The sequence below is a fragment of the Mytilus californianus genome, unplaced genomic scaffold (assembly GCF_021869535.1).
Source record: "Mytilus californianus isolate M0D057914Y unplaced genomic scaffold, xbMytCali1.0.p SCAF_3, whole genome shotgun sequence".
NCBI classification, from domain to species: Eukaryota; Metazoa; Mollusca; class Bivalvia; order Mytilida; family Mytilidae; genus Mytilus; species Mytilus californianus.
The window spans coordinates 124,425,903-124,570,081 of record NW_026262679.1 but is presented as its reverse complement, the minus strand read 5'-3'; the positions used below and the strand labels follow the sequence as shown (position 1 = coordinate 124,570,081).

Here is a 144,179-nt window from a genome sequence, read left to right as displayed (position 1 = left end):
CACATAAAAGTATATCATATGACTAACATGGCTTAAACAGATCATTGCTTCATGAACTGAAACCTTTGTTTTAAAAATTTAGAATTTCTCGAAATACCAAGGATTTCCAACTTCATGAATGAATTACCTTGGCTGTTTTTGATTATAACCTTTCGGCATTTTTTTTGGTCTTTTTTACGTACTTTATTTGTCCTTTTTAACTTTTTTGATTCGAGCGTCACTGATGATTCTTTTGTAGACGAAACGCGCGTCTGGCGTATACAATTGTAATTCTTGTACATATGATGAGTTTATTTGTTCATTGCTATACAAGTCAAACTACAGGGATTTTTTTTAAACTTAAATGTTTAATACGGAATTATTTACGATCACAACAGAAATAGTAAAACACCATGAATAATGTGACACACAAGGCGGAAAACATATTTTTATATGAATTTTGGTGTGACAAGATTGCGTGGTAGTGTCATTTAAACAGTAGAACATTTCCAATCTAAAATAACAACCATAAAAATTTAAGGTAAAATCGAATTCATGAAATCAAAATCCTTATGTGGCTGGCTTGAAAGTTATAAAGTTTACTGACTGTATCAGTACTTTTGGAATAAACAAAACAGCTAGAGTTCGTGGAGTACAATATTCTATACATCCTATCCATGAAGATTTCAAGAAAATAACAATTGAAATATATACTTAGATATCCAAATAACAAAACGATATGTACAATGTGTATAACCATACTTGTCAAGAAAATTACATAAATGCATGGTATCTAATGATCCCAAATAATATTTAAAATTGGAGTTATCTTCCATTGTTTGTAATTTTAGTTGAACCACACCTCAAAATTCATAGCTTAATATCAAGGCAATGTTCAATTTTTAGTTCCAACTGCAAAATGCTTACATTTCTCACAAGTACTCTTATTTGTAGTATTGTTTACTTTTAGATAAAGAAAAGTAATATCTTTATGTTTTTTTTAATCATTTGTGATACACCTTTGTGATTTATATTGAATTATTTCCATATATCAATATATAAAATTGAGAATGAAAACGGGGAATGTGTCAATGAGACGACAACTCGACCTAAGAGCAGAAGGTCGTCCTTGTGTAACTGTTGTTTCGAATATTTCAAAAATGTTATAAGCAAATTCATAGAAAATTAATTTATCAATTGAGGAGTGCTGGCTACTGGACAGGTGATTCCCTTGGAGACAAAACGTTCCCAAGCACCGGCATCGCCGCAGAAGTTGGAAAAACACTTATCAATGCTATCAAACTGGTTTGATTGAAAATCCATTAATGAGTCGTATGTAGAGCAAACGCGCATTATAAGCCTGGTATCCTTGATGAGTTTTTAGACACAGGTAATACTATAGTCCAGTTGACTTCTACAAATCTTCAGAAAATAATTCTTAAAAATTCATAAACATTTTTTTTCTTGATGTATGTTAATGTATGATATATACGAACTCTGACTATGAATATCATAATGTTTGGCCAATAATAAAAAAAGTTACCCATTAGGTCTCTGTTACTTCTATTTTTTTTTATATAAAATACTTGATGGAGTAAGTATGAATAGTGTAACAGCATTCCATTCAAAACAAAAACATTAGACATGTGTTTTAAACCTGTTTCATTGTACCATGTGACTTAACTCATTTAAATATCAAACGACACTATACATGTCATGAATAATGACCATCATCTAAGTTTTTTTATAACTGGTTTTATATGATTTATAAATGAACTTGCATGTATCTGCAAAGATGTTATTTGTGGGAAAAAATATTATAATCAGATGTTTTATTCTGTTTTCATTCCTTACCAAATCTTAATTTTTGTTACCTTAATTTGATTATATATTTATATATATCTTATAAAAGAATATAAATAAGCTTTTCATGCTTAAAGCATCACTGTATCTAAACTACCCCGGCGAAAAATGTCTGGACTCAATAGTATCTAATGTCCGGTACGGTGACGGACAATCAACAGACAGAGAAATGTAGAAATTCTGTTTATTTATATGTTGTTTTAATGATATTGAAGAATATACATACACATATAACTATTTTCGATAGTGTGATGTAATATTTTCTACCAGCGTTCTAGATTTATGGAGAAATAAGTAAAAAGGCACATCAAAATGGTAAATTGAGTGAACCCTGCCTCGAATTTGTTTAATTTCTCTTTAAATTGAACACATTGTACGGAAAGAAAGGTACGGGAAGAAAGATATTAACACGGAGATTTCAAGACTGTTCACTATGATCGCCTCAATATTTGCATGTCTGTGCATGGAATGAAAGAAGTGGGTCATGTCAAAATTGAAGCACCCGGTTTTGTCAATGTGTACGACCCGGTTTTGTCCTTAAATTTCACAAAGCAGACCCGGTTTTGTCATAGAAAATAAAGCATAATCGCATGACGAAAATTAAAATATGGCGTTCAACAGCAGTTTGAGGGATCGTTGAAAAACATTCTCTTTCAGAGGATAACTTATAACCTTTTTGAATCCGTAAACACTTGAATTCCTGCTATATTAAAACAAAGCAAATTTCAATTTTGTTTTGTATAAAAAAAAAGGAAAAATTAAAAAGAAATGAAGGTTTTGTAACGCAATTAGATTTTTTTATATCAACTATGTAAATTTAAGTGTTCAAACTTAAATAGTGTACGGCCTTGAAAATTTAAGGACGCACATTTGATATGTGATTTTCTGGGACAACAAGATGGTTATCTTAATGTTCCGCTCTACTTAAAGGGGGAGACAGTATGATCGTTTGAAAATAAATATTTTTAAACTAAACGTTCATTATCAAGCAAGAGAATAAGACAAATGTATATGCATGCAGAATCGCTCAAGAAAAGGAATTTCCATGCGGCGAAAAGTATCACAATAATAGTGCGTTATAAATCTGTTTACCCCTCCTTGTTACAATAATACTAAGTATAAATTAGTATAATAGTCTTAGGCCATCCGGAAATTGCAATAATGATTATTTATTAGTAATCTTATAAATAAACGATGTTTTATCTCTTCTTTTTTTCTTCTTTTTTTAACATTAACAAATTCTTCAATGCACTAGTATCAAGTTGTTAAAACTGCCCTATATAGTACAACTATTATATATAGGTTTATCTCTTCATTGTATAATGATTATCGTACATTGACAAGTGTTCTACAATTTAAGCACGTTGGTCAAGTTTAAAATTGTCAATATGAAAGGGCGGACCGAGGCCATGGTTTTTGAAAGGGGCATATTCATAAACGGATTTTACACCGCCGAGCGTAGCAAGGGGAACTTTTTTTAACGATTTTATGCTAAATAAAAAATCATATATAAATCGTAAAAAACATGATAAAATAATTAGTTCTAGCCACCAAAAAGGTTGTCGTACTCCCTCTACACCCTGGATCCGCCACTGATATAATGTAACTATGTCGTAAACCATCATAAAATTTAATAAAAGACGAAAAAACAGAGACAGCCGCCAATCGCATATTTACTATAGGGGCTCTGTAATCAAATGAGTTAACCCTTTTTCAACTCACTGAATTTTATAGTTTGTTCATATGTTGTGCTGTTATACCAGTTTTTTTTCTTGTTTTTTTTTTTGGGGTGGGGGGGGGGGGGTGGAGGGAAGCGCTTACACGTTCAACCCCGCCATTCTGTATGTGCCAGTACCGAATCTAGGAGCCTGTAAGTCGGTGGTTGTCTTTTGTTGCTGTATATCATACGTGTATTTGTTTTTCGTTTTTTATTTTGCACATAATTCAGGTCGTTAGTGTTCACATTAGTTTTTTTACTGTTTTCATTTCGGGGCCTTATTTAGATTGCTATGCCGTATGGGCGTTTCTCATTGTTGGATGCCATACGGTGTTCTATATTTGTTAACTTTGGTCTCTGATAAAAATCTGTCTCATTGTAATTTTTCACGGGCTAAATTTCCACTAAGGTTGTTCTACGAAGACGTAGACGAAGATATTGGACGGTATAATGTTGCAAACCAACTTTTATTTATAAAAAGAAATAATTCCTTCATGCCATGCTAAATGCTCATTTGAACATAGGTAGGCATTATATTGGTTAAGATTTTTAAACCAAGCGTTAGCAAGGTATAAAATATTGACAAATATAATGTCTACCCATGTTAAAATGAGCGTAGAGCATGGCATTGTAGAATTATTTCGATTTTAATAGGTAAGTTTAGAACTTGTGTATTTCGAAGAGGACATAAAATACACGTTCGAAAGGCAACTTTTTGATTTGAGATATTCAAAACGTTCTTATAGAATTAAGAAGATGTGGTGTGAGTGCCAATGAGACAACTCTCCATTCAAGTCACAATTTGTAAAAGTAAACAATTATAGGTCAAAGTACGGCCTTCAAAACGGAGCTTTTTCTCTCACTGTCCGTCAATGGATGATCGAATGAGTAAATATATTGTAAACATAGCATATAGTATAGTAAAGCATACTATCCTTACTCTTTTGATAAATTGATATGGTAACACAATCATTCCACATCTTCTTATTTTTACATCATTACAGTAGTATAGAAAACAAACAAACATTTGTTAGATGTATTTCTATTTGTATCCATCTGATGAGTTAAGCCTATTTCAACTGATTTTATAGTTCGTTCTTATGTTGTACTGATACACCAAATTCCCAGGTTAGGGGAGGGTTGGAATCCCGCTAACATGTTTAGCCCCGCCACATTCCGTATATATGTACCTGTCCCAAGTCAGGAGCCTGTAATTCAGTGGTTGTCGTTTGTTGCATATTTGGTTTTCGTTAATTTTTTTGTACATAAATTAGACGGTTAGTTTCCTCGTTTGAATTGTTTTACGTTTGTCATTTCGGGGCCTTTAATAGCTGACTATGCGGTATGGGCTTTGCTCATTGTTGAAGGCCGTACGGTGACCTATAGTTGTTAATTTCTGTGTCATTTGGTCTCTTGTGAAGAGTTGTCTCATTGGCAATCACACCACATCTTTTTTATATCATAAGGAATTAATGTAAGTACATGCTATAAAGTATTTATTTCCATTTAAACTTAGTTCGAAGATACGTTCAATAAGGTATACGTATAGCATTCAAAAATGTCTACTCCCTATTTCGAAAAGTTCCCGTTTGAAATATATTTTAACACGACATGTTTATATTGCAATAACATCTTTATTACATCATTTTGACTCAAATATTTAATTTCTTCCGATGGGCAATGTTCAGATCCGAGTTAACGTAGTTTTTCATAAATTTGTGGTTTCAAAACAAAACAAAACCGGGGCCTACACTGACACAAAACCGGGTCCTTATGTAATAAACAACATTGACGAAACAGGGTCCTTCCATTTTGACATTACCCATTTCTTTCGTTCCATGCACAGAAATGCAAATATTGAGGTGCTCATAGTGACTAGCCATGCAATCTTTGTGTTGATATCTTTTTTTCCGTACTTTTCTTTCCGTACAATGTGCACAATTTAAAAAGAAATTAAACAAATTCGTAGCAAGGTTCTCTCAATTCACCATTTTCATGTGCCTTTTTACTTATTTCTCCATTAATCTAGAACGGTTGTAGAAAATATTACATCACACAATCGAAAATAGTTATATGTGTATGTTTATTCTTCAATGTCATTAAAAAAACAAATAAATAAACAGAAATTCTACCTTTTCTCTGTCTGTTGATTGTCCGTCACCGTACCGGGCATTAGATACTATCGAGTCCAAACATTTTTTGCCGGGGTAGTTTAGACACAGTGAGCATGATCACAGTATTAACAAAATGGAGAGACTCTAAAAAGTTTCATCAATAAGTATTTACAGAATACATTTAATATTTACTTTTTTCTTGAAAAAAACACAGCTTATGACTTTCAAAATATGAAAATAAAATTAGATAAAATATAACCATAAAGACCTTTACTGATGAAAAGGGGGACTTTTTAATAAAATTCCTAAACTGAATTTTGCATAAAACTACTTTGTAGTTTTTAAAAATGTCACAGTATACTAGTAATGTCCAGTGGAAAATATTACTAAGGTTACTCATAGAAATTGAACAAATAAAATTCAAAATCATGTATACAATAAGTTCAGTAATCACATGACATAAAACTTAAATGAAGTCCAAGTTTGTTTGCTGGTCAGCGTTATTTAAATGAGAAAAGTCACATGGTATAATGAAACAGGTTTAAAGCACATGTCTTATGTTTTTGTTTTGAATGGAAGGCTGTTACACTATTCTTACTTACTCCATCAAGTTTTTTATATAAAAAAAAATAGGAGTAACATAGAGACCTAATGGGTAACTTTTTTGATTATTGGCCTAAAATTATGATATTCATAGTCAGAGTTCGTATATATCATACATTAACATACATCAAGAAAAAAAAAATGTTTATTTGTAAAAATAAATTTTTAAGAATAATATTCTGAAGATTTATAGAAGTCAAACGGACTATAGTGTGATGTATTACTTACATCATAAATATGAACCCATATTGATTTCTTTGTTGTTAAAGTCGCCTTGACTGTCCAATGTAAACTTCATATTCAATGACACACTACTAGTATTTGGTTCTAAACTGCAATAGCATTGCCTAATGACCTGTCACGAAATTAAAGAATGGATATGCAAATGGATAGAGATTCCTGGTCAATCATAGATATATTGAATACGATATCGGTCTCATTGGCTTTGGTGTTTCGATCACAAATTGTATTCTCCGAGTACTAAGTAAAGTTCATTTTAATTAAAAATGTCTGTACGAAGTCAGAAATATGACAGTTGTTTTCCAGTCGTTCCGTCGGGTTTAATGAACTTACTCCTTTTCTTAATTTACCTTGAAGGTCGGTATTTTTGTTAATAATTTGTATTATGACTGAAAGGCCAGGTCTACTTTTCTAAACTTTATTATTATTATTGCCATTTCACAAAATGTATTAATAGATTATTGGGTTTACTGCACATTGTTATCGTAAAAAATAATAAATATAAGTGACAATGTGAACGGCGAGTAAAGGCAGCAAACTAATCTTATCTTATATAAGTTATTATATTTAAACCCCTTCGTAGAGGAACCGTATTCTCATATGTAAAACAGATGCTCTCTTAGATTCTTTATTATATATTAACTATCATTCAGGTCACTAAATTTCAGCTAAATTGAGCAAGGAAGATAAGAATATATATATATTCAGGAAAAGTTTAAGTATTCGTATTTATAGATATAAGAAGATGTGGTATGAGTGCCAATTAGACAACTCTCCATCCAAGTCAAAATTTATAAAAGTAAACCAATATAGGTCAAAGTACGGTCTTCAACACGGAACCTTGGCTCACACCGAACAGCAAGCTATAAAGGGCCCCAAAAAATACTAGTGTAAAACCATTCAAACAGGAAAACCAACGGTCTAATCTATATAAAAAACGAGAAACGAGAAACACTTAAGAACCACATCAACAAACGACAACTACTGAACATCAGATTCCTGACTTAGGACATGTGCACACAATTGCAGCGGGTTTAAACGTTTTAATGGTACCAAACCTTCACCCTTATCTGAAACAATAGTGTAACATCACAACATAAAAAGACACACTATAAAATATCAATTCAAATTGCTTAACTCAATCAAAAGACATATTAACACCAGTGAACATACACTGAACAAATAAATTTGATCTATGATACAATGCAAATACAAAATACAAAATAAATAAATAAACTAAGGGAAGAATAATTAAAGTAACATGGTATACCGCTGTGAAATGTTAAACATTTTAAGAAAAACAGTATGCTTGAACAAAAATACATGTATTTGCTTGTACTGTTCAAATGCATCATTTTCCAAACCACGCCATTCCTAATAAATGTTCTTTAATCATGTTAAAATAGCGGTTTATCTTATTGGCAATTCGCACTAGATTCATTGCTGTCCACATACCATTTTGTAGCGGGCTATATGAAGATGATATAGCAGACGTCGATACGTTGTTTTACACATACTGTAGGGAGTTTCATTGTTTTCAGTATCAGTGATATGTTCAAAATGTGTTGTAGTTTTTCGTTGGTTGACATTTCATCAAATTGAAATCCAATTGCGATGAGCGTTGTAATCAGTTCAGAAAATATGGTATTTCTAATTTTTCACAGGCTTTCACAATTTAGATGAAGGTAAATCCAGAAAAGCGCTTCGGACGCATACAACTTATAACGTGTTGTTTTCATTTTTTAGAATAAAGTGTTCTATATTTTTATCTTCCTTTGCTCATGATAGGTATTTCGGGTTGGTCTTGTCTTTGTTTATTATAATCCTTTTGCCCTGTAGGATATGCGAGCCTGTGAGAAGTTTTAATTTTATTGGCAATTTCGATGTATCAATATCAGTGGCAATTGATTTTCAACAGAGCATGAATATTTGCCGTTTTCAAGCTTTCGGGTTTTAAGAAATTGATCCCTTTATATAACGGCAGTAGCTGCACTATTGATCTATTCCAATAACTCTATATTGTCCTCTTGCTATTTGAGGGCCATATGGTATTCTTAACTAGGTTGGTCAAATACCAGCTTGCCACCTGTATGTCATACTTGCATAGCATATGATTAATTGCAATGTACCAGCTAAAACTGCCGTCGTCTTATAAGAAGTTAGCGCCTTGTTTTCTATGCTGTCTTCAGACTGGTCGCCGATGTTGTTGTTAAATTCGCGTAATGCTCGGATATGCAGTTGAGCTTCGATTGGAAGTAGTCCTGTTGAAATGTTCACTGTTACATCTGCTTCACACTGGATAGAGAAAGTATCTGCTTCAAAAGATTTATTTCTGGATACTTTTGAGAAGTTCTTGTGAGCTTATTGTTTAAAGTTTTTAGCTCGAGCTTAACGCTGTGTGGTATGACCGATATATATATATATATATTTACAGAAAACTGATAGTTGTAATATGTGTATCGTACCATTTCTGCTCTCCCTAGGACTATTTTACGCTTGGTTGTCCTAACCAAAGTAAGCTTGATAAATATTGCTGTCATGTAAAGTCGCTGATAACTTCTACGCATTCATTGTAACGTCGCTGATAAGTTCTGCATACTTCTAAAGCCGTCATATGATAGTAACTGAATGACTGAGTGATAGAGACGAAAGGAAGGATGATAACCCATGTACATAACAACATGTTTTATGACACTGTGACGGATAATACTAATTATTTGGATAAAGTCGACGAATTTTGTGCTGCCTGGAGTGCTTTAAAAGCAATGATAAATATAAGAGAAGCTCATGAATTCGGAACGGAGAGATATGTCAGGAAAAGTGTATGACAGATCTGTGCGTTGACACAAACATATATCTAATCGTTTAACCAATCTGTGATGACCACCATCAAACTTGTATAGTTTTAACTGTTACAAAGCTTTGAAGTGTTCGAAATACTAAGGATTTTCTACCCAAAGAATGGATTACCTTAGCTGTATTTGGCAAAAGCTTTCGGAATGTTGGGTCTTCCTCAAACCTCTTCGTACTTCATTTTGCCTTTTAACTATTTGAATTTGAGCGCCACTGATGATGTATACAGACGCATATTGACGTCTGGCATACAAAATTTAAATCCTGGTATCAATGATGAGTTTATTTGTTTACAGTCGTTCTACCTCATATCCGTTGAAATAGTTTTTGTAAGCACACCCCTGTATACATGTTGTAAACGCCAAATAAGCTAATAATAAAACGGAATTTGACAAATGTGAGAACTGAAATTGTATCGTTTGTTATCGATCCAAGTTTTAATTCATTAATTTGTGAGTATTTCGAGAAAAGATTCAGATACAGACCATCTAGTCTTGGTAGCAGTCTTAAAGTAATTGGGAAATATGATTGACCAATATACCTTAAATAAATGCAATAGTAGTATACCGCTGTTCAATAGTCATAAATCGATTAAGCAAAAACAATTCACAAACCAAAACCGAGTGAAACACATTAACTATTAGAGGAAAACAACGGAACTGAACTGCAACAAAAACAAACGCAAACATACATAGAAAGGGACTATTTGATAACAACTGCCATATTCCTGACTTGGTACAGGACATTTTAAGAAAAAATTATGGGTTGAACCTGGTTTTATGGCTAGCCAAAACCTCCCACTTATATGGCAATGTTAAGTGATACAAAACAACTCAGCTAGATGCATTTTCTACAATATTGTATGATTTCTGTTTCGTATAAAATTTTGTTGAAAAGTTCTGTTATACAAGTTGAGCAAGGGGAATTTAAGTGTTTATTGTGGAAAAAAACCATTGTTTCAAAATCGGAATGACTGTAGAGCAGATGTTTAGAATTTTTTCAATATCCACATCTGATTGACAACGCTCATGATAATACTTTAAACATCATCGTTTACTGCAGAAAGATTGATAGTAATATCAGTAAGACGTTACTGGAACATCTATTCGAAACAGAATTTATTGTTACTAAGCAGGATTTTTGTGAAGTGTTGGCGTAACATATAAACAAGGGAGATTCGCATCAGTTTTTTTTATGTTTATACTACTATAGGAAAGCATTACAGATTTGTGATTTGTCTCAAATCTCTGTTGTGAATGATATAGGTGTATAAGTTGGATTCCCAAATCAGATTTGTAATGAACTTCAAGTTCTTTTTTATACCATCAAAATAATGATTTTTGCATGTACACACCATGTTTTTGAGGATTTGTCTGCTGAAACAACAACATAGTTTGTCGTTTAGAAAAGATACAGCATCCTCAACATTGGGCTTCTTGAAAGGGTTTTACACTCTTGTTTTCATAGAATATCTTATTTTTGAATGCGCTTCCAAATGCCTAATCTAACATCGTTTATCAATTGATGGGCTAGGACATTCGATATTTCGGCCTTTGATGTTGTTCATTGTTTACATTGCCAACTTGTCCATTTATTATATTGATATTTTATTTTTAGGATATTCTTTGTTGTCTGCTCTTTGGTCGGGTTGTTGTCTCTTTGACATATTCCCCATTTCCATTCTCAATTTTATTTGATGCATTGGATTTGGTGTAGCTATAAGAAATTATTAATTTATCTTCAGTTTATTAAGTTGTAAACGAAATAACACGATTGGCTATTTTATTTAAGTAACTATAATACATAGGTTTGTATAGATGCATACTCTAAAGTCGGTAACAATTTAGATTACTTACCTAAAGTACACCCTATATGAAATACAAAATAATATTATATCTTTTATATCATAAATAACATAATACATAGTTAAATGTTTTGTTACATGATAGAAATATTACAAAAAAATATTAAATAATATATAATATTCCATGGAAGACATGTGTTGTACGTGATTGGATGGAATCTCTCTCTCTCTCTCTCTCTCTCTCTCTCTCTCTCTCTCTCAGACAAACAGCTGTTGGATATAGTTATAGATAGTGCAATCTTCCTTTTCAAATCTGTGAATACTTGACACTATTCTAGTTTCCAGTGAGTTATCAAGGAGAAGACGAGTTCAAGAACAGTATTACAAAACGCAGACGTAATATTACAATATTGATCCCTAAGTGACGCCAAGCGGAACACATATTTATAGGACTCAATTTATCTTTAAACGTCTTCAGCGTCTTCCTTAGTAATCTCATTTTTTTCTCATGCACATCCATTAATAGTTCTTTGATTTATACTGGAGATATATAACAAAGAAAAATTATTCCAGCAAAAAAATCATCGAAAAACATTTTTCAGTATTTAAAAGATCTATATGAACTGTTTGTGATTAGACATAGCTATTTCAAAGAATTTCAGGAATTTTTTAACGGTTGTACTGCTGGTGTCTTTAAACGTGCATTTAAAGTAATAAGTAATGTATATCTCAATCACATTTCAGAGTATTGCTTATACTGTCGAATTTCATATAAGTTTGAAAGCCTTAGCAGAACGCATTATCTAAAAATAAGAACTATTTACTCGTTTTATAGATATTTAAACTGTTTGCACTAGTTTGCAATACAAATCACTTCATGTTACAGTGATTTATATATTTGTTTCCGTTACTTTTTTTTTCTCTCTTCAGTATTCCACCCAAATAAAGCTGAAATGAAATAATACCTTCACTTCTTTAGCTTTTTGTACATTACTACAAAGCGTATTATAAAAATCTGCATCTATCAAGATGTTTGAGACAAAAAAGATATTGGTTAAAATGGTTTTAGATATGGCACAATAAGTTAAATACGTAATACAAATATAAATATAAAGATATTTCTAAGTTCTGACATAAAGTTAATATCAACTATAGTATTTGTTACATAAAATACAAAACGAAATCACCGTTTATCGACTGAGAAAATCAACAGTCGATTGGATATGTTCACCCGTAGATACATCAAGAGCACTAACTCTGATTTCAGTTTCTCCAAACTGCATCCTTGTTTGTATCTCTCGCCTCTTTGGCATTTTGTCTTCACTGGTCCCTGACAAATGTAATGTTACTGTTCCTACTTTATGTACTCCTGGATCCGTTATAAATTTTGGATCTTTGTCTTCACAGCAGTAAATATTGATTTGAATAAGTCTTTGGTCAGGACGGGCTGGAGTATAACTACGTAAAATGACGTCACCAATTGTAACTGCCTGATCGACAACAACATATTTATCAAAAATATCCGTACACCATTCTATTTCTTGGCGTGAAACTTTCTTTTTCAGTGGATGTTTTTTCGGATTATATCTATTAAGGACACCAACTCCATAGGTAAGAGGACATCTTCTTACGTTGACAATTGTTGGATCAAGGCCAAATAACACAGCACCTATAAATAATCATATAGTACTTAATGAAATTCTTTTCAAATTGAAGCTGTAAAATCAAAGCAATTCTAAATTGAATCAAATTTCCCCATTAAAGGAAATACAGGTTTTAAACACAATAACAACATAACGAATTCACCGTCTGTTGTTCAGTTATCTTTCTTTGAATTCTTGAATATCTGTCTAAAATTTGCATCTTTTATCTCAAGTTACTGTCTTATTTGACGATATAAACGATATATCTATATTAATCGTGATGTGTTGTGTATATATGTGGTCATGTTTCATTTCAAGATATTAGCACCATGCCAATTATAGCAAATTGTAACCATGTTGTCTTTTTTTCTCATGTCGCATCGGTCCGTCGCTGAGATGATATATTTCAACGTTCTTATTCTCTGGTGTTCAAATTTATTGTTGTCTTTACTGAATATTCATGCTGACTAGTCTTAAATGGTGAAATGTGACCGAGACAACAAGAAGAAGTTAATGTATTCATAATGCTTTACCTTTAAGAATCGTCATAGCAACCCCTTGTGGTATTATAACTTGAATTAAATTTCCGAATTCTTGTCTTATTTCATTTTGTACAATGGCGGACTCAGCAAATCCACCAACAAGGAACATATATTTCAGGTCTAAAAGTAAACATACAAGGAACATATATTTTACAGGTCTAAAAGTAAACATACACGGAACATATATTTTACAGGTCTAAATGTAAACATACAAGGAACATATATTTCACAGGTCTAAAAGTAAACATACCCGGAACATAAATTTTACAGGCCTAAAAGTAAACATACAAGGAACATATATTTCACAGGTCTAAAAGTAAACATACAAGAAACATATATTTCACAGGTCTAAAAGTAAACATACAAGAAACATATATTTCACAGGTCTAAAAGTAAACATACAAGGAACATATATTTCAGGTCTCGAAGTAAACTACAAGAAACAAATATTTCAGGTCTCGAAGTAAACTACAAGAAACTAATATTGCACAGGTCTTAAAGTAAACATAATCAAAATTGTGAATTGTTCATTGTTACTCTGTTTCATACACTTAATGCAACTATTCACCGAAGTTATAACATTAAGAAGATGTGGTATGATTGCCAATGAGACAACTCTCCACCAGAGACAAAATGTCGTAGACGTTAGTGAATATTGGTTTCTGAAATTTATTAGTCATCCAATTTCAATTCAGGGAAATCTAAAATTATCAGTTTTTATTCCCCCTTTTAAAGATATTATTCTAAAAAGCAGGGCCTCCTATATGTAAAGAACTCTTCTAAAATATGAATAAGTTGTATAGTTTTTTAAAGGAATGTATGTCATACTTTCTTGTTTAAAGTGTTATAAGTGTGTGATTTTATATTTGAATGGCTTTAATGGAATATCCTTCTTTTTCAATACATGTTTATCATTTTAAAATAAATCCTTTGCAATATAAAATAAATAGTGATTAAAAATAACATGCAGCAATCAAAAATCATACATCGAAGAAAACAGACAAAAGGAAAATACTAACAGACAAACCATACATATGTAATACCCAAAACACTTCACAGTTAACTAAGGAATAGGCAACACGAATACCAATAATATGTAGGATGAACTCAGTCGTTTGTTGATGTCTTTCATTAGTTGTTTATTTCATTTATTGTATTTTAAATCAGGCCGTTCGTTCCTCTTTTGGATTGTTTAACATTTTGTCATCCCGGAGCCTTTTATAGCTTACTATACAATGTGCTCATTGTTAAAGACCGAATGCTGACCTTTAGTTGTTAAAATCTATGTCCTTTGATCATCGTCTCATTGGCCATAGTAACAAATCTCCTTACTTTTATCTAAATAAAAATATACAATCTTTTCCCTTCCTAAATAGTAGACTTAGAAAGGAGCTATGTGCATATTTACTAATATGAAAAATGTTTAAGATATTAGTGATATTGATTCATGTGCATTTTCTTAATTTCAAAAGTACTATCCATTTTATTTGCTATCATAAGCATTTAATTGAGGTGTTGGTTTGATTTGGTTTTGGTTTGATTTGGTTTTTCGATTGAAGTAATTGGACACACAGAGTGTTTCAGGTCGGTGTGCATTGTTCATGAAGCTATAGTGGACACTAAAATCTGCTGGTGCGTAAAATTTTACATTTATGCCATTATCAAGTTAAATCATTTAAGGTTGTTTATGAAATGATTTAAATGATTCGTGTCAATTGTATACAAGTGTTTACTAATTAATGTAATTATTACCGGGAAAAAAATCGAATAACCTGAATTGTCATAAAAAGCTACAAAAATATGAATCACTAAAACATTCATAAATAGCTTGTCAGCCATTTGTCATTTAGGTATTGTTTACACATTATATCAATTATTGTGTATGTGAAGTGACAAAACATTGCCAAAATTAATTTTTATTCAAAATATAAATATTGATATATGTTACTGTATGCAAGTCGTGCATTAATGCTAACTGCATCGTTTTGTTTCGTTTTGATACATTTATACAAGAGTCATTGTTTGTGGCTACAATTTGAGTGTATATATCCTTAGATTTTTAAATTTAAGGACGAAAGGCTCTGGTTGTTAGATAGGAGGAAACTATATGTAACATCTGTTACAAGCAATTATATTTGTAAATGACAATGATATTATGGCATTTCATCACAACCAATAAAATCATGATAAGGAAGCGATACAAACCAGATTCAATTCAGAGCAAATCTCTTTCGGTATTTTTTTTTTATTTGTTCTGTATAAAATACGCTTGGGAGAATTGATCTTTATATTTTGGAATTCAGAAATCGGAAATCATTTCGCAATTCATTATTTCAATCAATTTAGGTATTTCTGAATAATAGAACGCGTACATAAACACTATAACTGGCTGAAACGTGGACACCAACCAATTTTGAACTGGTTACCAATGACATGCGCATTGCAGCAAGTTGGACTAACAATTAAAGTCATAAACAACAGTTCATGCAGGCAAAAACATCGATATTCACAATAACAGCAGACAAAAACAACATAAACAGTAACATGATTTATAATCCTAAAGTATAACATGCCGAAATAAAATTTTATAGGAAATACCTTTGATATTATTATTCAATATAGAACCAATCTTTTCTTTGATTTTTTGAATTGTTGGTTTAAATAATATGTTCATTGCCTCAGGTGCCAGTCGCAGCATTCCTTGTGAGGACCATGTGACATCTCTGTCTCCATGTCGTTTTATAGCTGTATCTATACCTGTCAACTAAAAAATACATCAGAATTTCAATTAAAAAACTAGTATCTCAATTGTTTGTAAAACAATTGAAAGGTCTTTCCTGCAAAAGTGATGTTTTTGTAATGTACTCTTTAAGAGCTTTCATTTGATATACGACAAGCATACTTTCTGAAAATTTTCACTTTTTACACTTAATGACCCCATCCGCCTACATTTTTGATATCGGAAGTATGATATATGTAATCTAGACTTGATTATCTTTCATTTGATATGCGACAACGCCATGTTCTAGAAAGTTTGATTTTTGCACTTAATAACCCCATCCAACTAATGTTTTGAGGACGGGAATCTGATATTTGAAATGTACACGGTAAGACCTTTCATTTGATATACAACAACCTTATCTTAAAAGAAAATTTATTTTTTTTGCACTCAATGACCCCAACCAACCCATTTTTTGGGGACGTCAATTTGATATTTGAAATGTACGCTTTATGGACTTTCATTTGATATGCGACAACCAAACCATCTGAGAAGTTTTAATTTTTTGCACTAAATGACCCCACCCTTCCCCCTGGGATGAAAAGGGGGTTTTACATTTTCATTTTTGAGTAGAGCTCGTTAAGACCTTCAATTTGATATATCAAATGACCCCATTTGGCAAAGTGCCATAAATGATGCAATATCAATTATATAAATAGAACTTATGAAACTTACAAAGTCAATGCAAAACATGAAAATTTCAAATTGATTTTTTGGTTTTTTTTTTCATTGAATGTTTTTGGTATTTGGTCAAACATATAACCATGTTAAACTCTTCAATTTCTTATAATTTCAGGTGGTTACCTGTTGTTGATTCAGAAATACATGCCTCCGCTCGCAAAATTTCAAAGTGCATTATCTCTTAAACGACAACAGTTATCTCAAATTTGTTAAAAGAAAAATGATCTACAGTAAAAGGACAACATTTTAGAAAAAAAATTGGACATTTCCAAAGTTCATCAAGGTCACAATGAATTATCAAATATATGATGAATATCAAACTTGAGAACCGTAAGTCGTAGAGACATGGGACTACCACCATTCAACTCAAGACCACTTGACCTTTCAAATGTCACAAGGTCAAGGTCATAGTACACTCTGAAGGTCAAGGTTAAATTTCATCATGACCTGACATTGACCTCAAATTGAAGGCCTTGAATTACTGATCATCTTTGCAGTTTATAGTAGGTTGATATCTGTTACCTTTTAAAAGATATACATATGTTACTATAGTTTTAAGAATTATGTTAATGTAACTTTTGAACAGACAGTCGGACATTTTTGAGCTTAATGTATAAAATGTAGAGCTCGTCGAGAGGAACATTTTATACACAGTATGTATGCAGCAAACTCTTATGGTTTTCTTAATATGCAAGCTTGAAATTGCAGCGTAAAGTTTTTTTGCACTCTGTGACCTTTGACCTTGGGTGCAAATTGAAGGTCACATGAACTTAAGATTATTGGTGTAGGTCCCAAGTCTCTACGACTTAGGGTTCTCGAAATACAATTTTTCAAAAATTGTGTATATTTTTTTAAGAGAAATAACTCCTTATAAGGGTCAATAACAAAATTATTTTATATGTTCATTAACATTGCCATCAGTTCCTGTATATGTTGCCGTTTTCAAATCGATTCTATCTCTAATACTTTTTGAGAAAAATGCAAAGGGAAGAAATCGCTTCAAGGGGATATAACTCGCATAGGGGATGATGAAATCCTATGCAGTCACATATGGTAGTACATCATGATGAGATCAACCTATTGTCAAAATAAGGTCATGATATCTTCAAAAACAACGAAGGGGGGCCATGTTGAAAAAATCCAATAAAAGGGGGATAACTTCTACAGGGGATGATGAAATCCTTAACAGGGTCATGTGGTAATACTTCATGATGATGTCTATCGATGGTCCATATTTGGTCTTGATAACTTGAACAGAAACGGGGGGAGGGCATTCCCAAAAAAATGTTGGAAGAAAAAAAAGAAAAAAAAAAAAAAAAAAAAAAAAGAAAAAGAAAAAAAAAAAAAAAAGAAAAAAAAAAAACATTAGAAAAACAATAAGGTCTTTCCTAACGGAGTGGAAAGACCTTAAAAATAGATATCAAAAGGAAACTGTATACATTATACACAAAGAAAATTAAACTATTTATTCGATTTCAAGGATAAGTGTCGTTTCGGGAAAGCATCAAGGACTTCATGTTAATTGTCGATCTGTGACATAGGTGTTAAATGTTTAATCATTTTTGACATTAATACTTAAAATGAATGATCTCCGTTTATTACATTTCCTTGAGACAAAAACAAACCTTATGTTTTCGGTAGTAGTCAATGAATGAGAAAGGCAATGCTACATTTAGAGGCGATGTTTTATACGGTGATGCAGATCTTTTTCTCGACTCGAAAGCTATCAGCATATCAACCCAACCTGCAGATCTTTTGACTTTGTATTGCTCGATCAATGTCTTCCCGAAAATTGACATTAATAACTTTTCAAACTCAACGTCAACACCTGAAAAGAGAAATAAATGTGAAGAAATAAGATAAAGAAGAAGAATAGAGTTTAAACAATACATATTTCTTTTAAATCAAACTTGTGTTGCACTGTATCGACTCAGTGTAGGTCCCTGAGCTGATAATTTTTAAACTATCTTCGCAAATACTTTCACTTTTACTAATTTCATTGTCGGGTTTGTATATTTCATTTTTCACAATGTACTATTTTTTTTAATTACATGTACCCTTACGTAAGTGTAAGAGAGAACAACTCGCAGTCATTTGTTTAATAGAACTGAATTATGATTCATACCGATGGATCCATATGGACCGCCGCTTGCTTTATGGAGTTCTGCTAATTTTCCAGTACTGTCCAACTCATGTACTGTTATGTCAACAGTTCCACCACCGCAATCTACTACCATGTAACGGGTACCTGTATACAAAATTGTTTGTTAAAAGACTAAAATATTATAGTTAAATACGTTTCTTGAAATTGATATCATTTATCAACACATATTTATAAGGACAATTAGTTTCTATTTCATTTACTCAATTATTATAAAAATAAGGAGATGAGGTATGATTGCCAATGAGACAACTATCCATCAAAGTTCAAATAAAGTGGATGTAAGCATTTATAGGCAACCATACGGTCTTCAACAATGAGGAAAACCCATACCGTATAGTCGGCTATAAAAGGGCCCGACATGAAAAATATGAAACAATTCAATTGAGAAATCTAACGGCCTTATTTATAACAAAACAATTAACGAAAAACAAATATGACAGAAATGAAGCAACGGCAACCACTGAACTACAGGCTCCTGACTTTGTGAGCGCTCATCTACACCCCCCCCCCAACCCCACCCCCCCCCCCCTTTACCTGGGACAGTGGTGTAACAGCACAACATAAGAACAAACTATAAAAATCAGTTGAAAAATGCTTAACTCATCAGATCGATACAAAACAGAAAACATCAAACATAAACACAGACCGGACGTGGCAGGGTATTTATCCATCCCTCATCCCTAACAACAAAAAGGACACTAAGTACAGATCTGGGAGTACTCGCAGTACTATTATGTTTGTTTTGACACTTAAGCCTGAAATTTATGATCAGTCTTACTTTTTGCACTTGTATGTCGCATTAAACACTGCAACTGGTGATTCTATTCATCACTAGAAATAAGGTAACTCAAAATGTCCATTCTATACGCCTCTAATCGTTTGACCAGTTTGTTAAATGATAGTGGTCAAAAATAAATATATATTTATTTCCTGCCTCCTAACATAGAACAATAGGGTAGGTGAAACTGTAAAAAGATTGTATTATTTTAAATATTTTACATACACATTATTGGGAAATGTTCTGGATATTAACGGTGCTTAACCAAAAATGTCCATGAAATGTGTTAGGGTAGGCTTTTCAACTGATTTTTATAGTTTGTTCTTATGTTGTACTGTTACACCACTGTCCCAGGCTAGCGGAAGGGCTTGGCGCCAGCAAGCTAGTTTAACCCCGCCGCACTCTGTATGTGACTGTACTAAGTCAGGCGCCTATAATTCAGTGGTTGTCGTTTGTTGCTGTATATCATATTTGTTTTTCGTTCATTGTTTTATACATAAATCAGGCCGTTAGTTTTTTTGTTTGAATTGTTTTACATTTGTCATTTCGGGGTCTTTTATAGATGACTATGCGGTATGGGTTTTGCTCATTGTTGAAGGCCGTACGGTGACCTCTATGTCATTTGGTCTCTGTTGGAGATACGTCTCATTGGCAATCATACCACATCATCTAATTTTTATATGACAATATAGGGTCGGCAGAGACCCAGAAAACACAACTACTAATTTGTTTACTAATACTAAAAAAACAAGGTATTTTCATTAATATTTAGGATAACATGTCTAACAATGCTTCTGTTGCGACAAATTTCACTTTGATCAAATTATAAAGTACCGGACTTATAAATGATTGATTAATTGATTGGTAATTGTTATTTGGTTAAAGTACAGTGGCAAACATTTCATTCGCATCCAGGACGATAAAGCAAATAAACATAACATGAGACAAACTGCAAATAAAATAACACTAGAGCATCGTTTACTGGATTACCAAATGATTGTATTTCACATCATACAGATACCGATATATAGTAATAGAGTATGACAATAAGAATTTGGTAAAAGAAAGATATAATAAGACATTCAGTTGAAAAATAAGTTCAAAAGACAGGGAAATATATAAAAGGACATGAGTAAACTATTGGTATGGTCAGGTTGAAAATAATGCATTAGGATAACAGAATTAGGAATGATAAGAAATTGAATATGAAGGTGATTATTTATACCTCTTAATATCATTTCCATGGAATATTCGTTCACTGAAAAAATAACAAGAATATGTGGTGTTTACAATTCCAATACACAATATCCAATATATCAAATAGGCTAATGGTAAAAGGGCTCTTTAAAATTAGTCCGAACATAAAACAGTTGGCACGTTTTCTTCCCGGTCAATGTTTTGAAATCAATATAAAAAAGGGATGATAAGAACGGTTTATTTGTCTCAATCTTTTCCTTTTAACATGACATAGTTTACCTTGATTAGAAACTTCGAATGCATTATCTAAGTTGACTGGTTCGTTTCTAGTTGGAGACTGCACCTGACGAGGAGATTCTGGAACTAACTGGTGCATACGTAACTTCCGACAGTAAATAGACGCTGCCTCAGGTTCCAATGCAATTAGAAGTTGATCTGGGAATTCTTCAGATGCAATACTAGCCTTCAATATTAACAAAATGTATAGACATGATAGTTATACACCAAAAACCACTTGGATAACAAAATTAATAAGAGTGCACAATGATAATAGATACTTTATTCTGTGAAAGTTTCATTGAAATCCAGTATGCCCTGGTTTAGCAGGAGTTGCAAATTCAAGCTGTCTACTCATCCTCCTGTTATTCTTTATAATTATGACAAAGACCCACAAAAACATTTTGATTTAACAGTAAATCACGAGTTGCACATTATCATTAGTTACTTAAGATACTGGAAACGTTTCATTGAAATAGACAAGTTGTGGTTACAATAAGTGGTCGGTTGAAAAAAAAACCGGACACAACGATCATTACATACAGCCGCTCTAGTAATGGGGAAAGACAATGTGAAAGACTATAACTAATAAATAATGCTCGAATCAATTACAGCAAGCTCCAAAGCCCAAAAACCTGTTTAAATCTAAGATCAAGCTGTCCAACACTCTAATATTTGTGGTTGTTCTTCGGAATAGATTTATGAAGTAGCATCGTGTACAGTAGGAAGACGGAATCAATCATCGCCATGGTGTAAGTTAAACAGCATTTCAATTAAAATAATTGGGAAAAAAAGCAACTTTATTAATGTTTCTCATTATAGCTTAAGGTAGTTTAACTGTATACCGCCATCTTGGATTGTAAAATATCAGTACACAATACGTCTCGTTCTTTGCTTAAATCTGCAAATATTTAGACAGATTGGCAATTAATATGTAAAATTGTTTGTTTTAATAAAAAAAAATAAGTGATTTATTGCATTATTTAGACTGTTAAAACAAATACTAAATATTTGTTTTGTTCAATTCAATTTTTCAACTTATATTTATTAGCTATACGGGGTGATAACTTTTATAGTGAAATTTTCATTTTTTACTTGTAGCAAGAAAACAAGTTCGGTGACACCATTTTTTCTTTTTATTATCTTAAATCATATCATAAAACCTATCTTCTCATATTTTATTTCAAAATTCTATCTCATAGATTTCTTTTTATTCACAAAAAAAGTGTTTTTATGAATAATCTATGCAAAAATAAGCAATTTTGGACGACTTTCAGCTTGAAAAATAGCATGTGACCAATACTCTTTTGATTATATTATTTTGAAAAGCATGGCAAAATCTCCATACTGGCAAAGTATAAGAAAATTCTATCTGAGAAAATATATAGTGATGATCCACCTCAACTAAAATATGTATATATGTATATGTAATACTTAGATACAATGTATAATTACTCTTCTCACCTTGTACGCCGCCTGTCTCATGAACTGTTTAGCTGGTGCTTTCCATATGGCAGGTACACATACCACCCATCGGATATCTTCATTTAGGATCTTAACACCAGATTGGTCTGACAATTCCCGGATCACATGATCTCGAAGGTAAGACATTGCGTATGTAAATATCTTTAAGGCAGGGTAGTTACGGCCATTGGCAGCTGTTAACATTGTATCTGTCGACAAATCCTGCAAGATTATGGTACATATCATAGTAAATATATATCATATAAATGCTAAATAGGACAGTTTTACAGAACAACTGTGTAAGATTGACGAAGAGTATGTGAAAAGGGTCATAGAATGCTATGCAGTAAGTATTTTGCTCATTGTTGAAGGCCGTACTGTGACCTATAGTTGTTAACTTCTACGTCATTTGGTCTCTGGTGTAGAGGTGTCTCATTGGCAGTCATACCACATCTTTTTATTTCTATATATACATTATTTTTTGGAAAATCAAGAAAAATAGATTTCTGTAAGGTTATAAATAAATAGAAACTATAACTGAGTTATAAAGTTATACTTTTCTGTCATCACATGCAACACGTGTATAATAGTTATGTATTTAAAATGAAAGTAGAAGTTTATTAATGACTTTGGGACACTATATCATTATCGTTACTTGTTCAATCGTTTGAGGTTTACTTTCTGTCTGGTGTTTTAACTTTTATTTCCATTAACTTGATAAATAATGGATTTTCATATGAAATGCCAATATGTTTTCCTTACTTATACCGTCAAGTAGGTGGATTTTAATTTATCAGTTGATTCAAATCTTGTAGGTGGGAATCATCAATCAAAGTTTTATTAATCATTCAAACGGATTTATAAAAAAGTGTTAATAGAAAATTGTATTTATTTTCTTATGACAAAAATGTTAATTTCTAAAACAAGTTTAAGATAATTGTGCTTTTTCAACTCGGTTATGGCCGGATTTGGCAGCGTTCAAAACTTCTAGCTTGTCTATTCTACCTTGTCTATGAAGTGGCCACGCTGTTTCTTTTGTTTTGACTTGAAAGTACATTCTGCCAAGCAAACGAACATCTATATGTTATTTCACAAGACAAAAGGAGATGAAATATTGGGGAGGCATGGGTGAAATGAAATGTTCACCGTGGACGTTTAAAGAAAAATAAAATCCGTATTATCTGTAATGTATTTAAACTTATTTGGATAGTTGCATACCACATCTACATATTTTCATACGACACAATTTCTTCAGTATGTGTTTTACTCACTCAGTATGTGTTTTACTCACAGAGTCAAAATCTTAAAGTTGTTAAAACATATTGGGATCGGAATATCTAATTCATTTCACTATATATGATGTATTGTTTTGTGTATAAATGTCATGCTGCCCATCAAGGGCCCTTAATTGGAACAATAAATATTCTTATTTTTATTCTTTATTATATTTCTATACATTTTCATAATAGGCTACACATAACTGTACAATACAATTTTGATACAAAGTTGTAAATTTAACACGTGAAAACTTTTGAATTGAAAAACCCCTTTCAAAAAATATATAATTTGTAACTGAACTTCCACCGTATCGCTTTCTTGCCATGAACAACACGGCGGGTGCTACTGGTGGAGCAGGCAGGGACTGATTATCCTTCCAGAGCAAAAGAGTTCAATCTACTTTTAAACCATGTTTAATCCACCATTTTCTACACAAGGATGTGCCTGTATCAAGTCAGGAATATGACAGTTGTTTTCCATTCGTTTGATGTGTTTGAGCTTTGATTTTGCCATTCGATAACGGACTTTCCGTTTTGAATTTTCCTCGGAGTTCGTTTTTTTTTTCTCTGTTATTTTACTTTTTGGTAGTGTTTTGTTGTTAAATCTTTAGTTTTCTGTGTAGTATTAAGTGGACTGCGGTTCTCTTTTAAAATGTTTTGCCATGTAATTTTCTGTTTTTATTCGACTTATATAGTTTTTTATTGACCATTTGATTTGTTCAATAGAAGATTTTGTTTTGAATAAGAATGCTCTTTGATAAGTACTAAAATATGCCATCGTCCTTTCAACTTGTTGTAGTATAGAAATATAACTTAATAGTATTAGAACTTCAAAGTACACAAATGAAGCTTAAATACTGTGAACTTATGTAACAATTGAAAGTCAACTTTAAGACTTTAGCAAAAGGACCGTAGGGTGAAACAAATTATGGGTAAATTGGCCCTATATCTCATATCACTAATTGAACTATGTCGATTACATATAACAAAAACTTTACATGGTATGTTTATCCAACCTCAAGCATCTGAACATTAAAAATAATATCTAGTATATAGTATTACCTCCTATCACGATACACAATGCCAAATGCTATGAGGAAACATAAATTAATTTATCTGTTTATCAATAAAGAAAGAATTTAAGAATGTATGTAATGCGTAAAGAAGATCAAAGGTCTACTATAACAGGTGTATGTACTGTTCACCTGAATAATTCGTTATGCATATGTAACAACATAAACTGATATAATGTCGTATAATAACCTATTAAAAGTCCGACTCACAATTTACTATATAAACATACAGGTTAATATATGCAAGGCGTTGATCAAGTCATTCCAACAGTCATTTGAACAAAATTTATAATTGAAATTGAACATCGAAGATTATATCTCATGTCTTTTTTTAAATTATATAGTTATATTTTTATTTAGAAAAAGTTTACCAAATATTTTTCTATAAATTTGGTAAATATTCCTTATGCTCTTGACACTAAGCCTAAAATTCGTAAATAAAGCAAAAAAATAAAATGTGGTACTTACAGTAGCTGTATGTAGGGTCATTTTGAACTTGTCAAAGTACATCCATTCTTGAGCCCTTTCTTTGTCCAGATCATGGTAGTTATCACGGGCATTGTACCCAAACGAATGGAACGATCCGTCAGGGGTCAGTAACATAATGGTGGGGGTTTTCTGATTTATGATGCCAGGATCCCCTCCTTCCCATTTTCTCATCATATGGATACTATCAGGATCACGAGTAAAGCTGAAAGCATAGCCGCTATAAGCTGTCCCAAAGTCAATAGCCACTACTACAAAATGACCTTGGTATTTGGGAGGCGATTGCTCTGCTGCTATGATGGAGTTGTCTAACGTCTGGAGAGCATGTTCCACCTCTAGACGTTCTGTGTTGTCAATTGATAATTCCCTTCTTGGAGCAATATCTGGCTGTGTGTCTTCTGTTTCTGATACGTTCGGTAGCTTTTTATTTAAAACAGCATTTAGTCTGGGTTGTCCTTCTTGCTTGATAAATTCCTCTTGGATGGTTTTTCTTTCCGTCTCCACATTGGCTGGTGTTTTCTTTGTTTCCGTTGTATAGTGTATTTCCACATCAGTTACTTTTTCTTTCACAGATTTTTGGGAAGACTTTGAAGACGATGAAGAGGAAGACGAAGAAGATGATGACGTACTATCAGATCGTTTTAACTTTGCTTTGTCTGCTGGAGATATCCATGGTTTCTTCATTTCTATGGTTTGGTCTGTTTCTAGATCCAGCGAAGGAAGATCCGGATTGATAATTTCAGATGAACAATCTGTATATTTTGTGTCAATAGACGGCGAAGGTTTTCTAATGCTAACCTCTAATTCACCATTCTCACTTTGAGGAGTTGTAGGGAAAATTTCACGTTCCAAGGAAGACAGTGACGCTTTTCTTTCAACAGCACTCGCTGTTATAACTTCTTTCAAATTTTCGTTATCTGAAGAAACTGACTCTGATGACGATTTTTGAGGTGCCTCAACTCGTTCAATCTTTTCCTCAACAACTAGTTCTTCAACAGAGCATGAAATAGGGACTGTTTCCTTATCTTGCATTATTGAATTTTCTTCGTCACTTGTTCCTTTCAGTTGTTTATTTTCTTTAGTCGTATTTTCGTCTGTGTCTGGTGACATATCAGGTCGCGTTCTAGCAACTTGTTTATCCAGAAGTTTTGAATACTCTTGTAGTGTTTTAAGAGGACTTTTGTCTTCATTCTCTAAATGATGACGATGTTTATCGTCTTCGTCTTCCGGTTGGTTGTAGTCATCGGATTTTGTCGTCTGCTCATCTGTCGACGTTTGTGATGTGCTTCTATGTCTGTTATCAGACGAAGATCTTGATGGGGACTTTTTATTTTCTTTTTTCTCTTTTTCTTTCTTTTTATCCTCTTTTATTGGTTCTGTGATCTTTGCTTTATGAGTTCTATGGAATATGTGAGATAATTTATCGAATGGCGATTCTGGAGTTGTTGGTGGGGATGGTCCTTCTCTGGCATGTTTCTTCTTCTTGCTTTGTTTTCCATCTGGTTTAGGAACAGCTTTCGTTTTGAGATCAACTTTGAAAACATTAACTTGGACCTCTTTATCTGCATGATTCATATCACTTTGAATCTTTTTCTTTTCGTCTTCAGACTCACTTGACGAAGAGGAAGACGATGACGTTGATCTATGTTTCTTCTTTAATCGAAACTTGCTTCTTTTCTTACTTGCTTTTTTCGTTGGTTCCTTTGTTTCTAGAAAATACAATATTTTTGTTGATCTTTGTATTGATTAGAAAGAAAACAGAAAGTTCTAAACTGCAAATTCAACAAACTTATATTTTAATTGGGAGTTTCATTAATTATATAGATATAAGAAGATGTGGTATGAGTGCCAATGAGACAACTCTCCATCCAAGTCAAAATTTATAAAAGTAAACCATTATAGTTCACAGTACGGTCTTGAACACGGAGCCTTGGCTCACACCGAACAGTAAGCTATAAAGGGCCCCAAAATGCATTTATAGTGCATTTAGATATTAATCATAATTCAACATCTTTGTTTTCGTCTATTTAGTTTGCTGATGTTTTTTATATAATCTTGTTTTTTTTTAAAGTTAGTTATTATAATCCCACATTAAAAATATAAAAATCTGCAAATATTATGGACCGTTTGACGTGTTTAGTATGTAGTGTTGATCTTTAAATGTCTGTGGTGTCGTTGGGTTGCTGTCTTATCTACGTGTACCCCATCGTCCTTATTCATATTCAGTATTTTAAAAGCACACATTAAAAATATTGAGGCACAGATAAGTGTTACAAATGTTACCACATGTGTTCAATATATTGAAATCTGTGTTCAACTTACAGTGTTCAAACGAACATCGGTCCCTTGATGTCAATGATAATTTACGATTGAACAACTGTTTTTGATTAGACTCTAGGCTCCTTAGGATAAATATACTACGGAAAAAATAGTATCACTCAATGCTTTTTACAAACTTATTTGTAAAATTCACTGGTCTTTTGTTTCGAAATACATTTTTTGAATAATATTTGGGTCCTGACAAAAATTAAAGTAGAACATTGATTGGTTGTCAAGTGGCTAATTTTTCATTTTAATGTTAACTATAACTTCCGCATCTACATTATTTATTAATGCAGATAATCAAAAGAAACTTAATTTTAACTTTAAACTAATTTTATAATGAAATATCATCTTCAGTCATTTAGCTTGTCTTTCCATTCTTGAATATTTCTTTGAAACAAATTCGCCTTCAGTTCTTACAATCGAATTTTTTTTTAGCTGACAAGTAACTACAGAATAGTTCATATTGATATTTAATTATTGGACTTATTGCGTTACTTATGTTGACAGTATACTTACACGCGTCTATTTTAAATAACACTAATAAATAATATAGCATGACAACATAAAGAGAGAGGGGGAGGGGGGGGGGGGTATTTGCAAGGGTACTTTCATTCCGTCGTGTAGAATTTCCGGTACATGAAATATACTACTGTATTTATTTTTCCCACTGATAGTTTATTATATCGGAAAGTATACCTCATGGAATTTTTACAGTGGTATATTTCTTTCAAAAGAACAGAGTTCCCAACCGGAAAAGACTCGCTGTTTTTATGTTTTCCTCTCACTATTAGAGGTGGATTGTTAAGGCTATGTTTTGGCCCCTTGGTTCAGATACAAATTAAATGTCAGTAATAGATCTTTAAATGTCGAAGATAATTCTTTAAACTTCCGTCATATTATTTGTATTGCATTCAACTATCCATTCCACAATCTTCTCATTCTCATTGTAAATCATAACATATTGAAAAAAATAGTTTTGCTATTAATGATAGGTTTGACAGCAACCTAACAACAGCTTCAAAACAAAACAAAAATGGATTTAGATCTCAATGATCGCTACATTAGTGTGGATAACTTAAAAAAAATAAAAAGAACCCAGATTTAGTTTATGATGAATAAGATTGACTAAAAAAAAATTCAAAATGATCTGCCCTTACTATTATCAAGGACCGTTCTCACTATACAAATCCTTGCTATAATCTAAAACCAAAAGTACTTACCGTGTGTGAGGTGTTTGTACTGAACGTGAACGATTTACACTTTGTTGAAAGTTTGATTAACAATATAATTAGTATAAACAGGCAAGACTATGAATAAATGAATCCGTATTTACATCAATTACCAATTGATTTAAGGGAATCAGAAATACGGGGATACAATAGCGTTTGAATTTCTAAACTTGCAAGAGGCCGTTTAATATCTCACTCATGCTTTAATAAACTTCGAATGTACATAGTTTAAAGATAAGGAGTCTCAAATGAGACATGACTGACAATGAGACAACTATCCACAGAAGACCAAAGGACAGCTACAGGTCACCGTATGGCCTGTAACAATGAGCAAAATCCATACCGTATTGTAAGCTATAAAAGGCCTCGACAATCTGACAAAATAAGAAGCAATACAAAAGAGAAAACCAAAGGCTTGGTATATCTTAGTTTTATTATTCACCTATCTTATCATTCATAGATGCTTATATTTCAATATGTGTTAACAGCATAATAAAGGATGGGACAATGTGTATTGTCGGTAGGTTTTGAAATTGATTGAACAGAATAATATAGTGTACATTGCAAAAAAAATAAATATCTGTAATGATTTAGTATACAATAACCATATTTAAAGGAGAAGTTGACAAATTTGCAACAGATACGTCTAAACACGCATTTGAGTTTATGAAGTTTGGTCACACAAAACTGCCAGAAATGTCGCCAGTGACGGAAACTGAAGTGTGGTATAAACATGGAGGTATAATTGTTTGTTTACATTTGATAGATAGGACAATATGTATATATCTCTCAAGTATTTACAGATAGCTGTAAAGTTTGTTTACTATTTTATTACTATCTTTATCAAAGTGGCTTTAAAACTGTAATTTCTTTATAATGTTTCTTCTCCATGTCAAATGTAAACAATACCCTGAACTTAAACCTCTAAAGCAATACCATAATGGTTACACCTTATCTTCATTCAATAATATCATCTACATTCCATTCAAAAACAACAATCTTTCTACGTATAGAATGGTAATTATACATATCTAATTAAAGGCTCGCAATTGCAAATCAAGCTGGGAAGAAAAGAGCAGTGGTACCTATGCGAAATGCCATTCACTGAAAATAGAAATTAGGAAAACAAAGGAATATTGAAATATTTAAGAATTAACAACTACAAAAAGACCCATTCCCGATGACTGTCGCTTAAGCAAGTGTATTCAGAAAAATAACATTTCCACGGGTTTTGTATCATTGGGAGTTGTCATTTATGAAGTCCAGCAATTTGTTAAAAACAAATCATCAAACTGTCTACTAAAAATAATATAAACACTTTTTTTCTAAAATATCTTTATAATTGTACATTAACTGAAAAATTTCTTTCTTTAGGCGACGGAAAAACATTTAGGAAGGTTACTGGGCACAAAATATTTGAGCATAGAAACTATTTGGTCATGGAATTAAGATTTAGTTCCGTTTGAATATTAACCTTACATAATGTCTGTGTTTATGTGTTATGTAAAAGTATTTGTATAAGACACTATTATTCTATAGCAATACAGAAGATTGTAAATATCTTTATAATCTGTGCTTACTCGTTTAGAACTGAAATGACATATGCACAACACGATAAAAATGTACTTTGTTAAACGACCCAACTCGGCTTTGGTTTAAAATTCTACTTAATTTCTTACCATAAGTTGAATAAAGACAGCGAAAAAAAAAAGACAAAAATTAACCAACAAATAACAGCCCCCACTAGAAAATGATGATGAAGAGGGAAAGGCAATTCCTTCTCCACTAGGTTGAAAAGCACAAAATATAACTAATAAAAAGCCTAAAGACACAAAGTACCAATCTAAGAGTACTCGCAGTTATTGAAAGATATAGTTCAAAGCTAATAACAAAAATAAATAAATAATATTCCCAGACTAAAATAGCAATCAGTACACCTCCAATGGATTAGTACAAATCTAAGTAAAACATGACCTTGCAATGCCAAAATACAAGTATCGACAGGGTGTATGACTGTGAGTGATAATAATTGTATAGGAATGTTTTTTCGTTATGGTTTTATTCATTAATAACAGCATCAATGTTAAAGAGTACCGATAAAACAATATTCAAAATCTTATTACAGTGTTAAATTGATAATCTTTTAGAATAAGTTCATTTAAATTTACGGACTTACTAAACAAAACTGCGTAAAATTGGAGTGTTTAAATCCCGTTAGTAAAACAAATTCTGCAGGTACAGCCATTCTTCCAAACCAAATATTTATATCTATGAAAGAATTTAGTAAAGGTTTTTAGTACTCTGTGGTAACGAAATCCCTGACTGAATAATTTAGCAGTGATACATAAATTATGTTCATTTTAAAAATTCTATAACGTTACTACAGACACGGTATAACGTTACTACAGACACGGACATAGCGGACGAGTTGGGTATACCAATATGTCGTTAAATTGGATACCCGGCATTTATCATGATTTTCAATAACATATGGTCAAATCGCTGAAAGACCCCCCCCCCCCCTAAATTATTGAAAACTATCATTCTACATTGACAATAATATCTTGGTGTGAATTTAGATACACACATTCGGGCTAACGCCCTCATTGAATGTGTATCAAATACTTATAAATCGGCCCAAAGGCATAACCGTATAACCGTAAAGAAAGAAAATTAATAAATGTAAACGAAAAAGTCATCCCTTTGGTAGTAACTTTTTTTATGTAGCGTTCCTGCAGCTTCAAGCAAAAATGTAAGTAAAATAAGTGCTCTTGATATTGCTGTTTTCAAATATACCCTTATTTTGTAGCTTGGACATTTTTTCACAAATTCTGTGATGTACCATGTTAACTTCTATAGTTAGAGGAATGTAATGGAACAAATACGATGTTAACCATGGAATAATACACGTTTTACCTCTATAGTTAGAGGAGTGTAATGGAACAAATACGCTGTTAACCATGGAATAATACACGTTTTACTTCTAAAGTTAGAGGAATGTAATGGAACAAATGCGATCTTCACCATGAATAATACACGTTTTACTTCTATAGTTAGAGGAGTGTAATGGAACAAATACGATGTTAACCACGGAAAAATACACGTTTTACTTCTATAGTTAGAGGAATGTAATGGAACAAATACGATGTTCACCATGGAATAATACACGTTTTACTTCTATAGTTAGTGGGTTGTAATGGAACAAATACGATGTTCACCATGGAATAATACACGTTTTACGTCTATAGTTAAAGGAATGAAATGGAACAAATACACATCAGCAAAGTTTCTCTCATCGAACATAAATGATTAACGTGCGGATATAAAATCTTATGTATATGTGTGACACTTATAGTAAAAGCAGCACCATCTTCCCGCCATCCTATTGTGGTTAAAATCACTACCGCCATTTTTATTTTTTTGTTATCATTCAGATTTAGTACATTTTCTCCTCATTTGGCCCCAATTAGGATTCAATTTTGAGGCAATTATTCATAACAATATGAACAACATCATAATTAATGTCAAATGATTGTCGTTACGTTGACATCTAAGTTCAGTAGCACCATTCACACTTGTATTACATTAAAAGTAACTCACAGGTATTTTTCATATGTACACAATGTAAAAAAATATAATTATCAATAATAAATCAGTGTATTATGATAAATTTGTGGTTTTGTGTACAAAGTTAAAACTCTGTTGAATTCTGTTTTACAGATAACCGGCGGTTTGTTTTTAAATTCGATTCAAACTTTTGCTCTTTTGTTGTAAAAAATAATAATTAATGATTTTACGGGGATACACTATATCTATTTATTTTTATATCCGGATTGGTATAAAAAAAATTAAAGGATATGGGTATTTTTTTGTTGTTTTTTTTTTGTTACATATTTATTTCCGATTGAAATAAATCGTAAGAAATTGCCCTTTAACAAAACTTCAGTGATAGTTTTCCTTTCTTATTGTAAGTGGACACTGGTATGTGAAACAATGCATCCACGGTATTTGACCGGGTTTTGTTTACAAATGACAGAGAACATAATAAATATACTATGATAGTAGTAAAAAACATTTTTTATGTCATAAAAAGTATAGAATAACAATAAAATAGGGCAGGTCTAATAGGTATGTCATCACAAATATGTTTACGTTCGTTCTATACTTTTCTTTGAACTAAAAAATCAAAAAGTTCACACTTAAAATTGATTAAAAATATGGTAATTTAAACACGAAAGAAATCTGTACTTACCAGTTCTGTCATCTTTCTTATCTTTGGTTTTCGGGCTCATTTCGGTACCAGATATTGTTACTGTCTTATAAAGAATAGGCTCCGATGCAGTTAAATTTTCCGTCGATTTTAGTCGGTTTTTATCACCACCTTTAAACGACAGTTTATGTACCAATGATGTTATCTTTTCTGGAATTTTTAATCCAAAGTCTGGTTTTCTTTTTCCTGAATCTTTTGTTTTGTGTGCCTTTTTAGTGGATTTTGAAGATGTGCCTTCTATTGGTTGTTCCATGCTGATTGCTGGTACATTTCCTTTTGGAACTTCGAATTCTGAATTATCTGGAATATATTGCATATAGTTTTGGGGTAGTTCCATCGATACTGCATCATCGAAAGTTTTACTGACTTTGTCTGATGGTATATCTACTTCAAAAGCATTTTGCCTGTCAAATTCGTTCATCAGTTTTTTGCTTGGATCAATTTTAGGATAGTCGAGACTTTGAGTTTTTAAATTGGAGTCGATTTCTGGTTTGCAATCAAATGTAATATCTGATGATGTAGCAGGTGAACTCATGTCAACGTCCGGTTCGCAGGTTTTGATATTTGCGATAACTTCTGATTCAGCACCATATATCGGTTTATTTATGTCTGGTAAATCTAAATCGATCATTTTAGAATCAATTTCTTTCATTTTTTGTGAAATATCAAACTCTGGTGTTACCACAGCATCGACTAAATTTATCTTCCTGGACGGTATATCTATAATTGCGCTTTCTTCCATTTCAACAGAATTTGTTTTCTCCAAAAGTTCAATGACGTCATCTTTGTGTGAATTAATATCCTCTGCATTTTTCTCCCTGTTCATATCACTTTTTGCATTCTCCCTTTCTTTTCTCGAAGAAACGTCGAAACCATGCGAAGATTCGGAATCGGAAGAACTCGAAGAACTAGATTCGCTTGAAGACGACGATTTTGATGTCTTGCTCTTCTGTTTCTGCAGACGAACAGAGGGTTTATCGTCTTTTTTAGATAAATCATCCTTGAAGTCTTCAGAATCTAATTCCTGTCCAGATGTCTTGTCGTTATCTATCTTTCCGTACGATTCATATTCGGATTTGACAGAAGATTCAGTGGTTATGTTTATTTCTGGTAGGATAATTTCAGCTTCGGGTGAAGCTGGTAATGCATCTGCTATATCTATATCCGGTTGTGGCGGTAATGATAATTCCGATTTAATAATTATAGGGTTCTCCACAGTTTCAAGTGAATGTGATGTGTCAATTGATGACAAATTTGTTTCATTAGGTAGTTCATTATCTGGTTTGTTCACATCTACAGAAGGTATTTCGTACTCTAATGTTTGTTCGTATTCTGGTATAACTGGTTGCGCACTGTTTACTACTTCTTTTGGTCGAATAACTGGCATAACAGCATCCTCTATTTCTCTCCCGATACTGGGTTTGTTTATTATTATTTTCCCTTCATCTTCAGAGGACATTGGTCTTTTTTTCGATATATCTATATTCTGGTTTTGTTTGTCGTCCGTTTCTGAATCTGACGAGCTTGATGAACTCGAATCACTTGATTTAATTTTGGTGTCGTTTGAAGGTTCAACAGACACTGGCTCGGTAGTCGGTAATGTTTTAGTAACATCTGTATTCTGCAAACCATTATCTAGGTTAGAAATGTCGATTTCTGATAAACCATTGTGGTGTTTAATATCTTGTTTTATTTCGTCTTCAGAGTTTGATGATACTGTTTTCGGTTTTACTAAATTGTTTTCGTTTTTTTCTTTGTGATCATTAGATTCTGAATCTGAATCTGACGAAGATGATGATCCACTGCCACTCTCAGATTTAACTTCCTTAAAAGAAGCTTCACCTTGAACTGTATTAATTGGCAATGAACACACTTTCCCCGGTTCGTCTCCTTTCTCTTTGACATCCGATCTGAGTATTTCCTGCTTCTCTGTAATTTCTGATAAAACCAATGTCTGCTTTTCGTCATCAGACTCTGTTGAACTTGATGAACTTGAATCGACTTTGGATTTAACTTTTGCAGTAGGAAGCGATTTTTCTGTTTCTTTCTTTTCTAAATATTGTCTTTCATTTTCACTATCAGATTCCGATGAGCTTGAATCATTTTTAGACTTTGTTTGGTCATTATTTGTTGGCATATATACAGATACTGGCGATTTAATTTGCGTCTTTGGAACACAGATTGTTTCCTCCTTTTCACTTTCAGACTCTGTTGAGCTTGAATTAGTCTTCGAATTAGACGGATTATCTTCTGTGGATATTGGTACGAGCGATGGCGAACCGACCGGTTTCTTTCCTGAGTGTATTATGTTCGTCTTATCACTGTCAGACTCAGATGAACTGGACGAACTTAAATCTATCTTTGTTTTAGTTAGTACATTTTCATTTGTTGTAACCAAAGAAACTGGTGTGCTGATTTTGGTCTCTTTAGTTTTTTCCTTTTCAGTATCAGACTCTGATGAATTGGACAAATTTGAACCAACCTTTGACTTAATAGTTTCCTTAAAAACAACTGGTGTTTCTATGCGTCTCTTTTCTGAATGTTTTGTTTCATTTTCTGATTCTGATGAACTTGACGAACTTGATGAACTGGAATTAGTTTTTGATTTTGTATTTTCATGTTCGGCTGGTGGAACAGATGCCTCGTTTTGATTTACAAATTCTGCTGTGATAACTGGAACAACATCGTCTTCCAATTCATTAATATCGCTGTTGTCAGTAGATAAACTGATCTTTATATTGGATATTTCTAGTGACTTATTTGTGCTCTCATCTTCCTCTTTTGCACTTTCAGTTGAATCGATGTCAAACTGATCCTGTGGTACATGTTCAAGTTCAATTTGACCTTGAAAAATCATACCACTTTGATACGAACTGTCCCCACCAGAAAACTGAGTTGATGATGTAGGCATAATGAGTACATTATCATGCATGTAAACGGGGCCATAATACGTAACAGAAAGTCGTTTACAACCAACCTCAGGCTCAGAATCAGCAGTTCCTAAATAATTCACATTTTGTGGTGGTAATTCAGACTTGAGGTCACTTGAAATAAGTTTCACTTCCATTTGTTCGGCTGCTGAGTCTACCATGATTTCTGGTTGCTCACTTGTAGGAAGTGGTGGTGCTTCGCTTGACTGACTGGATGTTACGTGTTTTACACCGGACGATTTACTGCTTCTACTGTCGCTGCTTGAACTGGACTCTGTTCTGTTGCGATTTGTTGTTAAGCCTTTTTTCTTTTCCTTATCAGTGTTAAGCTGTTTGGATATTAACGGTAAATGATCTCCAATTATTTGATTTTCAATACTGGAAAGTGAGGTGTTGTGGTCTGAGTATTTCAATTCAGAGTTTTCAATTTCTTCTGGACGTGTATTGCTATCCCACGGCTCTTCATATACCGTTAGTCGCTTTTCCACAGAATTAACACACAGAGTTCCTTCTGTTTCGCTTTTTTCCTCGCTACTTGAGCTAGACTTCCTTTTCAGACTTTCGTGTTCTGCGTTTTCATCAGAACTTGAGGAATCACTCCGCGTTTTCTTTTCAGTGACTATATTAGACGTGCCGAGAGGAACATCTTTACTTTCTGTACCATTTTGTCGCTTTGAATTTAACTTGTTGTCTTTAGTTACTGACCCAGAAGATGAACTGGAACTTTTTCTCTCCAGTTTCCCCCTCTCGTTGGCACTGCTTCTGGAACTTTTCCTCTCCAGTTTTCCTCTCTTTTCATTTGCACTGCTGCTTGAACTTCCGCTACTGTTGCGTCTCCTTTTCGTCGGTTGTAGATTTAAATCAGAATCATGTTGTAAGTCATCGGCTCCCTTTTTATCTAGATCATACGGTAATAGTTCTGAATCGTCGTTTATTCCATTGGATTTTAAAATCTGAGGAGGTAACTCACTCAAACTGTTGCTAGACTCGGCTCTGAATGGCGATTCCCCTGACCACGTCAAAGCGTTCCTATTTCGATCAACGGATATGTCTTCTCTTTCACCATTATATCTTCTTAGTACGCTGATATCCTTTTCTCCGTAAGCAAAACTTAGTGGTCTATTGACGCGAGGATTTCGGACGGTCGTAATATCGTCTGAAATTTTGCGGTAAGTTCCAGGCGGACTATCATCCTTCAGCACGCGCAGAGAATATGCCCTTGCCACTTTGTATTTCTTTCCAGACATTATTATAAAATCTTAACAAAATTCCAATCACGTATACAAATGCATATTAATTGTAAATGAGTTCGATGGAAAATTGATGGCTATGCTAATCACTGAATTATTATAACGCTGTACTTCGATTGAAACAAATACTACAAATATATATCCCTCTTTTCACATCGGTCATGCACTGTCGACTGACAATTTCTTATGAATACACTAAACTTTTATTCTCAGTTTCATTGTAATGTCACCGTAATAATTTAATTGGACGAAGGAAAGGGTTGTAAAACCAAGCGGTCACCTATATCATGCACATTCCATTGTTTAACTAGTTGATACAAATTTCTGTTAGAATTATGCCAAATATTTATGACATATCACGCTCATAAAAACCGATATATTTATACATAAACATACAAATGACGTTCTCGTTTTATGGCCATAATATCTTGAAATATTCATTTTCACATGAGTGTTTATCTGTCTTATTTCTGCTTGACCATTGATTTGAATCTAGAAATGTATTTACTAATATCTATTTTATTTTGTTTTCATTTATATTTTGACATTTATTTATGACTTATGTAATTGTTTGACATTATAAGATAGTCTCCATTCACAGGTAAACAAATTAATTGTATTTTACACATTCAATGATACTTTTTATCAGGGTCCAAATAAAATATGAAGCTTATAGGTTTGTAGAAAAACATTAAACACAATATAAAATATCCTTTAATGCACAAAGAAACAAAACCAAAAAAATAACTGTTAACAGGGTTTATATCAGAAAAGGGGTAGAGCCATTTTTCACTGAATTGATTCCACATCAGTATTTTCAGAAAGTTTTTTTATCTTTACTTAACTTCATAGCATCAACTGTCAGATATATGTGTACATAAAATTTTTAACAATATTCTAAGCAACTTCTAAACAAGTAATCAAATTATAATCGCCTGACGAATTCCAAAACATCAATTTTGAGAGAGTTTGGCAAATTTTTAGCACTTTTACCAAAAATGTACAAAAGGAAATCGCTAACAAAACCCAAATTATTTTTGGAGAATAGCTATATATTGTCTTTCGGATGCAAATTAATTCATTTTGATTAGAGATGTCCTCCAATTTGACAAAAGCATTTAAAATTTGTAATTTTGTAAATTTTGAAGATGCCTTAAACAACAACTTGTAGCGCTAAATAACTTTGTGATTCTATGGAAATATGTAAAATTGTGAAAAAGCCCTAATTTCAGTTTGTGATATATACTCTCTAATATTCAATTTCCGGTAGGTTTTGAAAACTTTTAGATTATGACCCTGTGAGAGGGGAAATTGGACATACTCCTTGAACTTATATCGGTTGAAATTTTATACTGCCTTTGAGAACTTTAACATTTCTCTGTGGGGATAAACATTATAACGAATTGAATTGTCTCATTTTGAAGGCAGTACAGAAGCAAAAAAAAATTTAATAGTTCTGCCGAAAATGCCCCCCCCCCCTTTTTTTTCCCCGAAAAAAAATAAATGAAAGTTAAGTAAATCTATGAAATCAAAATTATATGTAACTGCAATTCATTAAACCGTTAATTGTTACGAATCCTTGAAAAGTAAGTCCACCTTTAAAAATGAGAATGTTGGTTCAACTGGGAAAGAGATAGATATAAAAATGAGAGGAATGTATGCTTTCCACCTGAAGCCCGCCTCCGGATGCGGGATTTTCTCGCTGTGTTGAAGACCCATTGGTGGCCTTGGGCGGTTTTCTGCTCTTTGGTCGGGTTGTCTCTTTGACACATTCCCCATATCCATTCTCAATTTTATTTCCAACCCATCCATTTATTGTTTATTTTGAACAAGTCTGAGTAATGACTTGATTGGATCACCTCCTGTCCATTCATGTTTTAAGAGAAAATATTGTTTTGGTCAATTACGGGTATCACTCCAAGAAATTGAGCAAACCAGTAATTGTTGTTTTGTAATAATACTATATTGTTGTTTTTTTTGTTTTTTTTGTGTTTTTTTTTGTACTAAAAGGGAAAGAAGTCATACAATATATAAATACCAATGTATATGTATGTGTTTAAATCACGACTTGAGTGTGTCATTGATCCTTTTTACAAGAAGATAATCGTTTCATTGAAGTAATTTAATCAAACGTCTTTTAAACTTTTTATTTGTCATAGTATATTTTTCCTCGTCAGCTGATTATTGAATTTCAGATTTTATGAATCAAGTTATCTATACATAAAGAGAGTTCATAGATTTCGTAAAAATTGTACGAACGCATCCGACAATTGATGGCGTTGGGACTTTTTTGTATTAACGTATGTCGAATGACCATCATGTTTGTCTAAATACTCTCGTAAGTATGGGAAAACATGTTTTAAGCGACTGAAAATCACGATTTCCTTAATTTTAGAAAAGTAAAAATTGGACAGATAGTAACTCTTGTTGCAATGCATTCTAGCTTTGATGATCAAAGAGATATATGATGGTATTATATATCTCTCATTTACCCAATAAACTTTAATACAAATTATCTTTAGATCAACTATCTGAATGTCAAATCAATAGTACGTGCTGAATTTTTTAAGATTATCTCTCCGCTTTTATGATTTGTAAAGGTAAAGTTGACCTTCAATGGATTTGGCTATTTTTCGGCCCTTTTTCGTCATATAGCTCTTCAACTGTTTCGAATCTTTTACATCCTTGGCTTTCAAATATTTCCTGGTAAAGGTAAATCCAGAGAAGCGCCTCGGACGCATGAACTTATAACGTGTTGTTTTAATTTCTTATTATAATAGATGGTTCAAAAATTTAGGTGAAAACTTTGAGGAAAAACAAAGCAGAAATAATTAGTATAGAGCATTGAGGAAATAGAAAGCTAGAAGTTAATTTCGTATGAGGCTGAATCCACACAGGGCTTCTCAAGGAGAAGGAAAGGACACTTGTATTTTCCTTTTACTCCATAATCCGCTGAATAGACACTTGCTGACTAATCGTGCAACCCCGCATATTTTCCAGTTAACCCTGAAATAAAGGATACCACATACTCACTTGGGTCTGATTCATAATCTTGAATCGGATGAGAACTTAACTTTACAACAAATTTATTACTTCAATCTTTACCTTGTAAACCAGTGGCGTGACTTCGCCCTTATTCTTATAGAGTCTAGGGAGTTGATAGTTCCAGGTGAAACCGTCGTTGTATGTCAGTTTTCAGCATTTACAGATGCAAAAAAGTAGAATTTTATACACATTTGATTGTACAATTATTTTTTTCTTAAATGTTCATTGACAAATATGCTAGGCTATGGATCTTATACGTGCAGAGAGCGTGGTATATGCACGTTGCATCGGATTTAACGCCCCTATTCCGGTTGGTCGTGTATGTTTGTATATATACAAAAATAAGAAGATGTGGTATGATTACCAATTAGAAAACACTCCACCAGACAAAATGACATAGAAATTAATAACTATAGTTCACCGTACGGCCTTCAACAATGAGCAAAACCAATACCACATAGTCAGCCATAAAAGGCCCCGAAATGGCAAATGTGAAACAATTCAAACGAGAAAATGAACGGCTTGTTTTATGTATACAAAACAATGGACGAAAAACAAAAAAAAGATATACAGTAACAAACGATGACTACTGAATGACAGGCTCCTGACTTGGGACATACACATACAGAATGTGGCGGGGTTAAACATGTTTGCGGGCGCCCAGCCCTCCCCTAACCTGGGACAGTGGTGTAACAGCCCAAAATATGAACAAACTGTTTCCCTGGGAAATAAATTGACGACAACTTTAGTCAGCTCTCAGTTCCTGTAAGGTCTGTTTGATTCATGCACTTGTGCACTCACAAAATGATATCATATAGAATAACAAAAACGTTGAAATCGTTGTAAGCTAGTTTTTGCTTATATGCTATTCTATTTCTTTAATTCTATCATGGTGAATAAAATAATCTCCTGCATTAAATGATACCTCCAAAACAACACTAACGGTTGAGTTACGTACCATCCGTACCTGATACGTAGCAAATCGGGGAACATCTATTGGGTGTATGTCAGCAGATATGTGGGATTAGCATATTTACATATAAGTATCCATAACACATCCAAATTTTTGATTAAACATAAAATAAAAGGAGCAGTCTTTTATTAAAGGGGTTCTCAGTTTAAAAGGTCATCAAGTATATCTATCTTTTAGGATTATAGAATTTATTTTAAAACATTTAAAACTGTTAATGCTTAAAAAAAATGTATGACTCGCTTGTACTGTACTCATGGTTATAATTACATCCTTTCAGTACTGTGTTGGTGCATCTCATAGCACATATTCCTAGCTGCGCTTTCTATATCTTCATACATTTTTGAATGACAAACTATATCTTTACTGGTACAGTCAATAATAAGCTGAATCAGTTTGTGACAAACTATATCTTTGCTGGTACAGTTAATAATAAGCTGAAGGAGTTTGTGACAAACTATATCTTTGCTGGTACAGTCAATAATAAGCTGAATAAGTTTGTGACCAAACTATATCTTTGCTGGTACAGTTAATAATAAGCTGAAGGAGTTTGTGACAAACTATATCTTTGCTGGTACAGTCAATAATAAGTTGAAGGAGTTTGTGACAAACTATATCTTTGCCCGTGTAATCAATAATAAGCTGAAGGAGTTTGTGACAAATTATATCTTTGCTAGTACAGTCAATAATAAGCTGAAGGAGTTTGTGACAAACTATATCTTTGCTCGTGCAGTCCATAATAAGCTGAAGGAGATTGTGACAAACTATATCTTTGCTCGTACAGTCAATAATAAATAACCTGAAGGAGTTTGTGACAAACTATATATTTGCTCGTGCAGTCAATAATAAGCTGAAGGAGTTTGTGACAAACTATATCTTTGCTCGTGCAGTCAATAATAAGCCGAAGGAGTTTGTGACAAACTATATCTTTGCTCGTGCAGTCAATAATAACCTGAAGGGGTTTGTGACAAACTTTATCTTTGCTCGTACAGTCCACAATAAGTTGAAGGAGTTTGTGACAAACTATATCTTTGCTCGTACAGTCAACAATAAGCTGAAGGAGTTTGTGACAAACTATATCTTGGCTCGTGCAGTCCATAATAAGCTGAAGGAGTTTGTGACAAACTATATCTTTGCTCGTACAGTCCACAATAAGCTGAAGAAGTTTGTGACCAACTATATCTTTGCTCGTGCAGTCCATAATAAGCTGAAGGAGTTTGTGACAAACTATATCTTTGCTGGGACAGTCAATAATAATCTGAAGGAGTTTGTGACAAACTATATCTTTGCTCGTGCAGTCCATAATAAGCTGAAGGAGTTTGTGACAAACTACAAACTACATCTTTGCTCGTGCAGTCAATAATAAGCTAAAAGAGTTTGTGACAAACTATATCTTTGCTCGTGCAGTCAATTATAAGCTGAAGGAGTTTGTGACAAACTATATCTTTGCTCGTGCAGTCAATAATAAGCTGAAGGGGTTTGTGACAAACTTTATATTTGCTCGTACAGTCCAAAAATAAGCTGAAGGAGTCTGTGACAAACTATATATTTGCTCGTGCAGTCAATAATAAGCTAAAAGAGTTTGTGACAAACTATATCTTTGCTCGTGCAGTTAATAATAAGCTGAAGGAGTTTGTGACAAACTATATCTTTGCTCGTGCAGTCAATAATAAGCTGAAGGAGTTTGTGACAAACTTTATCTTTGCTCGTACAGTCCACAATAAGCTGAAGGAGTGTGTGACAAACTATATCTTGGCTCGTGCAGTCCATAATAGACTGAAGGAGTTTGTGACAAACTATATCTTTGCTCGCACAGTCCATAATAAGCTGAAGGAGTTTGTGACAGTCTATATCTTTGCCCGTACAGTCAATAATAAGCTGAAAGAGTTTGTGACAAACTATATCTTTGCTCGTGCAGTCCATAATAAGCCGAGGAGTTTGTGACAGTCTATATCTTTGCCCGTACAGTCAATAATAAGCTGCAGGAGTTTGTGACAGTCTATATCTTTGCTTGTGCAGTCAATAATAAGCTGAAGCAGTTTGTGACAAACTATATCTTTGCTGGTACAGTCCATAATAAGCTGAAGGAGTTTGTGACAAACTATATCTTTGCTCATGCAGTCAATAATAAGCTGAAGGAGTTTGTGAAAACTATATCTTTGCTGGTACAGTCACAAATAAGCTGAAAGAGTTTGTGAAAACTATATTTTTGCTGGTACAGTCCATAATAAGCTGAAGGAGTTTGTGACAAACTATATCTTTGCTCGTGCAGTCAGTCATAACCTGAAGGAGTCTGTGACAAACTACTAGTATATCTTTGCTCATACAGTCAATAATAAGCTGAAGAAGTTTGTGACAAACTATATCTTTGTGACAAACTATATCTTTGTGACAAACTATATCTTTGCTCGTGCAGTCAATAATAAGCTGAAGAAGTTTGTGACAAACTATATCTTTGCTCGTGCAGTCAGTAATAAGCTGATGGAGTTTGTAACAAACTACTAGTATATCTTTGCTCATACAGTCAATAATAAGCTGAAGAAGTTTGTGACAAACTATATCTTTGTGACAAACTATATCTTTGCTCGTGCAGTCAAAAATAAGCTGAAGGAGTTTGTGATAAACTATATCTTTGCTCGTGCAGTCCATAATAAGCTGAAGGAGTTTGTGACAAACTATATCTTTGCTTATGCAGTCCATTATAAGCTGAAGGAGTTTGTGACAAACTATATCTTGCTCGTGCAGTCCATAATAAGCTGAAGGAGTTTGTGGCAAACTATATCTTTGCTGGTACAGTCATTAATAAGCTGAAGGAGTTTGTGACAAACTATATCTTTGCTGGTACAGTCAATTATAAGCTGAAGGGGTTTGTGACAAACTATATCTTTGCTCGTGCAGTCAATAATAAGCTGATGGAGTTTGTGACAAACTATATCTTTGCTCGTGCAGTCAATAATAAGCTGACGGAGTTTGTGACAAACTATATCTTTGCTGGTGCAGTCAATAATAAGCTGAAGGAGTTTGTGACAAACTGTATCTTTGGTCGTACAGTCAATAATAAGCTAGCTATAGGAGTTTGTGACAAACTTTATCTTTGCTCGTACAGTCCATAATAAGCTGAAGGAGTTTGTGACAAACTATATCTTTGCTCGTACTGTCCATAATAAGCTGAAGGAGTTTGTGGCAAACTATATCTTTGCTCATGCGGTCAATAATAAGCTGAAGGAGTTTGTGACAAACTATATCTTTGCTCGTGCAGTCAATAATAAGCCCAAGGAGTTTGTGACAAACTATATCTTTGCTCGTGCAGTCCATAATAAGCTGAAGGAGTTTGTGACAAACTATATCTTTGCTGGGACAGTCAATAATAATCTGAAGGAGTTTGTGACAAACTATATCTTTGCTCGTGCAGTCCATAATAAGCTGAAGGAGTTTGTGACAAACTATATCTTTGCTCGTGCAGTCAATAATAAGCTGAAAGAGTTTGTGACAAACTATATCTTTGCTCGTGCAGTCAATAATAAGCTGAAGGAGTTTGTGACAAACTATATCTTTGCTCGTGCAGTCAATAATAAGCTGAAAGAGTTTGTGACAAACTATATCTTTGCTCGTGCAGTCAATAATAAGCTGAAGGAGTTTGTGACAAACTATATCTTTGCTCGTGCAGTCAATAATAAGCTGAAGGGGTTTGTGACAAACTTTATATTTGCTCGTACAGTCCACAATAAGCTGAAGGAGTTTGTGACAAACTATATCTTGGCTCGTGCAGTCAGTAATAACCTGAAGGAGTTTGTGACAAACTATATCTTTGCTCGTGCAGTCAATAATAAGCTGAAGGAGTTTGTGACAAAATATATCTTGGCTCGTGCAGTCCACAATAAGCTGAAGGAGTTTGTGACAGTCTATATCATTGCCCGTACAGTCAATAATAAGCTGAAAGAGTTTGTGACAAACTATATCTTTGCTCGTGCAGTTAATAATAAGCTGAAGGAGTTTGTGACAAACTATATCTTTGCTCGTGCAGTCAATAATAAGCTGAAGGAGTTTGTGACAAACTTTATATTTGCTCGTGCAGTCCATAATAAGCTGAAGGAGTTTGTGACAAACTATATCTTTGCTTATGCAGTCCATTATAAGCTGAAGGAGTTTGTGACAAACTATATCTTGCTCGTGCAGTCCATAATAAGCTGAAGGAGTTTGTGGCAAACTATATCTTTGCTGGTACAGTCATTAATAAGCTGAAGGAGTTTGTGACAAACTATATCTTTGCTGGTACAGTCAATTATAAGCTGAAAGATTGTGACAAACTATATCTTTGCTCGTGCAGTCAATAATAAGCTGATGGAGTTTGTGACAAACTATATCTTTGCTCGTGCAGTCAATAATAAGCGGAAGGAGTTTGTGACAAACTGTATCTTTGGTCGTACAGTCAATAATAAGCTAGCTAAAGGAGTTTGTGACAAACTTTATCTTTGCTCGTACAGTCCATAATAAGCTGAAGGAGTTTGTGACAAACTATATCTTTTATCGTGCAGTCAATAATAAGCCGAAGGAGTTTGTGACAAACTTTACTTTGCTCGTACTGTCCATAATAAGCTGAAGGAGTTTGTGACAAACTATATCTTTGCTCATGCGGTCAATAATAAGCTGAAGGAGTTTGTGACAAACTATATTTTTGCTGGTACAGTCCATAATAAGCTGAAGGAGTTTGTGACAAACTATATCTTTGCTCGTGCAGTCAGTAATAACCTGAAGGAGTCTGTGACACACTACTAGTATATCTTTGCTCATACAGTCAATAATAAGCTGAAGAAGTTTGTGACAAACTATATCTTTGTGACAAACTATATCTTTGTGACAAACTATATCTTTGCTCGTGCAGTCAATAATAAGCTGAAGAAGTTTGTGACAAACTATATCTTTGCTCGTGCAGTCAGTAATAAGCTGATGGAGTTTGTAACAAACTACTAGTATATCTTTGCTCATACAGTCAATAATAAGCTGAAGAAGTTTGTGACAAACTATATCTTTGTGACAAACTATATCTTTGCTCGTGCAGTCAAAAATAAGCTGAAGGAGTTTGTGACAAACTATATCTTTGCTCGTGCAGTCCATAATAAGCTGAAGGAGTTTGTGACAAACTATATCTTTGCTTATGCAGTCCATTATAAGCTGAAGGAGTTTGTGACAAACTATATCTTGCTCGTGCAGTCCATAATAAGCTGAAGGAGTTTGTGGCAAACTATATCTTTGCTGGTACAGTCATTAATAAGCTGAAGGAGTTTGTGACAAACTATATCTTTGCTGGTACAGTCAATTATAAGCTGAAAGATTGTGACAAACTATATCTTTGCTCGTGCAGTCAATAATAAGCTGATGGAGTTTGTGACAAACTATATCTTTGCTCGTGCAGTCAAAAATAAGCTGACGGAGTTTGTGACAAACTATATCTTTGCTGGTGCAGTCAATAATAAGCTGAAGGAGTTTGTGACAAACTGTATCTTTGGTCGTACAGTCAATAATAAGCTAGCTATAGGAGTTTGTGACAAACTTTATCTTTGCTCGTACAGTCCATAATAAGCTGAAGGAGTTTGTGACAAACTATATCTTTGGTCGTACTGTCCATAATAAGCTGAAGGAGTTTGTGGCAAACTATATCTTTGTTCATGCGGTCAATAATAAGCTGAAGGAGTTTGTGACAAACTATATCTTTGCTCGTGCAGTCAATAATAAGCCCAAGGAGTTTGTGACAAACTATATCTTTGCTCGTGCAGTCCATAATAAGCTGAAGGAGTTTGTGACAAACTATATCTTTGCTGGGACAGTCAATAATAATCTGAAGGAGTTTGTGACAAACTATATCTTTGCTCGTGCAGTCCATAATAAGCTGAAGGAGTTTGTGACAAACTATATCTTTGCTCGTGCAGTCAATAATAAGCTGAAAGAGTTTGTGACAAACTATATCTTTGCTCGTGCAGTCAATAATAAGCTGAAGGAGTTTGTGACAAACTATATCTTTGCTCGTGCAGTCAATAATAAGCTGAAGGAGTTTGTGACAAACTATATCTTTGCTCGTGCAGTCAATAATAAGCTGAAGGGGTTTGTGACAAACTTTATATTTGCTCGTACAGTCCACAATAAGCTGAAGGAGTTTGTGACAAACTATATCTTGGCTCGTGCAGTCAGTAATAACCTGAAGGAGTTTGTGACAAACTATATCTTTGCTCGTGCAGTCAATTATAAGCTGAAGGGGTTTGTGACAAACTTTATATTTGCTCGTACAGTCCACAATAAGCTGAAGGAGTTTGTGACCAACTATATCTTGGCTCGTGCAGTCAATAATAAGCTGAAGGAGTTTGTGACAAACTATATTTTTCCTCGTGCAGTCAATAATAAGCTGAAGGGGTTTGTGACAAACTTTATATTTGCTCGTACAGTCCACAATAAGCTGAAGGAGTTTGTGACCAACTATATCTTGGCTCGTGCAGTCAATAATAAGCTGAAGGAGTTTGTGACAAACTATATCTTTGCTCGTGCAGTCAATAATAAGCTGAAGGGGTTTGTGACAAACTATATATTTGCTCGTACAGTCCATAATAAGCTGAAGGAGTTTGTGACAGTCTATATCTTTGCTCGTGCAGTCAATAATAAGCTGAAGGAGTTTGTGACAAACTTTATATTTGCTCGTGCAGTCCATAATAAGCTGAAGGAGTTTGTGACAAACTATATCTTTGCTTATGCAGTCCATTATAAGCTGAAGGAGTTTGTGACAAACTATATCTTGCTCGTGCAGTCCATAATAAGCTGAAGGAGTTTGTGGCAAACTATATCTTTGCTGGTACAGTCATTAATAAGCTGAAGGAGTTTGTGACAAACTATATCTTTGCTGGTACAGTCAATTATAAGCTGAAAGATTGTGACAAACTATATCTTTGCTCGTGCAGTCAATAATAAGCTGATGGAGTTTGTGACAAACTATATCTTTGCTCGTGCAGTCAATAATAAGCGGAAGGAGTTTGTGACAAACTGTATATTTGGTCGTACAGTCAATAATAAGCTAGCTAAAGGAGTTTGTGACAAACTTTATCTTTGCTCGTACAGTCCATAATAAGCTGAAGGAGTTTGTGACAAACTATATCTTTTCTCGTGCAGTCAATAATAAGCCGAAGGAGTTTGTGACAAACTTTACTTTGCTCGTACTGTCCATAATAAGCTGAAGGAGTTTGTGACAAACTATATCTTTGCTCATGCGGTCAATAATAAGCTGAAGGAGTTTGTGACAAACTATATTTTTGCTGGTACAGTCCATAATAAGCTGAAGGAGTTTGTGACAAACTATATCTTTGCTCGTGCAGTCAGTAATAACCTGAAGGAGTCTGTGACACACTACTAGTATATCTTTGCTCATACAGTCAATAATAAGCTGAAGAAGTTTGTGACAAACTATATCTTTGTGACAAACTATATCTTTGTGACAAACTATATCTTTGCTCGTGCAGTCAATAATAAGCTGAAGAAGTTTGTGACAAACTATATCTTTGCTCGTGCAGTCAGTAATAAGCTGATGGAGTTTGTAACAAACTACTAGTATATCTTTGCTCATACAGTCAATAATAAGCTGAAGAAGTTTGTGACAAACTATATCTTTGTGACAAACTATATCTTTGCTCGTGCAGTCAAAAATAAGCTGAAGGAGTTTGTGACAAACTATATCTTTGCTCGTGCAGTCCATAATAAGCTGAAGGAGTTTGTGACAAACTATATCTTTGCTTATGCAGTCCATTATAAGCTGAAGGAGTTTGTGACAAACTATATCTTGCTCGTGCAGTCCATAATAAGCTGAAGGAGTTTGTGGCAAACTATATCTTTGCTGGTACAGTCATTAATAAGCTGAAGGAGTTTGTGACAAACTATATCTTTGCTGGTACAGTCAATTATAAGCTGAAAGATTGTGACAAACTATATCTTTGCTCGTGCAGTCAATAATAAGCTGATGGAGTTTGTGACAAACTATATCTTTGCTCGTGCAGTCAAAAATAAGCTGACGGAGTTTGTGACAAACTATATCTTTGCTGGTGCAGTCAATAATAAGCTGAAGGAGTTTGTGACAAACTGTATCTTTGGTCGTACAGTCAATAATAAGCTAGCTATAGGAGTTTGTGACAAACTTTATCTTTGCTCGTACAGTCCATAATAAGCTGAAGGAGTTTGTGACAAACTATATCTTTGGTCGTACTGTCCATAATAAGCTGAAGGAGTTTGTGGCAAACTATATCTTTGTTCATGCGGTCAATAATAAGCTGAAGGAGTTTGTGACAAACTATATCTTTGCTCGTGCAGTCAATAATAAGCCCAAGGAGTTTGTGACAAACTATATCTTTGCTCGTGCAGTCCATAATAAGCTGAAGGAGTTTGTGACAAACTATATCTTTGCTGGGACAGTCAATAATAATCTGAAGGAGTTTGTGACAAACTATATCTTTGCTCGTGCAGTCCATAATAAGCTGAAGGAGTTTGTGACAAACTATATCTTTGCTCGTGCAGTCAATAATAAGCTGAAAGAGTTTGTGACAAACTATATCTTTGCTCGTGCAGTCAATAATAAGCTGAAGGAGTTTGTGACAAACTATATCTTTGCTCGTGCAGTCAATAATAAGCTGAAGGAGTTTGTGACAAACTATATCTTTGCTCGTGCAGTCAATAATAAGCTGAAGGGGTTTGTGACAAACTTTATATTTGCTCGTACAGTCCACAATAAGCTGAAGGAGTTTGTGACAAACTATATCTTGGCTCGTGCAGTCAGTAATAACCTGAAGGAGTTTGTGACAAACTATATCTTTGCTCGTGCAGTCAATAATAAGCTGAAGGGGTTTGTGACAAACTTTATATTTGCTCGTACAGTCCACAATAAGCTGAAGGAGTTTGTGACCAACTATATCTTGGCTCGTGCAGTCAATAATAAGCTGAAGGAGTTTGTGACAAACTATATTTTTCCTCGTGCAGTCAATAATAAGCTGAAGGGGTTTGTGACAAACTTTATATTTGCTCGTACAGTCCACAATAAGCTGAAGGAGTTTGTGACCAACTATATCTTGGCTCGTGCAGTCAATAATAAGCTGAAGGAGTTTGTGACAAACTATATCTTTGCTCGTGCAGTCAATAATAAGCTGAAGGGGTTTGTGACAAACTATATATTTGCTCGTACAGTCCATAATAAGCTGAAGGAGTTTGTGACAGTCTATATCTTTGCTCGTGCAGTCAATAATAAGCTGAAGGAGTTTGTGACAAACTTTATATTTGCTCGTGCAGTCCATAATAAGCTGAAGGAGTTTGTGACAAACTATATCTTTGCTTATGCAGTCCATTATAAGCTGAAGGAGTTTGTGACAAACTATATCTTGCTCGTGCAGTCCATAATAAGCTGAAGGAGTTTGTGGCAAACTATATCTTTGCTGGTACAGTCATTAATAAGCTGAAGGAGTTTGTGACAAACTATATCTTTGCTGGTACAGTCAATTATAAGCTGAAAGATTGTGACAAACTATATCTTTGCTCGTGCAGTCAATAATAAGCTGATGGAGTTTGTGACAAACTATATCTTTGCTCGTGCAGTCAATAATAAGCGGAAGGAGTTTGTGACAAACTGTATATTTGGTCGTACAGTCAATAATAAGCTAGCTAAAGGAGTTTGTGACAAACTTTATCTTTGCTCGTACAGTCCATAATAAGCTGAAGGAGTTTGTGACAAACTATATCTTTTCTCGTGCAGTCAATAATAAGCCGAAGGAGTTTGTGACAAACTTTACTTTGCTCGTACTGTCCATAATAAGCTGAAGGAGTTTGTGACAAGCTATATCTTTGCTCATGCGGTCAATAATAAGCTGAAGGAGTTTGTGACAAACTATATTTTTGCTGGTACAGTCCATAATAAGCTGAAGGAGTTTGTGACAAACTATATCTTTGCTCGTGCAGTCAGTAATAACCTGAAGGAGTCTGTGACACACTACTAGTATATCTTTGCTCATACAGTCAATAATTAGCTGAAGAAGTTTGTGACAAACTATATCTTTGTGACAAACTATATCTTTGTGACAAACTATATCTTTGCTCGTGCAGTCAATAATAAGCTGAAGAAGTTTGTGACAAACTATATCTTTGCTCGTGCAGTCAGTAATAAGCTGATGGAGTTTGTAACAAACTACTAGTATATCTTTGCTCATACAGTCAATAATAAGCTGAAGAAGTTTGTGACAAACTATATCTTTGTGACAAACTATATCTTTGCTCGTGCAGTCAAAAATAAGCTGAAGGAGTTTGTGACAAACTATATCTTTGCTCGTGCAGTCCATAATAAGCTGAAGGAGTTTGTGACAAACTATATCTTTGCTTATGCAGTCCATTATAAGCTGAAGGAGTTTGTGACAAACTATATCTTGCTCGTGCAGTCCATAATAAGCTGAAGGAGTTTGTGGCAAACTATATCTTTGCTGGTACAGTCATTAATAAGCTGAAGGAGTTTGTGACAAACTATATCTTTGCTGGTACAGTCAATTATAAGCTGAAAGATTGTGACAAACTATATCTTTGCTCGTGCAGTCAATAATAAGCTGATGGAGTTTGTGACAAACTATATCTTTGCTCGTGCAGTCAAAAATAAGCTGACGGAGTTTGTGACAAACTATATCTTTGCTGGTGCAGTCAATAATAAGCTGAAGGAGTTTGTGACAAACTGTATCTTTGGTCGTACAGTCAATAATAAGCTAGCTATAGGAGTTTGTGACAAACTTTATCTTTGCTCGTACAGTCCATAATAAGCTGAAGGAGTTTGTGACAAACTATATCTTTGGTCGTACTGTCCATAATAAGCTGAAGGAGTTTGTGGCAAACTATATCTTTGCTCATGCGGTCAATAATAAGCTGAAGGAGTTTGTGACAAACTATATCTTTGCTCGTGCAGTCAATAATAAGCCCAAGGAGTTTGTGACAAACTATATCTTTGCTCGTGCAGTCCATAATAAGCTGAAGGAGTTTGTGACAAACTATATCTTTGCTGGGACAGTCAATAATAATCTGAAGGAGTTTGTGACAAACTATATCTTTGCTCGTGCAGTCCATAATAAGCTGAAGGAGTTTGTGACAAACTATATCTTTGCTCGTGCAGTTAATAATAAGCTGAAAGAGTTTGTGACAAACTATATCTTTGCTCGTGCAGTCAATAATAAGCTGAAGGAGTTTGTGACAAACTATATCTTTGCTCGTGCAGTCAATAATAAGCTGAAGGAGTTTGTGACAAACTATATCTTTGCTCGTGCAGTCAATAATAAGCTGAAGGGGTTTGTGACAAACTTTATATTTGCTCGTACAGTCCACAATAAGCTGAAGGAGTTTGTGACAAACTATATCTTGGCTTGTGCAGTCAGTAATAACCTGAAGGAGTTTGTGACAAACTATATCTTTGCTCGTGCAGTCAATAATAAGCTGAAGGGGTTTGTGACAAACTTTATATTTGCTCGTACAGTCCACAATAAGCTGAAGGAGTTTGTGACCAACTATATCTTGGCTCGTGCAGTCAATAATAAGCTGAAGGAGTTTGTGACAAACTATATTTTTCCTCGTGCAGTCAATAATAAGCTGAAGGGGTTTGTGACAAACTTTATATTTGCTCGTACAGTCCACAATAAGCTGAAGGAGTTTGTGACCAACTATATCTTGGCTCGTGCAGTCAATAATAAGCTGAAGGAGTTTGTGACAAACTATATCTTTGCTCGTGCAGTCAATAATAAGCTGAAGGGGTTTGTGACAAACTATATATTTGCTCGTACAGTCCATAATAAGCTGAAGGAGTTTGTGACAGTCTATATCTTTGCTCGTGCAGTCAATAATAAGCTGAAGGAGTTTGTGACAAACTATATCTTGGCTCGTGCAGTCCATAAAATGCTGAAAGAGTTTGTGACAAACTATATCTTTGCTCGTGCAGTCAATAATAAGCTGAAGGAGTTTGTGACAAACTGTATCTTTGCTCGTGCAGTCAATAATAAGTTGAAGGAGTTTATGACAAACTATATCTTTGCTCGTGCAGTCAATAATAAGCTGAAGGAGTTTGTGACAGTCTATATCATTGCCCGTACAGTCAATAATAAGCTGAAAGAGTTTGTGACAAACTATATCTTTGCTCGTGCAGTTAATAATAAGCTGAAGGAGTTTGTGACAAACTATATCTTTGCTCGTGCAGTCAATAATAAGCTGAAGGAGTTTGTGACAAACTATATCTTTGCTCATGCAGTCAATAATAAGCTGAAGGGGTTTGTGACAAACTTTATATTTGCTCGTACAGTCCACAATAAGCTGAAGGAGTTTGTGACCAACTATATCTTGGCTCGTGCAGTCAATAATAAGCTGAAGGAGTTTGTGACAAACTATATCTTTGCTCGTGCAGTCAATTATAAGCTGAAGGGGTTTGTGACAAACTATATATTTGCTCGTACAGTCCATAATAAGCTGAAGGAGTTTGTGACAGTCTATATCTTTGCTCGTGCAGTCAATAATAAGCTGAAGGAGTTTGTGACAAACTATATCTTGGCTCGTGCAGTCCACAATAAGCTGAAGGAGTTTGTGACAGTCTATATCATTGCCCGTACATTCAATAATAAGCTGAAAGAGTTTGTGACAAACTATATCTTTGCTCGTGCAGTTAATAATAAGCTGAAGGAGTTTGTGACAAACTATATCTTTGCTCGTGCAGTCAATAATAAGCTGAAGGAGTTTGTGACAAACTTTATATTTGCTCGTGCAGTCCATAATAAGCTGAAGGAGTTTGTGACAAACTATATCTTTGTTTATGCAGTCCATTATAAGCTGAAGGAGTTTGTGACAAACTATATCTTGCTCGTGCACTCCATAATAAGCTGAAGGAGTTTGTGACAAACTATATCTTTGCTGGTACAGTCATTAATAAGCTGAAGGAGTTTGTGACAAACTATATCTTTGCTGGTACAGTCAATTATAAGCTGAAAGATTGTGACAAACTATATCTTTGCTCGTGCAGTCAATAATAAGCTGATGGAGTTTGTGACAAACTATATCTTTGCTCGTGCAGTCAATAATAAGCGGAAGGAGTTTGTGACAAACTGTATCTTTGGTCGTACAGTCAATAATAAGCTAGCTAAAGCAGTTTGTGACAAACTTTATCTTTGCTCGTACAGTCCATAATAAGCTGAAGGAGTTTGTGACAAACTATATCTTTTCTCGTGCAGTCAATAATAAGCCGAAGGAGTTTGTGACAAACTATATCTTTGCTCGTACTGTCCATAATAAGCTGAAGGAGTTTGTGACAAACTATATCTTTGCTCATGCGGTCAATAATAAGCTGAAGGAGTTTGTGACAAACTATATCTTTGCTCGTGCAGTCAATAATAAGCCGAAGGAGTTTGTGACAAACTATATCTTTGCTCGTGCAGTCCATAATAAGCTGAAGGAGTTTGTGACAAACTATATCTTTGCTGGGACAGTCAATAATAATCTGAAGGGGTTTGTGACAAACTATATCTTTGCTCGTGCAGTCCATAATAAGCTGAAGGAGTTTGTGACAAACTATATCTTGGCTCGTGCAGTCAATAATAAGCTGAAGGGGTTTGTGACAAACTTTATATTTGCTCGTACAGTCCACAATAAGCTGAAGGAGTTTGTGACAAACCTTATCTTGGCTCGTACAGTCCACAATAAGCTGAAGGAGTTTGTGACAAACTATATCTTGGCTCGTGCAGTCCATAATAGACTGAAAGAGTTTGTGACAAACTATATCTTTGCTCGTGCAGTCCATAATAAGCTGAAGGAGTTTTTGACAAACTATATCTTTGCCCGTACAGTCAATAATAAGCTGAAAGAGTTTGTGACAAACTATATCTTTGCTCGTGCAGTCCATAATAAGTCGAGGAGTTTGTGACAGTCTATATCTTTGCCCGTACAGTCCATAATAAGCTGAAGGAGTTTTTGACAAACTATATCTTTGCTCGTGCAGTCAATAATAAGCTGAAGGAGTTTGTGACAAACTATATCTTTGCTGGTACAGTCCATAATAAGCTGAAGGGGTTTGTGACAAACTATATCTTTGCTTATGCAGTCAATAATAAGCTGAAGGAGTTTGTGAAAACTATATTTTTGCTGGTACAGTCACAAATAAGCTGAAGGAGTTTGTGACAAACTATATTTTTGCTGGTACAGTTCATAATAAGCTGAAGGAGTTTGTGACAAATTATATCTTTGCTCGTGCAGTCAGTAATAACCTGAAGGAGTTTGTGACAAACTACTAGTATATCTTTGCTCATACAGTCAATAATAAGCTGAAGAAGTTTGTGACAAACTATATCTTTGTGAAAAACTATATCTTTGTGACAAACTATATCTTTGCTCGTGCAGTCAATAATAAGCTGAAGAAGTTTGTGACAAACTATATCTTTGCTCGTGCAGTCCATAATAAGCTTATGGAGTTTGTAACAAACTACTAGTATATCTTTGCTCATACAGTCAATAATAAGCTGAAGAAGTTTGTGACAAACTATATCTTTGTGACAAACTATATCTTTGCTCGTGCAGTCAATAATAAGCTGAAGGAGTTTGTGGCAAACTATTTCTTTGCTTATGCAGTCCATTATAAGCTGAAGGAGTTTGTGACAAACTATATCTTTGCTGGTGCAGTCCATAATAAGCTGAAGGAGTTTGTGGCAAACTATATCTTTGCTGGTACAGTCATTAATAAGCTGAAGGAGTTTGTGACAAACTATATCTTTGCTGGTACAGTCAATTATAAGCTGAAAGATTGTGACAAACTATATCTTTGCTCGTGCAGTCAATAATAAGCTGATGGAGTTTGTGACAAACTATATCTTTGCTCGTGCAGTAAATAATAAGCTGAAGGAGTTTGTGACAAACTATATCTTTGCTGGTGCAGTCAATAATAAGCTGAAGGAGTTTGTGACAAACTGTATCTTTGGTCGTACAGTCAATAATAAGCTAGCTAAAGGAGTTTGTGACAAACTTTATCTTTGCTCGTACAGTCCATAATAAGTTGAAGGAGTTTGTGACAAACTATATCTTTGCTCGTGCAGTCGATAATAAGCCGAAGGAGTTTGTGACAAACTATATCTTTGCTCGTACTGTCCATAATAAGCTGAAGGAGTTTGTGACAAACTATATCTTTGCTCATGCGGTCAATAATAAGCTGAAGGAGTTTGTGACAAACTATATATTTGCTGGTACAGTCAATAATTAGCTGAAAGAGTTTGCCTTCATTTACAATGTTCTCATACATAGATTTCTTCATCTCATCTATTATTTGTTTGATCTTATAGCAGTATTTTGGTATGATTTGTTCTAGTTGCGCACAGTATAGGATAAAATGTTATAGATCTTCACTTCCCTGTCCACATATTGTACACAACGGATTTGTTTTTGGGTCAAACTTGGCTCTCTCTGCTTGAAATAGATATGTTTTAGTGGATATTCTTGCCTTTATTTCTCCTGCCTTGACATCTCTTAATTGTGTTGTTTTTCAAAATGTTACGGGCTTGTTTAGGAGGGTTGTCTTATATCTTTATATATCTTAACGATGTTTTTTTTCATTTTTTTCTTGATGGCATTTATTTTTCCAGTTAAATTATCTTAGTTCCTATCAATATTTTCCATTCTATTTTCTTAATTGAATTTTCTACGTAGAAGCCAAATGACTTCAGGTTGTATTTGGAAAAAGTTCCCCCCACTCGATTGGTAAAGTCATTTCCTCTATGGCCAGCAAAAACTATTTGTCTGCACAAAATTTCCCACTCTATGGTTCCTGTGTTTCTGGTAATGCTCATACAGAAGGTATGTTTTTCTCCATGGTTATAGTAATCTGTTCTGATCCTACTACAGTGTAGACAGCCGTATTTGATGTATTATTCGTCAGTCCTTGTATTTGTCTTAGTATTTTCCTTACTGTCAGCTCTAACATTTCTTTATCATTGGCAAGTAGGTTCATTGCTTCATCTTAGTGCTGCATATGTTCTCCATAATTTATACGCTACTACTGGTGAAAAACAGCCTTGGTGCTGCATATGTTCTCCATAGTTTATACGCTACTACTGGTGAAAAACAGCCTTGGTGCTGCATATGTTCTCCATAGTTTATACGCTACTACTGGTGAAAAACAGCATTGGTGCTGCATATGTTCTCCATAGTTTATACGCTACTACTGGTGAAAAACAGGATTGGTGCTGCATATGTTCTCCATAATTTATACGCTACTACTGGTGAAAAACAGCATTGGTGAAGTATTAAAAAGCTGTCCAGGTCACGCAGAATGTTACATAAAGTTCAAGAATATATGTGCTAATTAAATTAGTTCAAAGATATATGTGCTAAAATTAAATTCTATAAAAAAAAAGTAGCATATCAAATTATATGCATATACAGATGAATTATGTTTTAATGTTCGTAGTGTCTGTAATGGTTGAATTAATATGAAACCCTTGGTTTTTGTCGTAATTTCTCATTTTAAGGAGTTGTGAGTTGATCAGTGTACCCTCTTGTTTCTATTACATGTGAAATAAAGAGATGTGACAAAATTGCCAGTTAGAAAACTATTTACCAAAGATCCAAGAATGTGAAAGCATTTTTTTCGAAAATCAATATACGCATTATGTTTACTTTATTCAAAAGTCAAAGATCCAAGTTATAAAAGGTCTGGTAAATTAAATGTAAAAAAGAAACCAAAAGAGACTGTTTACCTGTATCCATTTGTAAATTAAAGACGAGAAATATACAACGTAAATTTAACGAGACAACAACGCGAGATCATTGGACTGCAGACTCCTAACTTGGGACAGGACATAGTATTATTATAAACACCAAAAGATGTAGTATGATTGCAAATAAGACAGTGACCCACCAAAGACAAAATGACACGCACATAAACAACTATAAGTTCGACCTTCCCATACTATATAGTCAACTCTAAAAGATCCCGGGATAGCCGTTGGGGCAAAGTGAGAAATCATTCAAAATATGATGGTATTGTGATGTTTATAGAGTGGGTTTTAACATCCAGTGGCATATATTCCATACATTGTGGAGAGTTGTCTCATTGGAAGTCATACCACATCTTCTTTTTATATTTACTGCAGGGTTTGTTACTCGTGCTGTGTGGATGCAGTAGAATGTGTCCCCGTGCCTGTAGTGTATGCCCTTATATTTTTATAGTTAGGGTTTTTTGCTTGTGAAAGAGCCGTCTACATATTCCATTACATTAATATTCTATTTCGTTTACTGTATTTTATCCCTCCCCTTCTATAGTTTTACTAAGAGTTCTTATATCCTTCTGTATTTGCCTTTTATTAGGTCCGGGGACACAAATAGAGTCCCTAGTGCGGACAGTGTTTAACTTGCGCACATTTTGTTCATACACCTTCCAAATTTATGTCTTTATGTTTTATGCATAAAATAGTAAGTAGGGAGGTGAAATTACATGTATAAACAGTTTGGAATAATTTTTACATGTAGGTATAGTAGTGATCTGGTCCAGTTTGAAAAGGTCAAAAATTAGTATGTCTAGATCTGAAGCTGTCAGACTGTATTATACACCCACTCTACATAAAATTGTCCTTCAATTCAGTGGCGTAGCTAGGCCATTTTTAAGTGTACGCCCGAACCACATCGAGGGGTTTGAGGTCCAGAACAGAAGACCTCCTGGTTGGGGGCGAAATCCCCCGGATGTTCACGCGTTATTGAGAAAGAGATACTCTTAAAAACTCATCAATAGCAACATACTTGTTCGGTAAAGAACAAAACTTTACGGCAAAGGAGATGATTTCAGCCTCCAATTGTGAACTTTTCTTTTCTATGTAGCAACATTCCAGCAGCACCTGCATATGGAGTATATACATGTCAGTTGATAAGATAATCCAGAGCTTGCATTTCCTATCATCATTTCCTTCCCATGATAGATAGTGGATGCTTACAAGGAAGCTACTGAACCAAGAGTTCCAAGTGATGAAGTTGAAATCATCTATTCGGAAATTTTACGTTCGACATAACGAGTAGGTTAATGACGACGGATATATTCCAATTGTTGATATTAAACCACAATCCCGTCCTCTTTTCCTCTAATGTGATCTACCGAATTAGACTTATTACTGGGATTGCACACGTGGAGTATAAATTTTCTTACCCTTCCGAAGCACCTGAGATCACGCCCAGGTTTTGGTGGGGTCCGTGTTGTTAAGTCTTATGTTTCTATGTTGTGTTTTGTATACTGTTGTTTGCCTTTTCATAGTTTAAAATTTGAGTGACAGTCTATATACTTTTTATAATTTTGATACAATTTGTGCCAATATTAATACACTACACTGTAAAAATATTTTTTGGACAGAGCAGGTGCGATTTTTTTAAATTTGCGTTTTCTGTCTGAGATAAATTCACTATAGGATTAAACACATTTTTTCTAGAGGTTATTGATGTGTAAACTGGGGCGATTAACTCACAAACTGAGTAAAAGTCCGAAGGACTTTTATGTAAAGTTTGTGAGTAAGCGACCCAGTTTACACATCAATAACCTCTAGAAAAAATGTGTTTAATCCTTATAATTCTTAAGCCAAAGATTTGCAATTTTTAATTTACAATTTTTGTTCATAGGCTACTGTTTACACCAACAACGCACAATTGGCATGTCGTAACTAAGGAGTGAGCCGCCATATTGACTTTCTGAAATCCATAAATGTTCGATTAATGCAATAGAATCTGAAATGAAATAGCACCTACCTCAAAAACTTCATTTTAATGATATGTTATCTGAATTTGAAGCGTACAAGTAACGACATAATCTTCAGCCTGAGAGTTTTGATTTGTATGACGTCATGTTATGCCATGACATTAACGCGCCAAGATCATTCATCATATTTCGCGGAATTTTATTTTATTTCAATTTCATACATTTTTCAGGCTTTATTAATGCATTATTTCTTTTTGTCATGCGCTAACAAAATGAAATAACAGTTATGTATTTGTTTTAAGTCTCAATTTGTTTAGAACCCCTAGATCCCATACATGTATATTGCGCATGAATAGATCACAGTGAAGGCCATGAAAGTAGTTTCGGCAAAATGGTTTATCGAAGTGTAAACCAAAGCAAAAACTTCTAACAGACCAATCCGATTCAAGTATTTGTAGATATGCAAATCATATAAGAATTATTACGATATAACTGTTTTCTCGGACCAATGTTTGTTATATGTCTGTTTTGTTTAAAACGTCATTCTGTCGGGCTTTTCAATATAGTTTTTATAAGAATTCTTCGACTGCTAAAAAATATAAATCGTTTATATACAGTCCGCCAAAAGTTAAGCACCACCTATCTTTGTTGCATCGGATTTTTTTTTCATTTAAAAAAACAAGTTAATCCTCGAAAAAGAGAAAATATTCATGTAGCAATTTTGCTAACATATGCCATAAACAAACCATAAACTTAAGTTTGGTCACTGATGCAGGTTCTATGCATTTGAATTTTGCGTTCATAGAAATAGTGAAAATTACACAAATCAGAAACGGAATTTAAGTTTTACTTTGATTTTATTTTTTTACAACAATTAATCACCCAAAATCATTAAAAGTCTCTACAAATAATCTTTGGTATGTTCGACAAATTTAATGTCAATATTTAAGTCGATAGGATGTGTAACCACCTCTCTTCCGGTACAGTTCCATAATACGGAGTCTCCTACTCTGTACAAGCCTAAAATTTAGTTGAGCAAATTTATTCCATTCATCAACAATTGCCCCTCTTAAATCGCCAAGATTTTGCAAAGGTGGATCTCTGCGATTGAGATTTCTGCCAATGGCATCAGAGACATGTTCGATAGGGTTCAGGTCTGGAGACATGGAAGGCCAAAAGATAGTGTCAATAGCTTCTTTAATCGGTTACAAGCATTGCCCTGTGTGGTCTAGCGTTGTCGTCCATGTACGAGGTTCTTGACGCAAGTTGGGTATTCTCAAAATGAGGGACTACAATGTTTCTAAGCACCAAATCCCTGTATGTCTGTCTGTTCATTTTACCCTGCAAAATATGCATACCCAGCTTACAATAGTATGAGAAGAAACCCCATACTGTAACACCACCATCAACGATTGCTTTCGTTGGGCAATTGTTGTTTTGGTGATAGGCAGTTTTATTTCCCCGCCAAATTCGTATTCTGCCGTCTATTGGTCGTAACAGAAACCAACTCGGGGCCTCGGTGGCCGAGTGGTCTAAGTAGTTACTACTGTAATCACTAGCCAGTCAACACTGAGGTTGTGAGTTCGAACCCCGCTCGTGCGGGTGCACTCGACTCCAATCTTGATTGACTAGGATTGTCAGTTTTCCTACCGAAGGTCGGTGGTTTTCTCCGGGCACTCCGGCTTCCTCCACCAATAAAAACTGGCCGCCACGAAATAGCCCAAAAGCGGTGCTTAAGAGTGGCGTTAAAACACCAAAAATCAAATCAAATCAAATCAGAAACCAACTCTCATCTGACCAATGAATATTTTGCCAGGTTCTCATGTTTCACCGTCGATGGTCATTAGCCCTTTGAAACCTGATTATACGGTGCCTGGCTGTTAGGGCACGTCTTTTGACAACACAACGTTCTCTTAGGTAGCCTCTATGAAGTCGACGGACCAATGTTCGAACACTCACACGACCACCTGGGGTAGGAGTAAATGGGTTGGCTTTAGCACGACCAATAATTAGTCTGTCATCACGATAGGTAGTTAAACGGGGTCTTCCGGACCTTGGTCTATCATTTACAGTTCCTGTGTCAATATGACGTTGTAAAAATCTGACAATGACGGTGCGATTAACATTGAAATGGTTACCAATGCTCCTAGTGCTCCTACCGGCATTTGACATGTCAATTGCTTGTCAACGTTCAGTCACAGATAACTTACCGCTTGCCATATTTCACAGTGACTTGGTGAAGGTCAAATTTCATCTGTACGCGGGACAGTAGGAAGATGATTTAACGGCATCGAAACAGTGTATTTGTAAAAGTGCAGATGACCTTTAATAAAAGGTTGCTTGGCGGGTATATCGGAGTTTAATTTTTTTGGTCGTAATGAATTTTCTTAATGTATGCTATAGGCAATTCATAACACCAAACATAAATATTTTTTTCGCAATAGTTAAAAAATATTGACAGTTATATTTAGGATATCCACAGATATTTCCGTGCTATGCCAAAAAATGACTAACCTGATCTAGATTATTGAACAGATATATCATGTTAAGGAGGGGTATTTGCGAAAAATACCAGTCGAGAGAATGTTAAATTTCGCGAGCCGTAAGGCGAGGGAAATTCATTCTCAAGACTGGTATTTTTCGCAAATACCCCTCAAGAACATGCTATATCTGTTTAATTACACCGAATGTTAACGTTCAAAAACGCATTGATGATCGTGACGTTACAAGCGTCCAGTCGGATAGAGTATTTTTTGGCAAATACCATGGCAGAGAGGGTAAAAAAGGCATATCGTCTCGTATTGTGTTTTCGACCGTCTTACGTTTTCGACCTAATTGTACTTTCACTTCCCGTATGCTGCGCATGCCTGTGTGACGTCACATTTGGCTGCAATATTTAGTAACAATAGCAAATAATACCACGTGTGGTGAAGATGTTTCAAGTAAAGTTATTATAATTAAGTATTTACGTTATTTTATTTGATATCACATTTTTGTACCTTTTCACTAATACTATTTTTACCTTCCACAAGAATCTATCAAAAATAAACAAATATTCCAGAAATATGGCCGAGGACTTTTAGCATGTGAAGTTAACATCAAGGTCTTTACGTCACATGGCTGTCATGTGGTTAGTTGTAATACTTAAAGTTATTTTTAATACGGAAATGTGGATGGTCCTTACAGCTTTTTGCTGAAAAAATAAAATATCAATTGATTTTAATTCACAGAAACACTGAGCAGTCTGTCAGGGGAGATTACAGACAATACTCACCAACCTCACTTCACAATGCCTTCACTAAAGTATATTGAACAGAAACATGAATGTATACAAGGTCCTACAAGGATCTACAAGGTTTCCAAAGTGCCTCATGTGAAATGTGTACAACTAGTCAAATAAAGATATCAAAATAATATTTTATATCTTATAGTTGTATATGTCACCATTTAATTCATTAAGTCATAAGTTTGATCGCCTCTAAAACTTTAAATAATTTGATATAAACATTGGCATCAAATTATAACCAATTCCGGATTTGTACGACATGTCATTTCCGACTTTGGACCCGTTTCTTAGATAGGTCGAAAACACAAGACGCTAGTTTTTGTCAACAAAGGTGCCATCGATCTAATAAACTCAAATAAAAAAAATATTTAAGATCGAAATATATTTTAGATACAATTATTTCATGTACAAGTATACTAGTGACTCTAAAAAATATTAGGCATGTATATGTTCAAACATATAAAAGGGGAAATATTGATAAATATGTAAGTAGGTCGAAAACACAATACACGAGGATATCCTTTTTGCATATACCCCGGCGGAGTTTAAAAATGAACGATATTCATTTGATAACAGTAAATTGGTGAAAAATACACTGGCTATCAACCAATCAAAACCCAGGATTCTTACATAAGGTGTAATTAATTCTGATAATACTGTTAGGTCAACAGTGAACGGGAGAGCTTTTTCGTTTTCCTTTTCCTGTGACATTACATGAAAAACTCAAAGCCTCATTTATCTGGTTACATGAACAAAGCCAAAGTGTGGTATACAATATGTAGGACAAACAGGACGGGAATTTTTTAAACGAACACAGGAACATCTATACCGCTTCCGAAAACCTAAGAAATTCAAAAGTATAATTTATCAACATTAAGGTAAAGACAACCACAATATCAAATTCATAAGATTCCAACCACTCGAAACGAACCAGAAACAACAAGGGCAATCGCATAAACAATTTGAAGATTCCCGTAAAATTATCGAACTGTCTTGGGTTAAACAAAGTTCTGCAGACAGCATATCCCCTGGGTCTAAATGACAATATACTTGAACGATGCAACATATCTAAAACTTCTTCTATTCTATTGACATCATAAATATTGTTGATAAAAGACAACGTAATAATAGGTCTCATGACGACGAGGGTAGTTTTTAACGACCTTGACTACCCATGAGGGTCTTGCACGGTCGTCCATAGGTCTCATGCATGACAAACGTATCAATCGTAATCAACGAATTAATTAAAACATCGTATAAATTATACACTTGATGATCTCCTATCTATATTTTGAAAACAATAGTAGGCATCAATTATTATGTAAACTGGGTCAAAAACCAATTAGTAAATTACATGATATTTTCAAGGAGTGTGACACAATCTATTTCTTCAGCCCACTCTATGAATATTTGCGTATAATTGCAGCTTTTTGCCACCATAGGCTGTTCCCGCGTATCTATAAACCTGAAGATTATAAACGGCACTTTCTGAAAATTAAATTTATCTTACCTCCTATACATTTCTAGGAATATAATTGGTTAAAAGCGTCCGCGTGGAGACCGTGTATATTCCATATTAGGTTAGTAGGGAGGCGAGGCTTATTTCAATACACGGTTAGTAGTGGAGTTACGACTTCGCACTATTTGATTATTTAAATGTATTGAAAGTTCTGTTTAATATTGTTATATCAAGGTTGTTGATATTAAATTGTTATTGTTGGCATTAGTTTTTTTTGTGCAGACCAATGGAAGTAGGTTCTTAAAATTGAACACTTGAACACTTTAATATAAAAATAAGAAGATGTGGTATGATTGCAAATGAGACAACTCAAGTCTAAATTCAACAAATAAAGATAGTCGGTAAGATAAATTCGTTACATACTGTGCTAGTGATCTAATACGATATATACGGGGTCAGTAAATTCCATATGGGGTGAGAGCTTTTTCGCTCTCACCCCATATGGAATTTACTGACCCCGTATATATCGTATTAGGTCACTAGCACACTATGTAACTAATAATATTAACAGAGGTATTGATTTCATCAACGTATCGAGTATATTCAACGACTCTACCATTCAAAACTTTATACCTCCTTATTTTGATAACACAGAACCACCTATTATTTCGTATACATACAAAAAAAACCAGCAGAAGTTTAATTTTATACGCCCGTTTACGGGACGTATTATGGTATACCGTTGTCCGTCCGTCCGTCCGTCTGTTCGTCTGTCCGTCCGTCGTCAGCATGTCGGACAATAACTCAAAAACGCTTTAACCAATTCGCATGAAACTTTGGTGAAGTGTTTATATCTATTGACGTGAGATCCCTTTCGTTTTTATAAATTTTATATTCTATGTTTCCGAGTTATGAGGTTTTATTCATTAAAAAAGGGGGATTTTCCAGTTTTCGGACAATAACTCTAAAACACTTTCACCAATTTGCAAGAAACTTTGGTGAATTGTTTATATCTATTGACGTGAGCTCCCTTTCGATTTTTATAATTTTAAGAATTACGTTTCCGAGTTATGGGGTTTTATTCATTAAAAAAAGGTGGATTTTCCAGTTTTCGGACAATAACTCAAAAATGCTTTCAGCAGTATTCATGAAACTTTGGTGAATTGTTTATATCTATTGACGCAAGCTCTCTTTCAATTTTTATAAATTTTAGATTTTACATTTCCGAGTTATGGGATTTTATTCATAAAAAATGGGTGATTTTCCATTTTTCGGACAATATCTTCAAAGTGCTTTGGTGACTGGTTTATATCCATCAAGATAACCTCCCTTTAGTTCATAAATTTCTGATATAACATTGAGAAGTTATTAAACTTTATTCTTTGAAAAAGCGACGGGCGTATCATGCGCTCATGGCGCAGCTGTTTATTAATTATACGTCAGTAACATCAGACGTCAATGTAGAAAATAATACTCTCTATTAATTTGAAACTGTGAATCGTCGAATTTTAGATATGATCCTTATGGCATATTATTACGAGGGACCTCAATATTGTTCAAGACCGAGAGGTTAAAAACTTTTTGAAAACATGACCAAACTATCACAAAAGACGCTCTTTCATCGTATTGTAAAAATTTGTGTAAAAACGGGCAAAATCTGATAAAAAATCTCTTGATTCTTATTTAAATAAATGCATGAATGTTGTGGATATTCGAATATCACATTTTGAAAATAATTCAGAAACAAATAAAAGAGTACATAATACCCCTATTTCTAGAATAAGAAACAAACTTCAAGTACTTTCAAAGCGGTTTGAGTTTGTACCGGCTGAAAAAGCAGCCAACAATGTGGTGGTGGTGTGCCGTAAATACTACACGGACGTTCTTAAGAATGAAATTTTAAATTCATCTACATTCAAGTCCGTGCGCTCCTCATAGAGTCATATAGTAAACAAACATATCATATCCACATCACAGCTTAAGGCCTCTTCTGAACATTTGAAGGTCCCTACTATGTATTGGTTGCCTAAACTACACAAAAAAAAACCCAGTAAAATATCGTTTCATCTCGATCTCTAGTAAGTGTTCTACAACTAATCTTTCAGTGCTTTTAACTAGTTCCTTAACTACTATCAAAGAACTTATCATTAACTTTTGTAATAAAATATATGAAAATAGTGGAATTAACCATTTTTGGAGTGTAAAAAATTCTTTGGATGTTTTAGATAAATTACGTGCTTTTGATGGTCCTTTAGATTCTGTTGACAGTTTTGACTTTTCAACTCTTTACACTACACTTCCACACAATCTTATCAAACAAAAGTTTTCCTATTTAATTAATATTTGCTGCAACTCATTTAAAGCCTTCTTCTCTAATGAGAAAGGTAAATATGCTAGATATACTTACTGGAGGTGTGATGAGATTATTGAGACTGTTAACTTTCTCCTTGATAATATTTATGTACGTGTCGGCGATAAAGTTTATCGACAGGTTGTAGGTATTCCTATCATCGGGGCACCAATTGCGCCCCTTTAATAGCAGACTTGTTCTTGTACTGTTATGAATCACAGTTTATGACCAAGCTCAGTAAACACCCATTTAAATTGCATTTAATTGATAAATTCAACAACACTTACCGTTATCTTGATGATATTTTTTCGTTAAATAATCAAGAATATTATAAATATACTGCCGAAATTTACCCAAAGGAACTTACTTTAAATGAATCAAATATAAACGGTAATAACTGTTCTTTCCTAGATTTAGACATTTCAGTTTTACACGGGAAACTCTACACTACAATTTACGACAAAAGGGACGATTTTTCGTTCCCTGTTGTTAATTTTCCGTTTTTAGGATGGTGATGTTCCTTTGGCACCATCTTACGGTGTTTATATATCACAACTCGTTCGCTATGCCCGTGTCTGTTGTGACGTTTTGGATTTTAATGAACGTAATCTATGTATTACTGGTAAATTATCAAGTCAGGGATTTCGTTACCACAAATTATTTAAAACCTTTACTGAATTCTTCCATAGATATAAAGATTTGGTTTTGAAGTTTGGTTGTACCTGTAGAAAACTTATTTCAAACGTGATAGCACATCCTCATTTTTACGGAGATGTTGTTTTCCAAGCCCGGAAATTTAGAAACGATCTGGGTAAACTTATCGATCCTTTAAATAAACTAATTCGAAAAGGTTACCATTTCAACACTGTAATTAGATCTTTGAATATTGTTTTTATTGGTATTAATATTGATTTTGTTATCAGTAAATTAAAATCAAACTAATTATTATTGTTATATACATATGCACATTCATGGCTCTACAATCTGTAGAAACCTGTATCTTGGCATTGCACAAAGTCATGTTTTTCTCTGACTGTTTATGACGTCTTTACACTAAATCTATTGGATGTTGGATGTGTACTGATTGATAATTTAGTCTTAGATGCATGATTTTTTTTATTAGTTGTTATTGGCTTTGAACTAGCTGTCAGTAACTGCGAGTACTCTCAGATCTGTACTTAGTGTCTTTTTGTTGTTTGGATGTACAAGTACCCGGCCACGTCCACTTGTATTTGTAGTATTTGTATTTTTATCCATCTGATGAGTTAAGCCTCTTTCAACTGATTTTTATAGTTTGTTCTTATGTTGTACTGTTACACCATTGTCCCAGGTTAGGGGTAGGGTTGGCGCCTTCAAACTAGTTTAACCCCGTCACATTCTGTATGTCCCTGTCCTAAGTCAGGAACCTGTAATTCGGTGGTTGTTGTTTGTTGCTGTGTTACATATTTGTTTTTCGTTCATTATTTTGTACATAAATTAGGCTGTTAGTTTTCTCGTTTTGGATTGTTTTACATTTGTCATTTCGGGGCCTTTTATAGCTGACTGTGCGGTATGGGCATTTGAGAATTGTAAAGAGAAAACTAACGATCAGAGTTCAGTTAATAACATTACACTTAAAACATTTATGGCAGACGGCAACCAACATAAACCACTGGATAACAGGCTCCTGACTTGTGACAGGCCCATCCAGTAACCTTAGTTAGTTGTGTCTTGCGCAAAATTATAACAAAATATAAAAATCAAATGAAAGAGCTGACTCATTAAATCGATACTTAGCACAGCCAAATACAACTTACAAAATGGCATAAAACAAAAAGTACCGATCTAAGAGTACTCACAGTTACTAGAACTTAGTCCAAAGTCGAATTCCAACTAATAAATTAAACAGATCTTGTTTTTTTTTCAGACTAAAATATCAATCAGTGCACCTCCATCGGATTTAGTTTACGACGCTATAAGCAGTCTCAGAAAAGCATGCCCTTGTGCAATGCCAAAATATAAGTATCAACATGCATGATCAGCAGGATCACAAGTTTTTTAAAATAATAATTTGATAGCAACATATGATAAGTTATATATGAAACTATTGGAAGTTAAATTTATGTTAGTACCAATAAAGACAATTTTCAAATATCTTATACTACAAATATAATTGAAAACAATTAAGAACTTCTATTGAAGGGACCTAAAGTTACATGTGTAGGATGTTATTTAACGAACCTTTTATAACAACATTACCGTTAAAATAATGATATGATACCTCGTTTGTCGTAAAGAAGATTTCTACGGGTACAACCAAACTTCCAACCCAAATCTTGGTATATATGAAAGAATAAGTAAAAGTTATAGGTCGTTTATTCCAGGCGGCACCAGAACCATTAAATCGTTACAATCATCACGGTTATTAATAAAATTGAGAATGGAAATAGGGAATATGTCAAAGAGACAACACGATCGTGGGCAAAGAGCAGAAAACATAAATTCACGTTTCGTCTAACATCATCATGATCATATGATCTCGACATTTAATAATATAATTCCTAAATATTTAGGACAGACAGATTTTTATTAGTAAATAACCAAACAAATTTTGAATCATTTTGTCTCATTTGAAAGATCTGAAAAATTATGAAAAATATTGCTGATCTCTTTGAAAAAATATCTCTCTATCTCTCTTTCATCATTGTATCACGAGTACGTACATTTCTTACAAAACCTTTGAGCTCTTTCTATATACATTGTATGAAGTTTTATATCTGTTTCATTCTATTTTGAGATCATTGGCACTGATTCTCATTTTACATATGACACTTCTCAATCGATAAATTTTTATTAGAAAAACAAGTTTTTAGTTAGAAATAAGTATCTAATTTACTGCATTTTGTATCTGTTCTTGTTTTGTTCTAAAATTTTAACTTAGTAAAACTTTTACAAAGTTTTTGCTTAACTGACTTGATATGAAAGTTAAAAGCTTTAGTCTTAGATCTGGGACTATTATACTAACGTTAGTATAATAGTCCCAGCTTAGATGCATGATTTTTTTTATTAGTTGTTAGTGGCTTTGAACTAGCTGTCAGTAACTGCGAGTACTCTCAGATCTGTACTTAGTGTCTTTTTGTTGTTTGGATGTACAAGTACCCGGCCACGTCCACTTGTATTTGTCAGTATTTGTATTTTTATCCATCTGATGAGTTAAGCCTCTTTCAACTGTTTTTTATAGTTCGTTCTTATGTTGTACTGTTACACCACTGTCCCAGGTTAGGGGGAGGGTTGGGATCCCGCTAACATGTTTAACCCCGCCACATTCTGTATGTATGTGCCTGTCCCAAGTCAGGAGCCTGTAATTCAGTGGTTGTCGTTTGTTTATGTGTTACATATTTGTTTTTCGTTCATTTTTTGTACATAAATTAGGCCGTTGGTTTTCTCGTTTGAATTGTTTTACATTGTCATTTCGGGGCCTTTTATAGCTGACTGTGCGGTATGGGCTTTGCTCCGGCATTGTTGAAGGCCGTACGGTGACCTATAGTTGTTAATTTCTGTGTCATTTGGTCTCTTGTGGAGCGTTGTCTCATTGGCAATCATACCACATCTTCTTTTTTATATTAACATCTGAATTTTGAATATTAAGCTTATCAAAAATATAATGTATGGACGAATACCAGTAGTCGATATTATTATAAGTAAACATGTTTTTGTAAACATAAATGTATCATACAATAAACCATAATGATCCATATTTTTTTCAATTCTAAACCAATGTTTCATCATTAATAATACAACTGAAAAATATTTAACGGAAATCTAACAAGTTCTCCAAGAAAAGCTAGGTTAGAACCTAAAATTCTCCACACAAAGGGAAATAACCCTTACAAGGAAGAGAGACAGGAAGTAAAATGATGTCAGAACATTGACAAAACGCATGCGTCAAAAATATAAATATGTCGACTTTCCGCTGAAGAAACTGGTCCTTGAAAAGAAAACATTTCCATGTCCACATTGAACTATGTAGCACATTCAGATGAAATCATAACACTGTATTTACATGTTTTCAATTAACAATTTCTTGTCTTTGCATTCTAGTTTCCGTAAGACGTAAACATGTCATTTTTGACCAGCTTTAAAAAGTTGTTCCGTCTTGGCGGTGAGGACGATTTAAAAAATAAGAAAAAAGAATTGTACAAAAATATAAAAAGAGAAATTGACCCGAAGAATCAATGGGAAATTTTAGCAGAAATTGGTGATGGAGCTTTTGGAAAAGTGTACAAGGTAAGAAACTGACGGCTTCGTTCGAGAAATGCTTTGACAGGTGTGACAGCCTGACACTGTGACAGTGACATGGTACATTGGTAGTGCCTTTCAACAGCACACGTGTGCATATTATCCTTTCGTCAAAAAATGAGACCAATATGCCATATAGAATTCACATTTTGACGACATAATCGATTTTAAAGGAATGATATATATATCTCACGTGAAGGGCAAGGGGAATAACTGTAAACTACTACAGCCTATATTTTTAAACAAGTACTGAAAATACTTTTGGATTGTGAGTCTTGAGTAATTACTAGTTAGGCCACTCACAGAATGCCATACATTGTATCTAGCCCTGTTAACTGTTTTTAGGAATCAGAACCAATACCACACCTCTGACAAAGAAGTGTATTTTGCACCTGCATTTGTACAGCTCTATTCCGTACATCTGAAGCTGGTTGGAATAGATAGTTTTCCATACACCTTATCGCTATTCCCGGCTGACCCGAGAATCTGTCCCGCTTGAACTATTGACGTCATACAACAATCACTTTTTTAATGTGGCGTCAGATATTTTGTATTATGACGTCAAAATTTTACTGGAACCTGTTTGATGTCCAGTAATGGCGGACAAATAGCGATAAGGTGTATTGTTGCAATTTGGGCAAGAGTTATTTCTATATCATCACCTTGTTCGAACAAGGAAATATTTCTTAATAAACCAGCCAAATTCTATTTGTATACTTGTGACGATGGTCACTGTTTACTTGGTGAGATTATTTATTTGGGGATATTGCATAAAGATAGTATTATTTTTAGTTTTTAGTTCCATAACTATTTCTTACAAAACTGGCCATGTAAATAACTTGTTGGGTTACTTCCTGTTTCTTGCAGGTTCTGACATCCCTGTCATCCAGGCCTGTCTTAATGTCCCATGGAAATATAAATATAATTCACTCATAGAGTCATTGTGCAGTCTAATCGCTTAGGATTTGAAATAAGCAGACAATCATTATTTGGCTTTCTGTTATACATGTAGAACATTTCATAAGGCAACAAGTAGACTAGCTGCTACCATACTTTTATATTCATTGTGTTTTTATATGATTATATTCAACCATACATGTATGCCCAGCTGGGATCTCCATGGATGAAAATTTCACGAAGGAGGAACTCTTAACTAGTACAAATCCTTGCATTTTGTGATAAAAAATATTCCATTCTATATTTCATTGTACATGTTGTAAGGAATATTGAATACTTTGATATATTGTTTAATATTCATTTCATTATAGAATAACCAATATTTTTAATGTTTTATAATTACAAATTCCACAGTAATATGCATCTTTGGATTCTGAAAGTAAACCAGATGTATTAATGATACAAATTGAGTTCGAAATTAGGATACAAAATTTCTTCAGATTATCAAGTTGCAATTGATATTCAAGTATTTACATTTTGTACTTTTAAACTACTGAAGTGGTTTATTGTGATCGATAATTGTTGTTATTTGGCATGAAATTATGTTCTGTTTTACGAAAAAGAGTATAACCTTGTACTCGTTTAAAAAGGGGGATGCTGATTGCGTAAATCAGTAAAAGCATGTGTTCAACTTGCTAAACTTTTTTTTTTCGTAATTGAATTTAAATTTTATTTTTTAATCTAAATTTTCATAAGCATTTGCTGAAAAAGTAATTAAATAATGCAGTTGATAGTCACTCTTGGTCAAGTGTTCCCCTGTCAGGTGTCTTGAAATATCTGTGCAAGTGATTAGTGATCGTTAGTGGGATACATGTATATCCCTCAGGGCCTTAAAACAGATATCAGGAGGACCCTTATTATACATACAATTATAATACAATAGGAGTTGTGCAATTACATATAATTGCTTACAAAAATGGTGACGGTTAGCGAAACGTAAACAAATTTTGATAACACCTTTCAATCAGTGCAGATATTTAACAATAGCGTTTTTTTTTATGATGTTAGAAGACAATTTAATGATGGCGGAAGATGATTTAACGGTGGTGGTGCGCCATCATAAAACAGGTCATGGAGATCCCTGTATGCCTTCTAAATAAATGTTTTGTTTATATTGATGTACATGTAGTTGTCCAATATCTCAGATTTTGGGTATACAACCGTCAACCGGAAGACCACAGACCCATTGGAAACATACTCACATTACGTACTAAACTCATGACTTTAGAATAAGTTGTTTTCTGATTAATTTTGAGTTTTTTTTATCCTTCCTTTGTTCATCACTACGATCTAGTAATGATCTTTTATCAGACTTGTTTGTACCACATCTTTCAATTTGGTTATTTAAATAAGAAGATCAACCATTTACACCTTTAAATAAAATGGTGGCCAAGGGAAATAACTCAAATTCAATTTACATCACGTAATAACATAAGCAATAATGTGAAAGTTGTCATTAACTTTATAATTTCTATTTCAAGCCGTAAATATTTATCTATTTTGATACATGTATAATAAAGTGCTGCTGCCTTGGGAATGGTATTAAAGCATTTGAAGACTATGACGTCTTGATGTCATTGGTTTGTTGTCCCATTCACGTGTGCGTCAATTGTTTTCACCCTCAAGGGAACCACTAAATTTAGAAATTGGAGGGATTTTTTCGACTGAGAGGTAATATGGTCTGCACAAGTGATGTCGCTTCAATGGAACATGATGTTTTGTTACACATTAAGGATCAGCTGCAATATGGAAATTAAATCAGATGCCTTGTTTAGGGACAGTTCCAAGCTAAATTTATGTTAAAGAACCCTTTCAACAAATCTATTAGGGATCTATATGTGGCATGCTGCAAGGCAAAATTTTGACCCATATCCAATTTATTTTCTATTTTCAGTGGAAGTCCAAATTCCCCATCCTTTATGTACATGTACATGTATTAGATTTATTGTTCTCATCCTGAATATGCATGAAATATTTGCGAGTTAGAGCAAAACTTGCATATATGGTTAAAAATTATTTGCAGGTCAAGACCTTAGTATCTCCATGTACATGTACCTGAAATCTTCAGAAATATCAAACAACCCATTTTGGAGTTTTTACCCTTTTATTGTCAAGTTAAGCAAATTTGTGAAAACCATAACGGATATACATTGTTAAAGTTTTAAATTTCACATTAAGTGTAAGCATTATAATATTTTGACAACAACATTACACTTTGTTGCTAGGTCATCTAAGATGAGGTTTACTCCCTGTATTCCTCTTTCTTTGTCAGATAAGATTCAGACTTTTACGTAATCTTTGATTTAATCAGATTTTAAACATATTGCTACCTATGATGGTAAAAAAAAACAGATCTGTCTGGGAAGTAAATTTGATTAGATTTGGATGTTAACACCCTATAAAGTGTTCAATGGTATTACTTCCTTTTCTTATTTCTCATTTAAAGTTTATTACCATAAATACATTTGTATTTCTATATGACATATTGATTGTTGACTTACCTGATATTTGTACCCATTGGACCAATTTTTACACATTCGTTATATTATATCAGTACAGAAGGAAGAGTTACACGATTTTAATTAGATATTTCAAAAGTTGAACATTTCTTGTTACATTTAATAACAATTTACCAGGTAGATTTTTTTCTTTCCTCAATTCTTCAAAATTAACAAAAAATTGTTTTGGCATATACAAAATGTAGTTTAACTAAAATAAATAAAAGATACAGTTGCAATTACTACAAATATAAAGTAATTTAGTATAATGAATGATAAAAGGTTTGCACTTTTAATATAAACACAAATTATAAAGCGTTATTTATAGTGATATATGTTAATGTATTATGCATGGTATTAATCTTTAAAATGTTGAAAGAGGTTCAGTTTTTCTCGGTTTTTCAGAGTGTAAATAGACATTTGTTAACGGAAACTTTAATAAGATATATGAGAAAAAAAGGAAATATTATGATGTCTTATAAGTATAAGGTGTTTTTTGCAAAAGTTCCTTATAATTGGGTTTTTAAAAAAAAACTATTGTACAGAGTAGCACAGTTTGATAAAACTGTCTTTGTAAACATCATGTTGTTATTTACTTTTTTATTTTTAATGTTTAATATTCAATACACCAGTGTATTTTTATTAAAGCCTGTGTTCAAGATTTTTAGTTTGTGAGATACTTGGTTCCATCTGCTGTGTATATTTACAGCTTTAAAGATTACGGGTAATTAAGAGCTTGTCTCTAGTGTGTGTGCTTAATTTGTTGTTTCTTCTGATGTGTCCAGGTTTGTGTTTGAATTTTTGTCTCATTTCAGTAAGTTAACTCAAATAAAATGTTGCTTGGTGTTAAGCGAGCAACAATCTGTCAGTCAAATAGAATGCTGACTTCAAAGAAAAGATTTTGAATTATTCATATGCCAGGTTATGAGTGACTACAGACAAGCATCTGTGCCCCTAGTCATGAGCATAGCAAAATGGTACTTGTCACAGAGGTCTCTGAAGTTTTCTATCCTCGGAGTCAAAAACAGATCTGTATTCTGTCTTACAGTAATGAGTATACCTTGGTAACAGGAGAATTTAATTGTAATTTGTTCAGAAAATTGGATAGCTTTAATATTATTTATCTCATCATAGAGAATGGTTTGTTGAAGAGAAACAGCTTTAGATCAAATGTTGTTAATTAAAGATGAAAGCTTTTCTGTGTCCAGGTTAACCCTTAAGACATACAACCATTAATGATAATTAATATTTTTATCAAATATATTTCACCTTGCACTGTTGTATATCATACATTTGAAAATCCTCTCAAAACATTTTCTATACATCAAGGTATATTCGTTTATAAAAGTAATTTATATACAAACAGAATTCTTACTGCCTCTGAAAACATTGCCTAGGTAACAACTTTAGGAAGGTATAGTATTGCTGCTCTGACTCATTAATATTCTTATATAGATTGAAATCATTGTAATTATGCTGATGGACTTTCAGACATTGTTATAATGTCATGAACAATAAATTGAAATAACCTACATGTAGGTTTTACATCAGTAAAGTACAAATTAGTAGTCAACATACAATGTATGTACATATTCACCGAGGTTAAACAGTTGTACAATTACATGTATATAAGTTACCTGTATCCCACATAATTATTTATGCTAGTGTAAAACATGAAGCACAGAATAGAACTTTCATTAACATGATTGAGGCCAATATGACATTGAACTGTTGGCATTCTGATTGGTTAAAAATCAGTGCAAATCTATTTGACCAAGCAATGTTATAACAGTATTATATGGATTTCTATCAATGATGTGCTTATAGTACAAATGTACTTAGTTAGGGTACTCGGTGTGGATTCATTTATCTTCTTGGGCACCAATTTTCCTAGGTTTAGGAATAATATATATTAGCTATTTTAGATATTGGTCCTGATGACACTGTGAATTACATATGACAAATCTATTCAGTGATCATTGTAATGAAGATGTCACTTCCTCAAAAGAATACATGTATGCCAGGTTAAAAAAATACCCATTATGTACATTGTAGGTCAAAATATTAAGGTTCACTGATTCCCTTTATATTGTAATAAAACTTTATAATGTCATTAGGTCAATGAAAATCCAAACTGTATGTATGTGGGGAAAGACTGGACAGATTGAAGTCTTGTTCTTTTTCCTGTAATACACTGTCTGCCCAGTGTCACTGATTCTCAGTTATAGAAACTTATGTATATTATGGTTTTGTCAATAGATAACATGTATTGGGACATTTTTTTTTGGCTAAAGGGGTTAAACATATTTGTAACATGGACATTTAAAAAAACAAAATAAGTTTACAGGCAATTTCACAAAACAGCATAATTTAGATAGATGGTTACATTGTTTACATATGAATTCTAGGAAAATTGATAATTATTACTATAGAAATTATGATTTGACAGCTTTATTGAACTTGACCTGTTAACGAAGGGGTACAGGTAACCAGTTTAGGACTTGTTGAATGAATTGTATCTTAGAAGTTATCAGTAAGAAATGTATGCTGATAGATATATGTATTAACTACTATTTAATGGATCTATCTCTCCTGATATGGGTACTTCACATACCTATCTACATAAACAGTTGTCATTGTAAAATGTTGGGTCATTGGAGTTTATTTTATAAAAAGTTAAAAACACAAACATCGTGCATAATCGGGATACATTTATACATATAAAATAAAAAGTAAAATCTTCCTCATTCCAGTGGGTGGTAAATTGTAATTAATATATCTACACTATACATGTATTATGTTTTACAGGAAACAATGGGTGGGGCTATATGTTACTCAATGTATGGACCAACATAGTTCATGTTATAAAACAAACGTTATCTTTTACATATGCATATAATGAGTGTGACTTTGGTTTACATTGAAGGAAAAGAATACATGTACAAGCATATAAAATGTTTACATCTAATAGGTTTTCATATTATATATAACTGGGAGATAAAATGATAAAATGAAAGATTGTATCAAGATTTTTTGTGTCAAAATCTATCAGGAAACACTTTATTCATTTTCTTAAGGTCAAATAGGAGGGATTTTTAAAAGGTCTTTTATGAAAAGGAAAATAATCGTGAAATTTAAGACAAATGAATGAATACATGTACATGTATAAAACTGTTTACAATATGATCTGAATTTTATATGAAGAATAAAGCTAAACTTATATAAAAAGATTGAAATGTAGGTGAAGGTGATTGGCATATAATAATGATATATATGCAATGTAAGTCAAGATAAGAACCTACTTAAGTCTTTGAGTGATAACATATGCGATACTTGCAGACAGGTAAAAAAAAAATTGACAGTATACATAACATGTCATCCTTGAGTGTTTTTTTAGTAAAAAAAAAACAAACAAAAACTTGCATGTAGTTAACCCTTACCATGTTGGGCTGTATTTAAAAATTCTTGTTTTTTGTTATTTTTCAAAAATGCAAATGAGCTGAAGCAAATGGTTAATTATAAGGTAAAAGGCTCAATGGAAAACCTTGTGTGTTATACGCCTGTTTACGGGACGTATTATGGTAAACCTCTGTCTGTCCGTCCGTCATCAACATGTCGGACATTAAATCAAAAACGCTTCAACCAATTTGCATAAAACTTTGGTGAATTGTTCATATCTATCTTTCGTTTTTTATAAAATTTAGATTTTACGTTTCTGAGTTTATATGGGGTTTTATTCTTTAAAAAATGGGGGATTTTCCAGTTTTCGGACAATAACTCAAAAATGCTTTCACCATTTTGCAAGAAACTTTGGTCAATTGTTTTATCTATTGACATGAGCTCTCTTTTGATTTTTATAAATTTCAGATTTTATGTTTCCGAGTTATGGAGTTTTATTCATTAAAAAAAGGGGGATTTTCCAGTTTTCGGACAATAACTCAAAAATGCTTTCAGCAGTTCTCATGAAACTTTGGAGAATTGTTTATATCTATTGATGTAAGCTCCCTTTCAATTTTTATAAATTTTAGATTTTACACTTCCAAGTTATGGGATTTTATTCATAAAAAAGGAGTGATTTTCTAGTTTTCGGACAATACCTTTAAAGTGCTTTGAGCAGTTTTCATTAAACTTTGGTGACTGGTTTATATCAATTAAGATAACCTCCCTTTAGTTTTTCACAAATTTCTGATATGACATTGAGAAGTTATTGAAATTTATTCGTAAAAAATGCGACGGTCATATCATGCGCTCATAGCGCAGCTGTTTATTTAATGATTTTGTGACATTTATTGACCCTCATGCCTCATGCCCAGAGTGATGGTATGCTGGAAAGTGCAGTTTTTGTGTGTCCTGCACAGAAAGGGGTCCTTGAGGAGCAACTTTATTTCCAAAGAGGTACCAATCAAAGAAAAGGTTCCTTGCTGCAGTAATCTTGATGTCTTTGAAATGTGTGTCAGTACAAAAGTTCAATAGCCCCCAAAAATGGCACCTAACCAATCAAATGATATGGCACAACATTCCCTGTCATGTCACCATTGCTGACTTAAGAAAGTTTTGTAAATCTATATCTAAGGTTCAGACTATACAATGTATCACAATAAAGTCTGTTTCTTACCTCTCCCTTAAAATTGTTAAAAAAAAATGTATTACACAATACTTTGAGAATGACCAGACCTCTACTATTATGTAATGGTGTTAAACAGGTGATAAACATTAAAAGAGTTTCAAATGTAGGTAAAAATAACATGTTTCAAATGTATAAAGGTAGGAAATAAACAATTACTCATCATAGATAATTAATAAAGTAGAGATTAAAAGCTCATGAAGGTATTCCATTCATAGTCAGATGTAAAGGATAATGCCAACATTTTATAGCTGAGTGCTTCATAATATCGTCAAGGAAGTAAAACATTTAAAAAATCAAGTTTTAATGTTTCATGTAATAGGGGTAAAGAATCAATGAAGAACTTAGGCTTTTTTATGGAATAAGGGCACAAGGCTATATCAAACATATCACAAGGTCACGAACCTATATGTTTATGCATTCATAATTATTCCCTTTATGAATTAAAATAGTTTAAGATAATCTCTGTAGTGGCTAGTAATGTACTTCTACGTGTATGTACCAAATTAGCAATTATATATTCTTCTTTATACCAATCTCCTTTTAGCAGATTAAAATAAAAAGAAAATAGCATTCAGTTGTTTTACTTAATATAAAATTCAAATGTGGTACTGTTTGTGTGCACTTTGTTTCTTTTAAGTGCTGGAGGATGTTGGTTTGAAACCAAGCTGGGTAAAAGCAAAGACTTGATAATTGGTATATGCTTCTTCTCCGCTCAGCACACACAATTTTGTAGTAAGAGCAAAGACTGGTAGGCTAAAAATCAGAATAATGTTTCGTGGGTATGGTGACATGTCTTCTTATAGACTGTTACCTTGTAAGGTACTGTAGCTGGTTAAAAATTTGGCTCAACGTTTCTGTCTAGTATAAAGTAGAATTAACATCACATTATCATGTTCTCATCCTGACTAGGCGTTTAATTTGCCACTGGACGGTAAACAGTCATCCATTATCTTCATACTTTGTTTCTTTTCTTTTATTCAATACATTCCAATATTGACTAAAAATTTGCACCTATTTTCAGGCTGAAAATAAAGAGAAGAATATTTTGGCAGCTTTAAAACATGTTGAGATTAAAAGTGAAGAAGACATAGAGGACTTCTCAGTAGAAATAAATATCTTAACAGACTGTAGACATAAAAATGTTGTATCACTATACGAGGCTTTCTACTTTGATAGTAAATTATGGGTAAGTACTTGTATTGTTTTAACACCTATCTGTTACAAGTACCACTTTAGTACATATTAAGAGTCTTAGAGAATAACTGTTATATGGGGAAAAAAATGAATAAGAAAGATAGAAAATGGAAAAAAAAATGCAGAATACTTAATATATCATTGTTTAATGTCTAAGTTCATATCTGCAACTTACTTAGTAATAGGATCATCTAGACTTGTGTACATTTATGAATATATATTTTGGGAGTAGGTCAGCATCCAAGCAAAAGTTGGTCGCAGTCAGAGGTAATACATCATTAATAAAAAAAGGACTCTAAACTTGTAATTCAAGCTGTGTCTTGAAAAGAATAAGTTGCTAGGAACAAGCTTTCATGATTCATTGATCTTATTATGAATAAGTTGCTAGGACAAGCTTTCATGATTCATTGATCTTATTAAGAATAAGTTGCTAGGAACAAGCTTTCATGATTCATTGATCTTATTAAGAATAAGTTGCTAGGAACAAGCTTTCATGATTCATTGATCTTATTTAAGTTTTTACATCCTAGTTCATATATTCGTACCTGTAAGTTAGAAGATCATCTGAACTTGTAAAGGGATGGATCATTGGGAGTACCGGTAGGTCAACATCAGTGCAATAGTAGGTGATTGGCTTCATATATTTTAGGCAGATATCTTTAACATATCTTTGTTACTCTGTGCTTACAAGAGAGCATTGCTTTAAAATCTTATTTTTGGATGAAATACTGCCTACCTTTAAACAAATTTACATTGATGTTATTTCAGATGTTTATTGAGTATTGTGGTGGAGGAGCGTTGGATAGTATCATGGTGGAGCTGGAGAAGCCATTGAATGAGAAACAGATCCGTTACGTTTGTCATGAGATGTGTGAAGGTTTAGAGTTCTTACATGAAAGCAAAGTTATACATAGAGATTTAAAGGCTGGTAATGTACTCCTCACACAGGAAGGAGATGTCAAACTAGGTTTGTATTTATTTTAACATCTTGGCTGTCTGATTTTATTTTGACATGTGTGCAAAGGCTTTTTACTGAAGACTAGACATAGTTAATACTTTCTAATAACCCTGATGTAAACAAGTTTAGCTTCATATTTAACTAGCTAGAAATTCAACTTGTCATCTGAGCAAGACGGTCCATCCATATTTTGTATAATATGCATGAATTGATGCCTTATGCTCTGAAATTGACTTCTGTTGTCCTTGTTAACATCGCTTCATTGGTCTCTTGGTTGCATGCTCACCTTAAATGCCAGAGATCATTAGTGCAATTCCCAGCAAGGAATTTATATACATATTCAGATGGATAACATATTGTGATATGTAGAAAACCAGCATTGTACTAGACTGACACAATGTAACAGTCAACCTACCTTAACACTTCATTCTGACTCTAAGCTGACAAGTCAACTCTGACACCTCAATAATGCGAGCTTGGAAGAGATACAGCATTTACAAATTTTAAAGGTTTTGTTTTGACCTGGCTTGGTATTGAGCCCACAAGATCTCACACTGGAGGTTAACAGTGGACCAACAAGGCAGTTTAATATTACTCAGAAAGAAAGCAATATTAATTTTGTTACTGAAGTTTGGCAAAATATTCCCATTAAGTGTCATTTAATTTGTACTTGCATCCTTGGGGTGAAATAGAAATCACTTTATCTGTACATGTATGTCTTTGTAAGTCATCTCTGGTTCAGATCTTTTGAATGCCATGAAGGATATTCAAAATATTTGATATTGTTGTTGCCCATTGTCAGAAGGTGTGTCAGGAATAAGGTTCGAATGTCTGTCTGCAAGGTCAAGGTTGCAAATACTTATTTCATCATGTTAATGAGTAGCACATGTAATGTTGACAATTGCTTAAAGTTTAGAACAGTGAAAAAAAAAATAACTTCAAAGATAATATATTATCTTGAATGCTTTGTATATTGAGATCAATAACAGGGTTTTCATTTTGTGAGCTTTATCAGTTTGGCGACTATTTTAAAGCCCTGCCCCCTATAGCTAGGTCATGGTCCAGTGACTTTGAATTGATTACCAATGTTGCTGTCCATCAGATTGTCTTTTTCGAAATATTTTGTAGACAGGCAAGACTGTGTCAACAGTTTATTGAATTAATTATTGATGTTATACATTTCAGCTGACTTTGGTGTGTCTGCTATGAATACAAAAACAGTTCAGAGACGGGACTCCTTCATTGGTACACCCTATTGGTAAGTCATGTGTGGAGATGACAGTCCTTGTAATTAGGTTGCTGCTGTTGTAAGACCTCAATTATAGCTGAATTCATTACTCCTATATCATTTTCCATGTCAGTGTTATCAAAGGGAGGAGATGTGGTATGATTATAAATGAAACAGTTAAACACTTTGATTAAAGGACAAGAAAGTAAACAATTACAGTTTACCATACAACTTATTACAATATGTTAAATCCAGGCCATAATCTTGCCTGCGAAATGACGATTTAAGTCTCCAAAGAATTTTGAAAATCGCTAAATCTCGCCAGCCGACTGACTTCATGGCGAAGTCAAATCGCTATGAAATTTGGTAAAAGGGAGACAACTTGTGAATTACAAGTCTCCCAGGTAAAAAAAAAGGTCGACTGACAAGGAAAATCAAGATTTTCGAAACGACTCAGGACTAATACTGTCGACGATCAAATTAAATAAATACAACGGCGACTTTGAACATCCTCAGATATAACACATTCAAAACTATTCAAACGGAAAACTGATCGTCTGTTAAAGTTATCATTTTACAATGATTTTTATCTGAGGATGTTGCGTAATCACTCCGCTGATTTGTTTTATTTTTATTTATTACGAGTCGATCAAATTGTACTATTCAGTTGGTTAAGGTTGGGAATTAATGGTAGATATATTATATTCATTGAATAAAAATTGAAATATAAAAGGTAGAAAGACAGCTGATGGAATACTGTGATTGACACTCGACCAGCTGTGATCAGCAGTGGATTTTTTTTTCACGACCATTTCGTTGATAGGGAAGATATCTTTAAAAAATGATAGAAATTAGCTCCTTATTGGTTAATTAATATGTGATTGACAGATATTTTCATTTATAGGCTTACAATCTTTAACGAGAATCTCAATTTACAACTACATGTAACATGATGTCCTGGACATTCAATAATGTTTTACAAAATAATGACAAGTTGTGATATAAATTAAATTCCCAGTCATGTGAAATTCATCAGGTAAACTGGGAGTCATATTTTCTGGACATTTAAAAATAAATTGAGGCAGATGCACATGAATTTAATGCATCATAATATTACTAGGCTACTCCCTCATGATCATGTCCCAAGCAACAAATCTTATTTAAACTTAAATTTAAGTTGACAGTACAAATGGTATCAATGAATAGATAACAACTATATTGTCTAAACCTTTTTATTAAGAACTTTCTATATATATACATTTTGTACAATAACATGAAAAGACTGCAAGTATATTTTTTATTGCATACAAAACAATTTCCTTAGTGATAAGCACGAGAACACGATGCAACCGAAACGGTAATGGAATCTCACTTCTCCAAGAAATTGACCACTTCTCCCTTCTCTCTCATGGAAGGAGAAGTCACTTCTCCCTCTCCAAAATCCTAGATTAGGCCCTGGTTAAATCCAAACGGTATAGTAAGCTACAACAGTGATAACAAAATATTTAACAATTCAAAATATAAAACTAACTACCTGAGTAACCAACAACAATCACTGGACAAAAAGCTCTTAGTTTCTTTAAAGGCACATAAAGCATGTGTACACAATCCTCCTCCAAACATGGGATGATGGTGTAACAGCATGTGTACACAACCCTCCTCCAAACATGGGATGATGGTGTAACAGCATGTGTACACAACCCTCCTCCAAACATGGGATGATGGTGTAACAGCATGTGTACACAATCCTCCTCCAAACATGGGATGATGGTGTAACAGCATGTGTACACAACCCTCCTCCAAACATGGGATGATGGTGTAACAGCATGTGTACACAACCCTCCTCCAAACATGGGATGATGGTGTAACAGCATGTGTACACAATCCTCCTCCAAACATGGGATGATGGTGTAACAGCATGTGTACACAACCCTCCTCCAAACATGGGATGATGGTGTAACAGCATGTATACACAACCCTCCTCCAAACATGGGATGATGGTGTAACAGCATGTGTACACAACCCTCCTCCAAACATGGGATGATGGTGTAACAGCATGTGTACACAACCCTCCTCCAAACATGGGATGATGGTGTAACAGCATGTGTACACAACCCTCCTCCAAACATGGGATGATGGTGTAACAGCATGTGTACACAACCCTCCTCCAAACATGGGATGATGGTGTAGCAGCACAACAATAGAACAAACTATTAATATAAGGTGAAAAGGGCTTGACTCATCAGATCGTAACTAAGTGCAAAAACAACTAACCAAATGACAAAAAGGCACAAAGTACCAATCTAGGACTACTTATAGTAGTTACTGAAATAAAGTTTAAAATCCCAATTTCAACTTGCTAATATAGACCTTGTTTTCAAAGACATAAAAAATATTTTTGGTACAGTTGATACACTAGATTGTTCTTTTCCTGTCTGTGACTATAACTACTGTATCAGAATTGTTAATAGAAGGTAATTTATCCTTAGTTTGAAATAAGTGTGTGTTTTTTGTTACATTCAAATTGTCTGTGAGAGCTCAAGCTTTAATAGGGACCAGTAGTAATTTGAATGAAATTTTTATATTGACAAAATAATCTTTGCCTTTTGAAGTTTTAAAAAATTAATTTTGTATTTCCTTTGCTTATAGGATGGCTCCAGAGGTTATTATGTGTGAAACGTTAAAAGACAGTCCATACAATTATAAGGCTGATATTTGGTCACTAGGTAAGTGTGAAGGATTTTGGATGATGTTATTAGCTAGCAATATGTCTCCACTTAAGATACTGTGGATTCAACCCCAAGGCATATTTAAGGGTATGCAATGCTGCCTGAACCTAAGCTATAATCCCTTCTGTGGGTTAATTGATGACATGATGTAAGCTACTTTTTAACCCTATCTCATAAGCCCTTCAGTATAAACCACCAACTTTTGAGATCTTACCAATTGATAAATTACATAAACTAGCTTGTTATTGTTCTTAGTATGCATGAAATGATTGGTACATGTACTTGAAATTACTGTAAATTCTGAAATTGTTGTGATGTTTTAATTATTGCTAAAAATTGCATGGGAAAGTTTTCACACGAATAAAAAGCATTTTAAATTTTGATAGCATAATTTGCTGCATTTCCTGAAATCATAATGATTATTCTCATATTTTTGTGCTTTGTTTAATAATCACAATAATAGATGCACGCAAAAATTTGTGAATTTGCAATATGTATGTACAACATTCATTTTCATAGGAAAACAAAAATTATGTTTTGTAATGGAAAAGAAGAAATCTGGTGTATTTCTATATGGCAAAATATTTTTACATGCATTTGATTAAACCCAAAACCAGAACTGTGTTTTTACTGTTTTCATCTTGAGTCACGGACAGAGCAAAACCTCATACAACACTTTACGTTCGTGATGGCACTTGCACTGGTTTGAGCATAGATCTTTGCTAGATGCACTTCATTTGTGCATAATATCATGCACATGTGATGTCATTTCAACAAATAACATGATGATGTAAATACTTGTGATTTACAACGAAAAACTTTTATGATATTCATATGTAGCTACAATATTTACACTTACTGTTTCCTTCTACATACATAAAACCAGCATCACATTTAATCATATCAAATTTGAAAATTCATTATAAAATTGAGAATGGAAACGGGGAATGTGTCAAAGAGACAATAACCCGACCAAAGAGCAGAAAACAGCCCAAGGCCACCAATGTAACCCATATCATGCCAACAACTGGTTTTAGAATAAATGTGTTTATTTCCGATGCAAAGACCCTACGAGTGAATCAATATTAATTCCAAAAAATGCCATCTTTAATGACCTGACAACAGTATGTAACTATATCCCTTCTAAATAATAAAATTGAGAATGGAAATGGGGAATGTGTCAAAGAGACAACAATCCGACCATAGAGCAGACAACAGCCGAAAGTCTGTTTAAAGGTTTGGTTAGCTTTTGAGGTGAATGACGACATTTTTGTGCTTTGTATAGAAATTACCATAAAAGATTGGATGTGAAATACCCGAATTTATAAGATGTCGGCATGTTGATTTATATTTATGAATGATGTCCTTGTATTGATGATAAAATTTAGTAAATGTTTTGTGATATCGAAAACCCTGGTGTAATAATTTTTCAGTAATACAGAGATTTCTTTCGTTAAAATCAAATACATTGTTACATACACGAGTGAATCGAACAAGTTGAGATATATAAACACCATAAGATGGTTACAAGGGAACGTCACCATCTAAAAATGGATAATTAACAAAAGGAAATGAAAAATAATCTCTTTTATCGTAAATTTTGGTATTAAGCTGAATGTATTCTGATAAGATTTTTGCCTTAATACCTTTTTTTCATCTTTTAATCATTATCAATTAAACTTTATTGAGACTGATAAATGTATTTCTTGTGTTTAATTGCAGGTATCACAATGATAGAATTTGCTCAGATAGAACCCCCAAACCATGACATGCATCCTATGAGAGTTCTGATCAAGATACAGAAATCAGACCCTCCAACATTAAGTGGACCATCACGATGGTAGGTTAAGCTTTTAAAATCAGAGTAATATAGATTTGAAATACGACTGAATTATCTCCCTTTTAGATTTCTACTATCATAGTTGTATACAATGTATTTTAATGAAAGATGATGTGGGTTATACATCAATGAGACAGGAACTTGTCTTATGCAAAAACGACAAAGGACAAGATGCAGTCTCTGGTTTTATGCTTCAAAATAAAGTATTACATCTATACAAAAAAAACAAATGACAAAGGACAAGATGCAGTCTCTTTGGTTTTATGCTTCAAAATAAGGTATTAGGTCCATTTAATATTACTCTTAATGCTAATGGTGTTGATAGTAGTGATAGGAGTCAATCAGATTTTTTGACCGATGATTGATGATCCGTACAGTCTTTAATTGTGTCGGTTATCATAAAAACCGGTCAAACCAGATTGATAAATCTACATAGAAATACAAGTTTACTGAAATCAATGCTCGCGAGGGTAAATGATGTTGACCATACAACATGTATATAAGATCTATTTTCAATGTTTCGGTTTTATAACTGCTCTCATGATTTATAGCAGAGCAACAAAAATCACCCTTTTTAGCTGTCAAAACATAAAAAAAAAACACAAAAACAATCTCTTGAGTTGTAAAATGATCATCAAATCAAGGAACCCGACCATCAATGTTTGGGATGTTTCTGATGATCTGTGCACCACTAATTGATAGATCGGGACAAAGTTTTAATTTGACTTTATTAACCTTCATAGATCTTTTGTTAAAACACTGTAAGTACATGATACTGTGTTTAACATGAAGAAGGCTTCTTTTTGCAAACAACATAGGAAAACTCGCAAATTTACACTAGTCACATACACATCGCTAATAAAGTTTGATTCTATGTTCTATTGGAATGCCTACATTACCAAAAGTCAACCTTAACATATTTCTTATTCGTGTGGTTCCTGATATTTATGTCCACTGCACAATGCGTTGAGGGGAACATAGAAATTCCAGCGGTCAGTCTGTCCGGTCTTGTTAGCGCTCTCACGTGTACAATTCTTGCCAGATTTTTATGAAACTTATATCATAGGTTTATATCAGCAATGTCTTGGATGAATTTGAAAATCAGTGCTGATCAATTATTTTTTAAAGAGTTATGCCCCTTGGAAACATTAATTATATGGAGAATTGAATTTTTAGCGCTCTTGTGTACAATTCTTGCCAGAATTTTATGAAACTTAAATCATAGATTTATATCAGCAATGTCTTGGACGAGTTCAAAATCTAGTGCAGATCAATTAGTTTTAAAAGAGTTATGCCCCTTGGAAACATTAAATATATGGAAAATTGCATTGTTAGTGCTCTCATGTGTTCAATTCTTGCCATATTTTTATGAAACTTATATCATAGGTTTATATCAGCAATGTCTTGGACGAGTTCGAAAATCAGTGCCGATCTACAATTTTTAAAGAGTTATGACCCTCAGAAATATTAAATGTATGGAAAATTGCCTTATGAGCACTCTAATGTGTACAATTCTTGCCAGATTTTCATGAAATTTATATTAAAGGTTTATATCATCAATGTTAATGACACTTTCGAAAACAATTTCTGATCAAATATAACTCTGTTCTTTTATTCATTTGAAAAAGCTGAAAATGGGCAAAGTTTATTTTCCATTCATTAATAAAAATGCATTTATAAATGGCTCCTTTTACTAAACCAAGTGGTCTTTTGGAATGGGACATGCATATCCAAGATTTTTTTTTATTTTTGTCAATTTCGATGAATTAAGCAACATAAACATTTTAATTTGTTTATTTACATTAAAATCAATGATATAATTTGTATAAAAATATTTATCATTTTTGTTTTTAGGACAAAAAGTTTTAATGAATTTATCAAGATTTGTTTGAATAAAGACCCAGAACAAAGACCAACAGCTGGAGAATTATTACAGGTATGACTAGAGAATAGTCAGAATTATTTGTTAGATGATAAATCTTAGAGTAGAAGGCAGACAACAGAATTTTTAATACTAACCTGTTGTTTAGAAACTTTATCACTGACACTAAATACTGTAAATTCAGAAATTATCTTAGATTTATATTATTGCGAATAATGTGACTATTTGAGTATCGCAATAAGAAGAACTTGCATTCTGATATCTGGTACATATATCTGTATGCAAATTTTGCAGAAATCACAATAATTATTCTTTCATTTTTGTCTATTCTTCAAAAAAATCACAAAATAATTTCTGAATTAACAGAAGTCAATATTATTATTATTATTATTATCATATATACATTGTATCCAAAGTTTGATTAAAGAACACATCAGAAAATTGCAGACTGGTAGTTTTAAAAAAAAGTTTCAAACCAACAGAATGACTGACTTCTGTATGACAGCCATGAAAAAGTGAATATAAAGTGATAACATGTATTTCATTATGACTATACATTTTGAAATTTAATGTTAACTCAGTCAACTTGAAATTGCTTTTGCAACATTTATTAAAATGATAGTGTGTTAGATTAAAACAACTTGTAGAAAATGTGTTTATTCCAAAAACAAAAGCATTACGGCTTATCTGTCTCAGAAACAAAAACCTTTAAACAATACAATAAGAAGTTGAAAATAAAAAAATACTTCTGGGTTCTTGGTGACCGTAAAATCTATCTTCCACAATAACCGAAAACCTATACAATAGATGTTTGAGCTGTGCTCAGGTCAATTGTTATGAATGTAGAGATGCACTTAATTTATGGGTTAGCGGTAGATTTGGTTAACTGTTGAAGGTTTGTGATTATCCTAAAACTGATGAAAGTTTATGATTATCCTTAGTTATCTGGTTTTCTCCAGCAGTGAGGCTTGCACCATATTTTTATGCCCATTTTTATGCCCATTTATGGGCATTATGTTTTTCGGTCTGTATGTTCGTTTTTCCGTCCGTCCGTCTGTCCCGCTTCAGGTTAAAGTTTTTGGTCAAGGTAGTTTTTGATGAAGTTGAAGTCCAATCAACTTGAAACTTAGTACACATGTTCCCTACGATATGATCTTTCTAATTTTAATGCCAAATTAGAGTTTTGACCCCAATTTCATGGTCCACTGAACATAGAAAATGATAGTGCGAATGGGGCATCCGTGTACTATAGACACATTCTTGTTTTTACTGAATAGAAAGTCAATAAACAGACAGACAAAATATTCAAATGATTTTAATGATGACAGGATATTGATATAAATTACATTTTTATTTCAGCACAAATTTATCAAAGATTACACAGATAAAAGTGACATATTAAACTTAGTGTTAGAATCTAAAGCTGAGGTTGTAGAAACTGTAGAAGATTTAACTGAGGAAGATGATATCAAAGAAATGAAGGTAATATATACAGTAATGAGGTACAAAATGATTATTATGTCAATAATAAAGAATATTTCACATGTTGGACATAACTATCATATAACTTGTCAGATGCTTACATACATATGTACAAATCTACCTAAAAGATACCAGTAATAAACTGTTTTTATGCCCCCGCCGTAGTGGCATTTAGTTTTACCCTTGTCTGTCTGTATGTACGAACGTACGTCCGTACGTCCCAAAATTGGTTTCCGTTCTCTAACTTGAGTTTGCCTCAACCAAATGTTATGAAACTTATACACAATGCTTATTACCAGTGGCGTCACTTTAACCGTTCTAGAGTTATGCCCCTTTATAAATGGTAAAAATTGCAAAATTTTTAGTTTCCATTCTCCAACTTAAGTTTGCCTCAACCAAATGTTATGAAACTTATACACAATGCTTATTACCACAAAATAAAGATCAAAGTTTGAATTTTTGGTGGCGTCACTTAAACCGTTCTCGAGTTATGCCCCTTTATAAATGGAAAAAAATGCAAAAGTTTTAGTTTCCGTTCTCTTAAGTTGCCTCAACCAAATGTTATGAAACTTATACACAATACTTTTTACCACAAAACACAGATCAAGTTGAATTTTGGTGGCATCACTTTAATCATTATCGAGTTGTGCCCCTTTGTAAATCGAAAAATTGCTGAATTTTTAGTTTCCGTTCTGTAACTTAAGTTTGCCCCAACCAAACATTATGAAACCTTTACACAATACTTATTACCACAAAACTCAGATCAAGTACAAATTTGGGTAGCGTCACTTTTATTGTTCTTGAGTTATGTCCCTTTATAATGTTGTATGCAAGTGGGGGCATGGACACATTCTCCATTTATTTTCTTAAAATTTACAACTGCCTTGGAGATATGTTGCTTGCCTCCAGTGCAAGAGTTCATAGTTTTTATCCCCGTTCAGGTCAATCCATAGACTCTAAAATTGATGTTTGCTGCTTTAACACCAAGCACAAAGTCTAGTATGGACAAAGGACTGGGTGGTTGGGAGATAGAATGAGATATCTGGTTAGAATTACAAGCCTTTCTGCAGACTGTTGCCTTGTACGCTAGCACAATTAGAATCCAACTGAGTGTGTTAGACTTGTACACAGCAGTGTGTAGTATCATATTACTGTCCTAAATATGCATGCCTTATTTGTTCCTGAACACTAATCAGCTACCAATGAATCATGTGAAATTAACTAATTAAAAATCCTGTGTTTACATAAGTCTTATTGTTAATTGTGTACTTGCATCTTTGTCATTTAGCAATTAATTGGTCAATTTAGGTAGATATGAGAACGTTTATATTGATGAGTTCATATATTACTAGATGACTTGCTGTGATGGTCGTAAAGTGGAAGAATTAGTTCTTGATAAGTGATTTAAAAATTAAAAAATAACAATTTTGCTTTTCTTTTATAAAAGTAAAGAATACACATGTGTACCTTTAGATACCTTTGAAAAATCATCATTTACCATCTCTAAAAGTTATTTAACTTATTTTCATCACATTGTATTCATTCTGTGATTGTTTTAGATATTTATTGACTTTATAATAACACTTACTATTTTAGCGTCACATGAGTGATATGTCCAGTATAGATTTAGATGAAATATCAACTTCTGGTGGGGAAACAGATCATGAAAAAGCTCCCACTCCTGAAAAAGAAGTTGTCAAAGTAAGTTTTTACCTTTTAGGTTTTTTGCATATGGATATTATGGAGTTATTGCACTAATATTTGTTTTTATTTTATTCTGAGGAGAATATCATATGAGCTTTAGATTGCAATTTTAAAATATTCTACTTGGACAATCTCCCCCACTATTCTTGCTATAACCTTATATTATTCTGATACAAACAGCATGCTTTTTAACACTCGCTTGAAAAAATAATAAAAAAAACAATGCCGCTCACTTGAATATTATTCATTTTGTTTAGAAAATATTTAGAAAATAATTGTTTGCTAGCAGAAAAATCTAGTATTCATTATTGCTAAATTAAAGTTTCTGTATGAGATAGCACAGCCAAAATTTAATACACATTTGTAGGCACTTTTATTGTATTTAATAATTCAAATATAGAAACAACAGTTATATATGTAATGGTAATGTGTCAGTATGCATGGCATTGAAAATAAAGTGTAGCACGAGTTGTCTCTCTTCCTATTATACTTGCCTTTTAAAGATAAATGTTTCATTATTTTACAGGAAAAGAAGAAAATATCAGGTGTTGAAGAGAAAAAAGAACCAGTTATTGTTGAAGAGAAAAAAGAACCAGTTGTTGTTGAAGAGAAAAAAGAACCAGTTGTTGTTGAAAAGAAAACAGAACTTGCAGTTGTTGAAGAAAAGAAAGAAACAACTGTTGTGGAAGAGAAGAAAATTGAGGAAAAAGAAGAAGAAAAGCCTGTTGAACCAGTGCCTGTGGTACCAGAACCTTCAGTGTCTCCTAAACCTTCTCCCAAACAGTCCCCAGCGCCCTCTCCTGAACGGTCTCCTGTAACCACACCTCAGAAACAAGCATCTCCTCAACGATCTCCAGAAGCAAGTCCACAGAAAATTGCCAAAGAAGAACAAGATAAATCATCTGACGAAGGTCTGGGACCAAGCAGTGATGAAAAATCTGATACAAGCCAGGTAATATTATACTCAATTCTTATCGTTATCTGATGAAGGTCTGGGACCAAGCAGTGATTAAAAATCTGATACTAACCAGGTAATATTATACTCGATTCTTATTATTATATTTCATTCACCTTATCCAAAGTTTATTGTAGAGCCTGCAAAATTGATGTGGGGAAAGCAATACTAGATGTAGATTCCATAGTTGCATTGGCATCGTTAAAATTTAGGTTCAAGTTTTTGTCGAGCCTGCAACTTCTGTCGCAGAAAGCGAGACATAGGGATAGTGATCTAGTGGCAGCGACAACGGCATTAACTAACTACTTAAAAAGCTTTATATTTCAGAAGGTAGAAGTCCTGGGTGCTTCATCCTTTGTATATAGATAGATGATCGTAAAATGCAAATTGATTGCATGCTAAATTAAACGAATACAACTATTATTTGTATATTCATAACCATTTAAAGGTAGTATATTTAAAAGTCCTGTGACTTCCTGTCAGTGTGATAAACAGAACGAATCCCGGAAATGAATCCAGAATTACTCGAACTTTAGTATTTTTGTGAAACTTCCGGTTTTAATTTCGTCTTCAAAATCCAAAGAAACGTTACCAATGTCTTAGAAATTTACCATTTTGAGTCATTAAAATCAAATCAATTTTAAACTGTTGCATTCCTTAACTGTTCTTTTAGAAAAACGGTAAGAAAATTCATGAAGTAAATACGAAGTAACAGTCAACACAAGTTCGTTAATGCTATGAATCTAGTGTGAATAATATTGACTGTTCGAAAAAAGGGGCCCAACTTTTTAAGTCATCTCAAAATGACCGAAATTGTGTAAAAAAAATTCCGGACCCTTGTTCATTGGTCAATGTTAAGTTTTCCTGGTTAACTATGTTTCTTAGAAACTATAAGCAATAGGTCAACTATATTTGGTGTATGGAATGATTTTAAGGTGTACATGTATTTCCTGTTTGGTTAAACTGACCTTGACCACATTTTCTTGGATCATGTTACGTTTATGTGATACTTGTGGTAAAGTTTTATATTTAGGACTATCAACATAAAATCAATGGTCAGTAAAGCAGGCGAGACATTTCAGCATGTGCACTCTTGTTTTAGACATTAATAACCTTGTCATACCTTTATGGAATTTAATGAAATTTGAACAGAGGTTTCTTTTTAACCAAAAGATAGTATCCAGAGCAAAATTTTGAAAAATTTTCCTTATTTTACTGATAAATGAACTTAGTTTTTTTCAGTTAACATTTAGGTAACAGTCTAAGGTTTAAGTTTTCCAGTCATCAATAACTTTGTCAAACTTTCTTTGAATTTTATAAAAATTTGGATGCAAGCTTTTTCATGACCAAAAGACAGAATCCAGAGCAAAATTTTGAATTTTTTTTTTTTTTCAGTCATCACTTACTTATATAGAACCTTTGTAGAATTTTATGAAACTTTAGCAGAAGCTTTTTTATGATTAAGAGATACTGGTTGTGTTACCTCGATACATAGTAAGGGCTGGGCTTCTTGATGTAGTTTCACAGGATATAGTAAGCTTTGTAGTCCTATCATTGTGTAACTTATTTGGTAGTTGACCAATACACCTTATCACTATTTGTCCGCCATACTGAACATCACAAAGGTTCCAGTAAAAATTTGAATGTCGGATGGCACTAAGGAAAAGTGATTGTTGTGTTACTTCAATAGTTCAAGTGTCACAGATTCACAGGCCAAATGTCACAGATTCCCTAATAGTGATGAGGTCTATTAAATTAAAAGTTGATACGCATTTTACCTATCTTTTTTTTACAGAATGAAAGTATGTCTAAACCTGTAGATGATGGAATTAAATATGATATTGATGGAATCGTAGACGATCTAATTAATGAAGTAATTAAAGCAACAGAGACAGAGCCATCCGTAGCTGCTGTTGTTTTTGATGCCATTAAAGATGTTATAACACAAGAGGATGACGACGACCAGAATGAAACGTCAGTATATGATGTCACAGACATCGAGCTGGAATTGGATGAGGTCAAAGATGAAACAGAAGAGAAACAGGACACTGAAAATAAAAGTGAAACGAGTGATGTGTCCAAACAAATTCAGGACAGTGAAAGTATAGGTAATGACAAAACTAGTCTTTCTAGTGTGACACGTATAGAAATTGGGCAGCCAGGGGATAAACCTAAAACAGAAATAATCACAAAACCTCCTCCCGAAATGGAAGTACAGGAAATTAAGGTCAAAGTTGAAAGTGATGATGAAAAATCTGAAAAGGTGGAGGAAAAAGAATCAGACTCTGAACGTAAAGGTAAAAATATATCTGTAATAACAATAAATGGACAGTCTGTTCCACCTGCAGGAAATAGCGTACTTGTAAATGGTCATGTGACAGGTGTTAAAGACACTTCGGGAAACGAAATTATGATTAATTCCATATCAAATCAGAAAAATGATCCAAATGTTCCACAAACTGACCTAGATTCATGTGATGTAGAAGAAGGTCATAATGACCAGAAGTCTGACACAGAAAGTGTCAATACAGAGGATAGCATGGACATCGTGGAGCCCAGGAAACCTAGAAATAAAGCACAGGGACACATTAGAAACAGAAGTGTAAGTATCAGATTATAAATCGTGGATGTGGTAGTAGTAGCTTGATCTTTAACTGGCTTATTTATGAAAGCACAATGTCACCAAACTTTATAAGTCACATAGTCTTCTTACATGCTTTGAATTTCAGTTTGCAATGAAACCTAACTTGAGCTTTTATTTTTGGCTGGTATTTTTCATTTCACTCATACAGACTGTCTAGCTGTCTTTTTCAATAAGTGCTGAACTATACTCAGCAGCACAAATAACGCACCACTTCTTCCTATATATAGTAGTTTCACAATTTCTTGTTTTTGCAACTTTTGTATATTTCAATCATATCACTGTAATAAATCCATGGTTTAAAGACAATTTTATGTTTTAGTGGTGACAATGGGGGTTTCAACCAAAAAAGTCAAAAATCAAAACGTCAGATAAGTCAATTCAAAATTAGTCATTGAGAAAGAAATTTGATTCAGAAATGGAACATTTTTCGTTGTTTTTAGTTGAAAAGATACACTCTTCAGTTTTCACGAATTTGGCAGAATTTTTTTTGAGATAATGAAGATGTAAATAATTTTTATTTTCACAGAATTGAATTTTAATGACTCAAAAAACGTATCAAAATTTTAACTCATTTTGATCCTTTTTTTTTAGAATAAATAGAAATGTATACTCAAAGAAATTAATAAAGGTGGTGCGTTTTTTTTTTTGCTGTTGAGTATATTAATTGGAATGCTGGAAATATTTACACAATGTATGTATGTGATTATAATTGCTTGACCACCTAACAAATTTATTTTTCCAGACCAGAAAAGTGAGTATATTTGATTGAAATCTTATTAACAGTGTAATCTATGTAACTATATATTTCACCACCGACAACACCATATTAAACTTATATTTAAAACATTTCTATCATTGAAATCAGAACAATGATAGACACACATCCTTTTAATCCATTTAAATGATGGTGGGAGGATGGAAAGGTAACATGTTGGTTACATGAAATGCAAAACTGACTAGTACATGTATGACGATGTTGGATAGGTGAACTATGGGGAAAACCTATTTTAGTTAATTGACTCCTCCTACAGTTGTAGAACCATTCTGTCATGTCTGTGCAACCTAGCCATGGGTTCTGGGTTATTTATTGTTCTGTCCATCTGATGTATGCACTTTAAAAAGGTATATTGGTTGAAGGGGGATTTGGGAATTCCCTTCCTTAAGCCTAACACATCAATTTTAATGAAATGTGCCTTAACATTAAACCCAAATACACTAAAATGCATGAATTTTATTTATTTTTTTCTGTTATTAAGATTTATGAGCTGTTTGGGTTTTTTTTTAAGAAAGTGTATATAATTTATGTCTATGCATGTTCATATAAGATGATTCATTCAAGATGTTTTGCAAGAGGTTTTCATGTCAGGGTTTACACATTGCTTGCTCTTTTTGTCAAGAAAGCAACAAAGGAAAATGTGAAACAGATAGTTTAATATATAAAAGGCCTTTGTTTTGGTTTACAATGATTTGTCCTTTGCCAAGTTTTTAAAATATTGGCAAGCAGGACAAAATATATTTAAATAAGTCACATGACAAAAAATGTCAGTTGACTGTTTTTTGGATTATTACCCTAAAATGACTATTTTTGACAATCAGTTGCATTTATGTTTCAAAGATCTTAACCTGGGAAACTAATGAACCATTTATATCTAACTTGACATGATTTTTTTTAGTTTGTTATTGGTAATATATCATTTTATCATCCAACATTGCAGTCATGACTAGAAATTGTTTTTGAAGGAAAATGGAAATTATTGTCTAATATCTTGAAAAAATAGTGGAAATCTGATAGAGGCAAAAGTACTTTTAAGTAACGATTTACTGCAAATCCATCAAAATTGTTAGATAATTTAATGTTGGAGTAAACATCCCAAAAAGTTAATCTTGATACCTATAAATAATTGATCCATAAGGAGCAAAATTTTATACAGCAATGGGCATTTTTCAAACTGATAAACAGCAAAATTGATGAAAAAGGTAAATTCTGATCCACAAATCAAATAAATAACTCAGTCTATTTTGTCTAGGATTGTCCTACATTTTTGTACTTTGAAAGTATACAAATCTCCAATAAGATGGCTACCACTGTCACAATTAAAACCAAATATAGCCTACATGATCCTTTGGCCATTACTTTGTAGAAGTTTACAGAATCCCCTAAATATTCCTATATATTTTCCCTATCACATGTAAGTACCCAGCTCCTGCTTCTTTTTATTATTGATGTATTGAGTTTAATGTATTTCCTTTTCCTTCTGCTTGTACATATTGTAAAGATAACATTACCACAGTATACTCTGTTGCTTATTACAAGTTATAACCATACTTAAATAGATAAAACAATCAAAATAATATTCAGCAGAATTTTTTAAAATGACATATGTGTACGTTATGTACTATTCTAATGCAGTACATATGTATTACATTTGTCTGATTGTCTCCTTTAGAACAGTGCATACATATATTGCATTAGAATATAAATAACAGTACTGTACTTCAAGAGTTGACACCTTCAAATGCTGATTTGAAGTTCATAGATATCCGTTAGATGAAAAGGGAATCAGTATTTTGTTTTTTGTATAGAAAATTTGTTGTTTATTACTTGATGCTGATGGCTTTTTGTGTATGATAATTGAAGTTGCCTATGATAATTGTACAATATTCTGATGTATTGGAATACCCCTGGAGGCTATAGGGAAGTATGTTGTCACATTGTTCCCTGACAAGATAAGTGTGTGTGCATTGATTGATTGATCTTATTGATGACACAATTATTGATCATTAAGTACAACATACCTATAACTTTGTAAGAAGTTGTACAAGTCCATTATTGTTAACATGGTTAGAACATATTGCATCTAACTGATGAAAATCATAGATACACAAACGTTTTAAAGACTGTTAATAAGTACCGGTATTTGGTATGTGGACAATATGAGAATGTTTCAAAGACTTCAAATGCTTAAAACTATTTTGAATAAGCACTAGTCCTTCAAAAGTTATTGAAATTTAATCATGCATTCCTGAAGTATTTTGATACAAGTGAGGATCAAGTTTTAATATGCTTTGGTGAGAAAGAAAAAATTATAGACCCATAAAAGTCCTTAACAGAATGAGTAAGCCCTTTTCAGATCTTTGAACACTTACATCCTCTTCTCTGCTACTTTTAAGTTTTCAGAATGTTGAATGAACTTAATATTTTCATCACACATTTCTCCAGTATTACAGAACAGAACTACTTCATATTTGGTGAGCAGCTTACCAGTGGTGGGTTGTAAGGTTTGAGATCTTTCTGGACCTGTCTGACAACAACTTCGTGTTGGGCAGATACAATGCACATTGAATTTTTCAATAAGTTGAATGAGCTTAATATTTTAGTCACACATTTCTCCAGTACTACTGGACAGAAACACTTCATATCTGGTCTGCAGCTTGACATTGATGACATGTGAGGCGTAAATCCTTGGATCTGTCAGACACCTACAATACTTTCTGTTTTCAAGTTTAGTTGCAGGTGGGGGTATTCTAAGCACAAGAATCCTTCAACTTCTTGTTTTTCCCCATAAAGAATTTGCCTCAAAGTGATTTAAGAACTTTATAAGCAAAGATCCTGTGTAGTTCTGGGGAGTTTTAAAAATAATCTGAAGCATAATAATTTACCCCTGTTGGAATGGAAAATTATTTTTAACTTTTGATTCAATGGTAAGAATATACAACTTTTGTAAGATGAAAGGAAATTTTGTAACCAAATCAACAATTGAAGTGCATGTTTTACATTCCACTAGTCCTGCAGTAATACAGACATACTAGCACCTGCAATCTGTCTGTAGAACCATGATAAAGTGGTTTTATTTACGTAAACAATGCCAAGATTATTATATTAAGTAGATTGTTTGTTTTATGTAGGTTCTGGATCAATTGTGGTTATCATTATCAAGTAAATGTTTTCATATCTAATTAGTTACTGATGCAAGTGGTAATTTGTGGTCACATGCTGACACCATGTGTATTCTATAGTAAACTAAAAATATCCACAGTAATAGAACAAAAAATGACTATATTTGTTTAAATTTTGTGTTTTAAGGAAAAGGGATCTCTGTTTTTAACATTTTTAAATAAATGCTCAAGATAATTGAGTTAAGATTTTGGTTGGATTTTGGATTCATGTAGGTATTGGAATGATGTTAATATTAATGAATGCTTCAGTTGGTAAGTTCCATTTCTGTTGCACCATTTATATGCCAATAAATTGTTATGTATTTGCAGATAGATTATTTAAAATGTGTCATAATAAAAAAGTTTTCTGGTAAACAATTAGTAATTTTAGGTTTTATATTAATAATTAATATATAACATGACTGATGAGACGTTAATTGTCATTATGTGCCTCTGGTGCAGAAAAAATGGAATCATTTAATGTTATTATTACCACTGGGTCGATACTTCTGCTGGTGGATTGTATGTTCTCAAGGGTATCACTATATAGCCCAGTAGCCCAGTACTTTGGTGTTGCTATAAAAATATGAATATTGTTTTATTGAAATTTGCTGTTATAAAACGTAGGAAACCATTTGAAATTATAGAAGGTATCTCTCCCTTATTCATAGCTCTGATTCCATGGCTGGGTTTGACAATGCTATATATATATAGATATAAGAAGATTTGATATGAGTGCCAATGAGACAACTCTCCATCCAAGTCAAAATTTATAGAAGTAAACCATTATAGGTCACAGTACGGTCTTCAACACGGAGCCTTGGCTCACACCGCTATAAAGGGCCCCAAAAATTACTAGTGTAAAACCATTCAAACGGGAAAACCAACGGTCTAATCTATATATAAACGAGAAACGAGAAACACTTATGAACCACATCAACAAACGACAACTAATGAACATCAGATTCCTGACTTAGGACAGGTGCAAACAAATGCAGCGGGTTTAAACGTTTTAATGGTACCAAACCTTCACCCTTTTTCTGAAACAATAGTGTAACATCACAACATAGAAAGACACTCTATAAAATACCAACTGAAATAGCTTAATAGCTATGGTTGTTTTCAGTTGTACTTGCTGTAAAACTTATCAATTGTATTAGGTTTTGAATTTTTAAACATTTAGGCCTAAAACAATACTAACCAGACATTAATTATTGATATGTGCATCTTTAAAGTGTTGTAGTAAAATTGGTAACAGTTAAAGTTATTTACTGTTTTTTTAATGCACAAGATAAATCACCTGTACTCTCATAGGGCAATCTTTCAGAGCAAGGATGTATATCATGTATATCTTCTGATTTGTCTCTTTATATAATATTGTTTATATTTATAAATACATTGTATATGTGTAGATCAAGTGATGGATGCACTTCTCGGTAATTCATGTATTTCATCTGCAAAAATGTATTTTTGTTTTTATTTCCAGGAGAATAAAAGTCAGTACCGAACCCTGACAAAGACCAGGAGATATATGAAAGATGGAGTTGTTGTCACAAGTACTACCCAAAAGGTTGTTCAGGCTGGGGAGGAAAACCGGATAAGAGTGGACTTTTATGACAGGTAAGTCATGTCATTATTAAGTGGGTTATTCAGACTTGGGAGGAGAACAGTAAAGAGTTTACTATGACAACAGGTTAGTCCAAGGGTCTGGAAATGGTCATAATTACCAGACATGACCTTAACTGAATCCTGTTTGACCGAAATGCAGATTAGGATTTGGTCACAAAATTTTTTTTTGCAGAAATAATTTTTGTCATTTCATTGAGATAGGGTTATTTTTATTACCATTTTGCACTAATTTTTGTTTTTCAATGCTTTTCGGTTAAACAAAAAACTGCCATTCAGGTATAGTATGATAATCAAGAGGTTTATCTTTTAATGCCTCTGGGAAATATTGGCTAATTATAGCTATTCACTTTTTACCTGTGACCTTCAGGATGTAAGGCAGGACTTCCATATGACTGCTGATGCTTAAATTTTGCTTACTTTTATTCTCCTTAATATTTTAGTAAAACTTGATTTGTTCATCGCACATTTCCCCTGAATTTATTTCACACCAGGACCATTTTCAAAAAATCTCTCAATCTTTACTTAAATCCATAGTATCACAACCCAGTGTATGTTCTTTAAGGCTCTTCCAATATTATGGCTTATTTCTAAACAGGTCATCAAACTATAAAGAATGCCCAAAACTGCAATTATGAATGATTTTGGCAAATTTTGAGTATTTTTCCCAAAGTGTGCAAGAACGACACTGTTAACCAAAATGAAAGTTATATGATCAGTAACGAGAGACAAAAGATACCAAAGGGACATTCAAACTCATAAGTCGAAATAAACTGACAACACCATGGCTAAAAAAGAAACAAACAAACAACAGTACATAAAACACAACATAGAAAAACTAAAGACTGAGCAACACAAACCCCATCAAACACTGGGGGTATCTAAGTTGCTACGGAAGGGTAAGCAGATCCTGCGCCATATATATTAAACATATATTGTCTTTCAGATAGGAATTAATTCATTTTGGCTAGCAACATTCTTCTTTGCAAAAGTTGCACTAAAAATTTGTATAAAATGCCAACAATATGCAGGATCATTTAGAGCTGAATAACGTATTGATTTAATGGAAATATGTAACATTGTGAAACATTTAAGTATATAATATAGACTTGGTAATATTCAATTTTCCAGTAGGATTTGACAAATTTTAGATTTTGACCCTCTGAGTGAAACAATTTTAGGGGAAATTGTCTCTACTCCTTTGTTCTAAAGTTGATGAAAAACTTTGAAGTAAATTGTATAAAGGATATTGTAAATGGTTGCCTGGTAGTATATAATTCAGGATAATATGTGGAATTGGTAATAGTGCAGTAGATTTAAATGCTTGAAATAAGACAGTAAAATTATTTCTAATAAAAAAAGGGGTTATGCATATACAGTGTGTTTAGAGACCTCTGTATGTCAATTTTCTCTTGATTATTTCTATTAAAAAAAAGTATTTTACACTGATGCAGGTAAAGCATATATTCCTTCAAAAAAAGTATCGATAACTTTCCCTCTAAATCATTTTAATTTCCTGCTTCATTTGTATTTTATCTGTTTTAGAAGTTAAACAAATTAAAATAACTTAGTGAAGACTGTTTTAACAACAACACTTTAGGGATTGCTGTAGTAATTTCATGAGATTGACATGTTTCCACGCATTGTTTGTAAAATTTTACAAATAACATTGTCATTAAAAAAAAGACTTATGATTAGTGTGTCCAGATTCATCATATTTATGTTGTTTACTGTAAGGCAAACATTCATATGACAAGACACAATAACCAATTAAGAGAAGGAATGTTTGAGCGATATAATGTTACAGGGATGTTTATCATTGCTTATAACATCTGCTTCAAGCAAAGAATAAAATGAAATGAGGTACAGGGTGGATCTTCACTCTACAAAATATAAAACTAATAAATTTCTTTTCATAAAAATGCTTTCATTATTTTTTTTTATTCACAGTTAAAATAACTCCTGCAATGGCCAGTTTTGTTCATGGTAATCCTTTATGTGTTTTAGTTAGCAGGAATATTTTATATGATATTGTAAAATTTTATGTTTTCTGTAATTTCTAAGATTTAGAAGTATTCCACTCCAAAAAAACATCAATTAGATAATGTTACAATCAAAGTCAGGTAATAAATGTACGTTTGTTATATTCTGTATGAACTTCATTCAATCTACTGTGGCGCAAAACAGGTATATTTTATTTGGACATAGAGTGAAGTAAATTTTTCTGTCAGGACATACTGCAAAAAAATTGATGGATCTTTCTAAATAGCCATATTACTAAATAGTTTAATGAATCTGTACAACTGTATACCAAAAAAAGTATTAACAAAAATACCTAATACCAATGTGAATTAAATAAAAACTCCATTAAACCTGACAAAATCAAAGGAAGGAACTGAAGCTGTATGACAACAGTAGAAAGCTTAATTAGATTGGAAAGAATACATTTAAATAGTTCATATTGTTCAGATATTTAATTTTTACATTATCTCCCTTTTTTGGGGGGTTTCTAAATGTTTCAACAAAAAGGTGACCATTACTGGTCAGTTCTAGTTTATCCTGATTGAGTTAATTAGTTTGAATGATGACCAGTTTATAAAGGACAGTAGATATAATAGGTGTTTTTATATCTGTGACATTTATGATGATAGATCAAATGTATTGAACAATTGTCAATCAAATATAGTAATTATAGCTTACAGTACAAAGGTGTAATACACATGTACTGGACCTGTGGGTAGTCTTGTGTCATAGGGTTTAGTATATGGCTTCAGTCAGGTTCTTGTGTATCTGTATCATGTGGGTTAAATAGTTCTATGTGGATACTTCATAAGTTGTTTGGAATAGGACAGTTATGAGCCAAGAGTGTTATATACTCTGTTTAGATTAATATGTTTGGAATTTGACAGTCTGAAACACAATATTCATGGAAAATAGAAATGTTTTTCATCTGTGTTATTGGAGTATTGAGAAATAAATGAACTTGGAAAAATAGAAAAAAAAATTACAATTCAAAAAAAAGTTTTCCGTATCAATTTGAACAGATTTGTTGAGAAAATAAAAGCTGTATTTGGACAAACTAGCAACAAAGACATAAAAGATCTAAAGCAGAATGCAATAAACATATAAAACGAGTGGAATCCATAATGAGAATGAAGGAAATCATTGATATAGGAGATTTCTGTAGGCAGTAAATTATAACACACCTGAACATTGCAACTATAGCAAATGAGAAAATCTGAAATTACTTCTCCAAAATCAATAGATGGTAAAAAGTAGGCGACTTTACTGAATAATGGTAATATTGTAGATTAGCTTTTTGGCACTTAACTGTGATGGTGATTAGATGTGACAAGGACTAACTAGAAAGTCTGGCGTGGTTGATGATTGTACAATAATTGTTAAGTAATCACGAATGGAATTTATGTGAAAACTAGACGACCCTGATTAGGAAGACAAAGGGCAGAAAAATTGTCACTGATCAAAGAGAGAAAAAAATAAGCTTTGTAATGCTGAAGTATAAAATGTCTGTTGGAACAAACAATGCTGAGGCTGTGACAGTTCTGATGGTATCTACATAAGGTTTACATCTGTTGGCTAGAGAGAGATGGTGACATTACTGCTCTAGAAATATGTTATATAATAGTATTGTTAATTGGTGTTGAAGGACAGTACATACATATTATAGATAATATAATGCAGGTTCTCAGGTCTCTAGTGAAGTCAGAAGTCGATTAGTTCTGTTAGGCTGTGGAACATAATTCTGTTTTTTGCTGAGTTGTCAATTTTAGAGAAATTTGTATTCATTTGCTGTTCAGACAATAAGCTGAAGAGGATATTCAGCTTTCAGAATTTGAATGCATTTCTTTGATTAGTGGATATATGCTGTGAAAAAAGAGATCTTTGATTGATTTATTTTTGGAAGGATTTTAACGTTGTTTACCATTAGATATAAATGGTCATTGATCTATTCCTAATAATATCCAACAAGTTGTAGTGAATATTTTTTGGTTTGATTATTTCAAATGTTTTGTGAGAACAAGCTGCATTGTAAATTGGTAGAATTTTCCATAGTCATTCATCAGATTACAAGGAAGGAAATTTTGTAATATTCTGACTTCTTTACGTCCATGAATAGTACATGTAGTCCATACTGTTTGATCAAAGGGATGGTGAAGTTTCCTACACTGGTAATATGGAAACATTTATTAGCATTTGACTAAATTGGACAGAGATATATTATACGGTCATAATTCACTTGGCAGATCTAGGGAATGGAATATATTGGATAGATTTTATGGAAATGAAGTCATTTTAAATTCTGTGATGGAAGGAATTAAATAGCATTTGGAAGTTGTTTGACAATATTCCTTATTGAGAGTTTTTAATAAAACAGAGAACTTAAGTAGAGGAACGATGGTCTTTTATTTGCTTATGCAAAATAAATGCAGGGGATGAGAAGTTCTATTAAACATTTGATAGGAAAGCATCAGTTTTTGTAAATAAAATTACCATGGAAATAACTGATTATATAATTTACTATCATTGAAGGAAAATCTATAACAATACAGAGCCAAAAGGGTTAGGGAGGTGAAGTAACTATTCATATTGCATAATCCACAAAAAGTCAAAGCATTTTATATATTTTGAAAAAGTTAGGATCATTGATTGGTCTGGCAATTTTGTAGGCTGTGATCTTTTGTAATTGATCTAGACAAATAATCAGGATCAGTTTTTAATGGAAGCAATACAGTGGTTTCTATGATCGTCTCAATTATCCTGGCTGAAAGAGACATGGATACCTCTTGAAACTGCTGCATAAAGTACTTTGGCATTACAGAAGACTTAATATTCATTAGAGCTCAGGAAACTTAAAGGGGAACTTTATCATGGCAGAAGCTATGTCAGATCAGTCTTGGAACTTGACAGAATTAGATTTGTTTGATAATGCAGAAATTAGCTTCTCATATAGGGACACAGACCTGTCCTCTGCTAATGGGAATGTTGAAAACGGTGTGGAAATAACTGAGCAAGTGATGGATGACTCCCATGTAGATTTTATTGTTGGTCCAGATAACTTGGACAACATTAATTATTTGTATTATGAGATAGACATTTCAAATGCAAGAAGGAATTCTGACACTCCTTCTATGTTATCTACAAGCACTTCGGCCAGTGATTCTGATGCCCTTGCAATGTTCCCATTAAGAATAAGCACCACATTGTGGAAAGATAACCCAGAGCAGGATCCTTTTAATACATTTTCTGTTTCGGAAGATAATTTGACAAAAATCATAGATTATCTTGAAAATGTGACATCAAAAAACAAAAACCAGAAATTGGAAGTTTCTGAAAATGTAATGAATGCATTGCAGGAAGACTTCCGTGGAACAGTATCGGATAAAGTTACATTTATATTGGATACTTACTACTCAATGTATATGACCAGGTGAGCATGTTGTTTTGAAGAAAAAAATATGAAAGAAATAAATACAGGCACTTTTTCTTTTAGAATCAGTAACATGTATTTCTTATCTAGAATTTAACTTATAATTTGTTTTGAAATATTTGTGATATAGGGAAAAAAGATAGACTTTGATATTTTGTGTCATATAATTAAGTCGTGATATAAGTTAAAGTTACTTAAGATACCATAATGCTATAAATACTGATTATTAGAGTAGTGAGCATCTTAGAACTAAGCAAGTTATTTGAAATAAGTAGTGGGTTATAATAAAAGATATTAGCCAGAAATTTATGCTAATTTTATGCTGCAATATGGAATACTTTTATGTTCCTTTTTAAAGTTTTGATTGAAGTACATGTGGTCTGAACTCTATTGATGATTCTAATTAGATTACACCTTATCAAATAATTTTTTACCTAACTTCCCTTTCAATTTTGACAATTTTGTATACAACTATACTAGAGCTGTTTGTAATTATTGATGGAATCATTTTTTAACCTGTTACCTTATAAATAGTTATTAATCCTTATTCAATAAGTCAGTCTTTATAAAAATAAGAAGATGTGGTATGAATGTCAATGAGACAACTCTCAGACCAAATGATGTAGGAGTTCAGTTAGATTGTTCAAATAAATGTCTACAGTTTGGTTATTTTAACATTTATGTTCACTTCTTAGCAGCATGTGAAACTTCATCAATAATATACCATTGAAACCTTTTTCCAACAAGACTCCAGTCACCATGATGAATATTACATGATTCAGTGGCTTTAAGACTCATTTATCAATAGACTTATTAAATGAGTCACTGTGACCTACATTTTACAGTTGAGCCACTTTTTATAAGGTTTGTGTTGAAAAACCTTTAATAAAATGTAGTATTTAACTGTTTCTTTTCTTTGGACCATAGCATGCTTACCCGCTATGCAACTGGTTTAGTTTATATTAAGGTTCTTTTTTCAAATGTCAATAGAAGCTGATCAATTATAATTTATCATATCCTTTCATATTGAAACACAATTATTATCATCATGACCTATATTTTACTTTTGAGAGACTGTTAAGTTCTGAATTTGATTCCATATGTTTTCTTTGTCCTCATGCTATGGTTGAGAGTAGTTGTTTGACACATCCTCTAGTTTTAAAAAGTGTCCATTAAAGAAGATCGCATTTAATTCTCTTGTGGATGTTAGGTTCAAAGACTATTTTCAGTGCAATTGTCTGAAGAGGTATTTTGGGAAAGGGGAAGGAGATGATGACACATTTTTTTGTTCTGGGATAACCAGTCTTTGCTTACTTCTAAATGTTTTTGTGCTTAGCGGAAAAGCAGTAAATAGCAATTTTCAAGTCTTTAGTTTGACCTGGCCAGGATTGAATCGACAAACTCCAGCAGCACTCTTCAACAACACAACTGAGGGGGTGGGGATTGACTGTTTTTATTGTTATGGGACTTTGTTCATGAAAAAAATAAGTTTGGTGAAAGTTGTTGTGGATGAAATAATGATGCCTAGATGTTGTTTTCATCTACAGACCAAAATGTTATTATCTTTGGAAGTATTCCAGCCAAAAATACTGTACAGTACACATGTACTGCTACATGTATATGATGTTATAGTGAAGCCACTTGATGACATTGTAATATTGTAAAGTGTTACTGGCATTCATACAGTATATTAAAATGCAGTCCTTGATTTTAGAGGTTGGAAGTAGAACCAGAGCTTTTCATAAGTCATTTCTAAGATTGAATTTATGTCATTTGCTGCTAGTGCAGCTATATATAAAAAAACTGAATGCAAGAGATTTTGTAGTCCTCTAGTGCAAAAATTCCTGCTTTTAGTAAATAATTAAATGTAGTTTTATCTCTGATCAGCAATCCTTTTTAAAGTTTTGATTGAAGTACATGTGGTCTGAACTCTATTGATGATTCTTATTAGATTACACCTTATCAAATAATTTTTTACCTAACTTCCCTTTCAATTTTGACAATTTTGTATACAACTATACTAGAGCTGTTTGTAATTATTGATGGAATCATTTTTTAACCTGTTACCTTATAAATAGTTATTAATCCTTATTCAATAAGTCAGTCTTTATAAAAATAAGAAGATGTGGTATGAATGTCAATGAGACAACTCTCAGACCAAATGATGTAGGAGTTCAGTTAGATTGTTCAAATAAATGTCTACAGTTTGGTTATTTTAACATTTATGTTCACTTCTTAGCAGCATGTGAAACTTCATCAATAATATACCATTGAAACCTTTTTCCAACAAGACTCCAGTCACCATGATGAATATTACATGATTCAGTGGCTTTAAGACTCATTTATCAATAGACTTATTAAATGAGTCACTGTGACCTACATTTTACAGTTGAGCCACTTTTTATAAGGTTTGTGTTGAAAAACCTTTAATAAAATGTAGTATTTAACTGTTTCTTTTCTTTGGACCATAGCATGCTTACCCGCTATGCAACTGGTTTAGTTTATATTAAGGTTCTTTTTTCAAATGTCAATAGAAGCTGATCAATTATAATTTATCATATCCTTTCATATTGAAACACAATTATTATCATCATGACCTATATTTTACTTTTGAGAGACTGTTAAGTTCTGAATTTGATTCCATATGTTTTCTTTGTCCTCATGCTATGGTTGAGAGTAGTTGTTTGACACATCCTCTAGTTTTAAAAAGTGTCCATTAAAGAAGATCGCATTTAATTCTCTTGTGGATGTTAGGTTCAAAGACTATTTTCAGTGCAATTGTCTGAAGAGGTATTTTGGGAAAGGGGAAGGAGATGATGACACATTTTTTTGTTCTGGGATAACCAGTCTTTGCTTACTTCTAAATGTTTTTGTGCTTAGCGGAAAAGCAGTAAATAGCAATTTTCAAGTCTTTAGTTTGACCTGGCCAGGATTGAATCGACAAACTCCAGCAGCACTCTTCAACAACACAACTGAGGGGGTGGGGATTGACTGTTTTTATTGTTATGGGACTTTGTTCATGAAAAAAATAAGTTTGGTGAAAGTTGTTGTGGATGAAATAATGATGCCTAGATGTTGTTTTCATCTACAGACCAAAATGTTATTATCTTTGGAAGTATTCCAGCCAAAAATACTGTACAGTACACATGTACTGCTACATGTATATGATGTTATAGTGAAGCCACTTGATGACATTGTAATATTGTAAAGTGTTACTGGCATTCATACAGTATATTAAAATGCAGTCCTTGATTTTAGAGGTTGGAAGTAGAACCAGAGCTTTTCATAAGTCATTTCTAAGATTGAATTTATGTCATTTGCTGCTAGTGCAGCTATATATAAAAAAACTGAATGCAAGAGATTTTGTAGTCCTCTAGTGCAAAAATTCCTGCTTTTAGTAAATAATTAAATGTAGTTTTATCTCTGATCAGCAATCATTGATCTAGATTGAGGCCTTAATCATACAGATTGGTTATAATTGTGATGATGTATTACAAAATGTCAAAATTAATGAGGTGTCAATGATTGGGACAAATGTCAATGATAAATCACCTTTGTTTCATGTTGAGAGGTATTTATGACTGTGTCCTGTAGTTTTTCATTAGATAGGAAGAAATGCCATGATTGGATTATGTAAATCTACTACATACATTCACACCTGGTGATGTCAGTTTATTGTACTCACAGATTTTATACATGTTAGTTCTTGGGCAATGTTATTTAGGCTACACAGTAGTTTATAACTAAAACCAGAAAATCTGCTGCAATGATTTCATGTTTAAGACTTTAAATATATTTTAGCTAGTTTCTCTATAATTTGAGAACCTTGTACATGGCCATGTAATGGTCCCAATATTACCATATTCCCCTATGTGGTATAATGAAGTAAATTCACAAAATTTAAAGTAGAAATGCACAATTCTATTTGCTGATAAGTCACATTTCCTATAATGCAACAACATTTTAGTGAAAGGTTTTAAGTTTTCTTTCCTTTTAATTCAATTTATTGATAGAAAGGACTTGAAGTAAAGTAGAAATTATATTTCACTTCCTAAAGTATTAGTAAATTAATTTGGCCTTAAGTATGAATGTAGTAGAATCCATTTCAAAATAAAATAATTAAGATTGTGAGAAATAATGGTAGACACTAGATAATTAAATTTTCATTTGAACTCTATTGATTTCTTCCTTTATGTCAAGGGTTTAATGAACATCACTGATCTGTGTATTCCTTAAATAAAATAGCAAGGTTTCCTAACCTCATGTTTTAAAGAATATTTGTATAATATGTATCCAACTTGCCATCAGTGGAGTTATCTTTTTTTTTTTTAGCTTAGGTGCATTCAAAGACTAAACCCTCTTCCTGTTGAAGCAAGGACCTTGAATTTAATTCCTTTTCCTGTGCTTAGTACTCTGGGCTTATTGATAAAGCATTATTTAGGCATAAGTGCATGGAATTATTGACTTAGAATCAATAATATTTTTTAGCTACCAACTTGTTTGTCTACTGCAAATATTTGTGTATGAACTTTTCTGCAGTAAGTGGAAGTAAAGGAAAGGGAAGATTTCAGAAGTTATTATAGGAAAATACTGGAATCTGGCTAAAATTCATAAATTCTTTAAATTTGATAATTAATAGCTAGTTCTTGTGCTTTCAATTAACTTAAACTAATTTGTTTCTCAGAAATACATTCTTGCTATAAAGTGCAGCAACTTTTTATACAAAATGTCATGCTTGCCCTAAAAAATAGTAACTTGTCATAAAGAATGGATATGCTGGAAAACAGTTACTTGTAACACAAAACCATAGTCCAGAAATAATTTGATTTTACTAAAATATATTCTTGTCCTCAAGTTAAGTAAAAAAATTAGATTAAATAGTAAAGATCGTTTGTCCTAAAATAAAGTAACTTGTTAAACAAAAAATGTATGCTTGCCCTAAATAGGTAACTTGTTACACAATAAATGCATGCTTGCCCTAAAAAAGTAACTTGCTATACAAAAAATGTATGCTTGCCCTAAAAAAGTAACTTGTTAGACAAAAAAATTATTTTTCAACATAAAACCGATAAGTTGTTGCACAAAATTATGGAATAGATGAACCGGTTTCAAGAGTAAGTGATTTGACTGATCCAAAGGCACAGCAGAGCAGTAAAACAAATATCAGTGACTGCCAGTTATATTCATAAATATGTGCTTTTTTTAACTAAAAAAAAAGTTTACTTTTAAATAAAGGAATTTAATTTATTACAAACAAATGTATGCCAGCTCTAAAATTATAACATTTTATGGAATGTGAGATCACAGAAGTAGGAAAGGAAAACTTATTGATTTACAGAGTTTGTAACAATTGTCCACTATGTCAACAGTATAAAACTTATAAGTATTAGTGGACATCTGATAAATTGACCAATTCAGATTACTGTCATTATAATGATAACATTAATACAATTTGGTCACTGCTGATAAGGACAGGCCAAAGCTTTTATCCTGGTAATTGATTCTGTAAAGAAAAGATTAATGGAAATTTTCTTAGAAATAATTGTATGTTCGGATATAGAGGGCGGATATGTGATGACTTGAGGGGGTGTTTTATTTGTTTGTTATGAGAGATTAGATGAAATAAGATCCTGAATTATATTTATTTTGCTTTATGGTACGTAAAAAAAAAAATTAGTCGGTGAAAGTTGAATGCTTTAAAAGAAGGGATGTCGAACAGATGAAGTGATATGATGATATGGAAATGTTTTAGTAAAGATGATATGAAATGTTTTAGCAAAGATGATAAGATGAGTGTTCAAAATTAAGGTTAGCTCATAGTCCCTTGGCCAGCAGTTTTCACTAAGGGCCTGTGCATGCTAGTTTGGTGAATATTTAAAAAAACTAATTAAATAAAACTTCAGACACAGGTAAAGGAAGAGGATTGGAATAATTATAGAAATATAAGATTAGGACATATGAAATACCAATGATACAATCAGAATATTAAAGGACTTTTGACATGCAGAACAACAAAATTGAATCATTTCCATTCTGATAACTTCGCTGTGAACATTACCAAAATAACTTTACTATACATGTAATTACTTCAATAAATAGATGGTATCTTTGATATGTTATAAAGTCATGACAGTCTAAGCCTCTAATATCTTTGATATGTTACAAAGTCATGACAGTCTAAGCATCTAATTATTTTTTTGTTTCTGTGAAGCTTGATGGCATGGTATTGATATAAATGTTCAGTACAACAGAAAATTTTGCCCCATTTGGTTGTCTCCAATAACTTCCTTGTCTAAAATCAACTTAAGTAATGTCATTTATAAGCAAATTAAGTGAAATTAATGATGGGATGTACTATTTGACTTTTAACAGCCAGTCCTTATATTGATTGCTGGGATGTGTTGAAAATTTATGTTTTCTTCCGGTCTTTTGTAAATAAAGCATCAAATAGCCAGTAATTGTTGTATAAATATTATATGCTGTGGTTTCTAAAGAGCTTTGGGAAAGGAGCAGCATGACAAACTGAAGTTAATTTGTGTGACACAACTTTGAAGGAAACCTATACACAATATTCATTACCACAAAACTAAGATCAAGTACAATTTTTTTGTTTCCGTTTTCTAACTTAAGTTTGCCTAAACAAAATGTTATGAAACTTATACACAATGCTTATTGCTACATAATACAGATTAAGTACGAAATTTGGTGGCGACACTTTTACCATTCTTGTTATGTCCCTTTAAAAACATAAAAATTGCTGAATTTTTCGTTTCCGTTCTCTAACTCTAGTTTGTCTCAACCAAATGTTATAAAACTTAAACACAACCTTTCTAGAGTTATGCGTGTTTACAAATAGAAAAATTGCTAAATTTTTAGTTTCTGTTCTCTACTTAAGTTAGCCTCAACCAAATGTTATGAGACTTGCACACAATGCTTATCACCACAAAACTCAGATCAAGTTCAAATTGAGGGAAGCGTCACTTTTACCGTTCTTCAGTTATGTCCCCTTATAACTATATGATATGCAAGCGGGGGCATCATCTGTGTCCACATGTGGACACTATCCACATTTATTTTTTTTGGTGACTACAATATGTAAAACTAGCTTATCTCCTTACAGATGATGGAACATAACAAAATAGGCTGTCAATTTCCCTAATGGCCACTAATAGTGCTTATTTGCTAAGTTATAATTTAAAATATATGTCAAAATAATCAATTATTTATTTTCATTAATATTTAACAGAAAACAAGATTTAAGAGAGTTGAAGATGTTACAGAAACAAGAAAATAAACAATACCAAGATTTAGTGTACAAATCACAAGGTGCTAGGGAAACACAAGAAAGGAAGTTTGACTATGATATGCAGGTAGGTATAAAGACCCCTTCTTATATATGGCAGTCTTTACCTTTACTATTGGGGTCTGAGGACTTGAGGAATGAAAATTCAGACAAGAAAGGCTTAAACATGCAGAAATAAATATGCTTTAAGTGTTTAAAGTGTGTCTATAATTGGAAGATTAATTTTGATATGAGCGAAAATGTATGCTGAATATAATAAAACACAAAATTAAACACAAATATTATAACCATACATACTATAAATTCATATAAGTTTGTACTTTGTATATGGGTTCAAATGCATTTACTTCAAAGAATATTCTGAAAACTTTTAGAAGATAAGTCTGCTTTATAGTATTTGAGGTAAATGTGTAATCCTGAGTAATTCTTAGTAATGTTTATTTATGTTTTGACAGAAAATTATCATGATTATGAGGTTAAAATTTAAAAAATAACATAATGTTTTATAGAATTTAAAGAAGAATTATGATCAAGATATGGATACCTTGACTAAACAACAGAAACAACAAGTGGAAAAAGCTGAGACTTCTCAACAACTTGACATGAAAGGTGCTGCTAAACGTATCAAGGTTGAACAGGTAAATGTCATACACACAAGCACACACACACACAACAATCATGAAAGATGCTGCTAAACATATCAAGGTTGAACAGGTAAATGTCATACACACAAGCATTCACACACACAACAAACATGAAGGGTGCTGTTAAATGTATCAAGGTTGAACAGGTAAATGTCATACACACAGGTTGAACAGGTAAATGTCATACACACAAGAACAAACACACACAACAAACACGAAAAGTGCTGCTAATTGTATCAAGATTGAACAGGTAAATCTCATACACAAATACAACTTGACATGAAAGGTGCTGCTAAATGTATCAAGGTTGAAAGGTAAATGCCATACACACAAGAACAAACAAACACAACAAACACGAAAGGTGCTGCTAAACGTATCAAGATTGAACAGGTAAATGTCATACACACAAACACTCACACAGACTCATACAGCATTCTTGCAAGCTCTACTAGACAAAAAAAACCCATCACAGTCGCTAAGTGTGAGATTAAAAATTATCACACAGAAAGGTCGAAGGATAATTTGATACAATTACAATAAAAAGTACAAATTTCAAAGAAGCTGTTTAACATATCCAGATAGAACAAGTCACACACATAACAGATTCAACTAAACTTATCAAGGTTAATTATAAATAGTATACACACACAAAAAATTGACATAAAAGGTGATTTTAAATGTGGCAAGAATACATGTATGTTTATGGCTTGTCATATGACCAAAAAGAGTCTAGAACCATACTGATGATAGACTGAATTGACATATTTACCGATTCAACATTTAGTGCCCAGCATGCCCAGTTAGATTTTATGATAGATCAATGCACTTTTTTCCAAAACAGATGTACAGTAACTTTCATTCAACGCTTTACTGGAAATAAAGCCTTGCCACCACTGAGTATGCTTTGAAATTTGTCAAATAGGAACCATTGAATCAGTTTCAGCAAATGGGATATATATGTACAATTCAGGGGTTCAAATTAGCGGTGGTCCGAGGTCAGCGACCTTCCATTTTTGCAGTCGGACTCTCGTTTTGTTACAAGCTACGCCCGACGGACCTTCGGTTTGAAAGAAAATAAAAATTAACTTTGCCGACCTTTTTAAACAAAAATTTCCAAACAATCTCAAAATTTATTTTCATCATTATTATTCATGACCGCGATGTTCATTTTGTTCAACCGCTAGCTTTATACCGAAAATTGCCAACTAGTAATGTGTAAATCCGAGTAAAATCGTATCTGACTGACAAAACAACATTGAAAAACATTGGATGCCATAAACCGGAAATGAAGAAAATAACAAAAAACGGATCCGATTCCAGAGCGGATAAGGGTAATTCCGGGATTGCCGATCAAATACAATGAAAAAATAATAATTCCAGGCAGTTGACAAAATACATCTATGATGATAAAATATAAACACTAGAATTGAAAACCAAAAGATATATTGAAAAGAAAGAAAAAGTAGGAAATATTTTTTTACAGAAACTCAAAATTACTTTTAGTTCATAAATTTTCATCTCAAATCCCAAAAAATGTGACAGTAATTTTCTTTATCATTAATAAATATTGATATTACATGTAGATTTTTGTATAGTGTAAATGTATTACTACAATTCCAAGAGGTAATGTCTTCTCAATTCTAAAGGACCAGTACAAATCTGGAAGTTTCTTATCTTATTTTCACAGAGGAACTAATGCATTATAATAGTGCAACTAGATATGATACACTTAAACCAGAGACATATATACACATGTATATACGTCTCTGCTTAAACAGCTTTGAATTTGAACTGTGTTTTATAAAATGGTATAAGTAGTAATAAATTACCAATAGTTGAGACAACACACCCACCCATGGTGACACCCTCCTCAATAACAAAAAAAAAGATTATCTGAATTATAATATACAAGACAATTACAATTGTTATTAAATATTTTATACAACAGTGACTTTGACAATGAAACAAGTTGACCTAACACCAACAGCACATTAATTTTGTTACTTGTATCTTACTATGTTAGGAAATATTTCAAGTAAAAGTAGGACCTGGAATTTAGGTTGTGGACCTTTCAGTTTGGAGTGTCAAAGGTCCTGGACCTTCCAGTACCAAATGTTAATTTGAACCCCTGCAATTGATTAAAAACTCTTTATTAATCTATCTTGTATTCCTGAACTGACATGTCAATACAATTTTCCAGCAATCAAAAATAGATTGATTGTTGGTGTTTAACACCACTTTCAGCTCTCTCGGACAAGAGACAACTGTAGGTGAACTTCTTACACCACTCTACCACCAAGGCCCCGAACAAAAATAGAAATATATTTATAAAAAGAAAAAAATCCTCTTAGGAAAACACAGATTTTGTATCTAAATTTTTTAATTCGTTTGTTATTGTGTACCCTAGATACGAGTACAATGTACCCTAGATATGAGTACATTATTGAAATACATGTTATAGGAAAAGGAACTTAAAATGTTTAAAGAACAACAGAAACAAGAGATGAAGTTACTGAAGCAAGAGTTAGATTTCATGTCTAAAGATAACAAGAAAGAAGCCATGAGGAAACGTAAAGATGAGAAGGAGATAGAACTGGCAGATAAGGTAATATATCTTGTGATAAGGCAACTAGAAATCTATTATAGTTTTTTTGACTTGTGAATTTCTCACTTATTGTGTTATAGGATAACTGTATATGGTATATGGCTTCCTTGCAATGTCTACATGTCCTTCAGACAGAGTTCACCTGATCTCCACCTCATTTCATGGACCATTGATCAAGGTTTAAGTTACATGATAAGGTCTGTTTCTCAGATACTATAAGCAGTAGGTCATCTACATGTATATGTGGTATATGGAATGATAGTAAGGGGTACATGTCAGTCTGGCCGGTTTCATCTGACAATGACCTCATTATCATGGTTCATTGATCAATGTTAAGATTTTGTGTTTTTGTCTGCTTTTCAAATACTAAAAGCAATAGGTCAGCTAAAGTTGGTGTATGGAATTATTGTAAGGTGTACTTGTCTGTCTGGCAGGTATCATCTGACCTTGACCTTATTTTCATGGTTCATTGGTCAATGTAAGTTTTTGTGTTTTGGTCTGTTTTTCAATTACTATAAGCAATAGGTCAACTACATTCAGTGTACAAAATAATTGTGAGGTGTACATGTCCATCTGACAGGTTTTATCTGACCTTGATCTCATTTGTCATGGATCTTTAAAAATGTTATGGTTATGTGATACATTTAGTAAAACCTTCATCTTTAAGACTTTTAACATAAAATCAATGGTCAGTAAAGCAGGCTAGACATTTCAGCATGTGCACTAGTGTTTTCTGTATATTTCATATAAAATTACGTTTTTTTTAAATTTTATTGTGGGTCATTTCTTGGTGGAATATGATAAACTTAGTGCCAATAGAAGCAGAATTGCACAGGTTTATTTAATTTATTTGTATATATGTTTGTTGTGAAGCGTTCTCATTTTCTGACGCCATAACACAAGTTTCATATTTTGTCTGGAAATTTGCTATATAATCAACCAAATTAAATTATAAAAAGTTACTATACATGTTCAAATCAGGAGAAAAAAAACAATCAAAGAAAAAATTATGAATAGATAAACAAATATTCTTCAGACAATTCTGTGTCCTTCAACACATGGTTTGTTAAAATCCCACCATAAATGCCTTCAAAATATTATTTCGGAAAAATGAAGTTTTATATAAAACATGTAGCAAAAAATTGTAAGTGAAAAATACTTATGGCCATGTACTGTTCCTCATACATCATTAGGAATAAAAAAATATGATGTATTAATTAATGACACAAAATTCCTATCACCCTTGACAAAACCCAAAGCAAAGGAAAAAGCTTTAATTGTTGTGCTTTGCCTCAAAGTCACAATGAGGACTTCAACTTGGATCAAAAGCTCACACCTGACTGCAGTTCTTTTCTAGCTGTAGTTAATGTTACACCAGTATAGTGTAGACTGACACAGATGCTGGTGTTACTTTTGTCTCTGTACAGATACATCATGCATTGTGTTAAAGGTTTATATGTAAAAAAAGTTTCCTTCGAGTTTGAGGGAGCAGTACACTTTATGACATTGGTAACTGCAGTATGAATAATTTGAATGATAAAAACATGAATCTTTTATTAAAATTGGTGACTGGACATTCTATTTTTAGGAGAGACAGTTCATGGAAAACCAGCAAGAGAGAATGGAGAAACACATGAAACAAATAGCAGATACACACAGACAGAAAGTAGCCTTGTTAGAAAGTCAGTTCTTACAACAAAAACAACAGTTACTGAGAGGTAAACAATCGTTAATTCAACATTGTTCTAAATTATTCATGAAAATAAATAAATTTTGTGACTTCAGAAAACAATCTGTACGGTTGCCTATGACTGCTTACATCCACTTTATTTGAACTTTGGTGGATAGTTATCCCATTGGCAATCATACCTCATCTCCTTATATTTATATTAGTACTGGTTAAACATTTCAGATTATATAATGAAATAGTACAGAAATGATTTTAGATAAATTTGTATCAAGAAACAATGTATAGTTATGTCCATTACACAGCAGTGCTTTTACACTTTTCAGGAGAAAGAAAAACTTTGATGACATTCGTGCAGTTTGGAAATAAAGTTTATAAAGCTTAGAATGCTAAAATTCTGTGAACCTGACTTCAAACTGTGTTACTTCAAAATATATAATTCATATTACAAATAAGATTTTATATGTAGTTTTAAATAAGACCATTAATACATGCTAAAAGTACAATGATTGTTAGGTAACAGCAAACTCTACAACTATTTTAGGATTAAAGTATTATTTGTATTAAAATTGAGTATTTCTTTTCAGCTCGTGAGGCAGCAATTTGGGAGTTAGAAAAACAGCAGTTACATGAAAAACACCAACTGGCAAAGAGTCAGCTGAAAGATATGTTTTTCTTAAAACGTCACCAGATGTTAACTCGTCACCAAAAGGTTTATATCATTATGTAATACAGTAGTACCCGGTATATTTTATATACTGAAAGTAAAGGGCTTTCCTCAATATGCATTGCAAATTTGTGGTTGAATGTTCAGCAACCAAAACAAAATACACAATAATAATTGGATTGAAATGGTTAGAAAAATCACTGATAAGATAGGATCAGGTCAGATTTAATAGTTTGTTTTTTTATGAAATTTGGATTTTGAATTTGTGACTACAATCTTTGCATAAAACACATGAATATAAATAGTATCTTTCCTCTCGAAAGTCCATGAATATTACAGATACTTGATTGTTAGTGTTTCTCTCCAGCAACATGACCAATTGTGGTTCTGACATTCAAAGTTCTGACCAAAGTGCAATTGGTTGAGAGAAACACTTCCAATCCAGTCACAGTAAGACCACATTAATAGTAGATCTAACATTGTACATACTTCAACTTCTATATCATTGAAAAATTAACAGATACAGTTATCAATTTTATCAGTATGCTTTTCTGATATTTCTGTTATTAAAAACTTTTTTGTGGAGAAAAGACATAAAAATTGATTCTACTCATCTCTCATTAACACATAGAAAGAGTAAACCTATGGAAAAAATACTTGCTACATGGTCTATTATCACAACAATAAATTAAAAAAAACAAAAGAAACAAATATGTCAAAGAATAGTTAAATTTTGCCATGACAAACAAACATAGAATTATATTTCACTAACAGGAAGTAGACCAGATGAAGAGAAGTAATTTAGGGAAGGAAGAAGAAATGCAAAGAAGACATGTGCTTGAGAAAAGAAGGCTTCCTAAAATACTTAAAAATGAGGCCAAAACCAGAGCTCAGATGTTCAAACAGAGTCTACGACTTAGTGTTGTAGGATCGCCAGAGGACGATAGAGCTAAAATGAAACAGGTATCTTATATTGTTCAATTATATTTTACAACCGTGGCCATTCCAGAGTTGTATTATTTTAGATTTGCATATTTATAACCTTTGATGGGATTGGTTCAGTCAGATAGTAACTTTTTAGTTCTGAGTTGATAATTAATCATGTTAAAAATATATTTTAAGTGAAAACTTTGATAAGGTTCTTGACTAAAATTTCCTATTTAAAGTAGAATTTCATGATTTTCAGGGAAGTTTTCATCCCACAATTTGAAAATGTTGTTTTGGTAGTAGTATACAAATATTAATTGTGTGTATTGATCAATATTTACTGGTCAGATTATTGACGTATATACTTGTTATTCAGATGATGAGGGAGGTAGGTACAATGCACATTTATATCTAATGCAGGGGGAGTGTAGTATGCTGTGTTTTTTATTGCAATTCTGTACAAAAAAGCGTCAGAAGAATGTAAGTCTGCCCCATATATTAGTATACCTGATTTCAGTGTTCAAAATCTGGTTATGAAACTTAAATAGGTTTGGACTAAAATGCAGTGTGTACTATTTTTTTAGAATTTGAAATTTCTAGAAATTAAAGAATTGAGAGTGTAAAAAATTGATTCAGGTTTATTTGTTTGGAAGTTGGAATTGGGGTGTACATTGGTATGCTGTTTTATTTTTTTAAATTGAGAAGATCTTTAAGACATTTAAAAAATTTCAAATTCAGAATGGAAGAACCTTGATAATCCATAAGTTTTTAAATTTAAGAGGCACAAAACAATAGCTTGTATTTGATCTGATTATGAATTGTTAAAGATAGCATGAATAAATATATCCCCATCAAAGATTTGAACGCTGACATCTTTATACCCAGACATAGTGAATACAGTACTTAAATAATTGATTGGTTGAATATAATAAAACTCCTTGTATAAGTCTGATGAATTCGATGGGGAACTCTATACTTTATCTATAAATGTAATCTTATCTTATTTATCAAAATGCATGAAATCACAAGACAATTTTTGCTGAAATTGTTCTCTGCAAATATAAATTTTTGCAGTTTGAAAATTTAGTTTTGTAATGTCTTATTCCTACAGTTTAGGCCATTTGTATCATCAATGAATTGAAAGATAGAATATTGCCTTCAGTTGTAAGATAGAATATTGCCTTCAATTGTAAGATAGAATATTGCCTTCAGCTGTAAGATAGAATATTGCCTTCAGTTGTAAGATAGAAGATTGCCTTCAGTTGTAAGATAGAATATTGCCTTCAGTTGTTAGATTGAATATTGCCTTCAGTTGTAAGATAGAATATTGCCTTCAGTTGTAAGATAGAATATTGCCTTCAATTGTAAGATTGAATATTGCCTTTTATTATACTTCACGTTAAAATGCCAGATTTTGATTGGTTATTACGAGGGAGATAATTTACTCTATCCCTTGGCTCAGCGGTAGAAAATGTTTTGAATGTCACCCTCTCGTGCAGACCTATCAAAAATCGATAATTTATAGGATAATGAATTAAATTTGCATAAATAATTTTAAAGACAATGCTCAAGTTCTCCGTTGCGGCCTCAGACATTTTTAATAGACCGACAACATAAAAAATACATCTTTCTTCACTTGTTTTTTCTAATGACTGTAACGTTGTTATGTACATGACGTCATAGTTTATAACCTTCAATTTACGATTTAAAAGACAATAATGACAGAGCATTCAGTATAATAAATTAAATAACACATAGCCTTAATGATGATGGAGCAGATTGTTACCCCTCGAAAAACATTGTCAACCTTGCCTCAGTTAGCTATATGTTATTAATATACAGTTGTAAGATGGAGTATTGCCTTCAATTGTAAGATAGAATATTACCATCAATTTTAAGATAGATTGCCTTCAGTTGTAAGATAGAATATTGCCTTCAATTGTAAGATAGAATATTGCCATCAATTTTAAGATAGATTGCCTTCAGCTGTAAGATAGAATATTGCCTTCAATTGTAAGATAGAATATTGCCTTGAATTGTAAGATAGAATATTGCCTTCAGTTGTAAGATAGAATATTGCCTTCAGTTGTAAGATAGAATATTGCCTTCAGTTGTAAGATAGAAGATAAAATGTTGCCTTCAATTGTAAGATAAAAAATTGCCTTCAACTGTAAGATGAAATATCTATTGTAATTTGACTTCTTTTATATCAGTTTTGATATCATTTTGAGACAAATATTGTGAAATGAAGGTTCCTGGTCACAGAATGTTTCCAGAATTAATATTGAAAATGACGTGAAGATTAATAACGTGGTCCAATAAAGGATTGCGTGTCGGATTGTGAGGATAGTCTTAATTTAGTCCATAATATGTAAGCAAAACATATAAATCACAAGTTTATTCATTTTGATGACATGAGCCATTGGACATAATGAAAAGCAGAAAAAGTTACTTTTGAAAAGAGAATAAAAACATAGTACTATTACTGCCCTAAATTCATTTTTTTTCAGATATTTATTACACACGTTAATTTACATGATTTATCCATAGATACTAACTTACTTTTATAAGATAGCTAATAAATTCTCACAAAGGTCCATCTACCTGGTAAATAATATTTTGCCTATTTAAGTTAAATTGTAAAAACTTGCACTAATTTGCATAATACTGCTGACAGTATTATAATATTTTTGCCTTCTTCATTCACAAGAACTTCTGGGTTTTTCACTTTGAAGTTTCTAAGTTTAAGAACACTCACTGTTTTAAGTGAATTTGAACACTAACTAACCCTAAAATAATTAGTGAAATCAGACCTTGAAAAGTTTTTTTTTTTGTATTAACTATAGTTTTCAAATAATCATAGGCACATCATATACAAGAAATTACTATGATAATTTTATAGTTATATTGTGCATGTACCAAAGGTCATATAGAGCTGTAAACTTCTCAACTTCAGGTGATTTAAAAGGGGGGAAAAATGGGAACAAAGATTTCTTGTGATGTCATATTTATTAATACCAATACACATTACCTTTATATTTTTACATGACTGTTCTCCATTGTGTCTATGCAAATGTTGGTCTTGATTTCTTCCAGTGTGAATATTAATGAAAAAATATTTCCTTCCAAAAAAACCTTTATGTAAATTATCTTAATTAAAAGATGTTGATGTTTTAACAACAGGGAAAGGAATAGACATGTAGAATGATAAAATGTTGTAATGAAGAAAATATAACGAAGTTGATTAGTTTACAATATAAGATAATTATATTGATTGTAGGTATACATATATATGATATAACTCTGTATAGTAATGATAAAAGATCTATCGTTATAGTACCCTCAAATTTTGTTACAGGTAATAGAAATCACAAACAAATTATTTAATACATCTATTTATTTTGGTTATTTAATAAAGTCTCTAGTTTTTATACCCCCACTCGACTGACAAGGGTATATAGGAAGCTTTATGTTCATCCTTCTGTATGTCACACTTTTGGTTTCTAGATAATCAATAGAGAAATATTTTTTTTTGATTAATTGAAATGATCATGATTTTGTTTAGTGGTTCAAATCATTTCTTTAAAATTTCAAAAAGGGGATCTCCATTTTTTATCAGGAAAACAAAACATTCAATGATGACTAAGGTGTTATATGACAGATTGAATTAATTATAACTTGATACTGTAGATGAAAGTAGACATGTATTAATTTATTGAAGTTACATTAAAGTTTAATGGTTCAGAAAACAGAAGAGCTTGGCATTTTATATTTTAATTGAAGATTTCTTATGAACTTAGTATTTTGTTGCACTCAACACCCTCTTTCTGTTTCAATAGTTTATTGGTTATGATGAGCTAGTTTTATAAGAAATATGATTTGGACTTACCTCAATGACTGAGATAATCATGTTGTCTTATTCTTGTATTGAATGTAAAAATTATAGGTCTTGTTTGGGGGTCAGTTTACTGATTGTTAAGGTTTTCATGTATATCTAACAAATATCACCTGACCTTAAACTCTCAGTTCAGTATAGTATGCTAGATTCAGTATCTGTTATCTATGTGTTAATTGTAAGGTCCTGTTGTCAGCAAGGCTTCCAAAACGGTCATATATTCCGGACAATTGTATAATGTCCGGTAAAAGTCCGGCTGGGCAAAGCATGAAACGGTCATCTACTTTTTAGTTGTCAAGGCTTTCTTAAGAGACGGTCATTTTAGCATAATTCACGATCTTTTTGACCCAACCTTTTGCCTTTAACAGCCACACATTTCCGGTCATAAAAGTGACATGATGATTAATTACTATCAAAACAACCCCTACTTCAATACTTTCTATTTTTAATCAAGGCTAATTAGTTGTTGGACAGCTGAAATCTACCTGTTCAGGTGACAGGTAAACTATTTCCAGTACCGGACATCGTATAAATTGATCGGTCTATTCAAAGTTAATTTCTTACATTTCAGCGGTTTCTATCTAATTGATTTAGTCCAAAAGATTGAAATTATAAGAAATACGTTTATAAACATGATTTGATGAAAAATTTAAAAAGGTTTTAAATGAAAAATCGTAAGAACTACGTTGTATGAACTAGAACACGTGTGCGCATGTGCACAGTAGGGAAATTTAATTATGCATCCTACATTTCTTAAAAAATGATAAAAATTATCATTGATACCTGTATGTAACGTTCATTTCAAGTATTTTGTTGAAGAAATAACGTGGAAAGAGCTTCTTCACTCAGTCGTGCTTTGTAAACGTACACGGATTTTACGTATCCGTTTCTGGTCCATGTTTTACCATTGTCAGGTCAACATCCGGTATTAGGAAAATGTGAATTTAAAAACGAAAGTAAAGTTTTTGACAACATAATTTTGCACAAATAAAGAGTCTAAGGCAGTTATGAGCACGCTGATGTGCACACTTCGAATTCTGCACTGCCAATTTAACAGTTTACGTCCGAACATCAAATTCACATCAAAGTAAAGTTTAATATCGTTTTTTTTTTTAATCTAATGTCAATCATTGGGATGGCCATCTGATTACCATAATTGCCTTTTGTGACTTAGTCTTAAGGGATTAAAATCGGGATAAGATATAAAATGTCCGGCTGGCTCAAATATTTTTTGGAAGCCCTGGTTGTCAGTGTGATATGTGACCTTGACCTTTCAAACTTTCCACAAACTTTATAGCCCTGCTCACTCAGAAAGAGGGGGTATACAGGTTTACCTCTGTTAGTCACATGAAATTGTCATCACAATTTTCTCAGGAACTACAAGTTTGAGCTTAATGAAATTTTGTAGATAACTTCATGTGAGCATGCTATTCCATTTGATGTGTTTTCATAGCTATTATAAGAATAAGGAGATGTGGTATGATTGCCAATGAGACAACAATCCACCAGAGACCAACTGAAGTGGATGTTAGCAAATATAGGTCACTGTATGGCCTTCAACAATGAGCAAGACCCATATCATAAATTCAATGACAAAAAGCTCATGCATGACACAAGTTAAACGAGAAAACTAAGGCCCTGATATATGCTTCAATAATAAACAAATAAGGCAGACAACAACCAACATCAACAACAAAAAATCTCCTGACTTGCCCATCAACTTCCTGTTTAACAATCACTTATAGCAGTGGCCTACACAGGTTAGACATTTCTGCATAACCTAATTTCTAAAAGAAGATTTTTTCATGAATATGTTTTGGTTGTTCAGAATTGGGTGTGTTAATTTGATTTATTCTAAGTACTATTGTGTCTAAATAACAAAGGATTTGGAAGTTGACAAAGTGATAATGTAAAACCTAATATAATTAGTGAGTCTTTTTTGTTTTTTTCAGTTTGAAGAAAATGAGAAAAAGAGAATAAAATCAGAACAACAGAGACAAGAAAATAAACACAAGAAACAGTGGGAAGATTTGGTGTTCAGAAATGAGACAAGTCTCAGAGAACTTGAACAATTACAGGTAAATTATATCAAGTTTGCAGATGTTTGAGTTGGGTGTTTTTATGGCAATGAAATTCAGAAAAAGTATTGTTTTCATCAGACAGATGGTTTCCCCAAAGATTTTCCCCTGAAAAGTATAGGGTCAGATATTGCAAGAACTTTTATAATAAATTATCATTATGCTTATGCTACTGGACATTAAGCAACCAACAATCAATCAATCAATCAATAATAATGCTTAAAATAACTACCTCTAAAGTATCCTAATTTATATCCGAATAAAAAACATCCACCTCATCCATTTTTTTGGTGAATATCAGAATTAATATTTAATTTAAAATCATTTTTGTGTTGTTTGTTTTTCTTATTGTTGACTGTTCTTTTCTTTATAGATAATGTATTGACAACACAATCACTTAAATTCTAAAGGTGGTGAAACATGATGAAAAAAGTGACTTTATGTAAGAAAACAGGAAACATGAATTCATTGTATCATGTATACCATTGTGATAATAAACATTATGATTTGCTGAAAATGAAGTACAATGTCCAAAACTTGAACTTCAACCACTATTGTTATATGTCTTCTTTATTTTATATTAGGGTGAAAAGAGGAAAATGTTAATGGAACAAGAGACCCAAAAGATTAAAGAATTAGATGAACAATATTCTAATGAGTTACGAGAATGGAAGAACCAACTTGTTCCTAGGAAACAGGTGAGTTATAATACTGTCAAGGCTGAACATTTACATTGAAGAGTCGCTTTATTTTTGTCTGTGGTTAATTGTCTCAATATTCAACACAGAATGGTAAAAACCAGCAAAATTTCTTCCCTTAATCTCTGTCTTATTTTCAACATCTTCCATAGGTATTTCTTTGTTGAAATATACCAGCTATAATAACATTATCAGTACCAATTTTTAGTATTTTCCTCCTAGTACCAAAGTATAACTTAGAAAATGACATATGTTTTTAAGGTATCATGTATGTTATGATTTAACAGTGATAACTTGGTTAATAACTAAACATTCAACAATGCAAATCTTTGATTATTGACAATAGAACATAACTAAATATCATTCCTCTATAATCAGATTGTCTACACATTCACTTTTGATAATTCAAGCTTGTTTTGACCAAATCTTATACAATACAATACTACATAATTGTTTGATTGATTACTGTAATCCCTCTTTTCTGTTTTGGTAATTATTACTTTAGTCATTCTAGAATGACAAAACTTTTTGAATTTATTTGCCTTTTCAACTAAATTTGCGATATTGAATTTTTTACATGATTTATTGTCAGATTTATGAAACAACCCCTATCAAATTGGATAGTTCATACTTTTTATGCCCCCGCAATCACGGAAGGGGCATTAAATGTTACCCTTGTCCATTTGTACATACGTCCCGAAATTGGTTTCTGTTCTCTGATAACTCTGGAGTTATGGAATGTTTGTGAAAAAATGGTATTGGTGGTGCAATTGTTTTTTTCAGATTACAAGAACCCAAAAAAGCTGTGAAATATTTAAAGGATGTTAAGATTGATCATGTGGGGTCTCATAATACAAATTTGGGTTCAGACGTCCCACTGGGGTTTGAAAACCACTCCCATTCATACATTGATTTATGTGAAAATCCCTACCCATTCATATATTTCATAGGAAAATCACAACCCAATTATATATATTTCCCATCTATCATCTTATTTAGAGGTTAACCACATGAGATCATTCATATTATTAGATTAATTACACCTTATATAAGAATGCCGGATTTTGATTGGTTGTTAGCCAGTGTATTTTTCGTATATTCTAACTTTTTTTCCTCATTTCAAAAGAATTTGACTGTTTTTCAGCACTGCATGCTGGTGAATTTGCAACAAATTCCCCTCTCTGCCGTGGTATTTGCCATTTTGGATATTCCTTTTTTACCCTAGCGAGCCTTTTCCCGCTAAAATTATTCGAAACCTCTCTCACTTTATCCCGATTATTAAGACAACTATTGATTGAGTTAAACCTAAAACTGTAAACAAACTGAATGTCAGAGATATACATATAAAGTGGAAAAAGATGTCTGTACAAAAGTACGATTTAATGATGGAATAACAATGATGTTTACGCATAGATACCATTACGTTACAAAAAGACAGCACTTTCGCGTATTTAAGTACATGTATAATTCCCGCGGTATTACGATTTCCCTTCACCTGTACAGGCAGTTTCAATCAAAATCTATTCGGTGTAATTAAACAGATATATCATGTAATGGAGGGGTATTTGCGAAAAATACCAGTCTTGAGACCAAATTTCCCTTGCCTAGTGGCTCGGGAAATTTAACAGTCCCTGGTCTGGTATTTTTCGCAAATATCCCTCCATAACGTGATATATCTGTTCAAAATAGATCAGAAGATTATGACCCGTTGACATATAAATGTCTACCCAATAGTATTCTTCATCTTTGAAATAGCACTTAATTGATATATTTTACATTCCAAAAAAGTTACCCATACTGGCGGTAGGTCTGTGTATACCTTTATATAGGAAGAGACACCCCCCCTTTTGAGATTGATATAACTTCTTGGTAAGACAAATGGTCATTAAACTATTTAAGGGGACAGCCATAATATGCACTCATGATGCAGTTGTTTATATTTTTGAAAACCCTGAAAAAACGTATAGTATGAAGAAGAATAAAATAGGGCACCTTAAATGTCTGCTAGTCTTGTATCGCATCTATTAATACCTAATAGTGTAGTTAAGTGATATATGAAAGGATATTTAAATAAAATTCAAGTAAAGGAAATATAATTGAAGAAACTATCAGAGATGTGATCTTAATCTTAGAACTTGTTAAGCAGCTATTCAGTATGTAAACTAACTTATCCTTTATTATGCATTCATGATAACAAATTATTTTTCAGAGATTAGAAGAAGAATTCCAAAAACAACGAGAGGAACAAGAAAAATTTTATGGGACAGTTGTAATAACAGGAAATGAAAATGCGTATTCAGGATCAAGGCCATCTCCGTCGGCATCATTACGGAGTAAAAAAGATTCTGTTACTTCACGACATTCAACAGTTATATAGATATACGCTTAGATATATTATACCATGTATATGTTGCCATAGAAACAATGCTACATTGTGATATGTTACCATAGTAGCAGTGCTATTTTTAACATATAATTTCTGTGGTGATGATTTTACAGACAATGTGTTCTTCACAATTAAAACTTCATTTTATACACATCAATGTTTTCAAAACAAGGTCTGTCAGTCTATGTATCTATGTATGTTCAGAAAGATTTTCTTTGAGCTTGCAGCTGTTCTTCAGTAAAAGAATTTCATTTGTGGCTAGCATGTACTCTATTACTTTAAAAAGGAATGGAAGTGAAATTCAAACTTTTCTCCTGGCATTTCAGTGGTCAGTTTAAAATAGTGAATGACAAAATGTCTTTGTATTATGGCTAATTTTGAAAAATCCATCTATGCCTCATGCTCTTGCTTTCAATTATTTAAATTGAAAAGTAGAAGATAATAGAATGACACGAGTGAAGATTATTATGTAGTTACAAGGAACTGCATGCACTGCAGGTCAGGCAAAGGCAGTAGGTAGTGGATAAGTTAAATGAACACAACATTTGGCAAAAGATTTACCCAAAGGACCTGGATTATTATTAGGATAATACAGAGATACCTTATCTTAAACAGATTTTCTTTCAATAATAGTATGGACTGAGAAAGGAGTCGACAAGGTTATATTTATGTTCTGAATTAATTAATTGTTATTTCCATAAAATGTGCTATTTTCTAAATTTAACATGGAATAACTGTTTTGTGTAAGTTTAGTCAATAAGAAGATTGGGTGCTGGACATGGTTATATAAAGATATATATTATATATGTATTAGATGTAAATATGGGGCACAAGATGATGGAACTGCCTATTTCTCATATATAATTCACTTGTTTTACACTTTGTTAATAAGTTTTGTTTTACCAATCTGTTTCCAAGGAAACTTTTAAATTTTAAAATCGTGTAATGGAATGTGAAATGAAGGTTTTTAAAATTTTGCTATACAGTAAATTAAACACACAGCATGATTCTGTTTAAGCTCAATTTATTAATAGTTCTGTTGTTCCCTGTATATAAAAAAGTTCCAAAAGGAAATAATTTGACTTACTGAAGCAAGAATTATTACTTGAAGCAGGATTGAAGATTGTGGCATGTAGATACAACATAACCATTGTCTCAAAAAAACAAATGTTATTTGTTCAAAGCTTAGAAACAGATAACAATGTCTTTTTCATAACAATGCTTTAAACTATTAAGATATATTGTATGGTGAAATTTGAGAATTTGGACATGGAATGGACAATTTCTGTGAACATTTATTCCTTAGTTATTTCATGCATTTAATTTTTCAATATCATAGTCAAGGCCCTATGCAGCTAATGACTGTGTGTCACAAATGTTTGTAATAATGTGTACAGTGTATACCATCTGTTTCCACATTATCACAGTTAGGTTATATCTACTGGTTAATGTTAAAATAATTAACTCTACAAAATCAAAGGTGAAGTGTTTTACAAAAAATATGTAAAGAAACTGTGTCCACCAATAAAATTCAAAAGCCTTCTATAGTAATGTCTAAATAAGGACAATAAAACATTGCACTATTTGGGATTCCTTTCCATATTTGACCATGAAATTGCTAAAAAATGACTATGTTGTAGTATTAATGTAACGACTTGAGTTCAGTAAACTTCAGATTTCCTCTGCAAACTTAAAAAACAGCATATATATATATATATATATATAGATTGGATTGCTGTCCAGAGGCGGATCCAACGGGGGGGTGGGTGGTTTGAACCCCGTTTTTTTTTTTTTTACGATCAATGCTTTTGAATGGGGACATATGGTTGAAACCCCCTTTATCCTGGGTTGGAAACCCCCCCCCCCCCCCCCCTTTTTTTTTTTGAAAATGGCTGGATCCGCATCTGCTGTTGATGTATAGTCCAGGGAAGTCATATTTTGTGATCTCTTAAAATTCATGATGTTAATTTCTGTTACCCTCATATTTAATGAGGTACAGATGCCTTACAAGGTTAAGACAATAATTAAGTTTTTTTATATCCAAAATATTTCCATGAATTTGTTTCTCTTTATTCAGGATTATTATTTATTTATATATTTATTGGTACCAATGTTATATGTTATGATGAAGCAGTTGAATGTGTGCATGTCTGTTGTTGGCTAAATATTTATTCAGAAGCAGTGTGTGAAGAAAATACATTATGATATCAGCCTTAAACATTTGTTAAAAATATTTTTCATGCTTGAGTTGAGAGATTGAAGATTTTTGTTAGAAAACTGCAGTGGTATATAATGAGAATTATATAAAGAAGTAATATTTAGGAAGATTCCTCGGTTTATGGGTTTTCATGCTATTAGAGAAGAAATGATAAAATACTTTATATTTCGTTATGGTTGAGGTTTTGATTTTAATAGGCAACCATAAAAGTTGGTAATCCCTATGAATACTACCATTTATTCATTTACATTTAGTACATACTTTTTATAACAGTTATATATTGTCAATATTGATTGATTTGATTTCTCATGAAATGAACCCAAATAAATGAAATATTTTCGCTATCAGTGCATGAAATTGTACAAATATATAACTGTTGTTGTTTCAGTTGATAAAGTTTGTTATATGTACTAAACATTTTAAGTACTACATAATAATAATAGTTAATTATTTCAGGTTTTTTTTTAATTAATATTTACAGTGTATTATGTTACTTATTTTCATGAGATTTTTTACTTGCCATTTTTTGTTTTTTATGATAATTATTAGATAGGTAAACATAATCAACACACAATGTTTTGTATATTTGCTTATGTGGCTTTCCATACATTCCTGTCGTCTGCTGAAAGTGCCATTAATTCTTTCCTGTATATTTGGCTTATTTACCTGTATATTTTGACCAATCATTGCAATATATTTGATATTTAGAAATCTGAGATTTATCAACCATGAAGAACTACTTTTCTCTCAGGTAATATACCAATTTAATTTAGAGAAAAAAAATAGCAATTGACAGTTTTCTGATTAAATTCAACCATAATTATCTTATAATACACATCATATTTTGACATGGATGAAAATTGTCCAGATTTTAAAAATTTCATTACTCTATAATATTTTACAAACGTGAAAGTTTTCGCTAATATCTGGATTTATACTACATATATTTTATCATCCATGAGTGTTCTCTTTACCATGAAATGTTTTATACCATACTTGAAAAAAAATATGGATAATAAAATTATTTTTTATTTGTATCCCCTTTACGGAGATCATGCTTAGTACCCACCTATTTGTCACCAAAGAACTTGTGCATTGGTCGATAGCTATAAACATTTTCACATGTGCAACATGAAAATCTCTAAATAACATAATAAATAATGTCATACCAAATCTTCACTGGTTGGTTTGAAACGTTTATAATCCAATTTATTTCCCGAATGTAGTTGTATAGATCAGACAGTTCTTTCCAATGTCAACAGCTTTTGATGCTTAGTTTGAAACTATTTGAGAAGAATGATGAATTTACTAAGACAGTCTTATACTTAATTTCATAGTCCATTGATGCACTGATAATTTGGATGTTGGCAGAAATAAATGGTCATAAAAAAGAGTTTACTATCTCCATGCAAATGATTTAGTAGTATATTATAACTAATTTCAAGTTTTTTGGAGTATATAAAAAATTCATAAGCAAATACCCTTTGCAGTTCCTTGTGTGATTACACATTTTTTTTTCATGATGCAATGAGTATTAGAATTTTGGGATATATAGGGTTTGATATGTCCGTCCTAATAGCTGTAGTCATCACTTGCTCTCTACTAAATGAATGTATAGCTTTGTTATAACTTGTATGTGCTATTCTGTGGTCTTTTCCAACTTGTACATGTCTACTCATATCACTCATATTGTTCAATTCATTTTCAAGTAGACCAGAAATTAGTTGATAAGACCAGTTGGTGTAAACATTGAATGAAATAGTTTATAACAACATAAAACAAGCATTTAAAAAGGAATATACAACAGTATTGCAAAGTCAAGCTTTTCAGTAGTTGTTTAAAATGTTTCACACTAAACCTATTCATAGCTGCACTGATTAATATCCTTGTCAAGGAAAACACCATATGTTTTTCACCTGAATTAGGATTTTCATTTAATTTTCAGCAATATTTGTACTTAAAAAAGTTAGCATTTATTGTTTATGGCAGATGAGTTGAAGTCTGTTTTGGTAAATTATTACTGGTTGTTGTTCTTTTTTGCTGTCACCCAATTGTGCCAGATAATGGGTAATATTAAGCAGTCACAAACATGTTTTAATAATTAATGATGCACACACTTACAATACTTAATGTGTCTGTCCTTATAAGCTATAAAAGTCATTATCTCCATGGTATATTTTTTTTATTTTGTGATCTTGATTAAAGTATGGATATTGGTTGGCTCTCTCTTATACACATCTATAGCTCTCTTTGTAGCAATCGTCTTTGCCCAATGTTAAAGGGGGGGGATATATGGTATGTGATGGATTATATCCCATCAGTTTTACCACAAATCATGCTGAACTTTATTTAAAAAGCTGAACTGTAGTTTGGTTATGTGTAATTAAATAATGAAGACTATTTTGTGTTTGAATTACATTATTTATGTGAATTAATTGATATTAGAATAATCTGCTATTTTCATTCAAACTTATAAACATTTCAATCTATGTATAAACCACATGATTGATTTAACCAATTTCTGCTCCACTTGTGAAGTTAGCTAAGATTTATAGATTATTGATGGTTTTTTTAAACAGGGAGGTTGTTTCTCGAGATGTGGCAGAGAAACGTCCCGAGTTTGAAAGACCATTGATAATCTGTTAGTTGCTATTTTGCCTTAGTATGTTTACATTTACAACGTCACATGCGCCCTTAGTTTCTGATGATAATTTTCTATTTCAAGAGAGTAGCGTGATATGAAAAATTATCACAAAAAAGATAAAAGAAAAAATACGCAAAATAGCAATGATATACAGTATACTTGTGCACCATGTATTTTTCTCAATTTTTAGGTAGAATAGACATTTTTTCGAAGGAATAATAGTATGGGCTGCATTCATTTTAAAGGTTACTTTCTAGAGCAGATTCGATAAATCCTGACCATATCAAACAAATTTAAATACATTTAATTAAATCCTGAAACTGAAGAAACAATTGGTTATGTATCTTCTAATCAAATACCTATGTGCTTATTACAAATAAGAAATTATAAGCAGCAGCTGAAATAGATAGGCAATAGTATATGGCTTTTTCAATATCACGTCTGTATAAATCATCAAAGACACCAATATCTGTTGGTTGATACAGTGTGTGATATAGAAAAAAGCAATATCATATACACTTTATTATATACATGAAACAGATGTTTTTCTGTTGGTGTTTGATAAAGCCTATGCAACCCCGACTGATATCTATATCATCAGAGATGGCTGATACAAAACAACGGCTATTGAATGTATTATACTTAAAATTTACTTTATTTGGTACTAAGTATATAATCAAATTTCAATATTATGCATCAGTTGCTGCACTTTATTCAAATATTGCAAAGAAATGTCTAAACAGAACGTTTTGTAAAGTCTTTATCATAATTTGTGTTATTTCAGAAATATATGTGCTATCAATATTATAATAGTTTGTATATAAGATGAGCTTATTATTTAAGTTCACTTAATCATTTAATATATAATTTTCCACAAAATATGAAAATAAACTTTTTAATTATCTTGAGTGTTTTATTAATGATTTACCCACACAGTTGAAGGTCAGTAGCTTTGGGGCTGACATGCTTCTAAAATCATATCGCCAAATACGGATGAAGTCGGACTAAACTTATAGTATGATGTATGGGTGTCAACATTTCAGGTTTTTAAGCTTTAATGAATATCTTAACCAGACTTGACTTGATAGAACTTCATTGGGTGAGGATCGATGTTGGGGTCAAAGGTTTTGTATCACAGCAGCTATTGGTAGACTGAAGTTTGGACAAAATTCTGGTTTTAGGATGTTATATTTTATGGGCCCCTCAAAGACTTGTTGCAAGGGTTTATTAACGTGCAAAGAGCAAGGCATTCTATTTATATGAGGCATCAAATTTAACGGCCCATTTCTGACTGGACATCATATCAAATGATATTAAATATTCATAAAATTTAACGATATCCTAGAATATTTTGTTTGAAATTTAGAAAAAAGCTCAAATTTTTATGTGTTATAGTAATCACAGAAAAAGATATGTGTACAGTAAAAAAAAAAAAGAAAGGCAGAAAATAGTAAATAAATAAAATACATAATAGAATATAAAAAAAAAATACATAAATAGATAAAGATGTCCAAAACTGTTAAGATCGCATTTGGGAAAGAACTGTCCAAAACTGTTAAGATTGCATCTAAGAAAGAACTGTCCAAACTGTTAAGATCGTATCTAGGATAGGACTGTCCAAATCTATTAAATCGCATCTAGGATAGAACTGTCTAAAACTTAAGATCACATCTAGGATAAAACTGTCCAAAACTGTTAAGATCACATCTAGGATAGAACTGTCCAAAACTGTTCAGATCAAATCTAGGATAGAACTGTCCAAAACTGTTAAAATCGCATCTAGGATAGAACTGTCCAAAACTTAAGATCGCATCTAGGATAGAACTGTCCAAAACTGTTAAGATCACATCTAGGATAGAACTGTCACGATCGCATTTAGGATAGAATTGTCCATAGCTTAAGATCGCATCTAGGAAAGAACTGTCAGAAACTGTTAAGATGGCATCTAGGATAGAATTACCAAAACTATTAAGATCGCATCTAGAATAGAAATGTCCAAACTGTTAAGATCGTATTTAGGATAGAACTGTCCAAAACTGTTAAGATTGCATCTAGGATAGAACTGTCAAAAACTGTCACGATCGTATCTAGGATAGAATTGTCCATAACTGTTAAGATCGCATCTAGGAAAGAAAAAAGTAAAATCACAAAAATACTGAACTCCGAGGATAATTCAACTAGAGGCTCTAAAGAGCCTGTGTCGCTCACCTTGGTCTATGTGCATATTAAACAAAGGACACAGATGGATTCATGACAAAATTGTGTTTTGGTGATGGTGATGTGTTTGTAGATCTTACTTTACTGAACGTTCTTGCTCCTTACTATTATCTCTATCTATAATGAACTTGACCCGGTAGTTACAGTGGAAAATATTTTATAAAAATTTACAAAAATTTACAAAATTTATGAAAATTGTAAAAAATTTACTATAAAGGGCAATAACTCCTTAAGGGGTCAATTGACAGTTTTGGTCATGTTGACTTATTTGTAGATCTAACTTTGCTGTACATTATTGCTGTTTACAGTTTATCGCTATCTATAATAATATTCAAGATAATAACCAAAAACGGCAAAATTTCCTTAAAATTACCAATTCAGGGGCAGCAACCCAACAACGGGTTGTCCGATTCATCTGAAAATTTCAGGGCAGATAGATCTTGACCTGATAAACAATTTTACCCCATGTCAGATTTGCTCTAAATGCTTTGGTTTCAGAGATATAAGCCAAAATCGACATTTTATCCCTATGTTCTATTTTTATACGACCGCAAAAAAAATTTTGTGGTCGTATATTGGTATGACATTGGCGTTGTCGTCGTCGTCGTCCGGCGTCGTCCGAAGACACATTAGTTTTCGCACTCGAACTTTAGTTTAAGTGAATGGATCTCTATGAAATTTTACCACAAGGTTCAATACCACAAAAGGAAGGTTGGGATTGATTTTGGGGGTTATGGTACCAACAGTAAAGGAATTAGGGGCCAAAAAGGGGCCAAAAATAAGCATTTTTGTAACTTCCAGACATAACTTGTGTGTTAGTGTATGGATCTCTCTGACATTGTACCACAAGGTTCCATATCACAAAAGGAATGCTGGGATTGATTTTGGGGGTAATTGCCTCAAAATATTAGGAATTAGGGGCAAAAAAAGGGGCAAAAAAACAAGCATTTTTCTAGTTTCATGACAATAACTTGTGTGTAAGTGCATGGATCTTTCTGAAATTGTACTACAAGGTTCCATATCACAAAGGAAAAGCTGGAATTGAGTTTGGGGGTAATTGCCCAAACGTTTAGGAATTGGGGGCCAAAAAGGGGCCAAAAATAAGCATTTTTCTAGTTTCCAGACAATAACTTGTGTTCAAGTGTATGGATCTCTCTAAAATTGTACTGCAAGGTACCATACCACAAAGGGAAGGCTGGGATTGATGATGGGGGTAATTGCCTCAATATTTTAGGAATTAGGGGCCAAAAAGGGGCAAAAAACAAGCATTTTTCTAGTTTCAGGACAATAACTTGTGTGTAAGTGTATGGATCTTTCTGATATTGTACTACAAGGTTCCATATCACAAAGGGAAAGCTGGGTTTGAGTTTGGGGGTAATTGCCCTAATTGTTTAGGAATTTGGGGCCAAAAAGGGGCCAAAAAACACATTTTTCTAGTTTCCAGACAATAACTTGTGTTCAAGTGTATGGATCTCTCTGAAATTGTACTGCAAGGTACCATACCACAAAGGGAAGGCTGGGATTGAGTTTGGGGCTGATGAATCATAAGGGGGTTCAAAAAATTTGGGGGGGGGATTTTTTTTTTTTTCCTTTTTTTTCTTTTTTTCCTTTTTTTTTTCTTTTAAAATTTTCCATCTTAAGTTGGTTATTTCTGATTTATATTTAAAAGCAAATAATAATGATATGGTAGGAGATACACACCAAACAGGATGTGTAAATTATTATATAATAAGTATTGTGCAATAGCAAGAAATTTTCAATTGCACAGTATTGCACAATAGCAAGAAATCTTCAATTGCACAGTATTGCGCAATAGCAAGAAATCTTCAATTGCACAGTATTGCGCAATAGCAAGAAATATCCAATAGCACAATATTGCGCAATAGCAAGAAATTGTCAATTGTACAGTATTGCGCAATAGCAAGAAAAATTTAATTGCACAGTATTGTGCAAAAGAAGATACTTCGTATAAATTGCTTATTTCTTGACCAATTTCAATGGGGTTTTATTCTTGAATTCTTGGGGTTCTTTAATATGCTGAATCTAACCGTGTATTTAGTTTTTGGATTTTGGGCCCCGTTTTTAAATTGGTCCACATTGAGGTCCATAGGGTCCAAAATTAAACTTTGTTTGATTTCATCAAAAATTGAATTATTGGGGTTCTTTGATATGCCGAATCTAACCGTGTATTTAGATTCTTAATTTTTGGTTCAGTTTTCAAATTGGTCTGCATTAAGGTCCAAAGGGTCCAAAATTAAACTTAGTTTGATTTTAACAGAAATTGAATTCTTAGGGTTCTTTGATATGCTGAATCTAAACATGTATTTAGATTTTTGATTATGGGCCCAGTTTTCAAGTTGGTCCAAATCGGGGTCCAAAATTAAACTTTGTTTGATTTCAACAAAAATTGAATATATGGGGTTCTTTGATATGCTGAATCTAACCATGTATTTAGATTTTTGATTTTTGGGCCCCGTTATCAACTTTGTCCACATTGAGGTCAAAAAGGTCCAAAATTAAACTTTGTTTGATTTCATCAAAAATTGAATTCTTGGGGTTCTTTGATATGCTGAATCTAACCATGTATTTAGATTTTGGATATTGGACCATAATAGGTGAATTTACAATTTAAAATTTTTAAGTTCTTAGACCACATTCATTCTGTGTCAGAAACCTATGCTGTGTCAAATATTTAATCACAATCCAAATGCAAAGCTGTATCAAGCTTGAATGTTGTGTCCATACTTGCCCCAACTGTTCAGGGTTCGACCTCTGCGGTCGTATCAAGCTGCGCCCTGCGGAGCATTTTATTAGCCATGGCGGCCATCTTGGTTGGTTGGCCGGGTCACCGGACACATTTTTTAAACTAGATACCCCAATGATGATTGTGGCCAAGTTTGGTCAAATTTGGCCCAGTAGTTTCAGAGGAGAAGATTTTTATAAAAGTTAACGACGACGGACGACGACGGACGACGGACGCCAAGTGATGAGAAAAGCTCACTTGGCCCTTTTGCCAGGTGAGCTAAAAAGGAAAGTCCCCAATCAAATGGCAAAACCAAAAGATCAAACGAATGGATAATAACTGTCATATTCCTGACTTGTCCGAAACTGTTAAGATGGCATCTAGGATAGAACTGTCCAAAACTGTTAAGATCGCATCTAGGATAGAACTGTCAAAAACTGTTAGGATCGCATCTAGGATAGAACTGTCCAAAACTGTTAGGATCACATCTAGGGTACAACTGTCCATAACTGTTGAAATCGCATCTAGGAAAGAACTGTCCAAAAATGTTGTAGAATAGATTGTCTCACTAAACTTTAATCTTGGAAGGGACAAACCCTACTTTGTAAAAAGAACCACTCTGGTTCAGTGATACATGTACTGGCATCATTGAGATCCTTCATTTTTTATTGACAACATATATGTTTTTTTTTTCTTTTTTCAAACAGACAGTAGTCCTTCATATGGGAACAAACTGTTCTCCCTTTCTCATTGACCTTTTCCTTAATTTATAGATATATGAGGCATACATCAAACAGGCAATTTTTACGAGGGAAAAAAGAAGCTAGAAATATTTTTTTCTTCACGTTTCTCTAGGTAGAGTGTGTTCTGTCACTGAATAATTCAAAGTTCGGCGACTAAATTGATTTCATCTATCGTATGGAACTTGAAATAAAGGTTGCCATAGATGCAGTTACACATGTTTCATGTCTAACTTTTATCTAGAAATTGATAGTAAAGGATCCTTGCATCACCGATTGCAACATATAATCAGATTTTTATTTGCAATGAGCAAAATGATGGATGTTACAAGTTGACCAGAAACTACGTATCCTTCCGAAGCTCTGGAGTTCAACTTCCGGTTATTAGTGGGGTTCGTAATGCCCAATCACTAATACTCGTGGTAGTTCTGGGTACAGCCAAACTTCCTACCAAAATCTTTGTATCTATGAAAGAATGCTGTAAAGGTTTCAAGTACTATAATTGTCAACGGTAACGAAATCCCTAATTCAATAATCTACCAGTTATGCATAAATTATGTTCATTGAAATCTGAAACGTCAATACAGGAATAGGGAATAGCGAGAAATGTACCGTAAATTGATCGTGGTACTCTTGGGTACAGCCGAACTTCCTACAAAAATCTTTGTATCTATGAAAGAATAATAGCGAGAAATGTACCGTAAATTGTGATTCACAAGTCTGCTAATGAAGGAGCCCATTTAAATACATTTCAATAAAATTTATTGCCGAAACGTTCATAGATGTTGTCAAGGAGAAAATCATCAGCTTTTAAATTTATTATCTCATCACAGTTCCAGTAAGTATATCTATCATATTTACACTTTTCATTACGGAGAATAATTCATGTGAATTGCAGCTCATAGATAAGCAATCCGATTTTTGAAAAGACCATTTGATTTTACAAGAAAGTTTCTGCTAAATTAGATTGTGTGCAAGTGTGGTGTAGACAGTCGAAAAGTCATAACCGTCAGGCGAATTGAAAGGAACATCAATAACATGCATTTTATGGAATACATCTAAAGAATTTTTTATCCTCCAAAATTAATTAATTACATTATTGTCATATGCTTTATTACAAAATTTAATAATAAGATATTACAAATTGTCGTCGTTGGACTACCATAGAATCTTGCTAGACTGATCCGCGATGAAACGATATATGACGGTTTTGTGTATAGTTGAATGTAGCCAATACATAGTAAGAACCTTCTATATGTTCAGAAGATACCCACCCCAAGCCTTCTTGAGACACTTGTACACGGATCTATGTTTGAATCAAATCCCGGTATCAGTACCAGTCTGGCTAAGAGATGGTGGAGGGAAGATAGGAAAGGCTCTTATTTTATTATGATAATCATACAATACCATGTGGTAATATAAGATTGACACAACCTTTGTATGTTCCCGGAATTAATAATTACAATTATCATCTGTACACTGATGTAGTTTTGTACCTAATCAATGAACAGAAAGTACAAACAGAGAAATGATTGATTGGCAAATTCGTGCGAACCGATTAAACTACTGCAAACCGATTGAACGGTTAATATAGTAATTGGTGTTCATTGCAGGAACGAATTTCAATCGATTTATTAGGTCACAAATACCAATCAACCATCTTATCGGTTCGCATATAACAATAACCGTTCCTTGGTTTTACCAGAATTGCCAACCTGGAGCTATACAGTCGAGGTGCCAATTTTCGCTCGCCGCCTCCTTGAAATAATTATAACTTATATATAAAATTACCAATAATATTTTAAGTATATTAATCTTTCAGTAGTTTATGTTGTCGAATAACTCTCATTTTTGTTTCTGAACCAGTCTGGTATGAAAATAGACAAATTTGTACATAATGGACAGTTTTAAAAGTATTGCATAAAAGGAGATTTGAAAGCTGCCATTGTTTATTATCTAACGAAAACAGCGAAGCAGATGGATTTCCTATCAATCCAATCAAATAAAACGGTCATCTTTATCACAATTAAAAAATGACTAAAAAATCCTTTTATATATCAAATAAATGATGATCTTAAATCATCTTATCTTATAAGTGTCCCATGAAAATGGACAAGCTCTAGGATATGGACGATGAAAATACTAAGAGAAATTCCGTTATATCTAGAGAACACTGCTTAAACACCCTTCACAGTACCTCACGTGTTGTTATCTGAATAAATCATCTGCACGCGCCTTCTGATTATACTAAACAACCTCTTCATGTGATCTAACAGCAAGATGGCCAGAACTTAGTAAGTTGAATCAATTATTCTGATATTTCGGTTTTTTTTTTTTATATTTCAGAAAATTAATGTTAATTTGGCATGCCAATTATGTCATGTATGTTTGATATTAATCCTCATTACATTCAAGAATAGATCAAGTAATCGGAGGGTATCAGAATAAGAACTTCATATTATTAGTCACACCCGCCAAAGATGTTTATAATAGATGTATAAACGAAATACTTGCTTTCGATTGAAACAAATTTAACATAATTTAAGTAGCAATCAATTGACTCAATGGATCATTGTTGTAATTTGCCAGAAATTCCTCAGCACATATACACATTGTATACATGCAGTCGCAGTAAAGATATTTATGTTTTCATGTCGCTTTCATTTCAACTTTACAGATCAGAGTGATGCAGGCTGACTCCGAACCCACAGGAACTAATAGCACTACTAGTAGTAGCAGTAATATTAATAACAATAACACAAATATTTCGAATTCAGAAGTATCTAAAGCAGTACATAGAGGACATACAGGTTCTTTTTTCGGAAAAATGGCCGCAATTCCATCGCAACACAGTAGCACAGATTTATCAACACAAAAAGCGATACTTGAACAGCTTTTCTTGAAAAAGGAAATAGAGGGGGATTTTTGGTACGTTGTTGTCGCCGAATGGTTGGAGCAACTTAAGCGTTATACTGGAATTTCTAGTACTAGAAAGTTTCTATATCACTCGAGGTCACACCCAGGTCCGATTATAACAAGACGAGATTATGCCCATACAGTGGATGTAGTCCACGAGGACGCATGGAGAATGTTAATTCAGTGGTATGGTATTGCAGAGGGTCACCGACCAATGAAACTTGTCGTCTACGCATATTCCCGTGCACAGGAGATCGAACATAATTTAAACTCATTCAAGATAATGCTGTCTAATGCACCTGCTGAAGAGTTCCACAATGTAAGGTTTAGTAAACTAGAAAAGATTGGTCATCTAGAATGGAAACTTAGAGATATTTATCAGATTCATAAAAATGAAAAAAGTCGCATTTGGGCAAAGTCTGACTCGGATAGTGAATG

The 144,179-nt window shown here is 32.9% G+C and overlaps 3 protein-coding genes across 4 annotated transcripts in view; 2 read left to right on the top strand and 1 right to left on the bottom strand.

The window, feature by feature from the left end:
* Positions 1-11,134: 11,134 nt before the first annotated feature.
* LOC127736084 (WASH complex subunit 2-like) lies at positions 11,135-37,239 on the bottom strand. The gene is made up of 9 exons (XM_052246590.1): positions 33,340-37,239; positions 25,516-27,242; positions 22,698-22,919; positions 21,237-21,420; positions 18,944-19,066; positions 18,444-18,646; positions 15,957-16,122; positions 13,350-13,478; positions 11,135-12,842 (listed from the first exon to the last, which is right to left on the bottom strand). The coding sequence occupies exons 1-9, from the start codon at positions 36,446-36,448 to the stop codon at positions 12,364-12,366; spliced, it is 6,342 nt and encodes a 2,113-aa protein (XP_052102550.1). The 5' UTR covers positions 36,449-37,239; the 3' UTR covers positions 11,135-12,363.
* Positions 37,240-71,295: 34,056 nt separating this feature from the next.
* Positions 71,296-136,028, top strand: LOC127736085 (STE20-like serine/threonine-protein kinase). 2 transcript variants are annotated; one of them, XM_052246591.1, is made up of 21 exons: positions 71,296-71,652; positions 80,768-80,932; positions 81,709-81,907; positions 83,084-83,156; positions 85,776-85,852; positions 87,578-87,695; positions 89,550-89,631; positions 90,937-91,059; positions 92,656-92,760; positions 93,290-93,715; positions 95,514-96,320; positions 101,785-101,918; positions 114,620-114,743; positions 115,186-115,314; positions 117,782-117,925; positions 119,514-119,643; positions 120,200-120,324; positions 121,054-121,242; positions 127,054-127,179; positions 127,764-127,877; positions 130,087-136,028. In XM_052246591.1, the coding sequence occupies exons 1-21, from the start codon at positions 71,485-71,487 to the stop codon at positions 130,252-130,254; spliced, it is 3,726 nt and encodes a 1,241-aa protein (XP_052102551.1). In that variant the 5' UTR covers positions 71,296-71,484; the 3' UTR covers positions 130,255-136,028. The 2 variants fall into 2 exon arrangements, with proteins under 2 accessions (XP_052102551.1, XP_052102552.1); XM_052246592.1 differs by lacking the exons at positions 71,296-71,652; positions 80,768-80,932 and adding an exon at positions 81,152-81,207.
* Positions 136,029-143,026: 6,998 nt separating this feature from the next.
* Positions 143,027-144,179, top strand: part of LOC127736083 (uncharacterized) — a 3,048-nt gene continuing 1,895 nt past the window's right edge. The window contains exons 1-2 of the mRNA XM_052246589.1: positions 143,027-143,119; positions 143,503-144,179. The exon at positions 143,503-144,179 is cut by the window's right edge and continues 595 nt beyond it. Coding sequence (XP_052102549.1) covers positions 143,512-144,179 — 668 coding nt within the window. The 5' untranslated portion in view covers positions 143,027-143,119; positions 143,503-143,511. The remainder of the gene's footprint in view (positions 143,120-143,502) is intronic.

Bases quoted from the DNA above. Each gene is read 5' to 3' on its own strand.
- LOC127736084 (XM_052246590.1), bottom strand. From the start codon at position 36,448: ATGGTAGACTCAGCAGCCGAACAAATGGAAGTGAAACTTATTTCAAGT. The intron at 21,421-22,697 runs GTGAGAAGAGTA...TTAATATTGAAG, and splicing joins TGAGACAGGCGGCGTACAAG to GCTAGTATTGCATCTGAAGA. The intron at 12,843-13,349 runs GTAAAGCATTAT...GATTATTTATAG, and splicing joins TGCTATGACGATTCTTAAAG to GTGCTGTGTTATTTGGCCTT.
- LOC127736085 (XM_052246591.1), top strand. From the start codon at position 71,485: ATGTCATTTTTGACCAGCTTTAAAAAGTTGTTCCGTCTTGGCGGTGAG. The intron at 89,632-90,936 runs GTATGACTAGAG...TTTTTATTTCAG, and splicing joins CAGCTGGAGAATTATTACAG to CACAAATTTATCAAAGATTA. The intron at 96,321-101,784 runs GTAAGTATCAGA...TTTTATTTCCAG, and splicing joins GACACATTAGAAACAGAAGT to GAGAATAAAAGTCAGTACCG.